The 143,339-nt window shown below is 45.5% G+C and overlaps 9 protein-coding genes, 1 long non-coding RNA gene and 2 other non-coding genes across 12 annotated transcripts in view; 6 read left to right on the top strand and 6 right to left on the bottom strand.

The window, feature by feature from the left end:
* The first annotated feature begins 2,217 nt into the window (after positions 1–2,217).
* On the top strand, positions 2,218–7,217 carry LOC109760123 (probable isoprenylcysteine alpha-carbonyl methylesterase ICME). Its single transcript, XM_040396584.1, has 11 exons — positions 2,218–2,423; positions 2,925–3,001; positions 3,193–3,262; positions 3,345–3,425; positions 3,495–3,569; positions 3,675–3,776; positions 4,325–4,462; positions 5,410–5,475; positions 5,577–5,717; positions 6,057–6,147; positions 6,499–7,217. The coding sequence occupies exons 1-11, from the start codon at positions 2,218–2,220 to the stop codon at positions 6,661–6,663; spliced, it is 1,212 nt and encodes a 403-aa protein (XP_040252518.1). The 3' UTR covers positions 6,664–7,217.
* Positions 7,218–53,984: 46,767 nt separating this feature from the next.
* Positions 53,985–55,835, top strand: LOC109760119 (protein MIZU-KUSSEI 1). The gene has a single exon (XM_020318958.4). The coding sequence runs from the start codon at positions 54,616–54,618 to the stop codon at positions 55,519–55,521; it is 906 nt and encodes a 301-aa protein (XP_020174547.1). The 5' UTR covers positions 53,985–54,615; the 3' UTR covers positions 55,522–55,835.
* A 17,361-nt stretch (positions 55,836–73,196) lies between these two features.
* On the top strand, positions 73,197–73,317 carry LOC120972920 (U5 spliceosomal RNA). Its single transcript, XR_005767056.1, has one exon. It is a non-coding gene; the product is annotated as a U5 spliceosomal RNA (small nuclear RNA).
* A 2,695-nt stretch (positions 73,318–76,012) lies between these two features.
* Positions 76,013–76,083, top strand: TRNAG-GCC (transfer RNA glycine (anticodon GCC)). The gene has a single exon. It is a non-coding gene; the product is annotated as a tRNA-Gly (tRNA).
* A 3,483-nt stretch (positions 76,084–79,566) lies between these two features.
* LOC141039187 (uncharacterized) lies at positions 79,567–81,786 on the bottom strand. Its single transcript, XM_073506505.1, has one exon. It carries the CDS (start codon positions 81,784–81,786, stop codon positions 79,567–79,569), a length of 2,220 nt encoding a protein of 739 aa, XP_073362606.1.
* Positions 81,787–82,697: 911 nt separating this feature from the next.
* On the bottom strand, positions 82,698–84,642 carry LOC109760113 (uncharacterized). The gene is made up of 4 exons (XM_020318951.1): positions 84,471–84,642; positions 84,164–84,256; positions 83,170–83,997; positions 82,698–83,083 (listed from the first exon to the last, which is right to left on the bottom strand). The coding sequence occupies exons 1-4, from the start codon at positions 84,640–84,642 to the stop codon at positions 82,698–82,700; spliced, it is 1,479 nt and encodes a 492-aa protein (XP_020174540.1).
* Positions 84,643–95,386: 10,744 nt separating this feature from the next.
* On the bottom strand, positions 95,387–96,090 carry LOC141039186 (flavin-containing monooxygenase FMO GS-OX-like 5). Its single transcript, XM_073506504.1, has 3 exons — positions 96,073–96,090; positions 95,630–95,803; positions 95,387–95,557 (listed from the first exon to the last, which is right to left on the bottom strand). Exons 1-3 carry the CDS (start codon positions 96,088–96,090, stop codon positions 95,387–95,389), a joined length of 363 nt encoding a protein of 120 aa, XP_073362605.1.
* A 2,036-nt stretch (positions 96,091–98,126) lies between these two features.
* On the top strand, positions 98,127–100,871 carry LOC109760124 (galactoside 2-alpha-L-fucosyltransferase). The gene is made up of 3 exons (XM_020318963.4): positions 98,127–98,159; positions 98,208–98,551; positions 99,208–100,871. The coding sequence occupies exons 2-3, from the start codon at positions 98,350–98,352 to the stop codon at positions 100,689–100,691; spliced, it is 1,686 nt and encodes a 561-aa protein (XP_020174552.1). The 5' UTR covers positions 98,127–98,159; positions 98,208–98,349; the 3' UTR covers positions 100,692–100,871.
* LOC109760114 (uncharacterized) lies at positions 100,764–102,611 on the bottom strand. Its single transcript, XM_020318952.1, has 2 exons — positions 101,743–102,611; positions 100,764–100,818 (listed from the first exon to the last, which is right to left on the bottom strand). The coding sequence occupies exons 1-2, from the start codon at positions 102,609–102,611 to the stop codon at positions 100,764–100,766; spliced, it is 924 nt and encodes a 307-aa protein (XP_020174541.1).
* A 2,114-nt stretch (positions 102,612–104,725) lies between these two features.
* On the bottom strand, positions 104,726–105,943 carry LOC109760116 (DEAD-box ATP-dependent RNA helicase 21-like). The gene has a single exon (XM_073506503.1). It carries the CDS (start codon positions 105,941–105,943, stop codon positions 104,726–104,728), a length of 1,218 nt encoding a protein of 405 aa, XP_073362604.1.
* Positions 105,944–106,477: 534 nt separating this feature from the next.
* LOC120969392 (uncharacterized) lies at positions 106,478–107,423 on the bottom strand. The gene is made up of 3 exons (XR_005763552.3): positions 107,230–107,423; positions 106,846–106,967; positions 106,478–106,711 (listed from the first exon to the last, which is right to left on the bottom strand). It is a non-coding gene; the product is annotated as an uncharacterized lncRNA (long non-coding RNA).
* A 33,283-nt stretch (positions 107,424–140,706) lies between these two features.
* The window catches only part of LOC109760122 (probable auxin efflux carrier component 3b), a 4,758-nt gene continuing 2,125 nt past the window's right edge, over positions 140,707–143,339 (top strand). Inside the window, exon 1 of the mRNA XM_020318961.4 lies at positions 140,707–143,339. This exon is cut by the window's right edge and continues 315 nt beyond it. Coding sequence (XP_020174550.1) covers positions 142,520–143,339 — 820 coding nt within the window. The 5' untranslated portion in view covers positions 140,707–142,519.

Below are 143,339 nucleotides of genomic sequence, written 5' to 3'. Positions count from 1 at the left end.
GGAGCAGAGCTAGTTCATACGCAACATCTAAATCCTTGGGTTTCTGCAGTGCCACCGCCATCCTTACTCCAGGTTTCAGCCCATCCAAAAACCTGGTGGTGTAATGCAGGGAGTTGGGTGTATCTTCATACGCTGTCAACTGATCATACAGCTCTGCAAAGCGTTCAACATAGTCTTCTACAATAGTTGTCTGAGCAATTCGGAACAGCTTCCTGAGCAGAGTTTGGTGTTGGTTTCGCCCAAAACGACCCTATAACGCAGCACAGAACTCTGACCAGTTGGTATTTGGCATGCGCCTGTGCATAGATTCAAGCCACCGAGCAGCAGCACCTTCGAATTGAGTTGTAGCCAGAGATAACCATCTGTGAGGAGGCGTGCTCCACAACTTGAACTGGTCTTCGCATCTGTTCTGCCACAATCTCGGATTTGACCCATCAAACTTGGGAATCTCCAGATGCATGGAAAACGAGGAATACTCAGCAGTATCTATCGGATGTGGATTACGGGAGAAAAATTTCTGGGAGAAAAACCAGAATCACGCGCACCTCTGACCGGAGGAGGGACATAGATGTTATGTGCCTTCCCCCAATTTTCGTTGTCGAAGCCAAGGGCGCTGGTCGCGACCGCGCTACGACCTGGCCCAGCGTTGCGCGAAGAGGTTCCGTCGACCTTGGGATCCGGCTCCGGCGGCTCCATCTTGTAGAATTCCGTCCTGATCTGCTCGAGGTCGAGGGCGATTTCGTCTCGGATCCCATCCGCCCGCGCCGACACTAGGCTGTCGAGGGTCGCGTTGTTGGCTTCGATCGTCTTGCTCATCGACTTGAGAAGCGACTCACCGTGAGTCCGGAGCTTGTTGTCCATGTCGCTGGTGAACTCATGGCGAAGTAGTTCGTAGACGGTGCGGTTGTCGGTGTTGAGCTCTTCCATGGCTTGGATCCGTCGCTGCTCGCCGAATCGCGTCACGTAGTGGTGGGGCGGCAACTCCAGGGCGACGAGGCTCTGATTACCAGATGTGAGGATCTCTCTTGTGGTCAGTGGATCGAAGGAATTTTCATGGGATTCGAGCTAAGAATTTGAATACGGATGAGGATTCCTCCCAACCACCCACACCTCTATCCGTTACAACCGAGCCACGGCCGTAGCCGTCCAAATCCTAGCCAAAGTGAGACGATGGACTACTGTAGCTATTTAACGGTACACCCGCTCAGCGGGCCCAGTTTGGGCTAGCAAGCCACTGGGGAAGCCTTTTGGGCCGGTTGGACTTGGGCCTTGGACCCAATGGAACTGACGCTTCGCTCTTGTCGGCACGCTCCTGGTCAGCTACAGGCCTTCTGTCCTCATCTTCAGGTTCAGGTGTTGCATCTTCAGAGATAACAGGAACAGGGCTGCTGACAGACAATGAGTCCTTTGTATAGTTCAACATACCAATCAAAGTCAACCGGTGTGAACTTTACTTGCCACGCTGACAGTGGGCCCATTCGTCAGATTTAGTGTTAAATCGCATTCAACCTAGCATTTAGCATTTTCAAAAAAAATGCCTTGATATTCTTTCTTGAAGTCTCTTCTTTAATCTTAGATTGAAAAAAAAATGCACCAGGGACCTTTCTTTGGATTTTTTTCGACAACGACCTTTCTTTGGATTTTGGGAAAGGGGTGTAGCGCAGCTTGGTAGCGTGTTTGATTTGGGTATAAAATGTCACAGGTTCAAATCCTATCATCCCTGCTTGTTATTTCTATCTTCTTTATAGGCACTAGGGCCGACATCAATTACAGTAATGTGGTATAACTTGAATTTACGGAGAAATTAAATTACTCAACACATGTGGTTTGCAAATTGTTAACGATTACGTGGTTTCTTGAGAATTCGACAGTAAGTGTGTTTGCTACATGCGATTTCAGTCTTTTTTACGTAGTGCGCGTGAGAATCTCATTCCCTTGGATCACTGACGTAGCAGCTTCGGGTGAGAATCTCAACCAACGAGAATATTTAGCAGAACCACTGTGAAAAGAAAAGGAAAATCCAGCTCGCCGGCCACGCGTCGCCCCGCCCGCCGTCGCACGCACGCATGCTCGCGAGGCGCGCTCGTCCACCTCCTAATTTTGGCGCCCTCTCCCTCTCTCCAACCACCGACGCGACGCGCCCGCAGCGCAGACCCACCTCCCCGCCACGCCACCGGAAGCTCTCGCTCCTGGCCTCCACGGATCGCACGCGCAGCAATGCATCAGCCCGACTCCCCGGCCTCGCGCAGCGGCACCCCGCGCCTGCGCAAGCGCGACTCGTCGGCGCCCAACACCCCGCGCGCGCCCCCCTGCGGCCTCGGCGGCGTCGGGAGGCGGACCACGTTCCGGGAGGACGTCGGCCACGCAGCCGCCGAGACCTACCTCGTCACGCGCCTCACCTTCATCCTCCTCCGCTCCCTCGGGTACGTAACGTAATGCGGCCGCCGGAGGGTTAGGCTTCAATGTCAGTACCACACGATCGCATTGATCTGATCCACATTTGGCGACGAACAGGAGAATGATTGGCATCACACCACACACAAATTTGTCCAACCGATCCAAACATTTTCATTCCGTAATGTCCATATATATAGGAGATCTCTGATGTGCGGCCAAGTGCTAGAGACCCCTGTGAATGATTCGTAATTGATTTAACCTTCTATACAATATCTACTCTCCCAGTACGTAGACCTTATGATAATCTTAGTTACTCAGCGCAAGCTCATTGCAGTGGAGTAGTTTTCAGTGAATTTAAATCTTCAGTGATTTTTCTGTTATGTACCCAAGCTACATATTTCCCAATATACAATGACTGCCTATATATATTCACCAAAACATCCAAGCGCATATATGGTATTTTTTCCCAGAAGAAGTCCACATGATTGAGGTTGACCATTTTTTTACACTTCCTTTATTTTTTTCAGGGTAGGCTCTCGGTGGATATGTCAACTTCTTGCGCTCCTAATATATGCAGTTTTACTTATGCCCGGTTTCATAAGAGGTGTGTGAAAATCGAGTTTATCTTTCGTCTCATCATGTTAGTTATCATCATGATGGTCACATTTTCTTGGCTCTTGCCAATAAGTGACTTTTAGCTTGTTAAATTAAACTGCCCTCTGCACAATTGGTAGATGTTGTTGAAGCTTTCTCATCATTTCTAACATATGCATTTCGTTCTTTTGGGTTGCCCAGTTGGGTACTATTATTTTTTCTCAAGTCAGGTTCTTAGAAGCATAGTGTATGGAGACCAACCAAGAAATAGGTAAGCAGAGTTACATACCGCAGAAACAAAGAACATCTGAATTTTTAGCCGTGTTAGCGTTACTGAAAATCATAATATACAGGTTGGATATGTACATACCCACTGATCGTAGCAAACCCAATCCAGTTGTGGTATTTGTAACTGGTGGAGCTTGGATCATTGGGTGAGTGAAATTTTTCTCAAGACGTCTTTCTCGGTGACTTCCATTGTTGATGGTCATGATTCTGTTTAGATACAAGGCGTGGGGTGCCCTTCTTGGAAGACGGTTAGCAGAGCATGGAATTATAGTCGCTTGCGTTGATTATAGGTGCTTACCCTTTGATGGCATTTCTATCTAATTTCATGACTTCTAGGCGAGTGAGTATCGATTTACATAAGCCTGGTTGATGAAATATGTAAATATATCTTGCAGAAATTTCCCCCAAGGAACAATAAGTGACATGGTCACTGATGCTTCTGAGGCAATTTCATTTATTTGTGATACTGTTGCTAGCTATGGAGGAGATCCTAATCAGTAAGTGATCCTCTGTTATATATTTATATCACAGTACACTACTATGGACGGGCTATTTGAAACATCAGATAGACAGCTGTTCTTTTTATCATGAAGGAACTATGCACCGCACTTGAATATCTGATCCTTTTGGGCGGTGATTCTATCCAAAGTCATTGTTGTGTTGATCTATAGCACTAGTGTCGGAATGACTTAGATGATTGAAATGTATTCTGCATATATTAAGGATAAGCGCATTGAATTTCATTTCTGGATGGACCAGTGTTGTATACATCGAGCTGCAGGGCTGTAGAAACACACCTGCCTGCCTGGCCTAATGCAAAAATCAAGATGCACAATTTAGATTATTGTATTTGAAAATAAATCAAGCACAAAATAACTTTGCAGCTTTATTTCCTTGTACTTTTACTAATGAGTTTTGTCAAGACATGAAACTTATTTATCATCAACCTATAGGATTTACTCTTTGAGCTCTGCAACCGTTCTGCCTTAGATCTCGTCTATTAAGATTTTCAGCTTCGACTACATTAATAAACTTATTTCTACAGGATTTACTTGATGGGTCAATCAGCAGGAGCACATATCGCCGCATGTGCTCTCTTGGAGCAAGCAGTTAAAGAATCTCAAGGAGAAGAAATTTATTGGAGTGTTACTCAAATAAAATCATATTTTGGTTTATCTGGAGGGTGAGCACTTAAATGAATTGCCATCTGTTTTCATTATATACATGCATGATAATTGTTCTCAATCAACTTATCCTTAACCGCAACTTAAGACCATTGTCATACATGTACGCACTGTCTGATATATGTACGCACCTTCTGATAGATACACCAAAACTTCTATTATAAAATCACAAGCACTTTCCTCTTCTTAATGTAAAGGCAGACCAGTTCAGCCAAAAAAATCACAACCATTTAGAGCATCTCCCCCCCCCCCCCCCCCCCCCCTCCCCCCCCAATGCCGATAATCTTAGCGGGGCGAATAGCCTTTTTCGTCAAGTGCTTATTGGGGCTCTGCCAATAAACTTATTCGGCTTCACAGGTGTGCTGCTGTAGCAGATCCCCTCTCGGTGGATTGGATTGTATGGGAAGATTGGGTGTTTTTTTGTGATCACCGAATTTTTTGGGAAAAGGGAATCTAGTGGAGCACGTTTTTTGTGCCAACTTCCCCCATACCAGCAATTTTTTGGGGAAAGGGAAGCTGCTGCAGATGCTCTTAGGATTTCTTTCATGTCTACCTTTAAGGAGAGGCCCAATCACCTATATGAATGTACTGAAGAGTCTGTTGTCGATAATTGTTAGCATACATGATGCTTGATTTATAAATCCTGGCGTATGAGACTGCAATTAGCACCTGTTGTCTTTTTTTGTTTGTTTTGGAAAGATACTTATCACATTTCTCTTGAAAAAAATAAGAGATTTATCTCATAAATTGTTTTTTCCCGGTAATTAAACATATGATAACCTTAGTAATTTCTAATCAAACTGCTGTCAACTGAAATTTTGGATTGGGATGTATATACAACATGTACAGCAAGGTATAGAATGATAGAGCAACAATCTGTTTCAGCTGGTCTCAGATACATATCTAGTGATACGACCATCCATGACATATACTCATTTATTTGCAGATACAACATGCAAAATTTGGTTGATCATTTCCATAAACGTGGTCTTTATCGTTCAATTTTTCTCAGGTAATATCATGATTGAAATTCGATTTATAAGTGTTGTTCCAACTTTTCTTTAGTAACACTCAAGTAAAAGTACTCCAGAAATTATGAACTGTTTATTTCAGCATAATGGAGGGAAGGAGATCGTTGCCACAGTTCTCTCCGGAAATTATCGCTAAAAAATTAACTCATGGAGCCATAGCTCTACTTCCTGAGATTGTACTTTTTCATGGAACAGGAGATTACTCGATACCATCGTCTGCTAGGTTGGACACTTAACACTCGGCAGATGCTTAATTTGAATGCAATGTTTTATACATTAAGTGGCTATGCCTTTTCTGTTCCATCATTTGGCTCTTTCCAAAGATATGAGCATCAAACTGAAATTTGAATATGCGAAGTCAAAGGTAGTCATTCCAAATTATTTTTGGATTAAAACATTTCTGCACATTAAAAAACTTAAATCGGCAGTATAATCCAAAATGTATGGTTTCGCTGCTCTTCAATGTGTAGTTAGCACAATTTTAACCACTATATTTCTGCTTACCGTATTCTTATGTTCTTGTTCCATCTTCAACCTTCCAACCATTCTGTTTTATGTGTAGTAAAATTTTTGCGGATGTCCTCAAAAAAGCTGGTGCAAAAGCTAAAGTACAATTGTACAGAGGAAAAACCCATACTGATGTATTTGTACAGGTCAGTTATCTTGAATATCAGCTAGACTTTTGATGACCTGCCACTTCATTAATTTTGTGATCTTTGCTAACTGTGATTGGGGAAACCCTTTTGACATTGCATCAGCAACGATCGATGAGCAGACTTTGATGTTCTTTGTGTTTTTTTTATCGGAGTTCGATAGGATGCGGATAATTAGCACACTGGACACTACTTTGTTTTCTGGAGTTGGAAAGGAACTCTGCATCGATATCTTTTTATTTTTTTGCTCGGATAAAGCTGGTCGTCTGAAAATAATATTTTTCTGAGGTCCTGATTTCATTTTTTCAATCCAGAATTGATTGTTTGAAGTTACTTTGTTTTTCATTGTAGGATCCACTTAGGGGTGGCAAAGACCCACTGGTTGAGGATGTGGTTTCTATAATCCACGCCGCTGATGCAGATGCACGCCGGAAGTATGATGATTCGGCACCTAGCCCCGAGCGCCTGGTTTCCGAGTGGCGGATAATGTTGGCCCGGCAAATTAGCCCATTTTGAACAGGTTTTGATCCTCTTTACATGCCAGCCTTTTTGCGCTCTCAAAATGATCTTTCCGCCCAGTGTTGGTGTTTGACTTTGATTTTTTCAGTAATGATGTACTAATGAATTTGTTTGTATGCATGCAGGTAGATTATTTCATCAGCCATTAATTTGCTTGTTTATTATACTGTTCAACACGAATGCACTAGAATGCAAGAATCTGGGCACGTGTGTTCTAAGATGATGAATTGCATGAGGTCCAGGAGAATTGTCTTTTTGAATTGAAATTGTCATAGTTTTGATAATACCAAGCAATTGAGCTTCAAGCTCACCTCTCGCAGCATGTTCGCACTGAATAAATATAGGTTGTAGGTAATAGCAAAAATTCTGTGAACATAGATCCGAGTTTGTATAGTTGGTACAATTACAAATATCAAGCAATTCACTGAAATTAAGATATATTGCTTTCGTACACAAGAGACTTATTCCTGCAATGTGCATAATCAAATACTATATCAAATCCGCACTATGTTTCACAGCTTGAGTCATAAAATTGAATGATACTTGATGGAAGTGAGCCACATTTATATTCTCCCTAAATACCATATTTATCCTCGCTTCGCCCCGCGCGAGCGACTCGAGGGCACAAGCCCTTGCGCCACCATGCTCCGTCCTCCACCCGATCCCTCGCCGCCGCCTGAGGCTGGCGCCAGCCATATCTGAACCACATACAAGGAAGGTGGCGGCGGGGTTGTGCTGCTCTGTCCCGATGGAAGGGGTGGAGGGCCCTGGATCTGAAGCGGTGGCTCTATCTGGTCCTATGCTGCTCCCTCATGGCAGAGGGCCTTGGATCCAGGGTGGCCCCCTGGTGTGGCCTCCCCTATTCGGTGGCGCGGCGGGGCTGGGCTGGGGTGGCTGGCGATCCACCAACGGGTTGATGCCGTGGCTAGCTGACACGGTGGCCAATGGCACCGATCTGTCCTCTACCTCCATTCCCTGCTAGGTGTGCTACGTCTCACCGGACATGTCCATGTTGGATGCTAGTCGGTCACCTGGGTGGGGCGGAGCGGGTGGAGAGGATCCAGATTGGGATAACTCCCTGGACGGCTCCGGTTGGCCGCAACGGTGATGACGCCTGAGGGCACCGGTCTTCTTCCTGGAGACTCGTTCGGTGTTTGCCCTACCTCTTCCCACCCTACTGCTTCTCGGGTGAAAACCCTAACTGCGGTGGGCGGCGTGGCGCGGTGGAGACTCGGCGTTGGACGTAGGTTGATGGACCCGCGTAGGCTGGTGGTGTTTTTTGGCGTCGTGGTTATGTCGACGGTGGTTGGGCCTAGCAAGGTCAATGTGATGATCCCTCCTGAAGATGGGACGATGGAAAATGGCGACGGCGGATCCTAGAGCGTGTGCATGCGTGCGCGTTGTGGGTCGCCTAGACCGGTTGGTGCTCTCGGCTTGCCAAGGGGCGGCTTCCTGAGGCCACTTAATTAGATGATGCACATTGGTGCGGTCATGACACATCATCGTACTTGTAGGTGTAGCGACTTTGTTTGTCTGGAAGGTGGCTTGGGTTAATCTTTGTATTTATTTTGTCAGAATCTGTTGAATAACATAATAAAGATGGATGCGTGCATCGCTTGATGCAGAGGTCGGCGTTTATCCCGCTTTTCAAAAAAAAAAACAGCATATCTATCCTGTTGTGGCGTACATTATTGATTTTGTCAGATATATGTCATCCGTTTGCCTTTAGGTACATTTATTATAGGTATACGCGTGTGATTGATATTGTGAAACAGGTGGTAAACTTATGATTTGCGATTAGTTTGGAAGTTTTTCTGACCGGAACAACTCTGCATTATTTTGAGGGAATGTCATCATGGCTCACTTTATTGATTTGACAAAATAGTTACATCATTAACCAGAGCATTAATCAGGAACCCTTGGGGTTCATCGACCCACGTACAAGCCTCATTTCTATCATAAGCAAACTTAGCTAGGGTGTGCGCTACCTCATTCGCTTCCCGGTTACAATGCAAAAATTGAACTGAACCTATCATACCCGCCATGAAACATCCTGCATAAACTGCCGAGGCTCCACTCCAAATTCTGTCTTGTCCTGAACAAGCATTAATCACCTCAATCGAATCCGATTCTAATTGGATGGAATGAAAGCCCAGCTCATGAGCTAACATAAGCCCATGCTTCACTCCTATTTAGCGTTGTACGCGCCAGCGAATGACGGAGACCTCCTATTTTTTTTAATTTGATGAACAAAATTTCAAGAAAATTACAAATATTATAAACAAATTTTGAATTTGATGAACATTTTTTTGAAAAAATGATGAACAAATTTTTAATTCAGTGAAATTTTTTGAATGTGATGATTTTTTTTAAAACAATGAACAAAAAAAGAATCCGGAAACTTTTTTTAGTTCGATGAACAAATTTTGATTTTTTATGAACATTTTTGAAATCTGATGAACAGAAAATTGAATTCGATGAACATTTTTTACATGGTTGAACATTTTTTGAATTCGACAAACAAAAAAGGTTTTAACGAATTGGAATATAAAAAATGCCAAAAAATAGAAAAATAAAAAGTGAAGAAGAAGAATATATAATAGAAAAATAAAAATAAAAATGGAAAAAGGAAAAAGAAACAAGAAATAAAAAACGATAGAAAAAATAGAAAAGAAAGGAAAAAATTGAAAAGAAGAGAAAAACGAAAAACCAGTATAGAAAACATAAGAAAAAACCGGGGCAAAATAAACAGCAAAACGGGCCGCCCATACGCTGAACGGGGGGAGCTGGGGGTGCGCACTACTATGTCGCGCGATTTCCTGGAAAACCCTATTTGCAGCTCTCTACGGCAAACTATCGAGCGATTTGGGCCAGCCCATCTGTAGTACCTAGAAGGTTTCGGTTTAAGGAATCTTCTAGAGGTTTCCCAGCGGTTTTTTGGGATTTGGGAACCTTCTAGAAGATTCCTGGACCGGTCAATCTATTTTCCCTTTTTTTTTCTTTTTCTCGCTGTTTCTTTTTTTCTTTTTCTGTTCCTGTTTCCTTTTCTTTTTCGTTTCTCTTTTTGTTTTATTTATGCTTTTTTCCTATTTCTTTTGTTAGACATTTTCAAATATTTGTTCCAAATTTCAAAAAAATTCACGTGTTCAAAATTTTATTCACAATTTTCAAAAAATGTCCAGGAATTTCAAAAAATGTTCTTGATTTCTCAATTTGTTCACAAATTCAGTAATTGTTCATGTTACAAAATTTGTTCTTGTTTTCCAAATTTTGTTCATGATTTCAAAATATGTTCGTGTTTGAATTTTTTTTCAGGGATTTCAACAAAGGTACTTGATTTCCAAATTTTCCTTTTCTTTTATCCTCTTTTTTTCAAAATATTCAAATTTTGTTTGTGCTTCCATAAAATGTTCTCAAAATTCAAAAATTGTTGTCGTTACACAAAAAAGTTCAAAACTTACGAAATTCATATAATATACCAGATTTTTAATTTTTTGTTCACATTTTCAAAAAATGTTCGCGCTTCCAAATCTGTTCGGGATTTTTCAAATTTGTTTGCCATTCCAAAATTTATTCTCAATATTCAAAAAATGTTCGTGCTTTAAGAAATAGTTCGCGCTTCCAAATTTGTTCTCAAGATTCAGAAAAATGTTTATGCTTTAAAAAATTGTCCACACTTCCAAATTTGTTCTCCGTTTCAAAATTTGTTCTCAAGATTCAAAAAATGTTCGTGCTTTAGAAAATGTTCATATTCAAAGTTTGTCTCAATTTCAAATTTTTGTTCTCTAAATTCAAAAAAATGATCGGGATTTTAAAAGTGTTCATTTTATCAAAACTTTGTTCATATATTCAAAAAAAGTTCAAGCTTTTAAGTTTCCTTCTAAAGTTCTATAAGTGTTCGCTTTTTAAGAAACACTTTTTGAAAATAATGTTCGCTTTCGGAATTTGACAAAATGTTCGGATCTACATTACTTTTTAGCTTTGCGCGCCTTAGTAAACCAAGAAAGCTTATCTATCGCGTTGGCTAGGCTCATGCCTACATAGAAGGAGGTCCCTGGTTCGATCCCTCCCTCAATCTGTGTTTTTTGTGATTTTTTCACTGTGTTGCGCTAATGGGCCGGCCCATCTGGAGACGCGCATGTGCGTCCGCTCGACAATTCGCCGCAATTCATCTAAAAAAAAAGACAATACGCCACAACGAGCGGCGCATTGGAGCTCTCCGATTTCCTATTTGCCGCACGTTGCGGCAAATTATCGACTAATCCTACAGGGAAGTGCGACTCGCGAGCTATTTGGGCCGGCCCATGTTTAGCTTACTTACAGGTTACGGTTTTGGATCCTTCTAAAGCGTTCCCAGCCGGTTCTTACTTGTTTTGGGAACCATCTAGATGGTTCCTGAACCGGTTTTGTATTTTTCCTTTTCTTTCTCTTTTTTACTCCTTCTGTTTTTTTTCTTCCTTTTTCTTGTTCTTTTTGTTACTTTTTTGTTTTATTTCAGTTTTCCTTCTCAAGTTAATTTCTCTTTTCAACAAATTTTCTTTCTTTGATTTTTTATTTCTTTTTTTATTTTGTTCTTCAAGTTTTGTTCATGTTTATAAAAAATGTTCTCCAAATTTTAAAATTGTTCTCATTACACAAAAAGCTCAAAATTTTCGAAATTCAGAGAATGTATAGCATTTCAATTTTTGTTCAGGTATTCAAAAATATCACGCTTCAAATTTGTTAGGGATTTTTCAAAATTTGTTCTCAAGATTCAAAAAATTACCTTGCTTGAAAATTTTGTTCACGCGTTGAAATTTGTTCTCGGTTTTGAAATTTGTTCTCAAGATTCAAAAAAGTTTGTGCATTAACAAATTGTTCGCAAATTCCAAAACGTTCATGTTTTCAAAAAAAATCAGTTTTCAAAGAAAGTTTGTCAAAATTCTAAAATTGTTCTCATTACACAAAATAGTTTAAACTTTCAAAATTCAGAAAATGTACCGGATTTCAATTTTTTGTTCACGTATTCAAAAAAATTACACTTCCAAATTTGTTCGGGATTTTTAAAATTTGTTCTCCGTTTCGAAATTTGTTCTTAAAATCCAAAAAATGTTTGTCCTTCAAGAAGTTGCTCGAACTCCGAAATTTGTTCTCAAGATTCAAAAAATATTCGTGCTTCAAAACATTGCTCACAAATTCCGAAACCTTCATGTTTCAAAAATGTTTGGGAAATTCAAAATTTGTTTGCGTGCAAAAGTTGTTCGTATTTCCAAATTTTGTTTTGGAATTTGAGAATTGTTCCTATTTTTAAAAATTGTTCCTGTTCAATTTTTTCGGTAGTTTAAAAATTGTTCCCTTTGTAAAAATTGTTCGCTTCTCCAAAATTCATTTGCGTGTTTAATTATGTTTAAGTTTTCAAAAAAATTGAAAAATGTTCCCGTATGGTAAAACATTCATGTTTTCTTTCTGAAAAAAAGTTTTTGCGTTAGAATTTTTGAAAAACTTCGGATCGGTGTTTGAGTTTCTTAAGGTGTTACACTGTACTGTAATCATTAAAGGTCACTAGGTCAACTGGCTAGAGTCATATGCTGTCATGCAGCAAGTCTTGGGTCCGAACCACGGCAACGCAACCTTTTTTATTCCAGCGGGATCGGCCCACTAAGCCCGCGAACGAGCTGCTCTTCGACGCAGAATGCGGCGCATAGGACCTCTCCTATGTCGCTAGCGGGAATTCCCTAGCTGACGCTCACTGGGTCGAACTGTCGGGGTTCCTGATTTCAGAAAATATGTTCATGAATTTAAAAATTGTTCCAGCGATCGATCGGCTTGGGCCGGCCCATTAGAATAGTTCCACCGATCCCTGTTTGTTTATTCTTTTCTCTCTTATTTCGGGTTCTTTTTCCTTTTTTGTGTTTTTGGAAAAATGTCCATAAATTTCAAAAAATGTTTTTGATTTATCATAAAAATGTTCTGTTTTCTTTATTTTTTTCTTTCTGTTCTCTTTTTTGTTTCTTTTCCAAACAATTATAAATTAAAAAAAATCATTTTTTCTAAAAATGTTCATGTTTTCGGAATTTTGTTCGGAATTTCAAAAACTGTTCGCGATTGCAAACTTTGTTCCTATATTCAATAAAATGTTCGGAATTACAAATTTCTTATCAAATTTCGAAAAATGTTCATGTTTCCAAAATTTTCTCATATTTTTCAAAAAAGTCCAGAAACTTGGAAATTTGTTCACTTATTTAGAAAATCTTCTAGATTTCAAAAATTGTTCATATTTTCAATTTTTGTTCTTTTACGAAATTTACTCTCTTTTTTCATAAAAATGATTGTTTTTGCAAAATTTGTTCTTCTTTTCCCAAAAAAATGTTTGCAATTTTCAAAAAATATTGCATTTTTTAAAATGTGCAGAATTCAAAAAACTGTTCATTTTCTTTATGCTTTCCGAAAAATGTTTTGAAATTAAAAAAGTTCACATTTTTTTAAAATATTTTTGTGAATATGTTCGCTACAGTGTCAGTTCACAACTGTCCAAGCTGGGTGGCTACGGTACAGATCTCTGCAGGCCGGTCCACTTCAGTGCCAGCCTTTTCTTTTAGAGAAGGCCGGTTGTTATAGTGTGGTCCGCTACAGTGTCAATCGCTACAGGCGCGTGCTCGCACTTCACTCGCTGCGTCACAAATGGGCCGGCCCAGTCGCGGCGCACCCTGTGCGAAGGCGCGACCGTTTGACGCAGCGAGCGTCGTATAGGTGCTGCTACGCGCTGTATAGCAGAATGCTTAGCTTTTTTTTAACATTCCAGAATGCTTATCTGGGCCGTTTATTTCCTATCTGACTAAGGGAAACGGGCCAACCCCAGAGTTGGCCCAGATAGGGTTATCGGAGCAGCACCCCAACTACGTAGGCCCAATAAGCTCTCGCGTATAGCAGCTGTCTGACTGACTGGTCTAAGTTGCTCAATAAAAAAGGCTGCCTGATCTAAAGATTCTAAAAAAAAACGACTGACTGATCTGAAGTCTAAACTGTTACTATATTTTTTATCGGATGGATGAGAATATCGAAATGCTGAGCAGGCTCGTAGGTCACCTAGTCTGACCGTTTCTTAATTAATTAGACCATCAAGGCGTGTTGCCATGCCCGTTCATTTTAAGTAAACAGATACTTTTTTTAAACATGAACAAAATAAGCATCTTGTAATTGTAGAAATGTTGAATTACAATGTGTTGATACAGGTGGTTGGAGGTATTTGAGTCAGAGCTGATGCACTCACGTAAATGCTTTCATTTCCCCCATCAAATTCATGATAACAAGATTAAAAATTGGTGGAGCGAAAAAAAGAAACATATATCATCTTAGAGGCTAGCATTTGGCACATAATTTAATCGTAATAAGAATGTTATGTGTTCACGAGGAATTCAACTCTTCGCATCAGGAAAGAGGAATTAATGTCACATATAGCCCACCTCAACGACCTTCATAAGCAAAATAAAACATTTTTTTCAGCCAACGCACAAGAGATCTCTCGAAGCACGAACATGAAAGATGAGGTGGGAGATAAATATCTTGATGCCATCGTCATGCGTAAGTTCCATGCTAGTGCAGTACTTCATCTTGGCGAGGCGCACCTCTGGATAGCCAGAACAAGAATAAAACCAACACATGAACTAATCGCCAAAATCGACTTCTTGTACAGACTGGACTACATCTCGAAGAAACCAACATTGCTCTTCCCGGCCCGTTGTGCACCTATTAGTTGTGGAACCTGTCACTGAGTGATTCGATCAAACACCCAAGTGACTGCAAGAGTGTAGGACGGTGGCACATATGTACTGCCATGGAAGGGGTGTAGAGGGAGAGAAAATCACATAAAAACCAAGTTTCTGTGGAAACCGATGTAAACCACGTGGAAACGATATTTTGAATAGTGCCAAACAGTAAACGCCATTATTCATTATTGATTTGTTCTTTTCATAGATCATACATGATAATATTTTTGAACTTCAAATTTCGCAATGCCAATAGAAGATCACCCATTTAACTTGCTGCGTTTTTCTGATTATTTTGAACCTTTCAAAGGTGGTTTTCACAATGTTTTCTATGAAACTTAGTTTTCATGTGATATTCTCTCAGAGAGAGGAGCCACGACAACTTGGCATTGTCCCTTACCTCCGCTAGTGCAAGATCGCAATTAGGGTTCACGTTGCTCGCTAGGGAAGAGAAAAAGGGAAGTGGCCGAATGGGACGGTGTCATGAGTGACAGCCCGGGTAAAAGCATTCCTCGTTATTCCACCGTCGTTCACCTCCAAATGTGACATTTCGCATCGAAGAGAGAAGTTGCACGCGTGCAAGGCCCGTTACTCTTGCAAACTCATGCAACAAAGAAGGCCCAAGTTTTTTTTAGGAGTTTGTGTTTGCAGTTTAGATGATATTTTATGAGGGGAACCATATTCCGCATGTAGAATACTACGAAGCGACCTAGCACCTACCCCCCCACCACCCTCGTGCGCGTGGTCCTCTTCTGGGCAGGCCCATTCCAGGTTCTTCCCCATACCGGTTTGAACCTTCCCTTAACGGGTTTTTTTTCTTTTCAAATTTTTTCTTCTGGTTTCCTATTTCTTATTCTTTTTTAGTTTTCTAATTTTACTTTCTTTTCTGCTTTTTTATTTTTCGTGTTGCAAACATCTTTTAAAATATGTGAACACTTTTTGAAATCATGAACATTTTTTAAATTCATGAACATATTTTTTGAAATCAGGAACATTTTTCAATTCATGAACATTTTCTGACTTTACGAACATTGTTTTATGGAAACATGAACATTTTTCAAAATTGACGAACAATTTCAAATCCAAAAAAGCTATATTTTTTGGAACAATTTTTGTTCAATTGTCAACATTTTATTAGATCAATGAACTTTCTTTTAGAATTGTCGGTTTTTTTAAACTTTGAACATTTTCTTGAAATTTGAGCATTTTTTGAACCGGTGAACATTTTTTGAATCAGTGAACCTTTTCTTAGTCGGCAAGCAATTTTTGAATCAATGGGCTTTTTTTTAATCGACGAACTTGTTTTGAATCTGTGAATATTTTCTGAATTTGATGAACATTTTTTGAATCGATGAACATTTTTTTCAATTGGCAAACTTTGTTTAGTCGATGCAGAGTTTTTTACATCCGCGGAATTCTTTTGAGTCAGTGATTTTTTTTAATTGACAAACATTATTGAATTTGGTGAACATTTTGTAAATTCATGAACATTGTTTTACATATGTGAATATTTTTCAAAATCATTGACAGTTTTTTGAGTCCACAAACATTTTATGAATTCAGGAACATTTTTCCGATATATATATAGGGATTGACTATTCGTCACCCTGGGTGAGGGATAGTTATTGTTCACCCCCTCTATTTTAACATCTATGCACCGTAATTTTATGTTTCATAAGTTTTTGTCTTATTTCATACATAATAAGAGAGTGTAAGAAAATATGTAATCACTGTAAAAAAATATTTTATGTTACGTAAAATTATAGACGTAAAAATATAGTGTAAAATATACATAAAATGCAATTTTTCTGGTCTTATAATCTATATTTTTGTTTTTATGCCAAATTTTATGTAGTGAATCGACATGAATGTAACTATTTGTATTTCATATGTAATTTATTTATAAAACGATCGTAAGATTACCTGGGTGAAGAATAACTTATTCTGCACCCTGGTTGACGAATAGTAACACTATATATATTGAAATTTGGAAGTTATTTGAAACCTGAATTATTTTAAAGAAGAAAAGCAAAAACAGATAAAAAATAACAAGGAAAATGAAATTAAATTGCAGGCTATAATCCCGGCCGCTGGCCTAGTAGGGCGCACGAGAGGGGAGGACTTGCGCGCTGGCTCGTTTGCCAGCGCGTCATGCGCGGTATAGGAGATCCCATTTAATTAAGAAGTTTCTCGTCCCAATTAATGACAGGTCGTCCTGATCAGTCCAAAGAGCAGCGGCCCAGAGATGTTGAGGCCTGTGTGACGGAACATAGTAATTTCAAAAAAAATCCTACGCACACGCAAAATCATGGTGATGCATAGCAACGAGAGGGGAGTGTGTGTCCACGTACCCTTGTAGACCGAAAGCGGAAGCGTTAGCACAACATGGTTGATGTAGTCGTACGTCTTCACGATCCGACCGATCCAAGTACCGAACGTACGGCACCTCCGAGTTCAGCACACGTTCAGCTCGATGACGTCCCGCGAACTCTGATCCAGCAGAGCTTCACGGGAGAGTTCCGTTAGCACGACGGCGTGATGACGGTGATGATGTTGCTACCGACGCAGGGCTTCGACTAAGCACCGCTACGATATGACCAAGGTGGAATATGGTGGAGGGGGGCACCGCACATGGCTGGAATAGATCAATAGATCAACTTGTGTGTTCTTGGGTGCCCCCTTGCCCCGGTATATCAAGGAGCAAGGGGGGAGGCCGGCCGGCCCCTGTAGGGCGCACCAGGAGGAGGAGTCCTCCTCCTAGTAGGAGTAGGACTCCCCTTTCCTACTCCTACTAGGAGGAGGAAAGGAAGGAGGAGAGGGAGAAGGAAGGAGAGGGAGGAAAGGGAGGAAAGGGGGGCCGGCCCCCTAGTCCAATTCGGTTTGGGCTAGGGGGGGGGGTGCGCATGAGGCCCATTACTTCTTCCTCGTATTCCCGTAACTCCCCGGTACCCCGAAAAATACCCGAATCACTCGGAACCTTTCCGATGTCCGAATATAGTCGTCCAATATATCGATCTTTACGTCTCGACCATTTCGAGACTCCTCGTCATGTCCGTGATCATATCCGGGACTCCGAACTACCTTCGGTACATCAAAACACAAAAACTCGTAATATCGATCGTCACCAAACTTTAAGCGTGCGGACCCTACGGGTTCGAGAACTATGTAGACATGACCGAGACATGTCTCCGGTCAATAACCAATAGCGGAACCTGGATGCTCATATTGGCTCCTACATATTCTACGAAGATCTTTATCGGTCAAACCGCATAACAACATACGTTGTTCCCTTTGTCATCGGTATGTTACTTGCCCGAGATTCGATCGTCGGTATCTCAATACCTAGTTCAATCTCGTTACTGGCAAGTCTCTTTACTCGTTCCGTAATACATCATCCCGCAACAAACTCATTAGTTGCAATGCTTGCAAGGCTTAAGTGATGTGCATTACCGAGAGGGCCCAGAGATACCTCTCCGACAATCGGAGTGACAAATCCTAATCTCGAAATACGCCAACCCAACAAGTACCTTCGGAGAAACCTGTAGAGCACCTTTATACTCACCCAGTTACGTTGTGACGTTTGGTAGCACACAAAGTGTTCCTCCGATAAACGGGAGTTGCATAATCTCATAGTTATAGGAACATGTATAAGTCATGAAGAAAGCAATAGCAACAAACTAAACGATCGAGTGCTAAGCTAACGGAATGGGTCAAGTCAATCACATCATTCTCCTAATGATGTGATCCCGTTAATCAAATGACAACTCATGTCTATGGCTAGGAAACATAACCATCTTTGATCAACGAGCTAGTCAAGTGGAGGCATAGTAGTGACACTATGTTTGTCTACGTATTCACACATGTATTATGTTTTCGGTTAATACAATTCTAGCATGAATAATAAACATTTATCATGATATAAAGAAATAAATAATAACTTTATTATTGCCTCTAGGGCATATTTCCTTCAGTCTCCCACTTGCACTAGAGTCAATAATCTAGATTACACAGTAATGATTCTAACACCCATGGAGCCTTGGTGCTGATCATGTTTTGCTCGTGGAAGAGGCTTAGTCAACGGGTCTGCAACATTCAGATCCGTATGTATCTTGCAAATTTCTATGTCTCCCACCTGAACTAAATCCCGGATGGAATTGAAGCGTCTCTTGATGTGCTTGGTTCTCTTGTGAAATCTGGATTCCTTCGCCAAGGCAATTGCACCAGTATTGTCACAAAAGATTTTCATTGGACCCGATACACTAGGTATGACACCTAGATCAGATATGAACTCCTTCATCCAGACTCCTTCATTTGCTGCTTCCGAAGCAGCTATGTATTCTGCTTCACACGTAGATCCCGCCACGACGCTTTGTTTAGAACTGCACCAACTGACAGCTCCACCGTTCATTGTAAACACGTATCCGGTTTGCGATTTAGAATCGTCCGGATCAGTGTCAAATCTTGTATCAACGTAACCATTTACGATGAGCTCTTTGTCACCTCCATAAACGAGAAACATATCCTTAGTCCTTTTCAGGTATTTCAGGATGTTCTTGACCGCTGTCCAGTGATCCACTCCTGGATTACTTTGGTACCTCCCTGCTAGACTTATAGCAAGGCACACATCAGGTCTGGTACACAGCATTGCATACATGATAGAGCCTATGGCTGAAGCATAGGGAACATCTTTCATCTTCTCTCTGTCTTCTGAAGTGGTCGGGCATTGAGTCTTACTCAACTTCACACCTTGTAACACATGCAAGAACCCTTTCTTTGCTTGATCCATTTTGAACTTCTTCAAAACTTTATCAAGGTATGTGCTTTGTGAAAGTCCAATTAAGTGTCTTGATCTATCTCTATAGATCTTGATGCCCAATATATACGCAGCTTCACCGAGGTCTTTCATTGAAAAACTCTTATTCAAGTATCCCTTTATGCTATCCAGAAATTCTATATCATTTCCAATCAGCAATATGTCATCCACATATAATATCAGAAATGCTACAGAGCTCCCACCCACTTTCTTGTAAATACATGCTTCTCCAAAAGTCTGTACAAAACCAAATGCTTTGATCACACTATCAAAGCATTTATTCCAACTCCGAGAGGCTTGCACCAGTCCATAAATGGATCGCTGGAGCTTGCACACTTTGTTAGCTCCCTTTGGATCGACAAAACCTTCCGGTTGCATCATATACAACTCTTCTTCCAGAAATCCATTCAAGAATGTAGTTTTGACATCCATTTGCTAAATTTCATAATCATAAAATGCGGCAATTGCTAACATGATTCGGACAGACTTAAGCATCGCTACGGGTGAGAAGGTCTCATCGTAGTCAATCCCTTGAACTTGTCGAAAACCTTTTGCAACAAGTCGAGCTTTATAGACAGTAACATTACTGTCAGCGTTAGTCATCTTCTTGAAGATCCATTTATTCTCAATTGCTTGCCGATCATCGGGCAAGTCAACCAAAGTCCACACTTTGTTCTCATACATGGATCCCATCTCAGATTTCATGGCTTCAAGCCATTTTGCGGAATCTGGGCTCACCATCGCTTCTTCATAGTTCGTAGGTTCGTCATGGTCTAGTAACATAACCTCCAGAACAGGATTACCATACCACTCTGGTGCGGATCTTACTCTGGTTGACCTACGAGGTTCAGTAATAACTTGATCTGAAGTTCCATGATCATCATCATTAACTTCCTCACTAATTGGTATAGGCGTCGCAGAAACTGGTTTCTGCGATGAACTACTTTCCAATAAGGGAGCAGGTACAATTACCTCATCAAGTTCTACTTTCCTCCCACTCACTTCTTTCGAGAGAAACTCCTTCTCCAAAAAATTCCAAATTTAGCAACAAAAGTCTTGCCTTAGGATTCGTGATAGAAGGTGTACCCAACAGTCTCCTTTGGGTATCCTATGAAGACACATTTCTCCGATTTGGGTTCGAGCTTATCAGGTTGAAGCTTTTTCACATAAGCATCGCAGCCCCAAACTTTAAGAAACGACAACTTTGGTTTCTTGCCAAACCACAGTTCATAAGGCATCGTCTCAACGGATTTTGATGGTGCCCTATTTAACGTGAATGCGGCCGTCTCTAAAGCATAACCCCAAAACGATAGCGGTAAATCAGTAAGAGACATCATAGATCACACCATATCTAGTAAAGTACGATTACGACGTTCGGACACACCATTACGCTGTGGTGTTCCGGGTGGCGTGAGTTGCGAAACTATTCCGCATTGTTTCAAATGAAGACAAAACTCATAACTCAAATATTCTCCTCCATGATCAGATCGTAGAAACTTTATTTTCTTGTTACGATGATTTTCAACTTCACTCTGAAATTCTTTGAACTTTTCAAATGTTTCAGACTTATGTTTCATTAAGTAGATATACCCATACCTGCTTAAATCATCTGTGAAGGTGAGAAAATAACGATATCCGCCACGAGCCTCAACATTCATCGGACCACATACATCTGTATGTATGATTTCCAACAAATCTGTTGCTCTCTCCATAGTTCCGGAGAACGCCGTTTTAGTCATCTTGCCCATGAGGCACGGTTCGCAAGTACCAAGTGATTCATAATCAAGTGGTTCCAAAAGTCCATCAGTATGGAGTTTCTTCATGCGCTTTACACCGATATGACCTAAATGGCAGTGCCACAAATAAGTTGCACTATCATTATCAACTCTGCATCTTTTGGCTTCAATACTATGAATATGTGTATCACCACTATCGAGATTCAACAAAAATAGACCACTCTTCAAGGGTGCATGACCATAAAGGATATTACTCGTATAAATAGAACAACCATTATTCTCTGATTTAAATGAATAACCGTCTCGCATCAAACAAGATCCAGATATAATGTTCAGGCTTAACGCTGGCACCAAATAACAATTATTTAGGTCAAAAACTAATCCCGAAGGTAGATGTAGAGGTAGCGTGCCCACCGCGATCACATCGAATTTGGAACCATTTCCCACGCGCATCGTCACCTCGTCCTTAGCCAATCTTCGCTTAATCCGTAGCCCCTGCTTCGAGTTGCAAATATTAGCAACAGAACCAGTATCAAATACCCAGGTGCTACTGCGAGCATTAGTAAGGTACACATCAATAACATGTATATCACATATACCTTTGTTCACTTTGCCATCCTTCTTATCCGCCAAATACTTGGGGCAGTTCCGCTTCCAGTGACCAGTCTGCTTGCAGTAGAAGCACTCAGTCTCAGGCTTAGGTCCAGACTTGGGTTTCTTCTCCCGAACAGCAACTTGCTTGCTGTTCTTCTTGAAGTTCCCCTTCTTCTTCCCTTTGCCCTTTTTCTTGAAACTGGTGGTCTTATTGACCACCAACACTTGATGCTCCTTTTTTATTTCTACCTCCGCAGCCTTTAGCATTGCGAAGAGCTCGGGAATCGTCTTATCCATCCCTTGCATGTTATAGTTCATCATGAAGCTCTTGTAGCTTGGTGGCAGTGATTGAAGAATTCTGTGAATGACGCTATCATCCGGAAGATTAACTCCCAGTTGAATCAAGTGATTGTTATACCCAGACATTTTGAGTATATGCTCACTGACATAACTATTCTCTTCCATCTTGCAGCTGTAGAACTTATTGGAGACTTCATATCTCTCAATCCGGGCATTTGCTTGAAATATTAACTTCAACTCCTGGAACATCTCATATGCTCCATGACGTTCAAAACGTCGTTGAAGACCCGATTCTAAGCCGTAAAGCATGGCACACTGAACTATCGAGTAGTCATCAGCTTTGCTCTACCAGACGTTCATAACATCTGGTGTTGCTCCTGCAGCAGGTCTGGCACCCAGCGGTGCTTCCAGGACGTAATTCTTCTGTGCAGCAATGAGGATAATCCTCAAGTTACGGACCCAGTCCGTGTAATTGCTACCATCATCTTTCAACTTTGCTTTCTCAAGGAACGCATTAAAATTCAACGGAACAACAGCACGGGCCATCTATCTACAATCAACATAGACAAGCAAGATACTATCAGGTACTAAGTTCATGATAAATTTAAGTTCAATTAATCATATTACTTAAGAACTCCCACTTAGATAGACATCCCTCTAATCCTCTAAGTGATCACGTGATCCATATCAACTAAACCATGTCCGATCATCACGTGAGATGGAGTAGTTTCAACGGTGAACATCACTATGTTGATCATATCCACTATATGATTCACGCTCGACCTTTCGGTCTCCGTGTTCGGAGGCCATATCTGTTATATGCTAGGCTCGTCAAGCTTAACCTGAGTATTCCGCGTGTGCAACTGTTTTGCACCCGTTGTATTGGAACGTAGAGCCTATCACACCCGATCATCACGTGGTGTCTCAGCACGAAGAACTTTTGCAACGGTGCATACTCAGGGAGAACACTTATACTTTGATAATTTAGTGAGGGATCATCTTATAATGCTACCGTCAATCAAAGCAAGATAAGATGCATAAAAGATAAACATCACATGCAATCAATATAAGTGATATGATATGGCCATCATCATCTTGTGCTTGTGATCTCCATCTCCGAAGCACCGTCATGATCACCATCGTCATCGGCGCGACACCTTGATCTTCATCGTAGCATCGTTGTCGTCTCGCCAATCTTATGCTTCTACGACTATCGCTACCGGTTAGTGATAAAGTAAAGCATTACAGAGCGATTGCATTGCATACAATAAAGCGACAACCATATGGCTCCTGCCGGTTGCCGATAACTCGGTTACAAAAACATGATCATCTCATACAATAAAATTTAGCATCATGTCTTGACCATATCACATCACAACATGCCCTGCAAAAACAAGTTAGACGTCCTCTACTTTGTTGTTGCAAATTTTACGTGGCTACTACGGGCTTAGCAAGAACCGTTCTTACCTACGCATCAAAACCACAATGATAGTTTGTCAAGTTGGTGCTGTTTTAACCTTCGCAAGGACCGGGCGTAGCCACACTCGGTTCAACTAAAGTTGGAGAAACTGACACCCGCCAGCCACCTCTGTGCAAAGCACGTCGGAAGAACCAGTCTCGCGTAAGCGTACACGTAATGTCGGTCCGGGCCGCTTCATCCAACAATACCGCCGAACCAAAGTATGACATGCTGGTAAGCAGTATGACTTATATCGCCCACAACTCACTTGTGGTCTACTCGTGCATATAACATCAACGCATAAAACCTGGCTCGGATGCCACTGTTGGGGAACGTAGTAATTTCAAAAAAATTCCTACGCACACGCAAGATCATGGTGATGCATAGCAACGAGAGGGGAGAGTGTTGCCCACGTACCCTCGTAGACCGAAAGCGGAAGCGTTAGCACAACGCGGTTGATGTAGTCGTACGTCTTCACGATCTGACCGATCAAGTACCGAACGCACGGCACCTCCGAGTTCAGCACACATTCAGCCCGATGACGTCCCTCGAACTCCGATCCAGCCGAGTGTTGAGGGAGAGTTTCGTCAGCACGACGGCGTGGTGACGATGATGATGTTCTACCGACGCAGGGCTTCGCCTAAGCACCGCTACAGTATTATCGAGGTGGACTATGGTGGAGGGGGGCACAGCACACGGCTAAAAGATCAAACGATCAATTGTTGTGTCTATGGGGTGCCCCCTGCCCCCGTATATAAAGGAGCAAGGGGAGGAGGCGGCCGGCCAGGGAGAGGCGCGCCAAGGGGGAGTCCTACTCCCAGTGGGAGTAGGACTCCTCCTATTCCTAGTAGGACTAGGAGAGGGGGAAGGAAAGGGAGAGGAGGAGAAGGAAAGAGGGGGCCGGCCCCCCTTGCCCTAAACCAATTCGGTTTGGGCCTTGGGGGGGCGCGCCCCACACTCCCCTTGCTGCCCTCTATTTCCAGTAAGGCTCATGTAGGCCCATTAAGCCCCCCGGGGGGGTTCTCGTAACCCCCGGTACTCCGGTAAAATCCCGATTTCACCCGGAACACTTCCGATATCCAAATATAGGCTTCCAATATATCAATCTTTATGTCTCGACCATTTCAAGACTCCTCGTCATGTCCGTGATCACATCCGGGACTCCAAACAACCTTCGGTACATCAAAACATATAAACTCATAATATAACTGTCATCGAACCGTTAAGCGTGCGGACCCTACGGGTTCGAGAATTATGTAGACATGACCGAGACACGTCTCCGGTCAATAACCAATAGCGGAACCTGGATGCTCATATTGGCTCCCACATATTCTACGAAGATCTTTATCGGTCAGACCGCATAACAACATACGTTGTTCCCTTTGTCATCGGTATGTTACTTGCCCGAGATTCGATCGTCGGTATCTCAATACCTAGTTCAATCTCGTTACCGGCAAGTCTCTTTACTCGTTCCGTAATACATCATCCCGCAACAAACTCATTAGTTGCAATGCTCGCAAGGCTTAAGTGATGTGCATTACCGAGAGGGCCCAGAGATACCTCTCCGACAATCGGAGTGACAAATCCTAATAACGAAATACGCCAACCCAACAAGTACCTTCGGAGACACCTGTAGAGCACCTTTATAATCACCCAATTAAGTTGTGACGTTTGGTAGCACACAAAGTGTTCCTCCGGTAAACGGGAGTTGCATAATCTCATAGTCATAGGAACATGTATAAGTCATGAAGAAAGCAATAGCAACATACTAAACGATCGAGTGCTAAGCTAACGGAATGGGTCAAGTCAATCACATCATTCTCCTAATGATGTGATCCCGTTAATCAAATGACAACTCATGTCTATGGCTAGGAAACATAACCATCTTTGATCAACGAGCTAGTCAAGTAGAGGCATACTAGTGACACAATGTTTGTCTATGTATTCACACATGTATTATGTTTCCGGTTAATACAATTCTAGCATGAATAATAAACATTTATCATGATATAAGGAAATAAATAATAACTTTATTATTGCCTCTAGGGCATATTTCCCTCACAAAACCCATCTCTCCGACAAGCGCCAGAGGACGAGAAGGAAAAGGCGGAACAAGAGCAAGAGTAGCCGTCGTCGGATGAGGAGCAGGAGGCGCCAACGCCAGAGCGGGACGGACTGGACATGGAGGATGAGCTTGCGGAGTTCGAGCTCGTCCAAGACGAGAAGGTGGCGAAGCAACTGGCCATCCTCGAGTACATCCAGTCTGAGGCAGAGGTAACGGTGAACCGCCACTTCATCCACGAGGCAGACGTGAAGCGCGAGCAACTCTTCACGGATGAGGAGGACGAGGAGGAGGCACCTGAGTTTCACCCAGCCGCAAATGATCATGAGGCCGGTGGCTCCGGCAAGGAGGTCATCGACATATCTGATGACGAATAGCTACTTTACTAGATTTTAGCTATGTATGACGATGAAATGGTATGTTGCATTTAGTATTATGAAAATGAGGATTAGGGAATGAAGCCTATGGTTGGAAGGGCTAAGATATGATGGGTGGCCGGACGCTATCCGCCGACACACCCGGACGTATAGGGTCCCAGATCTCTGAACCCTGGGTGTAGATGATCTTATACTAGTTTTATTTATAGTTAACCAATGTAAAATAAGTAAACCATACTCAATCTACATAAGTTTCAATTCTAGATACCCGTGCACTAGAGGGAAGATAGGACTCTAGGGCAAACTAGTAGTTGACACTTCATAGAAAACTAGAATTATTTTTTCACAAAAAAAACTAAAAATCTATTTGCTTTCACCTAAGCTCGATAGACTTTTACTCTAGAGATCCTGTCTCTACCAAATTGTGTACCTATTTAAGTATAAATAGTGAACATACGTATAAACATCTCAAAATAAATAAATTATATTTTGTTTCAAAATACAGTTTTAGTTCACCACAAACAAATGATTGTAATGATGAGTATTAAACCATCATTGAAAATAGGTACCAATCTTAATATACATGAATGCCTTTAATTATATTGTTAATTCTTCTACTTATACGCTGAGTATAGTTTACAAGACAATCTACTAAATAGTTTATGTAAATAAAAACAACCTACCTTTAACAACAAGATGACGTATGATGAAGTGAAAAGTCTAGTATAAATAAACGAGAGCATTTAAATTTTTGGCATAGTCTCATAAAAGAACTAGTTTGTTTTTAACAAAAAATTCTTGATATTCAATCATATGTAACTGTCAGAATGATCAGCATGTCAGTGACCCTACGTGTCAGAAAGATCTTTAAATAAGTGCAACAGAAGTGAAGAAGGAGAACGAGGGAAGCCCGAAAGAACTAAGACGGAGGTTTGCATCGATCCATCAAAATATCCAACTCGCACATCATCCATATTCATCAAACATGTCGTTGATTCCTATGCCATGAAATTCACCACCAAGTACAATTGGTTACGCTCCATAGGCTTATTTTTACCCATGGATGCAATACAATTTCTCAATGGATATTATCAAATCACTATTAATTTTATTAGCGACAATTTTCTTGAAGATCCAAAGGGCCAAAATATTATATTCCTTTTATTTTGGCTAACATACTTTGATGTATAGAATTTACATGATCTCGAACATGGCCGAAATATACTTATCACCCTAAGTGTTGGGGATATTACCACTGGGCGTAAACCGGCCAGGAGAGGCCGGGTTAACCCCATAAGTAGTTCATCTGTATCTGAAGCCTATGAAGACAGACGGTGACGCTTCATGAAGGCCCAGGGCCCAAAGCCGGTTTAAGGCCCGTAGACACAAACCGGCATTGATATGTAAACTTGTGTTGTAAGATAGAGGTAGCAGAGACCGAGCCGGACACGATTATGAGCCGGCCTCGGAGTCTGTAAACCGACGGGCGTCAACCCATGTATATAAGGGGACGACCCGGCGGCGGTTCAGGGACAACAAACAACACCTCGAGAATCAGGCAAAGCGTATTCGCTCCCTGGTCATCGAAACCCCATCAATTCCATCACAACTAGACGTAGGCTTTTACCTTCATCGTAAGGGGCCGAACTAGTATAAAACTCTCTTGCGTCCCTTGTCCGCTTTAACCCCTTTAAGCTAACCCGTAGCGATGGCTCCACGACTAAGTCCTTTCTCTAGGACATCTGCCGTGACAAAACCATGACAGTTGGCGCCCACCGTGGGGCTATCGCATGATGGTTTCAAGTTCTTGGAGGGTAACTTCGAAGGACTCAAGGGTTACGTTGTGGGCCGGATGACCAAAAGTCGTCGCGGCAAGCTCTACATCTACGATGCAGGCTGGGGCCCCGAGGCCGGCTCAATCGAGTACGGGTACCGGGTCCCCTTTGGTGGCATACACGTCTTCATTGGCAAGATCGGCGAAACGGGCCCTGAGCCGGACATCTGCACCGACCTCGTCGAGACGGCTCAGCGTGCGAGATCTACCCGGGTCAAGCCTGTCATGAAGCGTGCCTTCGTGGGAGTCATCCATGGAAGGGAATCTGAGGATAGATCGGAATCTGGTGGTGAGATCGTCGTTTATTCCGGCGATGAGTCATCGACCGGAGAGACCGAGTCGTTATATTAGTTACAAGATGGCCGGATTGGGGGCTGTTCCGATGGCGACAGTATTCCGGACCCCTTTGATCTGCCAAACTGGGTTGCGATCTTCATGGCCGGTACGCAACCGGCGCTCCACTCTTCGACCGCAGCGGCGATGATTTCCGGATCAGCGGCGGCGGCAGCGGCCGGGGCAGGAGGCCCTGTGCGACCACCAGCTCAGGTTCTATCTGATTTGTTTGACGCGTTGGCAACGCTGATGGCGGAGGTTAACCCGGCGGATCAGGATGCACACAATGCGGAAATCGTGAAAGTGAAAGATCAGATCACCCAGGCCAAAGCCGACTTAGCAGCTGAGGATACCAGGATAGCCGCGGAGCGGGCCGCTTTGGATGCACAAGCTTACTGGATTATGTTGGATCAGAGTGCGTCGAACGAAGTCCTGAAGAGGAGGCACCGATCTCGCCTGCCGCCGGTTTATGACGCTAGAAATCTCTTTAATACCCCAGGAGCAGGGACTAGTAATCCGCCGGTGGTCAACCGGACGGGGGCACCGGGGGCAGGAGCGCCGGTTCAGCCACGTTTGGTGGATCCGCCTCGTCAGGACAATATTGTGGCACCGCATGCCCCCACACCACTGGGTCATTATTCTAACCCGATGGACAACATTGTCGCTGCCGCTTCACGGCTGGCGGCCATCCCGATCGAAGGCGATTCTCCAGCGGTAGTCGAGACGCGTCGGGTTAAGGAGCTTCTTCAGACAGCCTTGATTCAACGGGAGGCTTATTCGTATAGTCGCAATTGGATTCATTCCACTCCCCGTCCAAGCAGGAGTCACAGCAGGCGTATGGATGAACCTGTAGTGTCAAGCAATGCGCGGAACCGTGATCAGCCCCGTGGCAATAACCCGACGGATGGTGCTGGTGATGCTCAGGAGGTGGTGAACCGGGCTCGGGCACGCAGAGAGGCCGAGTTAGCGGCGCAACATGAAGCCCGTCAGCTTACTCCGGTTCGTCCAACCACATCAGTGGAACCAGGAGTTACCTCTAGTTCCTTAGGAGTGCCATGTCTTGTCCCAGCGTTGTGCAATGTGCGCCTGCCCAAGGATTTCAAGGGCCCGCGCAAGGTGTTGAATTACACCGCCAATTTATCCCTAGAAACATGGGTCGAAAGCTATGAGATGGCCATGGAGATGCTAGATGTGGATGATGCGACTTGTGCGAAATACTTCACCATGATGCTAGAAGGGACAGCCCGCACTTGGTTAAAGAGCTTACCGACTAATTCTATCAGGTCATGGGCCGAATTGAGAGCCCGGTTTATTCAGAATTTCAAGGATACATGCAAGCAGCCCATGTCAATTGTGGACTTAGCTGCCTGTGTCCAGGAGGAAGGAGAATCAACAACCCATTGGGTGCGCCGGGTTTCGGAGATTTTGCATTCATCGGACCGCATCAACGCTGACACCGCAGTTTTAACCTTGGAAGGCAATTGCCGGTTTGAACCCCTGAAGTTGAAGTTGGGACGGCTCAAACATCATTGTAATGACATGGGAACCCTCATGGCTGCACTGGTGAAGTATGCCGATTCTGATAGTACCAAGGATCCCGAGTCTGACGATGATAAAACAGGGAAGGGAAAGAAGAGCGGCAACGCCAAGGGACAGCACCACAACCCGGCGGGTCATGGAAACGGCGGCAAGCGTAAAGCGGACCACGGTTTAGACTTTGTGGCTAACACTAATACACATGACAAGGGCCAGCGGCGTAAGGGTAAGCCGCCCCAGCGCGATGGAAGGCCAGATCCTAATCCGGACCGCTTGTCTTATCTGTTGAACCAACCCTGTCCAAAGCATGGGACGAAGGAGAACCCGTCCACGCACCTCTGGAAAGATTGTTACATCATGCAAGAGTTCAAAAATTCTGATTCTTTCCGGTATGATCATGGACCAGCAGGCAGTTCGGGCCCCGGATCTCATGGGCCGGGTTATGTTGGAGGAAATTCCGGTTCAGGCTTCCATGATAATCAGGGTGGACATAACAATCAAAGTAATCAGGGCAATCAAGGTGACTATAATCATCAGGGCAATCAGCAGCAGCAGCAGTCGGGTTACCAGAGCAACCCGAAGCAGTTGAATAGCGGACAGTATCATGTCTTCACCACTAGCTTGGACAAGCGCGATCAAAAGCTTCATAAGAGGGCAGTGAATGTCGTTGAACCGGCGGTGCCCCGTTATTTACGCTGGTCCGAGCAGCCGATTGTGTGGAGTAGAGAAGATCATCCACCCCGGGTTGACAATCCGGGTCATCTAGCTCTGGTGGTGGCACCTTAGGTGGGAGGTTATAAGTTCACTAAGGTACTCATGGATGGAGGGAGTAGTATCAATATCCTTTATTATGAAACTTTCCGTCGCATGGGGCTAACAGATAAAAATCTTAAACCGTCCAATACGGTGTTCCATGGTGTGGTGCCTGGTAAGTCGGCATATCCTGTTGGTAAAATAGCTCTGGAGGTGGCTTTTGGAGATGAGCATGACTCGAGATCAGAAACCTTGACCTTTGAAGTGGTGAAAATCAGCAGCCCGTATCATGCCCTATTTGGACGGCCAGCTTATGCTAAATTTATGGCACGACCTTGTTATGTTTATCTACAGCTCAAGATGCCGGGTCACAAGGGCACTATAACTGTGCATGGAAGCCGCAAGATTGCTCTGGAGTGTGAAGAAGGTGATGCGGCTTATGCTGAGTCGGTTTGTGCAACAGAAGAGTTGAAGTATTACAAGGACAATGTTGATCCGGCAGATATGACTTCATTGAAGAAACCAATTACAGAGCATGATCCGGCCCTGAAGTTTAAATTGGCTGATGAGACTACATCAAGTTTAGCATCAGCGCTAACTTGGATCCGAAATAGGAAAGCGCGCTCATCGAGTTCATCCGTGAGAATCGGGACATCTTTGCGTGGAAGCCTTCTGACATGCCAGGTGTACCGAGAGAACTCGCTGAGCACACTCTCAATGTTGATCCCAAGTATAAACCGGTGAAGCAGTTTCTTCGCCGGTTCAATGAAGAAAGACGCAAAGCTATTGGAGAAGAAATAGCCAGGCTCTTGGCGGCTGGATTTATCGTTGAAGTATTCCATCCTGAGTGGTTGGCTAATCCGGTGCTGGTTCTCAAGAAGAATGGCACTTGGCGTATGTGTGTGGACTACACAGATCTCAACAAAGCTTGTCTAGCAGATCCTTTTGCCCTTCCCCGTACTGATCAAATTATTGATGCTACGGCGGGTTGTGAGCGTTTAAGTTTTTTGGATGCATATTCTGGTTATCATCATATAAAAATGGCAGTTAAGGACCAGGAGAAGACAGCTTTCATAACTCCCTTTGGAGCCTTCTGCTATGTATCTATGCCCTTTGGGCTCAAGAGTGCCCAGGCGACTTATCAAAGGTGTGTGCAGAATTGTCTGCACGAACAGATCGGCCTCAATGTTCACGCCTATGTGGATGATATTGTGGTAAAATCAAGGAAAAAGAGGACATTGATTGATGACTTGAAGGAAACCTTTGATAACCTGCGGGTTTATAAAATGATGCTTAATCCGGCCAAGTGCGTCTTTGGTGTACCTGCAGGCAAGCTCTTGGGTTTTTTGGTGTCTAACAGGGGCATTGAAGCTAATCCGGAAAAAATCAAAGCCAACACCTCCTTGGCTAAACCGAAGTGTATCAATGGTGTTCAACGCCTGGCAGGCCGGATTGCCGCATTGAGCCGGTTTTCCAGTCGCCTTGGCGAGAAGGCCATCCCTTTATATCAGATGCTGAAGAAAACGGATAACTTCGTCTGGAGTGACGCTGCTAATGAAGCATTTGAGGACTTAAAGCGGCAGCTGGCTGATCCGCCGATTCTCGCTGCTCCAGTGGACAAAGAACCATTGTTGCTATATGTGGCAGCTAATGCTCGGGCTGTTAGTGTGGCTATTGTGGTGGAGCGCAAGGAGGCAGGAAAGGAATATCCGGTTCAGCGGCCGGTTTACTATATCAGTGAGGTACTTATTGAGTCCAAGCAGAGGTACCCGCATTGGCAAAAATTGGTGTATGGGGTTTTCATGGCAAGCCGGAAGCTTAAGCAGTATTTCCAAGGTCATCCCATCACGGTGGTCAGCTCTGCTCCTTTGGGGGATATCATCCAGAACAGGGAAGCAACTGGTCGAATTGCTAAGTGGGCTATCGAGCTCGGGCCTCACGGGTTGAAATACATACCCCGAACGGCGATCAAATCTCAGGCACTTGTGGATTTCATTAATGATTGGACAGAATTACAAGCGCCAGAGGAGAAGCCGGATCACACTTATTGGACTATTCATTTTGATGGGTCCACGCAATTGGAGGGCTCGGGGGCTGGAGTCGTATTAACTTCCCCACGAGGTGATAAGCTTTGTTATGTTCTTCGTTTAATGTTCCCTTGCACTAACAATGCAGCTGAATATGAGGCTTTACTCCATGGTCTTCGGATGGCTAAGGAGATGAACCTAAGCCGAGTTAAGTGCTTTGGTGACTCGGATCTGGTGGCTCAACAAGTGTCCGGCACTTGGGATTCCAAGGACCCACTAATGGCAGCATATCGTCGTGAGGTGGATATTGTTGCAGGTCACTTTAAGGGTTATCAGGTGGATCATGTGGACCGGCGGAAGAATGAAGCGGCGGACGCTTTAAGCCGCCTGGGTTCCCAACGTAAACCGGTTCCACCTAATGTCTTCCAGAATGTTTTGCATAATCCGTCCGTCAAGCTCCCTGGTGAAGAGGATTTGGTTGTTCCTGATCCGGAGGCCCAGTTGGTGGCGGCTCTTCATGTTATCCCGGACTGGACGGTTCCATATCTGGCATATATAAACCGGGGCGAGTTAAGAGGATGAAACTTTGGCCAGGCAGATAACCCGGCGGTCCAAGTCCATGACTATTATCAATGGAGAGTTACATCATTGCAGTGTGACAGGGGCGTTTCAACGCTGTGTGTCTCCTGAGGAAGGCCGTGAAATTTTGCGTGAGATCCACGAGGGAGATTGTGGTCACCACGCCGGTTCAAAATCTTTGGTGGCCAAAGTGTTTCGTCACGGTTTCTATTGGTTGACAGCTCATGCTGATGCCGAGGACTTGGTCAAAAGATGTGATGGTTGTCAAAAATTCTCAAGGCGCGCTCATGTACCAGCTCAAGAATTGAGGATGATTCCAATCACCTGGCCGTTTGCAACTTGGGGGCTGGATATGGTTGGGCCTTTCAAGAGGTCCAAGGACAAGAAGACCCACCTTTTGGTGGCGGTTGATAAGTTCACGAAGTGGGTGGAGGCAGAGCCAGTTAGTAAGTGTGATGCAGCCACAGCGGTTCAATTCATCAAAAAGGTGATCTTCCGGTTTGGCTTTCCACACAGCATTATAACAAACAATGGTACCAATCTGTCTAAGGGTGCCATGAAGGAGTTTTGTCAACATGAGCACATCCGGCTTGACGTGTCATCAGTGGCTCATCCTCAGTCCAATGGTCAAGCGGAAAGGGCCAATCAAGAGGTATTGAGAGGCATCAAACCCCGGCTTATGGTTCCTTTGCAACGGACGCCGGGTTGTTGGGTTGAGGAGCTACCTTCGGTGTTATGGAGCATCAATACCACACCCAACAGATCGACAGGATATACACCGTTCTTCATGGTTTATGGAGCGGAAGCGGTTCTTCCTAGTGACATCCGTCATGACTCACCTCGTGTAGCGCATACGTTGAAGCTGACAACGAGAAGGCACGACTGGAAGCTCTTGACCTGTTAGATGAGGAGCATGACATGGCGGCAGCCCGTTCGGCGATTTATCAGCAAGATCTGCGTCGTTATCATAGCCGCCGGGTTAGAACCAGAACCTTTCAAGAAGGTGATTTGGTGCTTCGGCTCATCCAGGATCAGACGGATATGCACAAGCTATCCCCCCCTTGGGAAGGACCCTTTGTGGTCAGGAAGAATCTACACAACGGGTCGTATTACCTAATTGATGTTCAAGAGCGCAAAGACTCACGTAAATCGGAGGAGGAGACCAACCGGCCGTGGAATATTGCTCATCTTCGGCCCTACTATACTTGAGCTACAGGCTCTGCTTATGTACATATTATGACATTGTATATATTATGATCAATATAATAAACCGGAACCTCAGCTAAAGCGGGGTATCTGTTGTTTTCTTATATCATGTGTGGTTACATGGAGCTTACAAAGCGGCGTCCGGTTCACCCCTTGATTTAGCTTCTCAAAGCTTAATATTAGGTCACTTGGGGGCTTGGTCGTATCCAAACCATAGCTACACCTCTTCTCGGCGTAATGCCAAAGCATCACTTGGGGGCTTGGTCGTATCCGAACCATAGCTACACCTCTTGATCGGCGTAATGCCACAGCATCACTTGGGGGCTTGGTCGAACCCGAACCATAGCTACACCTCTTGATCGGCGTAATGCCACAGCATCACTTGGGGGCTTGGTCGAACCCGAACCATTGCTACACCTCTTGATCGGCGTAATGCCACCGCATCACTTGGGGGCTTGGTCGAACACGAACCATAGCTACACCTCTTGATCAAATTTGGGGCCTGGCAGCCCGTGAAAAGCCTCGACTACAACGGTTTTTATTTGCCTTTTGCTGAGTTTTCTTCGTTTTCATAACATTTGTGACGTTTTCAAACCGGCTTTTATCAACCCGGTTACGCTGTCAACTACAAGTTGTCAGTACATTATCAAGTTATAATCCGGAGACTATCAGCCCGGTCTGGTTTTGGCTCATAGTTACTAGTATGGAATAAACTGGTGTTTATCACAACCCGAACGGTTTTATTGTAAACCGGCATCATATAACAGGAGTTACTTTTACTCCGGATTAGAGTTATTACCCTCATTACAAGGTTGGTTAGCCAACACTATGTCTACAGGTCACAGGTATCATATATTCCCATATTTGATTATCTTTTACAACCTTGGTTATAAACCTTGGTCATATATGTATTTGGGTATCGTGACCCACCCAGTGGTAAACCGCCAGGGCGCTTTAAGCTTCTTATTTGCTGGAACAGCTTGAATAAATAGCTATGGATTATGAACATCATATCTTAAGCATGGCGGATTAACACGCATCAGTTGCAGATAAATATGCACGAAGGCATAACAGACAAAGTGTTTTAACTAGCCTATTACAAGGCGTTTCAGTGCCCAAAAGAATAATTGTTTCTCAGTAAGCATTGCAGCAAGTGAAAGACTAAACCGGCCCCCGGATTACGATTGCTTGTCAGCTTGACCTGACGGCCGCTGATCATCTTGCACCGGTTCATCTTCTTCGTCTCTACCCAGCGGCTGGAAGTCAACAGTTGTCCAGTCGATCCCAGTTAAAGCTTGCAACACAGCTTCCTCGCTTATAAGGGTTGACGGTTCAATATCAGGGGCATAAGTGTGCTTACGGATTGGAGGGATCAGATTTTGTGCTTCTGGAATTGGCGCCGCAACCCGTCTGTTCTTTTCATCATAGCTTGCCTGATAGTGGGAGAGATCAACTTCTTCAGCCAATTGACAAGCCAGTGGACGTACTTCCGGGTTTATGGCGCGGAGATCCTCCTGGCCAAATTCTGATCCATCTTCTTTTAAGCTTGGGAAGCCTTTAGCCACGTCCACCGGATCAAGATCGGGCACCCACGCCTTTGCCCGGGTTAGAGCGGTCAGAGCGCCAGCCCTTGCAGCAGACCTCTTTAGCTCTTCTACCCGGGCAGGCAGCATAGATAGCCTGTCTAAGGTATCCTTGATTGAAGTCGGGGTGGCTTATTGTGAGAAGCGGTGCAGATAATTCGTTGAGCACCGGTATACAGTTGTTCTATCAGCGTGTAGGCAGCCTTCAGCTTCTTCTGAACATCAGAGCCCAGATGAATAATGCGAGTTCCTGCATCATTGCAAACATCAGTAAACCGGCAACGCATGGGAAGATATGTTGAAAGTATTAAGGAAAAGATACTTACCAAACACAGCAGCGGTCGTCGCATGTACTTGCCGCTTTACACCAGTCAGCTCATCTACCACCGGTTTGAGAGCTGCTTCTGCGTCCTCAGCTCTTTTCCGCAAAGCGGATTTCTCTGTGTTCCAATCCGCCCGCTCCTTGGCAAAGCTCTCCTTTAGCTTTTCCATAGCGGCTAAGGCGCTCGTCAGTTTATTTTTTGTTTTGGAAGTTTCGGCCTGTTGGGACTTGATGGTCTCTTGCAGATCAGCGGTTTGGCTTTCCTTCTTGCTCAGCTCGGCCTATAAAGAGACAGATACATAATGAGTTGACAGTACATATTTGAAGTACCAAGCACATAACAAGTTATCCCCTCGATACTTGGGGGCTAATGCATATTTGCTCCTTATCAGACATTTCTACAAGTCCCAAGCACAATACAAGTATTAATCTTGGCACTTGGGGGCTAATGTGTGTTTCCTCAAAAACTGTTGGTATGGGAATTCTTCTACAGTCCCGGTCCATCTTTATAAAGTTAAACCGGCCCTTGGGGGCTATACCAGTGAAAGAGCAGTATGGCAAATTTTAAGGAACCGGTTCATCTTAAAAAGGTAATCCGGTCCCTGGAGGCTAAACATGCAAAGTTAAGTTATGACAAAAGTCCCGGTTTAGATTGGTATCATAAACCGTCACTTGGGGGCTACTAGGAGTTGATAAACTGCAATTGGACAAAAGAGAAAAATAGTAGTTACCTCATATCGCTCCTTCATCAAGTTTACCAAACTACCTTCATAATCACGGCTGGTATACAGACGGTTCAAGAAGCCAGAGTGAATGTCTTGAGCATTGAGATTGGCGTAGCTTGATAAATCGGCATTCCACTTGCCTTTGCCGATAGCAGAAAGCTCGTCCTTGGCAGTATGCTTTGACAAAGCGACAGGGTTGCCAGGAGTGGTGTGGCCAGTGCCAGTAATCATAACGTCATCATCTTGGTCATCAGCAGCCTTTGATGGAGTTGGCGGTTTATCAGTACCTTTAACCGGGCTGGCCGGTTTGTCATCAGTTCGGACAGGGCTGGTTGGCCGGTCTGCATGGCTGGTAGTGTCAACTTGCACTTGTTCGGCAAGGAAGTCATGATCTTGAGGCGGCGGATCATTAAGCAGGTCATCAGCTTCGGTTTCTTCCGGGTCTGGAGTTGCTTCCGGTTCAGCAGCTACATTATCATCAGCCGGTTTGTTTAACCGAGCCTTCTTGCTGGGTCTTGGCTTGGCGCAGAGAAAAGATAGACATAAGGATCAGTACAGTATGTAAAGATAATACATCAAGAATAAAGACATGTGCATAGCTCACCCAGGAACTGTTTTGAGGGGTGGAAGCTGTGTGGCCGATGATTCGCCAGAGGATGAGTGAGAAGTACCCTCATAATTTGAATCAGACGGGTTAAGAGGATGGCAAAAACAACCTGCTTTTGGGCATGAAGTATCAATGGGATAAGAGACCTCTGATCGGTGTTTCCGAACCGGACTGTTCGGTAAACCGGCGGAGGTAACTACCTGGCCGCTGTGCCGGGTTGTACGGCGAGCCTCGTGCTGCTGCGTCTTCAAAAGAAAGTTTGGGTCCAAATAAGCAAGAGGGTGAGAAAATTTTACTTTCCGATTTGCTTGACGGATTTTTGATGTTGGCAGAGGATCTGAATCGGAGGAAAGAATGGTTACCTCTACGTCCTCAGCATGACTGCCTTCAGCGTCATCCTGATAACAATCATTGTCAATGAGATGTACGAAAAATGAACCAAGAGAGTCAAGTTCTACCTCTGGTTCCGGATTACCCACATCATCATCAGCTGGGGGGTCGGAGGATGCAGTAGTCCTTCTCTTGGCAGGTTTTTTAATAACCTTGGTCTTTGGACGAACTGGCTTGACCGGTTGTCTTGCGGCTTCGCCGATTTGTCTTGTGACGGTTTCTTGTTCCAGAACGGATCGTCACCCTGTCAGAAAATAATCACACTTTCAGAGAATATTTGGACAGAAGCAACGTCAGATAAAAAGATTATATGATTCTTACAGCTGGCGGTTTGTTGAAGGTCCAGAAAGGGAGTAGTCCGGTTTGGGCACAGACAGCCTCCGGTTCGTTCAGTATCTTTTTTACAGCTTTAGTGACTTCTGCATCTGTGAGCTGAATGTCAATATGCCGCTGAGCATCCTTCAAACTCCCCGTGTACTCACACATCAAACCGGGGCGCCGGCTTAAGGGCATAATACTCCAGCTTATCCAGCAACGAGCAAGATCCACTCCTGTCAAACCGTTCGCCATGAAGGCTCTGAGCTTTGATAATTGGGGAGCATAGTTGGCCCTTTCTCTTGCTGTCAACCTTTGAGAAAAAGGATGTGTGTTGCTAAGGCGTTCAGGACGGTAACCCGGTAGGGGGTTCTCATCAGATGGAGATGTATCCATGTAGTAAAACCAAGTCTGGTTCCACTCTTTGGGGTGACTGTGGAGTTTGGGATGAGGGAAGGTGACTTCCTTCCTTTTTTGAACCGCCATTCCGCCCAATTCCGTATTGGGTCCATCTGAGAATTCTGTGCGACGGTTTAAGTGAAAGAAATCCCTAAACAGTTCGACTGAAGGTTCCTCTTGCAGATAAACCTCACAAAAGACTTGGAAGTGGCAAATGTTGGTCACAGAATTGGGACCGATGTCTTGAGGGCGCAGCTGAAAATTGGCCAGTACATCCCGGAAATTTTTTGAACCGGGAGGGCTAAAACCTCGTCCGAGATGATCAGCGAATACGACTACCTCTCCATCCTTGGGTGTAGGAGGATTTTCCGGGCCAGGGACCCTCCAGTGGATGACATCTTTCTTAGCTAAAGCGCCCGTTTTTACAAGGTTGCTTAATTGCTCCTCGGTTACTCGAGAGGGTGCCCAATTGCATTCATAGACTTGCTTGGCCATGACAAGGGAAATCTGGAACATGATTATTGCCGGTTTAAGAATTACAGTGGACAACTATACAGCGGTATGAGGATACAAGCATATTGACAAACCGGATTTGTTTATTCGTAAACCGGAGTCTGACAATGGAAACAGTGTAATGCATTGGCGGTTCAACAGGGGACTAATGGTATCTACTGGGTCATCATTTGGTATATAAAGTTAAACCGCCCAATCTGGTGTTAAGGATGTATAAGTGAAGAGAAAAACAGGTTTCACAAGTTGGTGTTGTAATTTTGGATCTACCGCATGTCAGAAAATGAAAATATATTCAGACCTAAATATTGGTACCAAAGCAGTTGATGAAGATTTGGATGGGATTTTCTACTTAAACGAGATGAGTTGGATATCAAACAGGTGCTAAAACTACCACCGCGCGAGATCTATGTGGTTCTTGGATCTAATCCATGGATATAAGTAAGGATAAAGAAGGTTCGGGCGAAGAACACTGATGAACGACAGAAACCCTAAGTGCAGATCTATGGTAAGAGAAGGGGAGACTTACGGAGGCTGTCGAGCAGCGACGGCGCGCGGAGGAGCTCTGGTACGTTCGGGTCGATGCAGCGGCCAAGGTTGGTGCAGTAGTCGAAGGTCGACGGCGGCGGCTGAGGTCAAAGGCTCGGGCGTCGCGAGGATAACGATGATGCGAAGAGGTACGAGGGGGAAAATGGAAAGACCCCCAGGCCCTATTTATAAGGGAGATAAACGACAGGCGCGAAAATCGAAGAGCCGAATTTTTTTAGGTGGAACTGTCGCCTCGATTGTCGGAGGCTCATTAATGAAGGTGGATTATACAGAGTTTTAAATAGCAGGTGACGTCACGGCGGTTTACCATGATCCTAGAAGATGACATCACGACGGTTTACAAGATTATATGAAGATGTTGAAGAAGCAAATTTCTTAAGTATTGAGGATTGACATGAACCAGTTCAAATCAATCTGGGGCCTAATGTTGGGGATATTACCACTGGGCGTAAACCGGCCAGGAGAGGCCGGGTTAACCCCATAAGTAGTTCATCTGTATCTGAAGCCTATGAAAACAGACGGTGACGCTTCATGAAGGCCTAGGGCCCAAAGCCGGTTTAAGGCCCGTAGACACAAACCAGCATTGATATGTAAACTTGTGTTGTAAGATAGAGGTAGCAGAGACCGAGACGGACACGATTATGAGCCGGCCTCGGAGTCTGTAAACCGACGGGCGTCAACCCATGTATATAAGGGGACGACCCGGCGGCGGTTCAGGGACAACAAACAACACCTCGAGACTCAGGCAAAGCGTATTCGCTCCCTGGTCATCGAAACCCCATCAATTCCATCACAACTAGATGTAGGCTTTTACCTTCATCGTAAGGGGCCGAACTAGTATAAAACTCTCTTGCGTCCCTTGTCCGCTTTAACCCCTTTAAGCTAACCCGTAGCGATGGCTCCACGACTAAGTCGTTTCTCTAGGACATCTGTCGTGACAAAACCACGACACTAAGCATGAAGATGGCTGATATAGACTAACTGCCCAAAATATATATAACATGACCGATAAGGTGTTGACATCATCCTTGAAAAAAATATTGTGTACAAGTTATTTTTTTTGGTGGGCTAGCTTTGCGAAAAAACAGGGGGGCATTGTGTTGACACCAGTTTTTGGCTTGCATGATGACATTCTCAAAAACAACCTCTAACTAAAAGTGTTCTGACATGAAAATTCTTCATCTCATCTAGGCGAATGATTTTGCCTTCTAAATCATCTTAATCTGAGGTCGTATGCAGAAGTTGCAGTCAAAATGGTGCCTACATTGCTGGAAAGCCTAGAATTAATCTGGGAATATGCGAAACATTGCACGCGGTGCGTCCAGAAAACTAAAGTTGTGGTATTTTTACCATTTTGTGGGCAGAAATTCATCCTCAAGATGATCTCAGATGGAAAAGTGTTGAACATGAAAGTTATTCATCTTGACATGAAGAACAAATTTGCTTTTGGAATCATCGCAATCTGGGATCGTATGCGACCTACACGATCAGCACAAAAGGCTATTTTATACATATTGAGCCTGGAAGTTTCAGGCTAGATCGGAAGTTTCGGCCCTACCTGTCTGAGTTCGGTTAGATTTTGATGTTTTGGACGGGATTTGAGTCATTTTCTTGTATAGGAAGGCCAGCCACCTCATATATAGATGAGAGGTGACAACCGATTGAACGACACATAATCCATCAATCTATCTATCATTTTTATGTTTACCTTTTCCTTCTCCCTTTTTCTTCTTCCTCCTTGTTATTTGTTGTTTTTTTGTTCGACGACAATGATCCAGGGGCCATAGGAGCGATCAAGTCGACCTAGGGCAGCCTATAGCCGCCGCACTCCCTGATGGGTCCCTCCCGGGCATGTGAGGTTTCTGGTCTCCAAAAGACCTCGCGAGTGTGTTTTGTGTATCACGCTCCCTACGAGGCTCCTCCGGTGACGTGTCATGTGTAATGTGCTTGATGCAGAACGTGCTCGTGTGCAAACAAGGAAAAATCTCATGCAGCGGTTAACACAATCAAAAACGACATGACAATGGTCTTCAGCTTGGAAACCAGGTCGGCAGCATGCCGTGGCTGGATTTGGGTTTTTTTTGGGGGGGGGGGGGGGGGTGTTAAAAGGAGATCGTTTGGATTTCCGATAGAGTTTTGGGGGTAAATGAACTTCTACTGTAAGCATTCTATTTGCTTTGTAATTTTCTTGAATACCCATCTCTAAAATACTGACCTGGCATCAACATTGTGTTGGTGCTTCTTTTTCTTTGTTTGTAAAGTAGGGTCTTTAAGTCGGACGCGGATTTGATGAACATAGGTGCGCACGCACGCTTTATGAATAGTAAATTCGAAAAAATGCTAGAAAAATCAAAAAAATCTGAATTTATTTTTGTAATATACATAATCAACCGGTATACTCGCATATGAAGTTTCACGAAGAAATCACATACGTGGTAATCTGGGCAAAAATGACAAAATCGAAGCTATATCAAAAAACACTGTTTAATGAATAGTATGGTCGCATTTGTATTTTCTTCACTAAGAATACTATGGGTATCAATACATCATGAAACTTCACACGTGAGTAGAATGATCTAATAAGTTTCATACCGTGAAATTTCAGAATTTTTTTTTCTCTAGTATTTTTTATGAATTTACTATTCATGTGGGTGAACGCGCACTCATGTTCACCTTGTATTTTCTCTTTGGAAACCTCAAGCGCATGTTTGGAATATGGGACAGGAAAGGCACATGAAAAAAGTGTAGGAATTGGATGACATGTTTTGTGGAACCCTTTAGGAATATTAAACATAACTATTATACAACATAGTCGTTTGGATAGAGTCCACATGAATTTTGCCGAAAATCATCAATTGAAAAGAGAAAAGAGTAGAGATTAAGACATGTTGCATTGAACTTCTCAAGGGGTGTAAAAACATGAGATTTGAGATAACGTTCATAATTTTCCAAAAAATAGATGGAAGAATAGATTTCTATAGGAATTCTCTATGCCATTCCTACGATCGGAATGACACCATAGGAAATGTTTTTCTACAAAGCTCTATTCCTATGAAAATCTTTTGTCTGAAGGACACTAATAGATAGCTCATGTTTCCCTGGGAGGGTAACCCGAGTGAATAAGTTTGCTCTGGGTGGCTCTCGCGAGGGAACATATTCGTTCCTCAGAAAACCGCTCCCAGCGAACGCCGCCATCAACCCCTCTCCATGCTATCAGATAGAAATTTCCATGCTATGGCAATGTTATGAGCGGGAAAATTGCCATGTTGTGATGAGTGTAAGGATTGCAATGCTGCAGCCCAGAAGAAATTTCGTGCTACCTATCAGTAATTGGCATGCTATCAGAAAAAAGATTGTCATGGTACAGTGAAAATAGGGAATTGCCATGCTACAAGATAGAGATTTGTCATGCTACAATATAAAGAATTGCCATGCTACGAGATAAAATTTGCCATGCTACAAGATAGAGATTTGTCATGCTACAATATAAAGAATTGCCATGCTACGAGATAAAATTTGCCATGCTACAGTATAGAGAATTGGCATGCTACAAGATAGAGATTTGTCATGTTGCAGCTAGAGAATTGCCATGGTGTAGTGTGAAAGGTTGTCATGTCATGTTTTCGAAAGAAAATAAAGTTGCCATGGTATAACACATATAGTTGCCATGTGTGAAAAGTCTAAATACACAAGAGTTGCCATGCTATAGCTATTGGCAATGCGTAAAACTTAAAAACGCATAATTTGCCATGCTATACTTGACATGGTTGCCATCTGCAAAAAGACTAAAAAACAGAATTTGCAATGCTGCAGATAGCCACTTGTGGAATATTAGAAAAGTGAAAAAAGACACACAGAAAAATCACGCCGTTCGCTGGGTGGGGGGGGGAGGGGAGTGCGGAGTAGTGAACCGTTCATTCGTTCTCAATTGTTCCCTAGGGAGGGTGCTGGGAGCAATCGCTTTGAGATTTCCGCGTAGGATCCGATGTACCCGAGGGTGTTCATGCCGAAACGACTTAGAACTGACATCTTCTATAGCATTTAGGTTGTTTCAAACATGCCCTAGGGAAGGGTTTATAGTACAAGCTGATAATGGTAGCAGGAGAAGATATACATGGACTGCACTTCTGAAAGTGTCCTTCTGCTCCGGGGTGCAAATGCACCCTGGATGAACAGTAAACTAAATAGTGTTTAAAAAGTTTAAAAAATTATGATTTTTTGTGATAAACAATATTGAATGTTTCACCTTCGGGTGAAGTTTCATGATGAAGTGGCATTCACGAAAGTTGGGCAGAAAATACAAATTCAGATGTCAAAAAATAGCATTCTCAGAGTTTTTTTTTTTTGGAATAGATCACTAGGAGAATAAATCAGTTCTCCAAAATGCTTAGGAAAATAGCATTTTCAGAGTATTGTTTTTTTTCGGCGCAGATCACTAGAAAAAACAAAATCAGTTGTCCAAAATGCTAACAAAATCAGCTGTCCATGGTACTTTGCATGCAGTTGAAACATTTAACAATTTGTGCCACATTTTATTTTTCGGAATTTATGATTTTACTTTCCATGGTAGTACATTCTACTGTTCATCCGGGTGCCTAGCGGAAACACCACGTCCCCTGCACTCCAGCACTTGTACATCGTAAACAGCAAGGGGCACCAGCCAATTTGTAATAAGCGTGAGCTGCTCTGTTATCAGTGGATTCTAAACCCTGACCGCCTTGTGTGATCCCTCCTTCGTTTTGCTACGCACAGTGCAGCAACTGTGGTGCACCGTATCGTGTCTTCTCTCCCCGGCCAGCAGCTAACAGCCGGTGATAGCTCGAGATCAACATCAGCGTGTAGTAGGAACCATCCATGGGATTTAGGAGTAAAATCGATCACCTCTTCATGTAACTGAAGCCCGATAAATGGAATGCAGCCACGAGACAGAATTCAGATTGGCAGGGGAGGGAGGGTGGTCGGCAGAGGTAGCTGCGTCCTGTGTCTCTCCCCATGCTGGCAACCGTAGCGCCACTGCACCCCAGAGCGTAGCTAGGTACTCAGCTACGACGAGCGGGAGGCGAGGCTGCTGTAGTGCTGTGCACGGCGGTGTCGCGTCGTCACCCGGACCCGGCCTGCCTGCTAAATTGCCAATGCCGGTCGTCCCCTCCCTGGTCAAAGCTGCTGGAGCTCTCGCTGGCTTTGTGTCCGTGTCTGGACCCTCATGGGCGCCGATCCCGAGGCACGGCAAGGAAACAACGGCCTCCCCTCGGCCCGTCCGTCCCCACGCTCTGCCCTGATCGACTGACCATCTGCTCGTTTTCTTCTTCGGCTGCCTCCTTCCCTTCGTCTTTCTTTCTCTGCCCCATCTGCTTCTCCTGCCGCCTTGCCTTCGCCTTTAATTTCGTCTGGATCTTGGCCTCTTTCGCCTTCACCCGTTCAAAATCAAAAGCGCACACTGCATGCCCCAACGGAACCGGTGTGAATGAAATGAAGGCAGCAACCACAACAACAACGATGACAATAACGACAATGATCACATAGAGTGACGGAGCTTCATGGGGCCAAAGGGGCTTGAATATTAAAGATTTCTCAGAGTCCTTGCATAACTTATCTTCCTCGCCCCTCAACACTCAATTCCCCTCATTAATCTTCATCAAGTTCCACCACTGATCACATTCCCCTCATTAATCTTCATCAAGTTCCACCACTGATCACATTCCCCTATCACTTTTCACTTCAAACTATTCTCAACCCATTCGACCATCCATGCTACCGGAACTCCGGGGAGAATGTATTCAATGATTCAGGTGTAGGCAGCGCCGGAATCGTCGATTGATATTTCCAACGCGAGGTGGCATGTGGTAGTGTTGAGGAAGCAGAGACGGCCGTGTGCTCTCGGGGGGCATCTCGTTGGTTCGTGGGTTGATCTATATGCTGACCATCATGGATCCATGCACACGATAGTTCTCTGTTTCCATTTTCATTTAACAAAACATGCATAATAGCATCAAAGTTGTAAATTTAGTTCTGTCTATGGGTTGTGCTTCAAACTACAATTGTTCACTTCTATTTGTTAACCACGCTGATTATACGGTGCCGTACCCTCGTTAGAATCACACTGATTCGGTGTAGGTATCCCTATTTGAGGTATCTTTCCCTCCAAATATTGTTGTGTGCCTCACTCTGGTCTATGCTTACTGATCAACGTACCAAAGTTTGAGATTTTAAAAGCTGTCATTTCGAGCCAAAGCAATGAAGCCCACGAAGAGTCAATCAAGGATGCGCCTCGCTGCGGCGCACATACACAAATTACTCTTTATATAATATCAAACCATATAATGTGGACAACTTTGTCTACGGATCAACATCAATAAGATTTTTCCAGTGAAAGGCTAGTCTATTTAGAGCTTACTTTTTTCCTTAGAAAACCAGCAATAAAACGTTTCAGCTCATGGCATCCCCATTTCTCATATCGAATAGTGATAAATGAAATCTTCAACATATGGTACGCTTTCCCTTTTCTTCACCGTCATTGTCCATAAAAATTCCGCATATTAGAAACACGACCGTTTTAACCCCGGCAAGGGCCACAAGGCATCAATTCCTATATGACATAATTTTTTATAGGCTCTCAGAATGGTCCCAGTAAACATGATGTTCTCGACGTGAATAGATTCCAAGTTGTGGAGACGAGAGATCACTTCAAGTCTCCCGATGAGGTTTTAGTGCCCCAAATATAAATGGTAATCCAAACTTCCGAGCTAGGCTGGCAATGCACCATAGACCTGATTGGAATGTAAGTTGAGAAGCATGAGGGTGCTTGTGTTCAAAATTTCCCCTGGGAAACCACCGGTGAATGAGGTGTCCCCAACACACAAGTGTTTGATGAGTTGTAGCCAAATATGGCAGGTTTCGAATGAACTCATAAGTTAAGGAGTTGAAAGCATTTGAACAAGAACCAAGTTCATGAGATGTATAAACCTGCTAAACGACATGATGCGGGCGCTGCCTGAGTGTTGCCTCCATTAGTGTGTGTTGGGGTGTGGCACTCAATCTAGGCACTCTACACAATGGGCATCTCCAACAATCAACCATTACTATGAGTGTCCACATCAGCAAAAGAAAATGGCATGGACGAGAAAATAGTGAGAGAGAAGGTGGAACCTTTTCCGTGGAAAGATATGATTGTCTCTCGAATACCAAGATAGAAGAGTTGGCTCAAATTGATGTTGAAGGCTTAACTAGATGATCCTTGCACGTTGTTGCAGAATGTTTTGCAACACATTTGAATGTGAATTGATTGTATGGAACATGAACACTTGAAGTGAAAATATGAGAAGTAAAACTGAAAATACATATGGTTTATTTGTGTTTGTTTATTGTATATCTCTAAAATATGTATCATGGTAGAATGTAATTTTTACTTCATGTTTGCATGTTGAAGTGGTTTTTTTTCCAATGCATGGTTGCATGTATTGGTGGGTCTTTTTCTTATGCATGTTTGTGGAACCAATGTGATTGAAACCCCATTTAGAATGCACTAATGCATGTTGCATGGTAGATGATTCACATGTTTACATCAGACGTATGCTAGTGGATCAAGCTAATAAATCTAACAGCTACAACAATTTTGATGTCGAAGCATGCATGTTAGGATAATTACAAGTAGTGGGGATCACTCCCTTAGGTATATTGGATACTAGTGGGACCCATTGAGTTGATGACTCGTTCTTGACATCCCATAGTTAAATAATGGGAACCCTTAAATAATCATGTGTGCTATAATAATGGGATAAAGAAATTACTATTGAATAGCATGTTAATTTGTGTAAAATTGTCTCCTCTCTATCCTCTTTGTACAACCATAGTAACACCTTGTTGGAGATGAAGGTTGATTAGATACCCTACATGCGTCGGCTGCTACCATGCGGAAAAAATGATGGTCGGATGCCTAGATTGGTTCAGCCTACCTGTGCCAGAAATAGAGCAGAGCCAGCCATGGGAGCATGAGCTCGCTCGTGTGGGTGGTTGGGCTAGCTGCAAATAGGTGCAGCTAGCGAATGGCCGTGGTGAGGAGCAGCGCAGCCGGCGGCGAACAGGCATGAGCACCAATGCGTACACTGCTGTACGGGGACGAGCGACGGCAGGGGCGAGCAATTGTCGATGGTTGGGATGAGGGATTGAGAAGCAGCCAAGCGGTGTGATGATGCGGTGAGTGAATGATCGACAAGACTGTTGACGTGCGTGACGACCGCGGGCGGGAAGACGTTGTGACCAGTTCGATCGCTTGAAATGAAAAAGGAAATTCTAACTAAATGAGATTGACTAAAATGCCCTTTACATCAACCATTGGATTGGATTAATACTACGCACCACGCAGTAGGATGATCTACCGTAAAATTTATCTATTTATATTGATCATTTTTACTTCGTGAAAACTTAGTTTGTTGTTATTGTGTGTTGTTTTTGTTGATACATCCTTCGTATAATATATTTAACTAGTATTTTTAGTTATGGCTAGCAACGTTAAAAATCTAAGTACTATTTTATATATTATGGTACAAAATTGTCATATTGTTCTAATATTTGTCATTCCGAATACAATGTCCTAAGCTGGTTTGCAGTTTTATTTTTTCAAAACTTTTTTTGCTTGGGATGCTTGTGAAAATCATATGGATTTGGCCATGAACCCAAGCAAACAAATTTGTCATGTTACTCCAAAAAATAGTTTGAACTTTCCATGCATTGTGTGTTGATATATGATATTATTCCATAATATCCTCTATTTTCTATGGAACTTGATGGGGTGTTTTAGAGTGTGAGAATCTGGCAAATAACTTGTCAGATGCTTTTTAGTAAAATACTATCAAGTTCAAATGTAACTAATTTATATTTTCAGATGCTAGTATGTTCTCGAGTCCCTTCTTCCGGTCTCATTTGTTGGTGATGCTCATTTCTTGTTATGGGGTGGATACATAGTTAGGTATAGGTGCACACGCGCTACTTACATTGTATCAAAATTATATGGTTTGTGCATGCATGAGTATTTACAATACATAGTTCCATAATTTATAATGTTATGTTGTTATTGTTGAGTCAACAATAGATTAAGGGGTGCCATGGTGAGTAGTTGCAACACAATATTAGGCCTCCTTTGGTTCATCGGATAGGTATATCATAGGAATAGAAAAGCTATAGTATGTGAGATGTCATGTATCCCAAAACTTATGAATAAGTAGAGCATAGGAATAGGAAAAGAGATGTCATTGGGTATGAGTTCATATTTCTTTTCCTTTGAAATATGAATGATAGGAACCAAACCCCTGAAGGAAATTTCCCTACAAAAGTCTTGTCCAATAGGATTCCAATAAAATTTATGTAAATTAAAGGAGGCCTTAGTGAGGTTGTGTACCATGGCTTTATAGAGTAAGTCGTCTGCCACCTCTTCATCAAGCTCCATGGATCTCTGACCACCGCCTCCACCACCTCAGCCATGCATTGGATGGCATCATCAATTTACATGCTGGACGGAATTACCGACATGGAAGTAGAAGCGACGACGCGGCACGGGAGTAGGGAAGACAAACAGTGATGGGTTACAATTTTTTAGATGGACCGAACGGAAAATAGCGGTAAATTTGGTCGGTTAACCATGTAATTAGCTTTTGGCACCATTCTTTCGAGGGAATCTGAAAGGAAATTTTGCGTGCTTTTTTTTCTTCGCATGAATAGGTTGACCAGAACTTAAATGTGCATACTCCGCCACACAAACATGTATGTATCTTTTCTTGTCTTGTTTGTTGGAATGTTACGTCGGTTTTGTCCTCCGTAAACCTGCAAGAGGTTTCAAATGCTCCGGTACAATAATTTCAAGGTTTAGGAGAGCTCGTATTAGTTTTAAATGAGCATTAAGCTGATAAATATAGACAAAAAACATGAAATTTTGTTATAACTTTTTCATCATGGTTGTGTCTCGAACTAAGACATGTTTGGTGGCCACACATTGTCAAACTCTCGTAAGTGTGGCAGCTGCTTGTGGTGTTTCACTGCCATAGTTGTGACACAAAACACACTTTCTTAGCAGCATGTCCCATTTAGCATATGCATATATTTATTGTTAAATCTTGCCACACTTGTGACGACCAATTAATTGACCACATATTTTTGGCATGCCACAACTTATTACAGTCAAGTTGAGTATGGACTGTTGCACTCGGCTCTTGACTAAGAGCATCTCCAACAGCCGCATAATAATTTCGCATCCAATAAAAGTTATAGCGTGCCACTGTAGCACTTTTAATGCGCCGGGACCAACGTTGCTTTAGCAGACGCCTAAAAACGCGCGTCCAAAAAAGCACACGGTATAATTGTGAAGCGCGCGCAATCCGGAGCCCAAAATATGCTGCGTGTGCCGATGATTTTATAGCGCGCGCAATTACAGCATCTGTTGGAGCTGTTCGGCACCCAAAAAACGAATTTGTGCGCCTGCTGAAGATGCTCTAAACCCATGGCCAAAAGCCAACGCAGCGAAATATGATAAACGAGTTTCATGGACCGGGCTCTTGAGCCATCCGCCGCCACCACCGCACTCTGTTTCGTGACCTTTAAACTCTTGCTGAGTTGCGAGCATAGCTTACTGCGAAATGAGCTTCGTTACGAAAGATCCTTCAATCAGGCCGGTACAGTTAGGTAAAGCAGCTGCTTGTCCATGTGCGTACGTATTTTAAGGAAGATATGCTTTATCGCTGGTTCTGGTTGAATCATTTCACTAGCACTGAGAAAGATGCTTAGGTTCTAAAGTAGTTTTCGGCCATATGTCCATTCACCGTGAGAACAGAGTACTGCTGACTCAATTCGATCCAACAAAAGAGAAAGTGCACTCACGACTAAAGCCACGACGATGGAGCCCTCGCCAGAAAGAAAATTTGTCATGATGGAGTACGTTCTTTATTTCGTTGGGGCATGTCTACATTTATTGCGGTTGGAGCAGGTGGCTAAAAAGGTTTTTAATTTTCAACATGGGTGGCAGCATAACCTCCGGATCGATCCACCAGCATCATCAACATAGGCATAGTATCGGTGTATAGGACTCTATTGTTGTCAATATGTCGGTTTTTATTTCATGGTTTTTGTCAGACTTTTGGATTTGGCTGTATGCATCTTAGTTATGCAGAGGCCAGGTGTTACTCATTATGTTTTGTATTCGCTTGATGCTACATTCTGACATAATAAAAACACCCTTTATCAAGGAAAAAATGTCTACATTTATCAGGTTGCTTATGCAATTATTGATAAACTTTTGTTGTTTTCTCATCAACATGTACCTTTTGCCAATGAAAGAGAAACCCCCAGCCGGCGTCCAAATAAATTCCCCCTCCTCTTCGTCTCCACAATTGCTTCGGCACCGCGCAATGGATGAGAGGGGATTCCCGTCTCTCAACCATATGTACTAAGTTTTGGTTAGCTTTTCGTCTCACGGTGCTATCGTTCTAGAATGATAGTGGTGTTGTCTCAAATTAAAGTGGACCCAATCTAGTTTTAGTAGCACTTTTGTCTGTATTTCTATGGGGCTTGGAATTTTCACAACCCTACTGTTTTTTCTAGACTACGGGTTGGTTGTTATCTCGGGGTGGCTACGTAGATCCGTTGGTGGCAAACACTATATTATTCATATTCCCTTGTTCTAACTCCCCCATGCCCGCGTCGCTCCTGGCGGCGGCTCGGGCGGAACCCTAGCCGCAGCCGCCGCCGCCCCCCTCCCCTGCTTCCTCCTCCCTCGCCATCGCCGGAGGATGCCGGCGGGCTAAGCCCGGGCGGCAAACGGCAGCGGCGGGGCGTTTCCTCGCCCTGTGGTGCGCTCTCGTGGTAGGTGAGGCTCGGTCCTTCCACGGCTTCTGCGCAGCGTGGTGTCGCCGGCGCCGACGAGTCTCCTTCGCGTCGCTTGGTGGCTCTCCACCGGCAGGTTTTGGCGGGGTGGCAGCCCCCTTTTCCTCCTGTGCAAGCTTTTGCGGGTGCTCGTCGTCTGATGTGGCGACTTGCCAGATCTAGCCAACTCCGGCCGGTTCTGGCCCTGTCGGGAGACTGCCCTAGCTGGGGGCCGTGGTCTTCCGCGTGGATGTCGCGTGGCGGGGCGACTTGCGCGGATTCGGCCCGGGCGCTCGTTCTGGCGGGTCATGGATGAAGTGCCAGCGCTTCGGCTCGGCTTGGTGATGTGCGTCGGCCGCGCGATGGAGGTATGCGGTTGCCGGGGCGGCGGCCTCAGATTTTGTGGTGGCGGCTTTGGGCATGGGGCGGTGAGTGCCTGGACGTGGAGGGTCGTGGGATCCTGTGACCAGATCGGAGTCAGACAGTGGGCGCGCCCAGGTTCTGGCAGCACTCGGGCTGCTGGCCTGTGGTCACGTAGGACGGCCTCAACGGGGGCGGGCACTGGAGGGAGGTGCTCCCCTTGGTGCTCTGCAAGGTTTGGTGGGCGGCGGTTGGTGGTTGGCTGGTTCGGGCAGTTGGTGGTCGAGCTTCATCGGGAGAAATCCTATCTCCAGCCTTTGCTGGATACAGTGTCGGGATGCCCGCGGGCGTCGCGCTCTTTCTTGGAAGCATCGCTGTTGTGTGTTGCCCCTCCCTCCTCCTCGTGACCTTGGCTTCGGAGGGAAACCTCAAGTCTGTGAGATTGGGCGATGAAGGCGTCTTCGCATCTCCTTCCTCCTTGGGGGGCATCGTCTCGGAGCCGGCTACAACTGGAGACCGATGGATGGCGGCATCTTTGCCGCAGTGGATGGCGGCATATTCGCCGCATTGTTTGTTGAGGCGGCCGTTTCGGGGCGCTGATTTCTATTTAGCAACGATGATGGCGTCGAGAAGACCTTGGGTCGTGGCTTGGGCTTTGGTAGTTGGATCTTCCCGGCGTGTCCGAGGTGCTCTTTTGTGAGTTGCCAGGTTGCTTTGAAGTCGGAGCTGTGATGGAGCGAGTCCAGGTGGTGACGATGGCAGGCGCTCAGTGGTCGTTTACGGTGGGCACGGTCGGCACAAGTCCTGCATTTTTCCCTGGTGATGCTCGTCGTCAAAGTCGAAGCTGTCAGTTGTTCGTGCGTGTGGCCAACTGTTGACATGTGTCGTCGTGGCTTGTTTTCATCAGGGGCGGAGCCAGGATTTAGACATAGAGGGGGCCAAACGACGATGGTGAAGCAAAAAAAAATTGCATCACAAAACTACCCAATAGTTTTGTATACAAATATCATTCATATTTCACTTTCCCTAGACACACAGTTTGTATATGCCGGAGGCAATGTCTAGCTATAGCTAAATAGGTCAATAATGAGGTTGATAGTCAAACTACTCCGAAATCTGACTTGAAATACCGGGCTATAAAAAATGTCATAAGGAAATTTAAAATGTACAAACAAGAACTGTCATTGTATAACAAAACGATTGGCTTTTAGCTTGCTTTTATATAGGTTTGAATTAAAAATCATCATTGGTTGTATTGTGAAATTTTGTTTGTGTGTTAGGGAAAATACCTAGAGAATAAAATCCAGCCCTTCGTTCCCTCTGCTGTTAGGTCAAATACTCGAAGTTGAGATCGGCTGGTCGTCGTTGGCATGCACATGATTTCTAACGATTGTGATGCAACAAAATATGATGTATAACGTTGGAAGATGAGAATTGGGAGAGATTAGCAGATGGTGTGATGTATTAACCTTGGCTAGTTCGTTGGCTGAACATGAAGAATTAGCCAGTGAATCAGCCGCATGCGTCGCCATGTGAATCAGATCGATAGGGATTAGGGAGAGCAGAGGCGAGCAGGCGGCAAGGGCACGGGAGTACAGGACGGCGGCGGCGTAGCGCTAACCCGCACGCGCACGCTAATCTAGCTTTCCCAAGGACATTAAAACGACTCACTAATGGGCTTTTACATGGGCCTGTTTCCTTTTTTCAGAATTCACGTCAAGATAGGGGGGCCGAGTACTTGTTTACGTGAATCATATTGCCAATCAACACGCCGTACTTAGTGTATGGTCGATCTGGTTTTCATGTCGGTGGCCAGGTTGTATCGGTTTAGTTGGTTTTTTATTAATTAACCGGGCAATTCTCACTCCCTCTTAATCAATAAAAATGACTAAGTCTTTTGCCTCGTTTAAAAATATATATTCCCTTGTTCTGAAACTCCGTGAGCAAGGTCGACACCCTAAGTCGAAAGATACAGACATGAATGTGTGTCTATATCGAGGCATCGACCACGCTGGTATGCTCGTTGCGATCGCTAATCTCCATTGTACGCAACAATATGTCATCATGTTGGTTCAATAAGGATTGCTCCTCCACTGGCTTTTCTAGATGCCACAGTGGTTGAAATTTCTCGATATTGTCCATCTCCGACTTGAGCTACAGTAGCACAAGGACTATCGATATTGCTCATTCCATTTTGTTTAGGCCTGATGCGTGAACACATTGCTTTGGGAAAAATATGCTTGAATAAAAGAATTTGACGACAGGTATCATGTGACGTAGATGATTGAAAAAACAGTAACTTCTATCATAAAGAAAAAGTCCTCCACCATACTTAAACAATCTTAAGTAAGTAAACTTTTTCTCACCTGTCTGCTCTTAATCAATCTTAAGCAGTAAACTTTTTCTCACCTGTTTGCTCTAACCTTTCACGAAAGAGCAGACAACTTGTAATCTTCAAACTAAAATGACAATACTAGCTTGAAGCTTACACTACATTTGAGCCTCATCAGCCACTAAAATTAACCCCACATACCAAACCAAGCACCCACTCCGAGGCCAACAAACCTCTCCTGCAATGTCACTCTCACTGCTCTCCGCTCTGCTTTTTTTCTTAACGGCAGCCACTCTCTTCATCTCTTCTCAGCCGTCCATTATCTCACCTGCCGTCGATTTCTCCCGCCTGCCACGGCCTGCGTCCCTGTCCACCATTTCCTCGCAAGAAAACAAGCCCGGGATCAGAGCTCCAGTCCATTCCAAGAACAAGAAGCTCTCTCTCCTTCCTCCCCCCTCTCTCTCTTCTGCTTTTGGTGGGGGCTCTGCTCCGCTCACTGCTCACCACCCCGCCCAGTACAAAACCACCAGCGCTAGCTACCTTCACAGACAAAGCAATAGACCACTACTGACTGGATACAACACTCTCTGCCTGCCGCCGTAGCGAGTGAAGCAGAGCGAAGCCATTGCCTTGCTTGCTCTGAGCTCGAGGTCGCCATGAGAGCCATCGCGGCGGCGAAGGGCCCGCACGGGCACGACCCGATGTCGTCCTCGAGGAGGCACTTCAGGTGGCCAGTCCTCGGCAAGAGCGGCAGCCGTGGCGCCGGCGCGGCCAGCGGGGACGAGGGGTATGTGAAAGGCTCGGAGGCCGAGGAGGAGGAGGAGGAGGACGAGCGCGCCATGGCCTTCTCGTCCGCCTGCCCCTCCTTCCACTCCGAGGACTTCGTGTCCCCTCCCAAGAAGCCGGCGCCGCAGGAGGAGAAGCAGCCGAAGCAGCAGTCGCAGCAGAGGAGGAAGGTGCGGACGGCGGTGGCGCGGCTGCGGTCGGCGCTGTCGGCGGCCGTGTCGGGGCGGCGGCGGCAGGTGGGGCTCGGCGCGCGGCTCACCGGCACGCTCTACGGCCACCGGCGCGGCCACGTGCACCTGGCGTTCCAGACGGACCCGCGCGCGTGCCCGGCGCTGCTGCTGGAGCTGGCCGCGCCCACGGGGGCCCTGGTGCGCGAGATGGCGTCCGGCCTGGTGCGCATCGCCCTCGAGTGCGAGCGCGCCAAGGCCGCCGCCACCGGAGGCGGCGACGGGGGCGGGAGGAAGCTGGTGGAGGAGACGGTGTGGCGCGCGTACGTGAACGGGAAGAGCTGCGGGTACGCGGTGCGGCGCGAGTGCGGCGGCGCGGACTGGCGCGTGCTCCGCGCGCTGGAGCCGGTGTCGATGGGCGCCGGGGTGATCCCCGCGGCCAGCTGCGGCGGCGGCGAGGGCGACGTGATGTACATGCGCGCCCGGTTCGAGCGGGTGGTGGGGTCCCGCGACTCGGAGGCCTTCTACATGATGAACCCCGACAGCAGCAGCTCCGGCTCCGGCATCAATGGCGGGCCCGAGCTCAGCGTCTACCTCCTCAGAGTCTGATCGGCCGGCGGCCCGGCACGGTGGATGGTCGTTGGTCAACTAGCGTTTCTTTCGGTTTTGTGCATTCGGTTGGTGGAAACGGGTTAGCCTTCAGGGGGCGTTTACGCTCGTTGGAAGCGTAAAGTGGTTGTGAACCAAATACTACGTTTTGTTGCTTAGCCATTTGCTAGTGTTGGATGTAATGATTCTGTAGATTGAGATGAATAGTTTGGATGGACTCCGGACAATGAACTGGAGTGGTAGTAGCTCTACCAGTAGTATCATGCATGTTGTCATTGTATCGTCAATAAAATAGTATTATCATTCGGGCTTCATGTAGTTTTGGCCTTCATTTTGTTATATGATACAGTAATATCTTAGGGCCTCTTTGATTCAAATATCTTGTTAGGAACTTCGACGGACTTGAATCCTTTGGTAACTCTTATATGTTTCATAAAATTTATTTGGTTTTTCTTAATGCAATCAAGAAAACCAAAATCTTATAAGATTCAAGTGGACATGACATTCAGACCCTGAAATCGACTCAAGGGTTCAATAGTGCCGACTGCATTTTTAGGATGCTGGTCCTTAGGGACACGTGCATGAACACTTTCCGACTGGTTCATTGACAAGGTCAAGCCAACTTGGGTAAAGGTGTGGCGCATCGACGATTCATCCGCGGCGGTAATAGTCATTCGATGGTCCATGGTCTTCATGTAAAAAAAATTATCATGTATTGGGGTCTCTTGTATTTATGGTGAATCTTTTGAATAGATTTGGATCCTTTTCGAAAAAAGTGAACCAGTACGTTTCATGCTTGTCTTTTTTATATTTTGAGTTTTTAGAATCATGTGAACCAATGAGGCATTAATTCAAATTTGCATATTATAACTGTAGAAGTCCTTATCCATTGGTCGGCAGTCAGAAGTGCAGAATGTGAAAACACGTCACGTTTGTGGACGTACTCCCTCTGTAAACTAATATAAAAACATTTAGATCACTAAAATAATGATCTAAACACTCTTATATTAGTTTACGGAGGGAGTACTACGTCTATGCAAAAAAAAGCCAGGTACGTACGTAGCAACAAGTTTTCTCCACCCTTCTCAAAAGACTCAAATTTTACCACTTTGCGGTGGGCCGCCCTCGCTCTAGCATTCAGCCTTTTCCTTTACTCTCTTTTGCCGTCCCGTTTGTTTACTGTGCGTCCTGTCCATTCGATTACCAATCACCTGCTCATGCATTCGCTCAAAAAAAAACCCTGCTCATGCATGCTCAAAATCATTTCGAAAAAAAACAAGGTTAAAAACTCAAAGACACAAAGACTCGGTCTCGTCGCTTGCGGTGATCGAGCATCCTTGTATGCAAATGTGCTCTTTTAGATTTAGGTATGACGGCAACTCCCCTCTTTCTTCAATGTTGCCTCAGCGACTGCAGAAGACGATGGTGGATGGAGTTTTGGCGTGGCACAAAATTCTGCTGGGGTGAAATTCTGGCTTTACTTCTTGTGGAGTCTTTGCTGCAATATTGCAAGACATCTACGACGTCTCATGTGGTGACATTATGTATGCTCCATGTGGTCACATTGTGTGTACTCTTTGTAATCCGTTTTCGAATGAAATATATGTGGTTACATTTAAAAAAAGAGAGAATAACGGGACACACGACCAAAGCTTAGGCACCAATGCTTGAGAAACCATGGATCAACAAACAAAGGCAAACCATGTACATCGGTCCTTGGATGGCATGTGGAGTGGTCGAAGCTGGTGGTCGCTTGTGACACAAAGACGACACGGGCCGTGGTCCCTGCGGCGAGGGGCACTCGACATGGATGCATGCCTAGCCTCTATACCTACGTGCTAGTGCCTATCGCTACTGCCTAGTCGCATTTTGTTTGCCATCCCGAGGCAGCACAGCACTGCGCTAGCTGCATGGCAGAAGCCGCCCATCACTCGCCCGGTACCGTCGCACATCACTCGCACAGTGCATGGCTGCACCTGCAGAATTCCGGGATCCCTATGCGCCAGCCGGCGACAGTGCCAACGGATCCACGCAGCCCAGCAGCAGCAGCAGAAGATAGAAAACGATACTCCTAGATAGGGAGAGAAAAAGCAATCAACGGAGGCTCACTCATACTACCATCTGGTTGCTTTGCACGCAGGGACCCCAACAGGATCGATCGATCCATCCATCCATCTCAAGTTTTTATGCCGCCGGCCGGTGTGTGTCGCTCGCCGTCACCGGTCACTGGATCGTGTGATCTGGGACGGTGGAATCCCATCATTACGGCCATCATCACAGTCTGACTCACAACGCTCACCGGTAGAAAAAAGCCCTTTAGTCCCGGTTCGCAACGGCCTTTAGTCCCGGCTGTGCAACCGGGACTAAATATGCGCGACTAAAGACCCCCCTTTAGTCGCGCCTCTTACGGACCGCGACTAAAGGCTTTAGTCCCGGTTCTTGTGGCTGACCGGGACTAAAGGCCCGTCCACGTGGACGCCAGTGGTCCGTCGGGGCGGAGGACCTTTAGTCCCGGTTCTCGTGGCCAACCGGGACTAAAGGCCTCCTCCGCAGGTTTAGGGTTTTAGCCCCCCTAAACCTGGTTTCTTTTTAGTTTGGAGTGTTTTATTTCTTTTATATTTTATTTTGTGTTTTATTTTAATTTTGATAAAGTTTCAGTACACATATTCTACGCTACTATATACATGCATATGAAATTTCAAACAAGAAGAATTCAAGAGGAATATATAATATATATTCAATCTCGGGTGACCATATACAACTTCGAACAAGTTTCCATACACAATTAGGATGGATGACCATATACAACTTCGAACAAGTTTCAATCTCGGGTATGCATATAAATTTCTTCGTCCTCGGTATAGTGTTCTCCTTTAGGATTGATGACTTCCCTCATGAAAAATCCTGCTAATTCTTCTTGAATTGGTCGGAAGCGAGCTTCTGGACTAAGCCTCCTCCGCAAGTTATCCGTCGCGTTCCGCACGCTATCCGATGCCTTCCGCTCAGAGGTGTGTCTCCGGATGTTCTCACAAACATAGTATCCACATAGATTGGTCCCCGGTGGCTGCTTATCCACATTAACTAACCTTCTGAAATCTAGCTCATGTTTGAATTCACCGACAATTTCTTCTGAGAACCGTCTCCAAACCCTACAGGACAAAGAAAATTAAATGAACAAGGGAGTTATTAGTTACTTGATATTAGGAAATGAACGAAAAAGACCGATCGATATAGAGCTCAAATGATTGAAAATAATTACTTTTGCAGCATTTTTCTCATGTCGGCCCAACGCTTTGGATCCGAATCCATAGAGTCCATGATTAGAACTCTGGAGGTGTGAAGTTCAATATTTAGCAGAATCCAGTGGAACCTGCGGACACGTTACATGCACAGTCATGCATAACTCATCGATTAGACATACCATGCATGGAGTAAACAAAAGAGAATGGGCACAAGAGAGAAACACTCACCCAAAATGGTAAGGAAATAGAATATGACTTTTGAGTTGATGCTTTCTAAGAAACTTGTACAAGTCTTTCTCCACGTCTTCGGGGTGATGTTGTAACACATGTCCATTAACGATATGTGGGTCAATGAACCCAACATCATGGATGTTTCTTATTTTGCATTCCCAAATCTTCAATCTGCATAATAGCGTACGCAACAATATAGTTAGGACAATATATATATATATAGTGCAGGCAATGAAGAACGAGATGAGGTAGAAATAAATCACTTACAGAACGTAGCAACTCAGCATAGATTTGTCGAGGTCGCGCAGATTGAACAGCTGGAACAATTCACTCATATGAACTTGTACAGAGTACCGTTTGGTGTGATGCTCATCTGTAACATCCGCATAAACATATTCTTTGTCGGCCCATGTTATGAATTGCTTGTACCAACGTAGCAGATTTCGCATTTGTGGTGGTAGACTCTTTTCCCGCGCAGGCTCGACGAGAGGCCCATTCCGCACATATTGTAATGCTATCTCACATGCTGGCGCATCCTCAAGGCCTAAGAAGGCACGAAGAGTCAAACCCATCTCGGACGCTTGTTTCATGGCACTCGCTACAGTCAATCCAAGTGCTGCCGCAGCTGCTATGATCTCGGGGTCCTCTTTCGGACCGGCTTTCACTATGAGCGGGGGGATCGATTGTTTCTTCTGCATCCCGAGCTGGTCAACTTGTTTCCCGCTTTTTTTTACTTTCTTCTTTCTCCTCCTTCAATATTTTTGCTTGCCTACGAAGTTCATGTCCATAGTCGTCAGGCATATTCAGCTCGGCTTGGGACGGTGTCGTCAAAAAATCCTTAGCCCACTTCTTTTGCTTCTCAGTGAATACTTGCTTGGGCTCAGGCTCTTTTATCGCCTTCATATCCGCCTTCCATTTCTCATAATCAGCAGACGCGGCCAATTTGGTTTCAGCTTCACTAAGTTCCCAAGGCCTTGGGAGGAGAGGCTTCAGTGATGGCTCCGGTACCCTTGTGGTCTTAGGTACATAAGGGTCCGGGTTAATAGTCCAGGAGCGGGTTTCCTTGCTGTCCGCCTGCTTCTGCTTCTTCGCCGGAGGTGGATTGGGGGGCGTCGTACCCGCCGGAGGAGGATTGGGGGGCGTCGTACCCGCCGGAGGAGGATTGGGGGGCGTCGTACCCGCCGGAGGTTGTGGATCGCGGGACGGCGTCGAATGGCGTGAAGGAGGTGTAGGTGAACCACCACGACCACCACCGCCGCCACCACCGCCACCACCACCACCATCGGAGGGGGGTGGACTTGCTAGCCTTGGCGCCTCGCCTGGAAACAGTATGTACTTCTTTTTCCATAGAATGAACTGGCGCTTGACATCTCCAAGTCTTCTCTCCCCTTCGGGTGTAGGTTTGTCAATCTCCAGGTCCTCAAACCCTCGGACTATGTCTTCCACCGTGACACGAGCATAGCCATATGCAATGGGGTTGTTGTGGTGGAGTGCTCTAGGTGTACAGGGTAAAGCACTGCCGCTAGCTACCTTCGTGGAAACGTTCCCCACGGGATAATGCAGATCACATTCTTTCATCTCCTTTACATCATCCACGGGGTAGTGAGGCTCCGGTGCACGAATCTCGATCATCGGTGCACTAGCACCAGGCGGGGCATCCGTGGAAGCCACGCTGCTTCTCCGCTGCTGGCTTCCGCGATCCTCTTCATGATCTTCATGCGGCCCTGCAGCCGATTTTTCTTTTACTAGTTCATGCACGGTCTGCTTCAACTCATGGAGTTCCGATGCAAACTTCGTCATAAGATCTGCATCCCGGTCCGTCTTTCTCTTACGGCTTCTGTAACAGTACGGGTCATTGTCCTGGGAAAACCCTACTTTCCACGGAACTTTGCCTTTGCCTCGTACACGTCCTCCGTGTTCATCATTCCCGAGGGCTGTTGTCAGTGCGTCTTTCTCTCTGTTGAACTTGATCAAGCCCTCTTGAGCTTGGGTCATTGCGTCAATAAGGGCTTGGGTGGGAGCAAACTGTCTCTGCCGGTGAACACACACCCCTGTCTCCGGGTCTAGCGATCCCCCATGCCCGTACCACCAGCTTTTGGCCCTTGGGTCCCATCCCTCTGTACCTAGAGGGATTCCTCGCACCCTCAGGTCCTCCTCCATCTTCTGCCACCTAGGCTCCGAAAGGCGGTATCCTCCTGGCCCCATAATATGATGGAACTTTTTCTTACTCGCATTATCCTTATTTTTTTCGATATTTCCTTGAAATGCTCCGATTGCTTTTGCCTCACAAATTCTGGCCAATCATCTTTCAGTTTCTCATGTTGTCCATTGAAATCCGGAGTCTTGCCCTTGTTGACATAGTCACGGGTTAAATTTTTCTTAAAGTTCCGGAATGCTTCGCCCATCTTCTGAAGAGCGAACTCTTTAACTAGCCTCCTCCTCTGACGTCCACCCGGAACCTCGTTACCGAATTCATCGACTTTGTTGTATTCCGGAGGTAGAATGAAATGTTCCACAAGCTTTCTCCAGCAATCCTTTTTCGTTCTCTTGTCGACAAAACTGAAACCAAGACGTGCCTTCTTTGGCTCCTTCCATTCCTGGACGGTGATCGGGACGTTGTCTCTAACAACGACTCCGCATTGGTTGATAAACTTTGAGGTGTGCTGTAGGGGCTTGCCGGTTTCACTGACAAACTCAATGGCATATGTTTCTCCTGTTTTCATCGCCTTGGATTTGCCATGCTTTGTCGTACTCGATCCGGAGGGCTAAAAAAAGAAAGAGAGTCGCGCGCGTTAATACATATGTATTCACATTTCAGTAAGTTTGTATCACGAGAGGCTCAATGTATATATATACCTCGCCGGAGGTGGTTGCTACTTGCAATTCGAGATCGTCGTTTGTTGACGGTTGACCTCCGTCGACAATGTCCGTTCCTTCACCTTCTTGATCATCGACAATCTCTGTTCCACCGTCAAGGTTCGGAAAAGAAGAGACTACATCCTCTTGTTGCTCATATTCTGAGCCCGGCACATAAGGAATCTCGTTGTTGATGATGCCCATTAAATAACGTTCAGCCTCCGGATCCCTAAGCGGCTCGGCTCTATCGTCCGCCATATGTCACTCCTGCATGTAGTAAAAATTCTTTAAGTATAAAGGAATTAAAAAATAAGATTAAGGGGACATAGAGGAGGAGGAATTAAAAAATAAGATTATTGAGCACTGCCAAGTATTTTGTTTTGTTTTCTTTGTTTTTCTTTTTGGTTTTCATTTGGTTTCTTTCTTCTTCCTTTTTTCTTCTTTTTTTCTTCTTCTTCCTTTCTTCTTCCTCTTTCTTCTTTCTTTCTTCTTCTTCCTTTTTCTTTCTTCTTTCTTTCTTCTTCTTCCTTTCTTCTTCCTTTCTTCTTCTTTTTTTCTTCTTCCTTTTTATTTCTTCTTTCTTTTGGTTTTCATTTGGTTTTCATTTTTTTCTTCTTCCTTTTTCTTTCTTCTTTTTTTCTTCTTCCTTTTTCTTTCTTCTTTTTTTCTTCTTCCTTTTTCTTTCTTCTTTCTTTCTTCTTTCTTTTTTTCTTCTTCCTTTTTCTTCTTTCTTTCTTTTTTTTTTCTTCTTCCTTTTTTTTTCTTCTTTCTTTTGGTTTTCATTTGGTTTTCTTTCTTCTTTCTTTTTGGTTTTCATTTGGTTTCTTTTGTTTTGTTTTCTTTTTTTTCTTCTTCCTTTTTCTTTCTTCTTCCTTTTTTCTTCTTCCTTTTTCTTTCTTCTTTCTTTCTTCTTTCTTTTCTTCTTTTTTCATTTGGTTTCTTTCTTCTTTCTTTCTTCTTCTTCCTTTTTCTTTCTTCTTTCTTTCTTCTTCTTCCTTTCTTCTTCCTTTCTTCTTCTTTTTTCTTCTTCCTTTTTCTTTCTTCTTTCTTTTGGTTTTCATTTTTTTCTTCTTCCTTTTTCTTTCTTCTTTTTTTCTTCTTCCTTTTTCTTCTGTTTTCTTTTGTTTTTCTTCTGTTTTTTCTTCCTTTTTTCCTTTTTCCTTTTTTCTTCTGTTTTTTTCTTCTGTTTGTTTTTCTTGTGTTTTCTTTTGTTTTCTTTTTTCTTTCTTCTTCCTTTTTCTTTTGTTTTCTTTTGTTTTCTTCCTTTTTCCTTTTTTCTTCCTTTTTCTTGTTTTTCTTTTGTTTTCTTCTTCTTCCTTTTTCTTTCTTCTTCTTCCTTTTTCTTTCTTCTAGCTTCTTCCTTTTCCGGCGGCGGGAGGCGCGCGGAGGACGGCAGGCAGGGGCAGCGGGCGGCGGGCGGCAGGGCGTCGGGCGGCGGGCGGCGGGCAAGGGCAGGGCACGGGCGGCGGCGGCGCTCACTGGGGACGGGGGCGGCGGCGCGCAGGGCTTCGGCGTCGGCGTCGGGGCAGGGCTTCGGCGTGGCGTCGGCGTCGGGGCAGGGCTTCGGCGTCGATCGGCGTCGGGGCAGGGCTTCGGCGTCGAGAGAGGAGAATGGGAAGTGGCGGAAACTGCTAAGTGCAGTATATATAGACGTACCTTTAGTCCCGGTTGGGGAGGCGGACCGCGACTAAAGGTACCCTTTAGTCGCGGTTGGCCACACCAACCGCGACTAAAGGGTACCTTTAGTCGCGGTCCGCCTCCCCAACCGGGACTAAAGGGTTTTGGCGCCGCTTTCGTTCCCGCGCAGAAAGACCCTTTAGTCGCGGTTGGGGACAACAACCGCGACTAAAGGGTACCCTTTAGTCGCGGTCCGCCTCCCCAACCGGGACTAAAGGCATTGTGCTGCTACCACTGCCGCTCCCCTCGCTAGTTTAGTCCCACCTCGCTAGTTGAGAGGGGCGCGCAGTGGTTTATAAGTCCCACTGCCGCTCCCCTCTTGAGCTCCTCTCCATTGCAGGCTTACGGGCCTAATTGTCACTGCTATGCCTGATGGGCCTACTGGGCCTTCTGCGGGCCTGAATCCTGGCCCATCGATGGGTTTCTAGTCGTATTCAGGCCGTGGTGGCCCAGTAGGTGGCATATTTTTTATTTTTTGCCTGTTTTTTGTTTTCTTTTTTGCTTTATTTATTTTGTTTTGTTTCTACTTACAACAAAAAACTTATTTATTTTATTTTATTTTGTTTCTAATTACTTATTTATTTTACTTTATGATAATTATTTTTGCTATTAAAGTTTCTAACAAAAAAAGTTCTTTATGAAAATTCTTTTAGCTTTCAATGATTTTGAACAGAAAATACTTCGATAATTTTAGTTGAATCAATTTTATTTATGTTATTAAAATTTATTTTATTTTGTTTGTACTTATATATTTTATTAAAGTTTATATTATTTTGTTTCTAATTCATTTTAAAATCTTAAAAATACAATTATATATCAAAAAAATCAGAAAATAAAACTAATTCATTTTAAATTCTTAAAAATACAAATAATATATCAAAAAAATCAGAAAAATAAAACTAATTCATTTTAAAATCTTAAAAATACAATTATATATCAAAAAATCAGAAAAATAAAACTAATTCATTTTAAAATCCCTTGAAGGTTTGACAAAAGGTTTGATACATCATTCAGTTCATCGACCAAATACAAAGTTTGGTACAATAAATTATTACACATCAATTCTTCCCTTGTGTCCCTGCTTGCTTACGATTGTGCCGTATCCATGGAGCATCCTCATCATTTAACTTAATGCTTGGGTGAGTGTTCACTTTGAAGGGCGGAATTTCACCAAACATATTATAATCTTCTGACATGTCTGTCTTGTCCTCCACTCCCACGATGTTTCTTTTCCCTGAAAGAACAATGTGGCGCTTTGGATCATCGCATGATGTACTGATCGTTTTCTTATCTTTCCGTTTCCTCGGTTTGCTACTCATGTCCTTCAAATAAAAAACCTGAGCGACATCTTTGGCAAGGACGAATGGTTCGTCAAGGTAACCAAGATTGTTGAAATCCACCATTGTCATTCCGTATTGCTCGTCCACCTTTACCCCACCTCCTGTTAGCTTGAACCATTTGCACCGGAACAAAGGGACCTTAAAGGAGGGTCCATAGTCAAGTTCCCATATCTCCTCTATGTAACCATAATATGTGACCTTTCGCCCATTCTCGGTTGCTGCATCAAAGCGGACACCACTGTTTTGGTTGGTGCTCTTTTTATCTTGGGCGATGGTGTAAAATGTATTCCCATTTATCTCGTACCCTTGGAAAATCGTTATAGTCGAAGATGGTTTCTTGGCCAACATGTACAGCTGATCTCCAACATCATTGTCATTCATTAAATGTTTTCGCAACCAACTGCCGAAAGTCTCCATGTGGGCCTTTCTAATCCAGGATTCAGGCTTCCCCGGGTTGTCTGAGCGTAAAATATTCTTGTGTTGCTCGAAGTACGGAGCCACAAAGCTGGAATTTTGCAGAACTGTGTGGTGTGCTTCAGTCATAGAATGACCGTCCATACATATCGTGGATTTCCTTCCGATCTTGCCTTTTCCACTTAGTCTCCCCTCGTGCCGCGATTGAGGAATACCAATCGGCTTAAGGTCAGGAACATAGTCAATACAGAACTCAATTACCTCCTCATTTCCATAGCCCTTGACGATGCTTCCTTCTGGCCTAGCACGGTTACGAACATATTTCTTTAATACTCCCATGAACCTCTCAAAGGGGAACATATTGTGTATAAATACAGGATCGAGAATGGAAATCTCTTCGACTAGGTGGAGCAGGAGGTGCGTCATAATATCGAAGAAGGATGGTGGGAACACCAACTCGAAACTGACAAGGCATTGGACCACATCGTTCTGTAACCGTGGTAGATCTTCTGGATTGATTACCTTCTGAGAGATTGCATTGAGGAATGCACATAGCTTCACAATGGCTACTCGAACATTTTCCGGTAGGAGCCCCCTCAAAGCAATTGGAAGCAATTGCGTCATAATCACGTGGCAGTCGTGAGACTTCAGGTTTTGGAACTTTTTCTCCGCCATGTTTATTATTCCCTTTATATTCGACGAGAAGCCAGACGGGACCTTCATACTGCTCAGGCATTCAAAAAAAATGACCTTCTCTTCTTTGGTAAGAGCGTAGCTGGCACGACCTTGAAACCATTTCGGATGCCGGTCATCTGGGTCTTTCAAAAGTTGCTGGTCCTGCCGTGCTTCCTTTGTATCATTTGTCTTCCCATACACGCCCAAGAAGCTTAGCAGGTTCACGCAAATATTCTTCGTAACATGCATCACGTCGATTGCAGAGCGGACATCTAGGACTTTCCAATATTCTAGCTCCCAAAATATAGATTTCTTCTTCCACATGGGTGCGTGCCCGTCAACTCCCCGCGGAACTGATTGTCCGCCAGGACCCTTTCCAAAGATGACTTTCAAATCCTTGACCATATCAAATATCTCAGCACCAGTACGTTCCGCAGGCTTCGGCCGGTGATCTGCCTTGCCGTTGAAATGCTTGCCTTTCTTTCTTACGTTATGATTTCGGGGAAGAAATCGACGATGACCCAGGTATACGTTCTTCTTACAATTAACCAAACGTACACTTTCAGTCTCATGTAAGCAGTGCGTGCATGCATTGTATCCCTTATTTGTCTGTCCCGAAAGGTTACTGAGAGCAGGCCAATCGTTGATGGTTACAAAAAGCAACGCTCGTAGGTCAAATTCCTCTCCTTTGTGCTCATCCCAGACACGTACACCAGGTCTGGCCCACAACTGTAAAAGTTCATCAACTAATGGCCTTAGGTACACATCGATGTCGTTCCCGGGTTGCTTTGGACCTTGGATGAGCACTGGCATCATAATGAACTTCCGCTTCATGCACAACCAAGGAGGAAGGTTGTAGATGCATAGAGTCACGGGCCAGGTGCTATGGCTGGAGCTCTGCTCGCCAAAAGGATTCATGCCATCAGTACTTAGACCAAATCTTATGTTCCTTGCGTCAGCTGCAAAATCTTTGAACACTCTGTCGATCTTTCTCCATTGCGTTCCATCAGCGGGGTGTCTCAACTCCCCGTTGGACTTACGGTCCTCTTTGTGCCATCGCAACGACTTGGCATGCTTTTTGTTCATGAACAGACGTTTCAACCGTGGTATTATAGGAGCATACCACATCACCTTGGCGGGAACCCTCTTCCTGGGTTTCTCGCCCTCAACATCGTCACCAGGGTCATCGCCTCTGATCTTATAACGCAATGCAGTGCATACAGGGCATTCATTCAAATTCTCGTATTCACCGCGGTAGAGGATGCAGTCGTTAATGCATGCATGTATCTTCAGAACCTCTAAACCTAGAGGGCAGACAACTTTCTTTGCTTCGTACGTACTGGCGGGCAACTCGTTATTCTTCGGAAACATATTCTTCAACATTTTCAGCAAATTTTCAAATGATGAGTCACCTACACCTTCCTGTGCCTTCCATTTTAGCAAATCCAGTGTGCAGCCCAGCTTTTTCAGACTATTATCGCATCCTGGATACAACGACTTTTTGTGATCCTCTAACATGCGATCCAAATTCTCCCTATCCTTGTCAGTTTCGCAGCGTCTCCGTGCATCAGCAATGGTCCGACCAAGATCATCAGCGGGCTCATCATGTGCCTCTTCTTCACCTTCACCTAACCCTTCCCCACCTTCAGCATCATCCTCCATGAAAGTATCACCGAAATGATCATGATAGTTGTCATCGATATCATCCCCTTCTTCATCTTCTTCCATTCTAACCCCTCTTTCTCCATGCTTGGTCCAACAATTATAGCTTGGCATGAAACCGTGCCGAAGCAGGTGCATGTGAACGTCTCTTGAGGAGGAGTAACCCTTCTGATTCTTACAGACAGCACATGGACAGATAATAAAACCTTGCTGCTTGTTCGCATTTGCCACTACGAGGAAATCTTTCAAACCCGTAGTGAACTCGCCGGAGAGTCGGGGACCGTACATCCATTGTCGATTCATCTGCATTATTATTATATAAAGTATATAATTAACCATCATGCATTTGTTAAACTAACTAGCTAGAAATAATACAAATTAAACAATGAACTACACACATGCGTATTTTATCAATGACACATGAAAGGTTCAAGTTGCTAACCGCGATCGCGGAGGAAAAATAAATGAGAAAGCTCAAGTGTGGCTCGAACACTTCATATCATGTTTGTTTCAGGCTCTCGGGCATTTCATCGAACACCTTGTGTGCATAGGAGGAATCAAAAGCAAACCCACCACCCCCTTCTGAAAATTGTGAAGTGAGCTGAGTGAAGTGAAGTGAGCTGAGTCCTATATATAGGGATGGGCCTTTAGTCGCGGTTGGCCTGGCCAACCGGGACTAAAGCCCCTCCCGTCCGCCAGCTGTCGACCGAGCGCGCTGGGCCCAGATAGTTGGTCGCGGGTCTCCTCCCGAACCGCGACTAAAGGCCTCTTTTGTCGCAGTTCGATTGTTTTGGGGACTAATGGGGGCGTATGGAAGCCTCTTTTTCTACTAGTGGCTGTTGCGCTTTGCGAGATTGGGAGTATGATGATGGTGACGATGATCGATGAGGAGGGTAGATTGGACGGTTCCCTCGAAAAATCACAGTGAGATGAGTTGCAGCAATGGCACAGCGGGCATCTGCATCTACTGATGTACACAGTACACCACGCTGGTCGTGAGGTACTAGTCTCTGTACGTCTCTCTACCAGTCTATTTCTACCGCTGCATGCAACAGGAGGTGATGTGACATGCCGGCCCCTGTGTCGCCCCGATCAGCCTGCACAGCGTCAAAGCGTACAAATAATGCCAGATACAACCGAGCAAAATATCCAAAAAAAAATGTCAGTATAAAAATGGGGCCCGGTGTCATCCCATCACCCCCCAAAAAAAATCATCGAATAAAGTAGTAAGATTTTTTAGAAAAATAAAATAAGATAAATTAGCGCATCGTAAAACAGAGAAAAAAATTAGGCTCAATCCAGATCTGGCCTTTCAGAGATCCGCTTGACCGGTATGGGTCATGGGCCGCCTTCTTGTATGTAGCCCCTGTTCGTTTTTGTCTACGATTTATCCTTCTTCAACCAAAAAAGAAAACCTACAAGGTCTTCTTTTGCGGGGAAAAAATCCTACAAGGTCTAATCTGGCGCATAGAAGATTTTTTTTTGACGAAACACTGTCGGAGCAGCTTTTCTTTTTCATTTATAAGAGGAAAGGTGTTACAGGTATTTGATCGGAGCAGGCCGCTATACATCAACTATGCCGACAGCAGGCAACCCGGCAACATACATCAGCACATAGTTCAGTCCGGCTCTCGAGGTCTGTCCAAAAACAGCTGAATCCTATGACGCCCAGCCTGGTTCCATATCATAAATTCATCAATCATCGAGTTGAAGACCGCGCTGACGGTGGACGCCTTGCTTTGAAAAATCCGGGCATTCCTCTCGCACCACGTGAACCACCAGATTGCCACTGCCAGACCGCCCCAGCCCTTTGAGTTGGTCAGGTTAGCGTTCACCACGTTGGACTCCCACCAGTCAGCAAGGCTGGTTGTCGCCGCCGTCGGCGCAAGAGTGGTGGGGAGGTTGCAGCGGTTGAGCATCAGACTCCATAGAGCTTGGGTGTAGGAGCAGCTTGCTAGGAGGTGATCAACACACTCGTCTGCCGCCCGGCAGAGAGAACAAATTGGGTCGTGCGCCATCCTCTTTTCTGCAGGTTATCCGTTGTAAGACATTTTCCTAGGATCGCAAGCCAAGCAAAAATTCGGCATTTTAGCGGAGCATCAGCCGCCCATATGTGCCGCTGACCGGCGAGGCGAGTACACCCCTCGAACTGCACGGCATATGCAGTGGCCGAAGAGTAGGCGCCGTTTTGGCGTCCATCTCCAGATCACTGAGTCCGGAGTTCCCAGCAGCAGGTGCACATCAGCAACCGCCTCCCAGAGCTTTGTGAATTGGATAATAGCTGCTGGCGTAAGAGGGCGACGCAGGTGTCTGATCCAACGGCCATCTTGTAGGGCTTGGGACACCGCGAGGTTTTTGCGAGTGCAGCAAGCAAATAGGTGTGGCGCTGCACAACTCAAGGTGGTGAGTGATTTTTCCCTGCTCTAGTATTCCAGTGGTTTTTTTGGTTTTCAATATGTTTTTCAAAAAATTAAACAGAAACATATATTTTTTAATTAACCCTCTTTAAAAAACATATGCATTTTCTAAAATTTATGATCTTTTTATGTATTGAAAACATTGTGAACCTTATTTGAAAAGAAAAAGGAAAAGAAAATAAATAAATAAATAAATGGAGGGTACAGAAAACCATGAAGGTCTCGCTAAATTTGACACAACGAACGTCAAACAGGATTTGCTAGGAGATGCGTCCTCACTAAAATCTGGAAATGCGACCGTTGCCCGTATATCAGATAATTCTCGTTTGGTGAGTGAACTATTTTTTTTTTTTTTTTTTTTTGCATTTCCAGATTTTAGTGAGGCTTGCATCTTGAGCACTATGCTTTGCACAAGAAATATGTGATTTGTAGTGGTGGAATCCCGTCATCATGGACACGGAGTAGCTCTTTTGCCAAGTTGCGAGCCATGAGGTATTGAGAAAAAAGCAATCAACGGAGGCTCCCTCATACTACCATCTGGTTGCTTTGCACGCAGGGACCCCTACAGGATCGATCCATCCATCCATCCATCTCAAGTTTTTATGCCGCCGCTGTTTGTCACTGGATTGTGCGTTTCGGGACGGTGGAATCCCATCATTACGGCCATCATCACGGCCATTTGGGGCGCTGTTGCGCTTTGCGAGATTGGGAGTGAGGTGGCACCAAAGTATGATGATGCCGACGATGGTGAGAAGAAGGGTCGATTGGACGATTGCCTCCACCGTTCTTCGCTGTCCACGATAAATTACAGTGAGATGAGATGCAGCAATGCATCTGCATGTACTGATGTACACAGTACTCACTTCACTCGTCCTGAGGTACTAACTAGGTCTCTGCGGAAAGTTTCAGGTGCTACCAGACTTCATATACTACCATGATACTCCCTCCGTCTGAAAATACTTGTCGGAGGAATGGATGTATCTAGACGTATTTTAGTTCTAGATACATCCATTTTTATGCATTTTTCCGACAAGTATTTCCGGACGAAGGGAGTACATGATTTTGGATCGTTGGAGAAGCTATTTTACCTGCGCGTAATTTTGAGACTCTTGAATGACTTTCTTGCAAAATGTTCAACAGCTCCCAGATCCTGTTCGATCTGAGATCCAACGGCTCCCAAAAGTTCGTATCATGGTATCATCTAAACCTTGGTAGCACCAGATACTATACTAGGTCTCTGTACGTCTCTCTACCAGTCTATTTCTACCGCTGCATGAAACACGAGGTGATGTGACATGCCGACCCCTCTCTCGCCCCGATCAGCGTCAAAGTGTACAAATAATGCCAGCATACAACCAAATAAAATATCAAAAACAAATATCAGTATAAAAATGGGGCTTGGTGTCACCCCACTGATTCAATCATCAAATAAAGTTAGATTTTTTTCTCAATAAATAAAATAAATAAGATAAATTAGCACATCGTAAAACAGAAAAAAAAACTTTAGGCCCAATCCAGCTCCGGCCCTTGAGAGATCCCGACGTCGCTTGACTGTTATGTGTCATGGGCCGCCTTCCTGCATGCAGCCCCTCTTCGTTTCGGTTTCCGATTTCTGGTTCTTCAAAGAAAAGAAAACCCTTACAAGGTAGGAGACGATGGTGAGTGATTTTTTCCTGCTCTATTTTTCCAGTGGTCCCTGCTCTAGTATTCCAGTGGTTTTTTTCGTTCGCAAGGTTTTTCAGAAGAAAAAAATCGTGCACACATTTATTATAAAAAGTGCACAAATTCTGAATCTTGAATATTTTTTAAAAACGTATGTGAATACTTTTTGAAACAACTGTGAAAATCCTGAAAATTCGTGTAATTTTTTTTAATTTTTGCATTTTCTAAAACATATAGACATTTTCCATATTTTGAGTTTTTTTTAAGTTCATGAGTTTTTTAAATAATGTGACTATTATTTGAAAATAAAAAAGGAAATAAAAAAAAATATAAATACCTGGCGAAAACTGGTACAAAAAACAACAGAAAAATGAAAATTGAAAAAACCAAACTTAGAAGTTCCCTCGCTAACACTACTAAATTGGGCAGGCCCTGTCGTTGCTAGCTCGCTCACCCGTTCTGCAATTGACCGTTAATTTGATGCAACAGACGTCAAATACGATTTTCCACACACAAAAAAAAAAACATCAAATAGGATTTGCTAGGAGATGGGGCGGGCCTCTACTGAAATCTGGACACATAATTGTCCAATGAGATGGTTCTCTTTCAATAGGAATGAGATGTCCAATGGATGTTATACCGCGGGGATCTGCAGGAAGAACAAACTGCAGAAACTGAATTTTCATGCTATGCCGCCGGTATGGAATCAGTACACGCTGGAGGAGAGTAGATTTTGTGATTTGGGGTGGTGGAATTCCCATCATCATGGGCACAGAGTACTAGCTCTTTTGCCAAGTTGCGAGGCATGAGGTGGCGAGGGGGTGCGAGCATGATGATGAGAACGGGGATTGGATGGTCTATCTAGTGTTCTTCATGGCCCTCGACGAGTCAGGACTCAAGAGGTGGCATCGGTGTGCATGTGCATGTACTCCTAGTACTAGTACACTGCATACATACATACATATACATGCACTGTGTGAGCGACGTGACCGTGAGGACGTAGGTCTCTGTGCGTCTCTCCACAGGTCCATTTCTGCCACCACATGTGACACGATGTGATGTGAGAGTGAGATGCCTCCCTCTCTCCCGCCTTGACCAGCAAAGTGTACAAAGATTTTTTATTATTTTTACAAAATACCGAGATATGAATAACAGCAGGCAATTGGTCTCCATGGGCAGGGCATGCGTAGTAATCCACGTGTGTGCGCCACGTGAACATACTCCCATCGGTGACCACCAACGTGCTGGCCGGGAGAAGCAAGGAAAAACAAAGAAATCTCGAGTCCCTTGGAGCAAGAAATCGCGAGTCTCTGTTGTTGAATCAGGCCCAGGCCCAGGCCCATTCAGTATTGAGCCTGGCAATTGCTGAGGCAACGACTCCAGCTGCCTGCCAGGGGGAGGGGAGAGCGCTCTTTTTAGTCCCACATCGCTAGTCGTACGAGAATGGGTGGCCAGCGAGACTATAAGAGAGCAGCGAGGGCAGACTGTGAAAGGCACGCAGCTGCGTGGTGCGCACAAAGAGAACTATTCTTTCGCCTTTTACTAAAGAATACCGTGTGCACGCCACAATAAGCAGCATACCCTAATTTTTAAAGGGCCATTCCTCTCTTGATGAGGGTCCCACAAATCAAAACCAGAAAATTTTGAGTTTCATTGGAATGATTTGTCTGTATGAATTGTTCTTCGAAGTTTGTCACACGTAATCTACTCTTCATTTTGCTTATTTCTCTCAGTTTACTTGCAATAATGTGGACTCTTGATAATTAACATGTAATTTAGTATTTTGTATCTAATGCTGCTTCTATCCTATTTTGTTTTTGTTGGTTAGTAATACGTACTCCCTCCGTCCCTAATATAAGACGTTTTTTTACACTACACTAGTGTCAGAAAACGTCTTACATTACGGAACGGAGGGAGTATTATGGAACGACGACAGCGGGTTTATTTCTTTCTTACGTTTGCTGTGCTTTCACATAATTTCCTTTTCTTTCGATTTAGCTCTTTTTAGAGGATTCTTTTGATTTGGCTGAGATACTGGTTGGTGTCTCCTTGGCTAACAAACAAACGTTCTCGATGGTGTCCTCAACAATTTAGGTAAGCACATGGAGCAATGAAGTTCTGTATGATGCGGGCAATTCAAGAAAAATGATTTTGCTCTGCTCATTCTTCTCTTATTTTCCCTTCTGTTCTAGTATGGATTTTGTGTTTCCCCCCGGTTTACTCTCTTTATTTTGTGTTTTCCCACGGTTTGGGGCCCATTTCCAGCTTAACTATTATGTTTTTCGGCATGTCAATTCATAATCCTTGATGATCTGGTTCCTGTGCCTAGATACTATGTAATTCCCCTGCACATATATAGAAGAACACATGTGTCAACATCTGCTTCTGTCTGTCAAAGGAACACAATCTTCATTCCATCATATGCTGTTACACAGTAGTACTAGAGATGTTTCAGCCTATACATTAGCGTCTCCCAAGATGCCCTCAAAGCTAATCTTCTACGCAAAGTAACATTCCCCATACGTACTGCTGCAGTTGGTCTTGCTGATCATCCTGCCAGTTGCCCGCCTAATGCACCCTCAACAGCAGCCCAATCTTCCTTTCTCTGAATCCAACCAACAACACCCAGAAAAGGAAAGCACGCCAATCGATTGACTTGGCTGCTCCATTATACTCGTACTTCTGTATGTGTTGGAAATCAAAGACTAAGAACAAAATTGAACCGAGGTGGTGGAAGACAGAGGTTTTGGCCTGCTCAAACTCTCGCAGTTTTTTTTTTTCTCACTGAATTTATTCAGAACGAACGGGGCTCATGGGTCATGGCCTCCTTACTTTGCGCCACTACGATCCACAATGCTCGTGCCATCCCACGAACGAATCAGTAGGGCGCTCGACTCGGTCTAAACCGTTAAACACTCGAGCTAATCTCGCTAACCTGCTAACTGTCGAAACTGACAGAGAAGACAGAGCGCTACTGAAAATTGCTGCCATGGCGGCAAGACTAACCGAACTAATTGAAACTTCTGAAACTACTAAACTTGCAAGGTTTATTCTAACAGTATGAACTGCAAAGAGTCTTATATTTTGGTACGGATGTGGTAGTTTTTAGTTAAGACTTAAGACCACAGAGAACTTGCTTGATCTGAAACGCAACTAGATAGTAAATCACGGAATTTGTAATGGCGTTAGCTGGATTCGGATATCTGAAAGTCCAAGCTTAATTCTGCTGATGGGGACTAACCCGAAACCGTCAAGGGCTTCAAGTTGCCAACTTGTCATGAGATCTCACTTGTCATCACCCATTTGTATTTGAGTCGCCTAACTATGCTGCATATGTCAGTTTTCACCCAATTCTTGTAATAGATCAGTAAATGTCAAAGCATGGACTTCACTCTACAACGTGGTTTTTGCTGATCAGTAAATGTCAAAGCATGGACTTCAATCTACAACATGGTTTTTGCAGATCAGTTTCCACGAGTATAGTCATATTTAGTCATTCGAATAACATGTGACACTAGGAAAGTAGGCAAAATGTGTTCGTACAGAAATCTCACAGATGCAAAATGAGTTCTGACAGAAATCAAGCTTCAGACAGGAGCACATTGTGCCAAGAAGTTACTCCCTCCATCAGTTAATTGGGCAAAATAAATTGGAGGGAGTACAAAATAAATAGTGTGCCCGCATAATAGACAAATCTCCCTATATTGGTTAATTGGGCAAAGGCTGTCTATGTCAGCGGCAATATAAAGATTGCCTGCAACAGCTCAGTTAATTGGCAGGCAAATAATGATAATATCATATATAGAACTAATTGTCTAATGCGCCCCTGTAACAGAGATGTCTACAAAGCCAGAGAGCCCACAACTTACATTACATAGTTGTTCAGAAGTACATATTTATTCAGAAGTGCAGACAAGACACACTTCAAGTAAAGTAACATTATGGAGTACAGATTCAGGGTACACATATTTTATAAGGTCACTCAGATTTGCCTCCTTTTCTGGAGGTTCTTTGATAATTTTAGCATCCTTCAAAAGAAATGAAAACCAGTCGAGACTTGAAATCTTGGACAAGGATGCTAGATTCAGTCAGGGATGGTTGAATTAAGATAGCAGACGAGCCACGAGCGCATGGACAGACAGGCCGGAGTTCGGCCCCCATTTCTAGCTAGGAGTTGCAATTCCATAACTCTTCATTGCATCATATATTCTTACATGGTCTACCTGTATATACTGATAAAATAATTACATCACATAACCACCAGTGGTCTAGGGCCGAAAATGTTATACCTTATCCAAAGAAATTGCATATCGCAGCACCAGTGGTCTAGTGGTAGAATAGTACCCTGCCACGGTACAGACCCGGGTTCGATTCCCGGCTGGTGCATTGTTTTTTCTTTTTCTTAATTAATGTCCTCTTTCTGTATGTCACACTGGTAATTCCTCCTTCATAACGATGGGATGATTCTTTTAGAGAAAAAAATCACAATCATATGTGTATGTCACACGTCAAAAGCAGTTAACTGGATGAGTTTCTACAAACCTGTTAGAAGAAATTAAATAAAAAATTGGATAGACTCCTCACTTCATAATTAGCAGGCCAGACCATGCATGTTCTTATTATGCGAATGGGTCATTCACAGATAAATTTTACATTGGTTATTTTCCGTTTAGTGAATGTCGGTACTAATACTAATACTAGTAGAATGCCCGTGCGTTGCCACGGGCTCTTGAAATAGTTTACAAGAGTTACATGTTAATTTCCACACATACAAACAATATATAACAAACACAATTATTTAATAACTGAAGTCCATTTTTGCAATGTAAATTGATAACATAAAGAAAATTAACGACATGTCCATGTAACAAACTGAGCGATGTTCCAACTAAATATCTATTACAAAACTATTAACATCTAGATGATGCACTTAAGAAATTCTTTCACAATATCAGGAAATTTTCCTTTAGGTTCATTCCCACGATGTTTTAGCAAGTATAGTAAAAACTGCTTCCTCAATTCATACCCATCCTGCACAAACAATACATGTAGTTAGTATGAAAATTTCACGCCGAAGGGCTTAAAACATGTAACGGACAATACTCACCGCGCAAATCGGCTTGACCAATTCGTTACCGTTTCACCAGAGCATAAAATGAAAAACAAAATAGCCAGACACATTCCTGCAAAACTTTAAATTAATAATATAAAGAATATAGTGATAACAAAAGTAAATGTTTTTGTTATGAATTCATTACCCGTCTATACTCGTTGGAACACCGAACGGAAATAAACGTTGCCATTTAGATATATCATAATTCCAACCAGGCAACTTTATTTCGAGTGCTTCTTTGAAATCCCTTGCAAAACTTTTTAATTTCAGTGCATGCCTCAATTTTTTTTCCTCTAACGATTGTGATGTTTGAATAGGATCCATAATATATAGATGATGTGCCTCTTTGTCGACGACATACAAGATGTATCGGCCGATGGATGCATAGGGAAGATAAATCTAAAAGTGAAGCTATTAGAAACAACAATAAACCATGATAACAATGGACAAAATACTTTACTTACCTTGTTGCACGATGAGATGTGGCTGTCCATCCCAGGCCAGCTATCAAATAATGTTGCCAACGTCTGGATAGTTTCCTTCTCGCAAAACTTCTGACCTCGTGTTGACTCTAGCATCATGGACTAAGCAAAAAAAGAAATATTGTTTCAACATGTTGATACTAATGACACATAGAATGAAGAGTTACGATAACTTACACAAAATCGTAGATCCATGTAGTGTACAGGAGGGTCTGTGAACAATACTCCCTCATCACATGCCAGCATACGCACGGCGGTGTTGAAGCAATCATTGTCCATGGGCTGCTCCATGTTAAATATGCACTGAAGTTTCTTAAGACTTAAGCCCATTGGATCGGGTGTCGAGCTCCGAACCCATACCTCCCTATAAATTGGATGGTAAGAAGAACAATAATATACATCCGCACATTAAATATTGATACATGATACTTACTCCAAACACCCGTCATCATTGATCGACATGATGTAGTTGCAAAGGCCGGCAAGTAATTCACGTTGGTCCGTGGGTATGATAGTGATTGGGGCAAGACGTTTGTCTTTGAGTACGTCAGATGGATTCTCCAGGATCTCGAGATCAGAATCAGCTAAAGTTTCTTCATCGTCAGGTTGATGGTATATGGGACCTCCTTTTAGCTTATTCAGCTCTGAATCGAGCAAAATGACAGCTAATTTTTGTCGAAAATGTTTTGTATCCTCCTACAAAATGGAAACAATGGTCTCAGAAAATGGCAGAAAATGCACCATCTCGCCACTGACAGCCTCCTGACGCTGCTTTCCTTCTAAGTCGAATCCTTGTTGTCCCGCTACGGCACCACAACACAGTATGCTCGATATCAGCCGTAAACAAGTTCTCATGGACCAGAAATCCATGAAAGGATGCTTGCTCGCTGAACCCATCCTCGCCAGCTCCTAGATTAATGCAGCCTTGTACAAATTTTTAGGTCTGAGCTCTCTCAGATCCGTAGAAAATTCGTGAAGGTAAATGAACAAATGCAAGAAAAATATATGTAACTTGCTCTGAACTGTTAAATAATTAGTTTAGATGCGTGAAAGTACAAGTAGTCTAACTTTTTTCCAAAAATTGCACACTTCAGTGATCAGACATGTGCATTGTCACATTCTCCAGAGTCGCACGGGCATTTAAACTTATTCGCAAGTACGCAGGCTAGCATTTTACTATTTATTAGGAGTACATATGCAAAATATGTCTTGAAAAGCTACACAACCGTCGACATTCAGAAAGCATTTCACAAGGAGAATTAGGGCAACTAAAAGACTACCAGTTTGTTTTGTTCATATATTCATAGATGGCACTATGCCGGCTGTTAGTTAAAGCAAAGTTAGTAACCTATGAATTGAATTACCGGAATTAGAAGGTGGAAAAACTGAGTCCTAAACTATACTACGGGCGGGTTTCCTATCAACCATCAGTTAGAATGCCTTTGCCCCGCCGACCTGCTAACACGCCCCAGCATCCGTGCATCACACAACATCACCATTTGCATAGAATACATGGAGAATGTTGAATGTCTGAAATTATATGACCTGCCCGTAGCCTGGTCTTGCTGGTAAAGCCTAAGGTGCTCAGGCAGGGCATCACCTGCATAACAAACCACCATGAATCTGAAAGTACTTGAAGATAGCTACGAAAGTCTGTATTTGTATCTTCCAGTTGTATGCATGATCATGTGTGGGCACCAGATGATATTTAGTTGGCAGCGAGATTATTTGACGCACGGGCACTCACATGTACTATGGAGCACTATAGTAGCTTAATAATCATAGCTCCCCTTCTGCGTGTGTTGGTCTTATAATTCAGACCAATAATAATCTGATAGTTCTGACCTATCAGAATAATACAGGGATAATAAGGATGCCAATAATTTTACATTCAAGCATACTATCAAAATACCAAAATAATAACAACGGATATGATCACTTGCCGTAATACAAGAGTTTCATTGCATGTTCCAGATATTTATCAGGCCAATCATTATATCTGAATCACATATTACACATGAAATACTACGCTGTGTGACATGTACATTGCCAAAAACATTGCGATAGTAGAAAACCTATAACAGCGATGATGGTGCCAATGTGACGGCTGATTATTGAAATGCAGTTAGTAGCTCAACTAAATGGAGTATACCTCCAACTATCAAAATACCAAATAAAAAGATATATTAAGAAAACGAATTACAGCAAATCTTGACCATCGCAAGAGTAAATGCTCTGTCATTACAAAACTTGCCGGTCTATTAAGACCGGAATTCAGCCTGTAAGGACTTCCTTGTAGACGATGTTCTTCATCGACGTCAGTAAGGACACAGTCGGTCTTTTTCGCTTCTTTGGATTGTCCTTTTGCTTGTTGGCCTTCTCTTTCGGCTTCTTAGGTTTACCGCTTTGCTTCTTGGCATTCTCCTTCTCCTTCTCCTTCTCAATGAGGATCTTTATGTTTCTCTTTGCGGTGGCTCGAGACAGTGCGACATAGAGTTGACCATGAGAGAACACAGGATTAGGTAGGTACACGCCAACAATCGGAATCGTCTGGCCTTGAGCCTTGTTAATCGTCATAGCAAAGCTAAGCCTTACAGGAAATTGCTTCCTCTTGAACTTGAATGGAAACATGTCGTTGTCAGACGGGCATAGGGGTATTCGAGGAAGGAATACCCTCCTACCTGTGTGTTGTCCGATCACGATTTCTGCGTCGATGGCGTTCCTCTCGAAACCTCGCACCACAAGCCTCGTCCCGTTACACAGACCATTAGCCGGATCAATGTTCCTCAGAAGTATGACGGGGCAGTTGAGCTTCAGTTTGAGTGCATGCGGAGGCAGACCGTTGGGAGTCAATCCATTTAGGAACTCGGGAGCGTAGTAGCCATACGGGTCGTCTTCTACACTGTCAAAGCTATGGTAGATTACTTCTTCTCCCCGAAAATGCTCTACCATGCGTATGTTTATCTTGTCGACGTTGTCGTTCGTGGTGGAGAGGATTGCGCGTGAAGTCATGTAATTCGGATCGGACATGTTGTCATCTAGTCTCGGAAACACATGGTCAATCAGCTTCTCCAGGTCATCACCCTCGCCTGTAGACGGCACACAAATATCTTCAGGGAGTCGTATGTTTCCTTGATCGTCAACTTCCTCGGTGCCATTGCCTACCCTTAGCAAGTAATCCGCAAACCAGGTGTCATTATGAGCCCTCATGTTGGTGACGAGCCTTAGCTGACGCATACCCTTCCAGAGGTGTGAACTTCGAAGGGTTGCATCGATTATCTGACCCCGGGACCCCCTCCTGACGACCGGAAGCACCTGCCTGAAGTCCCCGCCAAACACAACAGTTTTTCCTCCAAAGGGTCGGTCCCGTCTTCCCATGATGTCGCGCATGCTGTTGTCCAGTGCCTCGACCGCTTGTCGCTTAGTCATGGTGGCCTCGTCCCATAGTATCAATGAGGCCATCCTCAGTAGCTTGGCGGTACCACTCTGTTTTGTGAAGGTGCATGAGGCGCCATCGTCGCAGCTCAATGGGATCTTGAACCTCGAGTGGGCAGTCCTGCCTCCAGGCATGATAGAAGCGGCGACGCCTGACGTCGCGGTAGCGATAGCGATGTTTCCCTCGCTTCGAACCTTGGCAAGCAGCGCCCTGTACAGGAAGGTCTTCCCTGTACCTCCCGGTCCATCAACAGAGAACACACCCCCATCACCGCGTTCAACAGAAGCTAGTATCTCGTCGTATGCAGCCCTCTGCTCCAAGTTTAGCGACGAAGCCAATTTAGTGTCGTTGATGTCAAAATCGACGTTGGATTCCTCGATCACTTCTCTGGCCTCTCCCTCGGTTGGGTCGAATGCATCGTCAATGCATGGAAGAGCGAAATCAGCTATGTCTTTGCCCATGGACTGCAACATACCCCTAATGTCAAGCAACACCATCTGTTCCACCTCAATCGGGCACGTGTGTGATCGCCGATAGTCATCAGACATAGGCTCGAAGTGCCTATCCCATAAACCACGCACGTCGCCTGGCTCACAGTGCACCAAAATTGTTGCAAAGAGCCTCCTGAGAGAGCATGGCATCGCCCACTGCTCTGCCTCGGTAAGACAGTCGTCGAGCGTGTTATCTGCCTCGATGAGTCCCAACCTTTCGGCAGCCTCTCTAAAGCTCCCGCATAGCCTACCGTCCACGGTGAGCAGGTCCTCATAGGATGTCTTGCCAGCAACATGGTTTAGCAGCACACGCAGATAGTATCGCTCCCCCTCGGCAGGATTGGCAGACACAATTCGACCTATCTGATAACGCTCCACCCGCTCTTTCCAATACTTCTTACCCTTCTGCCATGTGAACCTTCCAGGAAAATCCTTGTACAATATATTCCTAGCCCACGGGTGGTTTTGGTTAGCTTTGAAATACTCTGTCAACATGGATTTGGAAGCTTTCTCAGAGGCGACTACGTCGGTCAAGTGAGCTTGCTCATTGAATGCCACCCTGTGCATATTCGGGAGATGAAGAGGCGGTTTTGGTTAGCTTTGAAATACTCTGTCAACATGGATTTGGAAGCTTTCTCAGAGGCGACTACGTCGGTCAAGTGAGCTTGCTCATTGAATGCCACCCTGTGCATATTCGGGAGATGAAGAGGCAACTGTAGGACAGGCGGGTCATTGGCACACAAGGGGAAGCCAAATATCCTCCACATCGCCTCTGGAGGAGTCACCCACCTCGCGTCTACGTATCTTTTGATCTCATCAATGTTACCATTAGCGTTGGGCTGGTCGATGTTGAAAGAAGCCCTATCATGGCCCTTGTATATGTACTTGTAAAGGTATTTGACGGCCTTTATGCTGGAGCAAACCTCAACGTTGATGTGGCAATTGAACATCCGCAGAAGGTAAGGGTTATACGGCACAACCCATCTGTTGTCCAACATTTTACCCCGGACCTTAGCCTGCCGACCATTATCTCGACGACGATAAACAGGGTATGAGTCCTTGCCCTGTGCCGTCTTTTCATTGAACGACCGCGGGTATCTGCACTTGCACTCGTTCTGTTGCATGCAAACATTTTTGGGGTTGAGAGCACCGCATGGTCCATGCATCATATGTTTCACCACCAAGGCATGGAGTTCAGGATACTTTTGCTTGTCTGGGAGCTCGGCAGAAATGAGTCGGTCGTACTGCTCCGGAACGACAAGCTTATAGGAAGAATCCATGATCAACAAAAAGTGTGCGTGGGGGAGGCCCCTCTTTTGGAACTCGACTACGTATACATGTGCAACAACAACACCCAGGATATTCTTCTTGAACAACATCTCTTTCATAGCCTCTAGCTTGCCATGGAACACACGAGCCACAAGATCAGGTCGGTCTTGCGCTGTCTGACCAGGAAACAACTCATTCGTTATCTCTTCCTAGTTAGGGTTGCAGGTCATGGTCAAGAAGATGTCAGGCTTCCCGTAGGTATGGACAATTGCCATGGCATCCATATGCCTCCGCTTCATGTCGCGGTCGCCACCTAGGTACGTTCCAGGTAGCACTATCCTTACTCCAACAGCGCTTGCCCGGGTCTCCCCGGATGTAATTGCATCAACAACTCCTTTATACAGGTCGGCACGGATCTTTGTCTGGTTCTTCCTGTACCATTTCAACCTACAACTCTCAATCTTGATGTACATGTCCACCCCCCATTGCTGGAGCAATCGTGCTCCACAGAGTATGGGATTGAATATCCCAGGTCGTGTCTGGAGCATGTAACAGTAGTAGTCTCTCACCGAGACGCATAACCTGCTATTCCCCTCTGCACATGGATGAGTAACGCAGACATTAGGATTCATATGAGAAGTATACAATTCATCTAAACGACAGAATATGCATAAGGCTTACCTGCATCCTCATCATCATCATCATCATCACCTCTACCTCTTGGTTGTTGCACAACCGGCCAAGGGACATCACGTTTAGGAAGTTTCGGGTGCCAACTGAGCTCCCCCCTTGGGTAGAAGAGTGGGTAAGAGAGAGGGTCATATGAGCCAGCCGTCACATGTATACTGTGCCTCTGGTTGTCATTCCCGCAAAGTGTAATCCTACGATCGAACCTCTTTGCTAGGTCAGTGCCCTCCACCCAAATTGCAGCGACCTCAGATGACAGAGGTCTATTATACTTCCGTTGGTCTAGTCTCTGGTCAGTGTTGAGGTCTATCCTGTAATCGTCGAGGTTGTCCCTGTGCGCACCCAAACTCCTAAACTGCTGGGAGTACGGGTTTTCCCTGAGTATGTCCACTAACTTTCTGACGACATCTTGGTCTAATTGCTCGGTGGCAGCCTTGCGATGGGTTAGGCCTGGGTCGTCGTCGTAGAAGTACAACTGTAGATGATCTGGACGTGATGTTGGCCCGAAGGAATGAACGTTGTGGTAGATGGTGCCGTGCGCCCGGAACGTGTACACCCCAGACTTCATGTTTGTGTAGCTTTCATCAAGGCTGACGCCGAGGGTTGTGAAGGAGAAGTGGCCGTTGAAGAACCGTATGTTCTCCCGAAAATGCCTTGAGTCCGCATCCATGCTAGACCAAAGCCTCATTAGCTCCGGGACGGGCTCCGGTTGCTTCAGCTGGATCTGCCCACTGCGACAGCAGAATCTCGGGGCCTCAGACACAAACTTCTTGGCCTTGCAGTGATCGCAATTTGCGGCGTGCTTCAGGATGTGTGTGTGGTCTGGGAGGTTTGAGTAGACATAGTCCAATGGATCATGTCGACATAGGTATTGTGACTTGAGTCTTCCAATTCATCGTGCTCCATGTCATCAGGATCTGAGCCTGCAATGTTTATAATTAGTGTGATATTTCAAACGGGTGGATGTTGCTCAAGTGGGTGTACATACCTTCACCAGCAAACAGGTAATACTCATCGTCAAAGAGGCTATCAGGGTTAACATTATCATTCATGAGACGACTAAGGTAAGTGTCCATGTCGTCTGCTCAGGTGCGAAACCAATAAATGAGGGTTCAGTCTCAAGGGACGCAAGGAGAGTAAGGATGGGAGTGTTACCTTCACTTCTGATCGTGTACTCCGGCGTGCTAGATGAGGTCGAGGCACCGTGTGCTTCCACTACGGTAGGTTGTCCAGTTGAGCTCATTTTTGGTATGGAGTTGGACCCGACGGTTGGGGTCATCACCCTACCTGCAAACCTTTCATTACGCCGATCGCGTAGAACATTCCTCTCACCATGCGGTACCTGCGTACATTTTTTTTGCTTGCCAATTTTCTGTTGATGCTTCTTTGCCACCATACCACCCTTGCAAGCTCGCTCTCTCCTCCCAGGCGCTGCTCTGGACTCATGACTCTGCTCGTCCACTCCATTATCCGCTATTGTTACCGGATCACTGGTTTGCTGGTCGGCACTTTGTAGGTGCACATTGATTTCGATGAGGTCGCCATCAACAGCACCATCACCGAAGATTCTGCTTAGGTATGCACCTACAACACTATACATCATTATTTACATCTCATGAATGATTACATGATGAAAGATGATGGTTGATAGGATAAGTACCATCGGTTTCGGTGTTGCGAATGTATGTGGGGGCCGCATTGACCGCAGGAGCATGATCTATTTGTTCACTGTCGAATTGTTGCGTGAGGGCTGAAAGTGTGAGAGTTGGACAATGTGTGTGAGGGTTGGACAATGTGCTAGTTAGATCTAGACGTGGCATTGCGATCGATTCAACACATGGCGTGTTTTTCTTTCTCTTTGCACTTGACTCCCCCCTTTCATCCTCAGTCATGGTTTTAGGGTGTTGCACGCGCCATTCTTGCAACTTCTAATTTTTTTCTTGAAGATCGATCGTTCCGTCACCCACTTTTTTCCGATAACTTGCTCGCCTCCGCACGTTTCTCTGCTCAATTTGCTCGTCTGTTAAGTCACCCTTGTGTTCTTTATCAGGCTGTTTTTCATCTAGTTGCTTGCTGGCTGCCTCCTCTTTTTTTTTGATAAGCAGCTATCCTCCGAGCCTTTATTTGCTCTTTTTTCTCGTCAAGGTCCACCGAGAATGGTTGACACCCATTAGTGATATCACCGAGAGGTAGCAGGGGAACATTTTGCATATCTGCACGGAGGGTTTAGGGTCTGCATTGTTCAAGAAGATTTCATGTACTACACAAACGCTTACTTTATATATCTGCACGGTCAGGTTAAACAATGATGTATAGCTGGATGTAGTTGGGTTGGTATCATCGAGAGGTAACAGGGGAACATTTTGCATATCTGCCCGGAGGGTTTAGGGTCTTCATTGTTCACCGAGAGGTAACAGGGCTGGTTGAAGCTACTTCTTTATCTAGGGTTTATTTTTTATAGAATCCCTCCGTGTCCATACATAAAGTCTGTATGTACTCAAAAGTCGTATGTCTGCCATATATCGAATTGAACCTAAATGATCAGGAATTGTATGTTAACACAGTGGTCAACTATTGGTCAATTATTTTTATTCTCTATTCTTGGTCAATTATTCGTGGGGTTGGGGTGAGGAAACATATGTCGCCTACATTATTCACTAAGAAAGTATACATACGGTCATCATATTGCTGAAACATAAACATCCTTACCTGATATCGTAAAGGCAGTCAGATTTTCATCTTTTTGCTTGCTGGCTGCCTCCTCTTTTTTCTTTCGATAAGCAGTTCTTCTCCGAGACTTTAGTTGCTCTTTTTTATCGTCAAGGTCCACCGTGGTTGGTTGACACACATTAGTGATATCACGGAGAGGTAACCCACCCACATTCAGCATATCTGCATGTGAAATGATATTAACAGTATATTGTGGAATGGAGGGAGTATATATAATATCATCGCAGTGCCTTCCCATAAAGCACTCTTACCTGATATCGTAAGGGCAGACAGATTTTCCTCTTGTTGCTTGACGGTAGCCTCCTCTTTTTTCTTTCTATAAGCAGCTCGCCTCCGAGCTTTTATCAACTCTCTTTTTTCGTCAAGGTCCACAGAGGATGGTTGATCTGCATTAGTGATATCACTGTGAGGATGGCGTGGAACATTATGCGGCCTCTCTTGCCAACTGTCACGTTGCATGCTAGCTAGTTATTTTGTCAGATAACTGAGAGCTGGCAACGAATCTACATTATATAGGAATGAGATTGGAGGGTTGTCTGCATCATGTTAACATAACAATATATTGGACCGAAACAAGGCAAAGTTGTAGGCACATGGTCTTAACCTTTCGGCAACATAATACTTACCCGAAATCAGATGGGAAGGTTGATGAACATATGTCCTTTCACAATCGGCCCGTTCAAGTATCGTCCTGTCCGAGTGAGTAATATGGACTCCTACAAGTCACACGCTTGATCTTTTAGAATCGGTTCTGCCCAAGTATGTTAGGTATGATTTATCACATAAAAAGCATAAAAGCAATCTCAGTATATATGCACAGCCTTAGTACCTGGACTACTTGGGTAATCTTGTGAACATCGTCGGCTCCAGGTATAACCCCTTCATTAGAGTCGTCACCATTTGGCCCCTCCATCGGGCCTGCAACATCTCCTGTGATGGTGTTTGACATGTATAACAAAATATGTAGTTGAACATATACAAGGAGGTAGATATATACCTGGAGTATCATATGTGCTATCACCATCGGTCTCAAGTATCATCCGTTCGGAGGGAGTAATATGGACTCCTAGAAGTAAAGATGTTGATACATTAGAATCGGGTGTGCCCAAGTCTGTTAGGTATGATTTTTCAACTAAAAAGGATCAAAATAAACCTTATACCTGGACTACGTGGGTAAATTTTGTCAACATCATCGGCTACGGGTATAATCCCTTCGTTAGAGTCGTCAACACTTGCCCCTCCATCGGGCCTGCAACACATATATAGTTGAACATATATATCTTTGACTTGTGTAGCACAATTTATAGGTGAACATATACCTGGAGGTACATGTGATGAAGTCGTCTGTTCCGCTGGCTTGCTGTGTGGAGTCCCCATATGTAACTACTAAAAAAAGACATGTCCAACAAACTCAGGTATCACGCAAAAACTTGTAAACTGACTCTGCAAGCAGATCACGTGAAATACCAACATTACTAAAGGCCCGTTCCCATTGTACATAAATTCAGTCCATAAGGGCAGGTTGTTACAGATTTATGAGTCTTGCTATATATATGAAAATAGAAAGACATGTCGAACAGACTTTGCTACTTTGCATTTTTTTGTGAACTGACTCTGCTGGATACATGTTAAGAATTCAAGATGCTAAGATGTCCTGTTCATCTGACTGCAGGCAGATGAAGGCCGTCGAAGATCACAAGCGCAGCTTGCTATTGTACAGGTTTACAATTTAGAAAGGTGACCTATTTTCATGTGAACTTACCTATTCTTTGCTATTCAGAATAATTCTTTATCTTCCCATTGCTGTGTTAATTGATTCATATGCGGTTGTGCTATTCTGACAAGGATGTCCGTCAAGGTTGTTTGGAGGGCATGTATTAATCCCAAATTCCAAATCACTTTGGAATCCAGTCAAAATCCAGTGAAAATCACTCTGGAATCCTTCTCCGTAATTGATTCGCAAACTACTCTCAAGGACTGCTCTGAACCTCAAATATCGTGGGCACATGAAGTTGTGGTGTAATTTTTACAGAAACAAGTGATTCAGGCAGCAAGGTATTGATTGATGCAACTATGTTGTACTGTTTCAGTGACTGTTAATATTTTCTTTAGGAAGGATAACCAATTCAGTACTAAAAGTATTTTTCATGTTATCTAAATTGAGGGCTATCCTTTGTACACTAATATGAGGCGTTTTAGGTCACGGAAGTATTGACCTAAAAGGTATTGTATTAGTTACAGAGGGGTTTGAGCGCGGGCAGCGGCCGGCGGCGGAGGTGGAAAATGAAGTCTGGCATGGCTTGATTTAGTTTGAACACGAGTCCATCAGGATCGCCCTGATCTGTACACGTAGACATAACAAAGAAAGAAAACCTGTGTGTTCATACCTGGGGTTGAAACCGTACAGCGTCGCCGATCGCACGTTCCGCGGCGGCGCGTGATCCAGAAACTGCCAGCGATCCAGAAACGTGGCGGCGGCCCTGTCGAGTCGTTCCGCGGCAGCGGCGCTGTGGAGTGCGCAGATCGCACGACGGCTGCGCAGATCTGATCGGCAGCGAGGTATGGGGATCTTGCCACCGGGGAGCGGCGAATCCAGCCGGATGGGTGAACGCAGCGGCGCGAGGCGAGCACAGAAGGAGTGTGATGCGCGCCGCAGGAATCGACCGGCCGAGATCTAGATGGCGGCGGCGGAGAGAGAGTTGGGTGAGTGGGTGCGGGTGCGTGGAGAGGGCGGCGGTGGTTGGGTGGCGCCCGCGGAGGAGTGGAGTGGAGTGGAGGCCGGCCGGGGTTGGGGAGGGGATGGAGGTGTGCGGCGGCGGCGTGAGGAACCGTAGCGCGCGCCGCGACTCGTGCGAGGAGAGAGAGGGAGCGGCTCGCTGGTCACAGCGTTTTTCTTTTGGACGGGAGATCGGGAGGGGTGTTTCGTGATGGAAAAAACCGGACGAAAAAAAACCAGTCGAAAAAAACCAGACGAAAGTGGGGGGACTATTCAACCAACTCGTCCATTAGGAGTAGAGATAGTTGTAGAAAGAGTACCTCTTTTTACCTACACCTCAAGCAGTTTAGCTTTAACAGTGTTAATGACCAGAAACTTGGCCATTTTTGTACATTCAGTGACCTCTACGCATTCTGGAATACATAAAGTAGACGTTAGGAACAGAAAAAGTTTTTTTTTTTTGAAGAAATGAAAGCGCTCTCAGTTCAGTTAGGTAGAACACGTGTCGCGAAAACCCAATATCATGGGTGTAACTGTATGAACTTGTACCAACCACTTGCAAGAATGGATAAACTTCTCCGTGGAGAACTTATGGGCATAAGCTATATAGTATGTGTATAGTAAAAAAATGGAATCAAATATTCCACAATTAATGTCTCTATTTTATAATGCAAACTTCACATGACTTGTGATACCATTAAGCATTGTACAAATGGACATGGTAGAGACACAAACTTTGAAGAAAGGTACAAAAATGGAAAATAGGAACATACTAAATGAGCCCAAAACAGTAAACTTTATCAGCAGTACAATTGATTAAAGGCCATACACTGTCGCAAGGATAATCCTAATATGATTGTTCATGGTTCTTACATGCTGAACCACAAATTTACCGAAAAACAAACAGAGAAAAAGGCATCCAATAATATCTGGTTTATAAGAACAAGCTCATGTCATACATGCATGACAATAACGCTAGATTCATAAATCAACATCAATCTTAGCACGTAGAACAATGTCAATTATAACCGTGCAGGTCCAAGGAACAATTCACCAATCTATACTGATCACAATTGGTTTAATTTTACACATAGAAGCATTTGAATGTTTGTGTCTGCAAAACATTGATGCTGCCAGAGACAGGGTTCATGCATATATAATCTACATTAAATCTAGAACCATTAGCTTGAGTGGTCCTGTAGTAATAAAGGAAAGAGTACAACACTGTTTGTGTCTGCAGGTCATTGATAGTGCCAGACACTGAGCAATAGAGATTGAACCACCAACAATCTCGATCTCCCATGGAGATAGTCTAATTCGGTATTACAGTCTCATAATTTTAGTTCACAGATGATCACTGAACCAGCCTGCTATATATTCATGCTGAATAAAAAGGCACAACCCTTAATCCATCTTAATTAGAACATAACTTCTCATTGCTAGTTCATTTTCTAAAAAACTAGTAAATTTGCACGTGCAACGCACGTCTCATCTACCATCATATAGTTCTAAAAATAACAGTATATGTTTACATGCTTTCCCACCAACAATAGTGTTCAGTTGAGAGAAAACTAATCACATGGATGCAAAAGAGCAGGATATACAGATGAATCCAATGGGCATGTTGTTATACAAGTTACATATTTTTAGAAATCTGCCACCACTGATTGCTCTATTCTGAATTTCTAATTGTTGTCGAGCCTAGGGACGCCATTGATGCTTACTAAGACACAGACGCTGATTTCAAGAGAAGACTTGCCATGCCATCGAGCTATCTTCAGTAATCTCAACAATATTAGTAAAAATTTCTCTTGTACCCCAGTGGGATCAAATGTCTGGCTGCTGTCACTTGCTCCCCTACTCCACTTTTTAAATGGATATGTGATAGTGATAAAAATATTCTACAACACCATGGATGCTAAAACTACTGTCATAGGTAGAATATATTTTGTAAACATAAATCTCAGAGCAAATTAACACATGCCTGCGTTCCAGGACATAGAGCAGAGAGGCTAATCAATAAAGGTATTCACTATTGCTTGACGTCACAAGTTGGGGAAGAAAAATGGAAAATATGGCACCACAATATGTTCTCTTGCAAGGGAAACATTGAATTTGTGATATGCAACCTTTCCCAATGTTCACCACGTTATTAGTAAAGAAGATGCAGCAGAAAAATCAGAGCAAATTACTTGCATGAATGAATGAGTCAGGGAGAAACCAAATGAGATTCATCCCACAATGGAAGGGGCCAATCTCCCAGCCCCACATTGTGTGGGCTATCTACTTACACATGCTGGAGAAATACATCTACAACATGCATTATATGTGAATGTGAACATAAGCTAAGACACTATATTGTAGATCCGACACCCTATGAAATGCACAATAACTAAAATCAAGCCGATAAATTTGTTATCGTTCTTATCAAGCTGTAAGTGTAGATAAACAGTAGCTATACAATATGGAAACCAGGAACAGATCAAGAATTAAAAATAGAAAAAGTAGTACTGTCAACACCATGTTTTTTCTTTAATACACCTCATCTGCATTATATGGTTATGTCAATCTACAATTCACACATATAAGAGCAAACATAATGGTTTGGTGACATATATGTTGTTAAAAAAAACATCCCATGACTTGCAACAAATGTGTGGAGATGGTGCGTCAGTGCTCTGAGTTGATTAGTTAGGAGGAGAATAGTGACTTGTACATTTGAGGTGCTATTAAGGAGATCAGTTGCAGTTAAAGTCAGCACATGAAGCCAAGAACAGTATATAGCTGAGTTTGAGTGTAGAGAGCCAGCTTGCACTGCTAAGATCAAATGTTTGAGAGTGATACAATTGATGGTACTGCATTTTGCTCATTATATATCTGAATAGCATCCTGCCCAAGCGAATACAATTGTCTTTGACCACATATATGATTTTTGGGCTAATCAGTGACAATGATAAATGTAAATAGTAATCTAAAGGAATAGAAACGAAACCAACATCAAATCATGTAGTGCATACCTAGTAGATCTGTACTGTTTGGCAAAAACAGTCTGTAGATTTTTTTAAAATAACAATCTGTAAAACTGTGTTATTTTCTATTTTCAGCCTTAGCAAATCTCTAGGTTAACAGGAAAAATATCATTTGAAAATTGCATGATCTAATTGAACTACAAGAATGACCGTAGTGGGACTTTTGTGAGAATGACACATCAGAGCCATCATCTCATCTCATGGAACCTCGTAACTTTTAAAATTTATATATGACCATAACAAATATCATTAGAAAATTGTATTATTTGATTGAACTGCAGAAACCGCGAGTAGTAGGATGCTGTAAAACCGGCACGACACTCCTACCCAATTATGATGATCCGTTGGCATAAAAATCTTTTACTTTTGTTCCATCTTTTATATCCCTCGCATGCATGATGAACCTGCATATATTGCCTTTAAGAGTGATGCTTGGAAAAGAAGGAAACAGGAAACCTTGAATATTGTTTCCTACACCAAGACTCGTTTGTGAAGATGTGCCATGGTTATTCTATGAATCCATAGTCCACACATTTCCCTACGATCCTAAGTCTGAAACAGACAAAATAAGGAACCCATGGACCACACTTCTACATCAGTTTTTGGACAAGACCAACTGGAGCTTGTGCCTGATTCTATTTGATTGCTAAAGTAACAGAGCAAATAAAATAAATACCCGGCAAGAAAATAAAATATATACCCAAGCTTGCACTTGTTTACCGTACATTGAGGTGCTAGAGATTACACTAAAATCTGTCCAACAAAATACCATACAAAGGTTGCTCAAAATAAATACTCCCTCCGTCCCAAAATATAAGAACGTCTTTGACACTAACATAGTGTAAAAAACGTTCTTATATTTTGAGACGGAGAGAGTAGTATGACAAAAAAGAGCACTCCGTCGCCAGCCGACTCATCCCAGCATTGCTAGTCGGTAATGGATGTACCCAACGGTGACCGCATTACAGTATTGCCTAATGTATTCAGATATTGCGAGCCCCATCCCATAGAAATTGTGCCTATATTATATGTATCTGTATTTTCCCTGCATCCTGCTGCGCTGCCCTACTTATCTCTCAGAGTGAGCCTACATCATGGTACCTACAAAAATTACTCCTCTGTTTGGTATATCCTCTTCTATTGCCTAAATTACATCCACTGCTTTTTGCCTGAAAAAAAGAGATGCACATGTACAATATTGATAGACCCCCCTGAAAATCTTATTTGGTATGGGTGGATTGACAAGTCCCATATAAAATGGACTATTCAAGTTTTTCAGGAACTTCCCATATGGAACAATGAATTCCAATAATTAAGATTCGAATACTGTATGCAATGTTGCCAACTAAAAAAGAATAGCATTTTATGTGCATACTTTTTTACTGACCTTTACATATTAAAATTCCTATCCTTGATGAAGAACATGTCTTATTTTTGTGCGCAGTTTAAAAACCTACAAAATAACCTCCTTGGCAGCATAATTTTCTTTACCTCTGAAAAAGATTAGGTGGAAATAATGTTTACCAGCAACAAAATAATACTGCAGTATACATCAAAATATAGCGTTGCATACTCCTGATCAAGCAGTACAACAGCATTGATCTCACCTCTTAAAATGACGGAACCTCCACTTCGCTGCATGCAAATCCTTGGCAACAAACTCATGGGAAGGCTTGATCTGCTGGTAGTCATAAGAATCCTCTCAGCAGTAGTGTTCCTCTCCGCACACACACACACAAAAAATCCGAGAGAGATGAAATTTTGTTCGCATCCAGAGAGAACAGGGCTATCAGTAGTTGCCAGGAACCTGGGTCGACCGGGTCGAGGAACGGGGTCGAGGGTCGCCACCCCTCCAGAACGTGGTGCAACCAGCAATATACTTCTTCGGCCGGAATGTTAATTGAGGACGTGGATCATGATCCAAATTTTTTTGGGTCGATGGCCCCGGAACGATGGATCGGGTCGTGGTACGCCGTGGGTTAGATCTTCATTTTGCCCAGTTACAAATTTTCTGCTAAGACTTTTTTCCATGGAAGAAAAAGAAAGATCTTTACTATCTGTATTGATATTCTGCCAATATTACAGGGAGGGAAAAATCCCGCCTGAAATTTGCATAATACTAATACAACATTAGGGCTGTAAATCATGGGGGCCATTATTTCTTTGACACGAAGGGTTGGTTGCACAACAAGCTCATCGATTCAGAATTTTCTTTCCCCAAATCATGTTCATCCTTTTGGTCAGTTCATCTTCAGAGCTCCAGTCCGGCATGGATCTAGCTCCAACCCTCCGTCCTACCGTCAGCCTCCACACTGTCCTGTTTGCCCTTCCCGCCCATCACATCGCCGTTTAGGAAGACCTGCACCATCCTGTTTGCCCTTCCCGCGCACACGCACTTCCCTAGTTGGCGTCGGAAAATCGGAATCTCAGGCGGATAGCTCGACGCCAGCCGAGTGGAGGATTGCGGAAGGGCTCGACGCCAGCCTCGATTCCTCGTGAACTCACGTAGATGTTTTCAGTTTTTGGCTTCTTGCATCTCAATCTGGGTCAGCATCGATCGATCGGGGCGCGATCCGGCAAGCGACCCAGCTCGACCCGCGCTCGTTCCCAAACCTCGATTTGGGTCGATCGATCCCGGGACGGGGATCACACCTTCGACCCGCGAACCAGCCAACTATATTCTGCCAAAGCTCTCTCCATTCCGCATCGCCGGAGATCTCCCTGTCTCCGCATCGTGCGTTCGCCAGCAGAGCATCGGTGCTCTCCGTTCCCCGCAGCCGGAGTTCCCAGTTCCTCGCCGGTGCTCTCCGTTCCTCGCTGCCGTAGTTCCCCAGTTCCTCGCCGGTCCACTGTCACGGACTCACGGTGACCCCGCTGGGGGAGAGAGAGGGAGGGGGGCAGGGAGAGAGGGAGGGATGAATGAAGGGAGGAGATGTACCTCGACAGCACCAGTGCCCTTACTCAGCCGCCGCCACCCCGATCCAAATCGCCGCCGCCGGTGGCTCTAAAGTCTGAACAAGGAGTTCTCAGCCTCGACCCTCGAGCATCATCACCCATCGGCGGTGCACCGAGAGCACCGCTGAGTCCCGCACGAGCAGCGCCGCCAGGCGTCCGTTGCTCCGCGGCCAGTTTCTCCTCCGCCGCAGGTCGTAGTCGCGGTTGCCGTCCTTCTCGTCGCTCTCCAATCTGTTCGGGGAAAGGCCCTATAATTTGGCAGGTCGCAGTTGAGGAGCAGATCGACGGGCATGGGCCGCCCCCGCCGCGGCCATCAGCACGCTCCAGGCCGCCGGACGCGGCTCTCTTCCTCGTCCCCCACGGCGCCGCCGCCGCCATCTGCCGCTCCGCCTAGCGCCCTGCTTGTTGTATCCGTGAGAGACGGGGTGATTGGATGAGACGCGAGACAAAATAGAAAATTCCCTGCGGGGTGGAGTATGGTCAGCCAAGGCAAATCACTAAGCGCACACAGAAAACGAATTAAGTTAAATCTAGTCGTTAGATTAAGTTCAGCGGGTCTAATCATACAGTGGTAATCTGTTCGTGTACGTTTTGTGGGGTGTGCTTAAAGAAGTTTTTATTTGATTGTTTAATAGTAGTATAGATATAGAAGTATAGATGAATTCTGCTTTCTTTTGCACTTCAATCACACATCAACGTGCGCTATGTATGCAGAAACGAAGCGCAAGTGATATAGAAGCACCTTCCATCAATGGAGTCAACAGGGGATGATGAATACATATCAGAGGTACTTGGCGAGATCACGGTGCGCTTGGTCCGGCAGCTGGTCGTCGTCCCGGTAGCTCTCCGGCCGGTGCCACACCCTGCCTCTCGCCGCGACGTGGATTACCTTCCTCCACTCCTCGATCCTCTCCCGCCAGCACCGCTCCGCCAGCCAGTCTTCGTACTCGAACTGCAATGCAACCAGGTCAGCACGCATGGACAACATCAGCCGGCGGTTAAGTAGTGTACTACTACTACGTACTGTGCACGCTCCCAGGTCGTGGGTGAATCTCTTGGGGCGCCCGTGGGCCTCCATGTCCGAGTAGAACGCCGCCACGTCCAACATCATCTCCTCCGGTGAAGGCAGCTCGATCCGCCCCGACAGGGCTCCCGCCACCCACCTGCTCTGGAGCTGGAACACCGGGAAAGGGATTGCCTGGACACAAGAACAATTCGAGATCCTCGTGTATAAGCATCCGTCAAAGATCAAACACCGGTAATATGTACTCCATTATTAAATATAAGTTCTTTTAAAGATTTTAATTTGAACTACATACGGATGTATATAGACGGATTTTTTCCACGATATAGATGGATTTTAGAATGTAGATTCACTCATGTTGCTCCGTATGTAGTCCATAATAATTTTTTTAAAAAGACTTATATTTAGGAATGGAGGGAGTATATAAATACTTTTTTTCTTACCATGAGAGGCACGACCATGCCTGCTGGAAAGAAAAAAACACGTTTTTTTTCTTCCTTCTGCCAGATGCACGAAATTACTTCTCGTGAAGGCATGGATTTGCTTACGCAAGAGGCAGGCCGTGCCTCTCGCAAAAAGGAAAAACGCGTTTTCTATCTGTCAATTAACTGCACGACTTAATCCTTTCCTAGTAACTCTTGCTGGAATCTTGCGTGTTGCTCCGTCTGCCGTGAGTAAATCTTGCCTCCCCGACCCACCTAGCCCACCCCGCCTCCCAACGCACGGGTGAGCCCATCCCTGAGCTTGCCGAGCTCGTGCACCACGGCGGCTACGTCCAACACCACCTTGCTCGGCACCATCAACTCGGCCACGGTTACAACTGCTCTGGCGTCGCTGCCGCGTCTTGCCCCTGTCTACTGCACCAAGCATTACTCTTATCACCGGACTGGTAACCCCCATCGCCGCCTTGGTCAGCCACCAGACCCTACCCATCACCCCCCTCCTGCGCTGGCACACCGTTTTGAGACGGCAAAGAAGTTGCACACGGATCACTGGCGTCACCCCCTGGTTTGTACTCACCCGAACTAGGGTTCATCTCTTCTTTGATTCATTTTTAATCAATTGTTTTGTTTTGTTTTGCTTTACTTTTAGATGTAATGTTTGCTTTGATGAATTTTGTTGAGTGTATATATCTGTGTTATATCTGATGTGTAATGGAGCGTTGTGTCATCTACAATTTTTGGTTAATTTTTGTGCATATCACAATAATCTGATGGGATTCAAAATTCCCAATATTGGCGGTAATACGAGTGTTCGACTTGATTTCAAAATATGGTTGCTTCCATCTAGGTTTAGATCCATTTCCACGATAGCACATTAGTGTTTCTTGGTTTTGTAGCATCTATAATGCTATAAAGATGCTTCTGGACCGTAATTTTGTTTTTGCTTCCAAGTGCCAAAAAAAGTACATATCTAAATGTTGGTGAGTCAAAACATCCATCCATTGCTGGTTAGCAATTTTTTGTTGTAGCATGTAAACCAACATATCTAATCAATTCTATGAAATTGGTTTGTAGATCACAATATGATGCACCTGCATGTTTGTGGCAAGCATTGCTAATTTATGGTTGTTTTCACTAGGTATGGCTTATATTGAGATAGCAAAAACAAAATATGCTTCAACACCAAAATCCTATGCAGACCCCCCCCCCCCCCTTCCCCAGCTCCTCCTGCATCGCCCCCGCATGGCGACCAGGGGGAAAACCTAATCCGCCACCGCCAGCTCCCCCAGACCTTCTCCCCTCCCCCCTCGCTGCCGCCACGGGGCCTAGGAAGCCCTCCCCAGCCAGTTTGGCCCTCCGCAACCAGTTTTAGTAGCACTTGGCCTCCCTAATGCATATTTGATGGCTCCACCACTACAAGTCGACACGGCCCAACAAACTTCCCCATATGCTTGCAAGCCAAAACTGACCCGTTAATAAGGTATACAACTACTACTTGTAGCTGTTACCTGATTTCCTTTTCTCTTGGCTAGGAATTGGGCGGCTGAGGCCGGCGTTGTAATTGGATAGATAGTTGTGTGGTTGGTTGGGAGGAACTCATCTCCGAATTCGAATCGTAACTAATTTCCAGGAAACCTTAGTTCATGTGAGCCACGACTAGAGAGTGGCTCACACCGGCCCCGGCGTACCTTATAAAATACTCCATCCGTCCAAAAATAAGTGTCTTGAGCTTAGTACAAATTTATACTAGAGCTAGTACAAAGTTGAGACACTTATTTTAAGACGGAGAGAATATACTATGGTGATCACCTTGTAATAATCTCTCGAGCTCTTTTTTTGACATCTTTTTTTCTCAAAAAAATGTCAGGGAAAGAGCTTCCCTGCAAAAAAATAAAAATAAGTAAGAAAAAGGGAGCTCGGGAGACGTGTGGATGACAACACGGATGGGATGGAATAGGATAAGGCAGGCGAAGTCGTCCATGCATGCCCTCGAAGGGACGTATCGCACATGCCTGGTTGTCCATGATCTCATGGTCGCGATCGGCTGCCCGATTGGAATCATTGACCTACCTCGTCCAAAACCGTAGGTCTTCTCCCCTAAAAAAAAGAAAAAAGAAAACAAAACCCAATACTAGGTCTTGTGATTGACTGGTCAGCTGCACCTCGTCCCACAAATATGCACACAGCCGCGGTGGAGCTCAGCTCCCGCACATTTGTTTCCCTCCCTTCATTATTCATCCACGCAAGTCCGCAAAGCGGCCGAGGCCGGAAGCGAGTATGGACGTCGAGAGAAGCAGCAGCGACGCCGCAAGGGACACGCCGTCGTCGTCCTCATCGCAGGCCGGCCTGGAGACCGTGGAGAGGCGGCGGCGCCTTCCAGGCCGCCCCAAGAGCTTCGTGCCAGCGGTCTGCATCCTGGCCGCGACCGTGCTCGCAGCTGTCGTCTTCTCCGCCGACTCGCCCTGGTCCTTCGTCCAAGGTACTCCCTTCGATTCCTAAGTCTTTTCACAGATTTCTTCAGATGTATATAGAAGTATTTTAGAGTGCAGATTCATTTATTTTATTTTGTATGTAGTTCATATTAAATTTCTAAAATGACATATATTTAGAAATGGCGGGAGTACTACGTAAAATATGAGTGCTATGATTGGAGATCCATCGAGTTGTTGAATTTCTTCTTCTCCTCTTCCTTTCGTCTAGTGCCTATACCATTCCATTATAGTGACAGTAGTGGACGCACATCAAAGTCACAATTTACCATGTGCCACTGGACAATGGAGACTCGGTAGCTAATTAATTAAGCATGTACTCCTGCGTCACCATATTCTCTTTCACCCAAACTAGAAAACAGGCTGGACTAGGAATTCCTTTCATGGGATACAGTCTAATTTCTCCTATCAGGGCAATTATCAAAATCATACTTTCTCTGTCCGAAAATATTTGTCCAAGAAATAAAAGTATCTAGAAGTATTTTAATTCAAGATACATTTATTTTATTCATTTTTTCGACAAATATTTCTGATCGGAGGGAGTAAAGCAAAAGCTGATGTAGAGCAATACCTATGCCATGTGGTGGTAATAAAATGTTGAAATTTCGACCACGGGTTTGCTAATAAAATGTCTCTTTATCTCTAGATGCACCTCCATCCGACCTCACCGCCGACCAGCTCCTCGACGGCCTGCTCACCGCAGAATTCAGCAAGCGGTCGTGCCGGAGCCGGTACGAGTTCGCCAGCTACCACGAGAAGAAGAAGAACACATCGCATAAACCATCCCCCTACTTACTTGGCAAGCTCCGGAGGCACGAAGCCCTACAGAAGCGGTGCGGCCCTGGCACAGCCCCGTATAGGGCGGCGGTCTGGCAGCTCAAGTCCGGTAAGGGCGCTGCCGCCACGGACTGCCGCTACCTCGTTTCCATCAGCTACCGCGGCCTCGGCAACCGAATGCTCGCCACCGCTTCGGCCTTCCTCTACGCCGTGCTCACGGACCGTGTCCTCCTCGTCCACCAGTACAAGCATGATGTCAGCGCCCTCTTCTGCGAGCCCTTCCCTGGGACGACGTGGCTGCTACCCTCTGGCTGGAGTTTCCCTTTGGGGCACCTCAGGGACTACGGCATCGGCTCCAAAGAGAGCCTCGGCAACATGCTAAAAGCCAACGTCATCTCCGTGGGTGGCGACGGGAACGCGTCGTGGTCGGACGGCGGTGATCACCGGCCACCGTTCGTCTACCTGCACCTCGAGGGCGGCTACGACTTCCACGACAAGCTCTTCTACTGCGACGAGCATCAGCGGCTCCTCCACGGCGCGCCGTGGTTGCTGATGAAGACGGATAGCTACCTCGTCCCGGGGCTCTTCCTCGTCCCGTCATTCCAGGACGAGTTGGGCAAGATGTTCCCGGAGAAGGACATGGCGTTCTACCACCTCGGACGGTACTTGTTCCACCCGGTTAACGACGTCTGGCGCGCAGTCACCAGTTACTACCGCACCAACCTCGCGGGCGTTGGCCAGCGTGTCGGCATACAGATCCGGGTGTTCCAGAAGAAGCCGACGCCGCTACAATACATACTGGACCAGGTCCTCTCATGCGTCCGCAGGGAGAAGCTTCTCCCGGAGATCACATCGTCGTCCATGATCAACGCATCCGACCAGGTTATCCTGGTCACTTCTCTGAGCGCGTGGTACTATGAGAGGATCAGGGAAGAGTACGGCGGAGGCAGGATCACCGGCGGCGTGCACCAGCCGAGTCACGAGGGGCGGCAGAAGTGGGGGGACACGTCCCACGACAGGAGGGCGCTGAGCGAGATGTACCTGCTCAGCACCTGCGACATGCTCGTCACCACCGGCTTCTCGACGTTCGGGTACGTCGCGCAGGGACTTGGCGGGATACGACCGTGGATCATGCCCAGCACACCCATCTGGTCCGAGTCCGACATGGCCGAGACAAAGGAGGTGCCGGAACCACCGTGTGTGCGAGCGATGTCCGTCGAGCCGTGCTTCCACTCACCGTCCTACTACGACTGCACGGCGAGGAGGGACGTGGATGTGGGGAAGGTGGTTCCGTACGTGCGGCACTGTGAGGACGTGAGCTGGGGGATCAAGATTGCCAACCAAAGCAGCTAGCCAGTGGTAACTTGTAGGGAATATATATATTGTCTCATATTAGGCATCACAGGTTCTAGCTAGGTGGTTAATCTAGCTAGTGTAGATGAAACAAATAGAATTGTTCCCCAGCGCGAACACCCTCCACCTGTACGACAAGACACTCACAATCTCAAAACATGCCCCAATTGGGCTGAAAAACACCATGCATTTATATCCAATCTACTAAAAACACCATGACACACAACGAGCATGTGCTTGCACTGGAGCACATACCAAGAACGACATCTTCAGTTGCTCCAGGCTTTCGGACAAAGTATGAAATACATCGGGCCCAAACCCAAACAGTTAATTCTTTCAGGTCGCAAGTGTTGCATCGTTCGTTATTATCACAAACAAAAATATGCATCTCGATTGGCAAACACGGACCAATTCTAGCTCATAACGAAGTTGCCAAGATACAATTAATTGTGTGCAAAGCTGAACAACGCATGCACTTCACATGGTTTATCTCTCGGAGAACCCTGTTTTCTACTATTTCACTATGGAACTGTGTGAGCTCGCCAAGAGCCCAAGTGACCAGCTGCTTGAAGAGCTATGCGAGGTCAAGTAGTCCGATAACCAAATAAAAGCATTACAAGGTACTATACATAAACAAAGAAAGGGACAACTAATCATATCATAAATGCTCAAGTTTTAATATTTCGCATGCAATCCCAATGCCTTGTCATAGAGGCAAAAGAGCACGACTACAAAAGTCATAGGGAGTGAAGAAACTGCAGAGATGGGCCATATCAAGGCGAAGGGGCAAATTATCCGAGGTCACTCACTGTGATCAACCTCGTCATTCAAAGTGGGAAAGGTGGGAGGCCAGATAGTCATAAGGGGAAAGATAGTTGTACAATATATACCCCGCACTTTGATCTCATATACCGTCTCCTTCATGCTCCTCAGGTCAAAAGAAATGATAGCTCTACTTGTCCACAAACATAAGAACACAAATCCACCATCTTCCGAGATTTCACACACCCGAAATCTCTCATGGCGGTCCTGTGCTGCACGCACAACAAACCTGTCAACCAGCTCCCACCTTTCTTCGCCGTTGTCGTCCATCTTGTGGTTCCAGACACTGAGATGGAACTCGTCTTTGTGGATGAGAAAAAGCCCATAATCATCTCCATGTGAGAGCTTGAAGTCCGCACCGACTTTGTCCGGGACTTTGACGACAAAGAGTTCTGGATCTGGAGCAACAAAATCCAACTGACAAATGTAGCAATTGTCGAGCACAATGTAGAGCTTGTCATTGACAATCATCATTGAGTGAGCAAAATTTAATGGCACAGGGAGCTCTCCTTCAGCCAAAATGGCTTCACCCCAGGCATCAGATTGCCCGACATACACTCGGGCCGATAACTTTCGTCCGCTGAGACGCACAGACACTAAGACTAAGTCGTTGTCGTTGTCCCTAAATAACAAGTAGAGACATTGACTACTGTAGTCCAGCGGACCTAACCTGCCAATGTGTAATAGCTCCGGCGGTAGTCGGATAGGGAGCAACCCCCGTGCCGGGCACAGCGGGCTGAACATGGTGTATCCGCCGCACCCGAATGACCGGGGCATGAGTAGGAGGCGGCCGTTCCGGCTGTCGGTGATTCTTACAGATTGATTGCAGTGGTTGAAGCCGGCGCGATTCACGGCATAGCGGAGCTCCCGGGCTTCCGAGACGCTCACAAACACCGCGCGCAAGGTGGAGCAGTCGTTGACGTAGAAGCCGAGGACGCGGGGAGGGTGACGGTCGCGGAATCGTCGGAGGAAGACGCGGTCGGCGGCGATGCGGAGCCATCGCTTGGAGACGAGGGCGGCGTGAACGAGGAAAGCCGGGAAGCCGAGGCGGAGCAGGATCTCCCGGAGCAGGTCATTGTCGCCGATCACCACCGCCATCGCGTTCTCGCCGCCTCTCCTTCCACGAAGGTGGAGCAGCTCGTCGGGTAGGTCCATACCGCGGCGGACGATTTGGGCGCTGAGTCTGGCGGCGGAGTAGGCACTCGTGATCTTCTACTTGAAGCCGGAGGCGCCGGGGAAAATAAATTTATTTTGGGCTCATTCTGTTCCGTTGCATGTACTCGTAAATAAAGCCCAAAAGCCCACCGACATGGCGCGGGCGAGAAGATTTCCTTCCTTTCATGACCACCCGGCCATCCGTGGAGATCATGAAAAAAACCCTCAAAAAAAGAAGAAAAAGAAGAAGAAAAAACATCTATGCAACAGAGGCGTCAGAGATGCAGAACTGTTAACTGAAAGGCAACTTATGCATACATCCACGTGAATCATGACTACGATCCCTCCTCCTTTCGACCTGTATGGAGAACATGAGAGTACCTGATGGCATTATTGTGTCCATTGGTGCACACGCTTCTCATTTCAGTCGGCAGGGCACACAAAGTTCAAGATTCACACATATACTCCCTCCGTCCCGAAATAAGTGTCTCACAACTAATACAAAGTTGAGACACTTATTTCAAAACGGAGGGAGTACTTAGCAGTCAAGAGGTTGTCGTGATTGTCCAAAAATTCAGAGTAGAGGAGGATGCGGTCGAAAGACAGCACCATTACTATCTCTGCTGAAATTAGTAAATCAACGGCAGTAGTATGTACTCCCACAAACTGAGCGCAACAAAAAAAATTTGGATCGAATTTTGTGGAGGGGTACTCCTCACCCGAGTTTTGCGTATATCTGGCGGCGGCCATGGGCGTCGCCTCCTCCTCCGCGAATTGTCCCGTGTGAGTAGTAGATTATAGTATTAGTACGATGATTAAGATAAAGTTAAAACATTTGAGATATTTTTGTCTTAATAATTGTGATGTTTTTTGGACATTGATAACGCCCACACGTGTGGTGGGAGCGACATCCGCCCACACGCCCTATAACACACAGACTGCGTCACGTCGCCGCATGCATGCATGTGGGAATCTTTTTTGATTTCCAGTTTTTAAAATGTTTTATCTCTTAAATGAAAAATCCGATTGAAGATCCATTTTCACCATTAAATCCATCGCGACGAGATCTTCGAAACTAGATCTCATATCAGTATGTTTCGACGACATTTTTGGGGGGTTAAAAGTTTCCATGTCTATTGCACATGAATTGCCATGGTGTTTACACTGAAGTTGCCATGATATGTTTCAGCTATTTTCTTCTACATTTAAAAGTAAATTTTGACATATTATAAAACAGAGAATTAAGAAACTAGACTTACCATGAACCATAAACTAAAATTGCCATGATACATGCACTTAAAATTGCCATGGCTCATACAAAAAATAATTTTCACGGTCAAAGTACTGGAATTGTCATGGTCAAAATACTAAGATTGCCATGCTCTATAAACTAAAATTGCCACATGGCAACTTTAGTGTAAACACTATGGCAACTACGGTGTAAACATCATGGCAATTTTTGTGTAAAAAAAAATCGTCGAAACACATCAACATGGGATCTAGTTTTGAAGATCTCGTCGAGGCGGACTTAATGGCGAAAACGGATTTTTAATTGGAGTTTTTTAATTAGGAGATAAAAATATTTTTAAGCCGAAACCAAAAAGATTCCCGCTGATGTCATCTGTTTTGACGTGGCAAAATGAATGGTAATGGAGCCGTTTGGGCCATGTTGCTTCGTGCCACACGTGTAGGCGTTAACATTTGCGTATTTTTTTGGATCCCTTTCTTTGGACGAAATCTTAGAATGCGAAAAGCTGCAAAATAGAATACTTAAGTGCATACAAAAAACTATTAAGAAAGTTTTGTCACCTCATAGGACTACAATATAATGTTGACTGAAATGAAGATCATATACATCAGATGAACCCTGCATAAATCAACACTGAAATACATTGAAGTTGCGTCAAACCAAATGTTCGTTTTACAACAGAAAAAATAACAATAAAATGGTTCTAATGGTTAGTGTAATGTTTGCACCTCATCTTACCCCTCACATTCTAGCAGAAGTTCAATCTCATTACGGCGAAGCACCTTCGGTTCCTTTCGCGCGGGTAATCTCATCCGTCAGCATGGACGGTGCTGTTTCTTCTCGGAGGTCTACCAGGAACAGACCCCGGCTTGAACTTGGACGCCTCATGCCTGGCAAGCTCCGGCGGCACGGGACTATTGCTCTGCACAAGCATCTGCTTAAGATCGAAGAAAATGTCAGTGTCCACCAGTGTCAAAAACGATGTCGAGAGCCCCTTCTTCCCCGCGCGGCCCGTCCTCCCGATACGATGCGTGTACAGATCGATCGAGCTAGGCATCTCGTAGTTGATCACGTGAGCGACCTCCGGGACGTCGATGCCGCGGGCGGCGAGGTCGGTGGCCACGAGGACGTTGAACCCGCCGTTCCTGAACCCGTCGAGGTTGGCCGTCCTCTCGTCCTGTGACTTCCCTCCGTGCTGCTCGAGCGGGGTTATGGTGGGTTCAACGTCCTCGTGGCCACCGACCTCGCCGCCCGCAGCATCGACGTCCCGGAGGTCGCTCACCCGGGTTATGCCGGGCCATCTGGATCTGCACCCGGCCCTGTCGACGTTGCGGAGCAGCTCGGCGCCGAGCCCGCTCTCCGCCCAGCTCCGCATGGGCCGGGGCACGCGGGAGCCCCTGTAGGAGATGCCGAAGTCCTCGCGCAGGATCCGCCAGTCGCGCTCCGTCATCTCCTCGGCGCGCTTGGCCGTCCAGTGCGTGTCCACGCGCATGTCCAGGGCGTCGTACGTCGCCGCGGCGCCGGACTCCTTGTGCAACGTGGCCGCCGCGGCCTTCTTCTGCTCGCGCCGGTCGATGCCTGCGAGGAAGCCGCGACCGTAGAGCAGCAGGGGCCCGTGCGCCGGCTGGTAGGGCGCGTCGGCTGTGTCGACAAGGCTGGTGTCGTCCGTGCTCGCCCAGTCGAAGCGGAACCTGTCCCGCGGCTTGGCGACCGTCTTGGGCTTCTTGTCCTTGGATCCCCCGAGGTACTGATCCCTGATCGCCTCCAGCTCCTTCTCCCGCGCCTTCTCCGCCCGATCTTTCTCCTTGCCGTTCCTGTCCTGAACTCTGTCGCGGCGGTCACGGTGCCGGTCCTGGTAGTGTCGGCACGATGAGGAGGAATCGTGAGGGGGAGGCGGCGGAGTGGGGAGCTCGGAGCGACGCTGGTCGGCGACGGCGGCCTGGCGGCGCTCGAGGGCGAGGCGCTGGCGTTTTTCCCGGGAGAGGAACACCGGGCTCGGCTCCGCGGCGTCCAACGTTCGCTTCATGGCGGGGCTGCTGGCAGGAGAGGACGCGCGGCGGTGTTCGGCTTGCACGGGACGGGAGGGAGGATTCGATGCTGCTTCTTCTTCTGTACATAAAGGCTGGCGGATCAGCCGCCGACGCCGACTCGGAGAGAAGTTCGTATCCGGCACGGTCAACGGCTGAAAATGGCGGCAGATTACCGCGGACCATAATCATCCCGCGAGGAATCCATGATACCTACTACTCCCTCTGTTCTGAAATAGTTGTCTGTTGGAGGATTTTTCAGACCAGGTGAAAACGAGCAAATGTATAAAAATATCCCTGATTTGAAAACGAGTCATCGTCTTCCTCCGCTAGGCTCCTCCTCGTAGTCTTCCTCCGCCAGGCCACCTGCGCCCTCCACCTCCTCCAGCTGCTAGTCCGGCCACCTCCTCCTCCGCCCTCCACCACCTCCTCCTCCTCCTCCTCCTCCTCCGCCCTCCACCACCTCCTCCTCCTCCTCCTCCGCCCTCCTCCTCCTCCTCCTCCGCCCAGTCTGGTGGCCACCGCTCCCAATTTGATCGCCGCTGCCCCAGCCTAGCCGCCCCACCGCTCCTCCCAATCTAGTCCTCGCTGCACTAACCTGGTCCTCTCAACCGCACTGACCAGCCTGATCCTTGCTGCTCCCCCGCCCGGTCCTCGCTGCTCCCCTGCCTGGTCCTCGCCAGGTACTCCTCGCTGCTCCCAATTCTTATCAGTTTTCGCCACATACAGAATTGGGAGAATTTGTCGATGCTTTTAGGTACAATAGTCTGTAAAATTGATCAGGAGACATTCAATCAGGAAAAATTTGTTAAGATCAATAACTATGGCAATCAGACAAGATCATCACCCTCACAATTGGCATCAGAAGAAATTACTGGAGTGTAATGATCAATTGGGAAACCTGTAATGCATGAGAAAATGATGTTGTTGCTGTCCTCCTGCTGATGTTGTCCAATTGTCAAATTTAGAGATGATGATCATTGTTATACACCATTTGTCCAATTGCAAACATGCCTACAGTTTCTATGAGTCAATGAAAACAAATTCAATAGACCATTTGAGATCAATACTTGGATATTTAAAGAACTTTCTATAAAACGGTGTATCCTGATGAATGATGCCAACATTAAGAAAAGCCAACAGTCCTGACAGTAAATAAGAATGAAAATTGTGAAAAGTGTGAATGACAGATGTGAAAAACTAAAGTGTCAACAATGTCCACATGCTTCTAATAATGAGGAAAAAAAGAGGTATCTCAATCCAATGGGAATATGGGATCACTTACTCTGTTGACATAGTGTGTGATCCTTGTAAAACATGGTGTGTGTGTTGATGGTCTCACTCACAGGATGGATTATTGCTTCTTTTTCCTGACACAAGCAAACCAAATGAAATGAGATCTTATTTATTTACAATCAAATCAAAACAAGGAAACAAGGAAAGGTGAAAATGGACTGCACTTTAGTTTACTTCATTTCATTTCAGACAAGCAAACCAAAAGAGAGCCTTAAGTGAACATTCTTGCCATTTGTTGACAGATTACAAATATTGACAGTAAATAAGAGTGAAAATTGTGAAATAAAAATTTGTTGAAATAAAATAACTGTGGGAGTACTTGTTCTTCTTCCTCTTCTTCTACTACTCCTACTGCTACTGCTCCTGCTGCTGCTACTATTACTACTACTTGTTCTTCTTCTTCTTCTTTTTCTTCTTCTTCTTCTTCTTCTTCTTCTTCTTCTTCTTCTTCTTCTTCCTGTTCTTCTTCTTCTACTTGTTCTTCTTGTTCTTCTACTTCTACTTCTACTTCTACTTATTTCATCTTGCGTATTCATATCTTCAGGACAAAATGGATCTCCCAGACCTCAACTTCACTCCACCACCAGAAGATGTGGACGAAATGGATGAAGATGTAGAAAATGAAATGGAAGGAGATGCAAAAGATGGAATGGAAGGAGATGAAATTGTTCAAAATGCAGGTACAGTTATAGTTGATCATTTCATCTCTTCATCATTTGATCATTTCATCACTTGATCATTTAATGATTTCTTTGTTGTATGTCTTGGTGCAGATGTTGGGCAAGTTGGTAGAAAAAATAAAACCCTCAATGACCAGCAAAAATTTGCTGCTTATGTAGCATTGCATACACTGTGTATGAGTAGAGGAGGCACTTTTAAGAAAACTGATACGCAAGACATTGCAAAATTTTTTGGAGTGGGTGTTTGGAATATACAAAGAATTTGGAGAAAAGCAATGTTGCAAATTCAACAAGGTTAAGAGGTAGATGTTGCCGATCAGAGAAAAGGAAATTCTGGAAGAAAGCCTAAGGACATTAACCTAGAAAAAATCCTAACAATCCCATTAAACAGGAGGTCTACTATTAGATCACTAGCCTGGCAACTGAGATGTAGCCCTACCACACTTCATAGAAAGTTCATGTTGAATTTGATTAGGAGGCATACAAACTGTGTGAAGCCGGCTTTAAAGGAAAAGAATAAGATGGATAGGATGAATTTTTGTTTGTCGATGCTTGATGAGGCAACAACAGCAACTGCGAGGCCTAAGTTCAAGACTATGCATAACATTGTCCATATTGATGAGAAGTGGTTTAACATGACAAAGAAGAATAGAACATATTATCTGCTGGATGGGGAGGAAGAGCCTATGAGGCCTATACACGGCAACTGTATTGGCAAGGTTTACACGAATGCCCTATACAACTTAGAGGTAATGGGGAGGGTTCAGTGATGAGGCTTGTGCTGCTTGAGATGAGGCTTGTTCAGATGCTTGACATGAGGCTTGTTTAGATTCTTGACATGAGGCTTGTTCAGATGCTTGACACGAGGCTTGTTCAGATGTGAAGTATGTGTAGTTCCTTGAGATGAGTCTTGTGCGGAGTGCATCCCATGTGAAATTACTCCATATGTGTAATACTCCATTTTGTGATCATTTTTACTCCATGTATTTTTTCTCCATTTTGTGAGACTTGCATGTGTAATCCTTTAGTTTTCAGTTTAATTAATTAAAGGAAAGGTTTCAGATTAATTAATTAAAGGAAAGGTTTTTGTTTAATTAATTAATTAAAGGAAAGGTTTCATTTTAATTAATTAAAGGACATGTTTCGTTTAATTCTAGAGTAAAAGGACATGTTGTTGTTGCTGCTGCTTTTAAGTTTCAGAAGACAAGATAAGAGAAGAGAGCAAGAAGAGAAGAGAAATCATTTTTGTTTCAAAAGTTTCATTTGCTTGTGTGGAGTACTCCATTTAAACGAGGCAGGCGCAGGTGCAGCTCCAGGCAGATTACCTAGCTCCTATCAAATTCAGTTTAAACTAAATAAAATTCAGTAAGAAAAACACTTTTGAGAATTGCTAACAGCTGTTGGGGATCGTTGCAGAATTTTAAAATTTTCTATGCATCACCAAGATCCATCTATGGAGTTTACTAGCAACGAGAGGGAAGGAGTGCATCTACATACCCTTGTAGATCACGAGCGGAAGCGTTCAAGTGAACGGGGTTGATGGAGTCGTACTCGTCGTGATCCAAATCACCGATGACCGAGCGCCGAACGGACGGCACATCCGCGTTCAACACACGTACGGAGCAGCGACGTCTCCTCCTTCTTGATCCAGCAAGGGGGGAAGGAAAGGTTGATGGAGATCCAGCAGCACGACGGCGTGGTGGTGGAAGTAGCGGGGATCCCGGCAGGGCTTCGCCAAGCGCAAGCGGGAGGGAGAGGTGTCACGGGAGGGAGAGGGAGGCGCCAGGGGCTAGGGTACTGCTGCCCACCCTCCCCCCACTATATATAGGGGTCCTGGGGGGGGGGGCGCCGGCCCCCTGGAGATCCCATATGAGGGGGGGGGAGGCCCAAGGTGGGCGCCCCAGCCCACTAGGGGCTGGTTCCCCTCCCACTTCAGCCCATGGGGCCCTCCGGGACAGGTGGCCCCACCCGGTGGACCCCCGGGACCCTTCCGGTGGTCCCGGTACAATACCGATAACCCCCGAAACTTTCCCGGTGGCCGAAACTGGACTTCCTATATATAATTCTTTACCTCCGGACCATTCCGGAACTCCTCGTGACGTCCGGGATCTCATCCGGGACTCCGAACAACTTTCGGGTTTCCGCATACTAATATCTCTACAACCCTAGCGTCACCGAACCTTAAGTGTGTAGACCCTACGGGTTCGGGAGACATGCAGACATGACCGAGACGCCTCTCCGGTCAATAACCAACAGCGGGATCTGGATACCCATGTTGGCTCCTACATGTTCCACGATGATCTCATCGGATGAACCACGATGTCGAGTATTCAATCAATCCCGTATACAATTCCCTTTGTCCATCGGCACGTTACTTGCCCGAGATTCGATCGTCGGTATCCCAATACCTTGTTCAATCTCGTTACCGGCAAGTCACTTTACTCGTACCGTAATGCATGATCCCGTGGCTAACTCCTTAGTCACATTGAGCTCATCATGATGATGCATTACCGAGTGGGCCCAGAGATACCTCTCTGTCATACGGAGTGACAAATCCCAGTCTCGATCCGTGCCAACCCAACAGACACTTTCGGAGATACCCGTAGTGCACCTTTATAGTCACCCAGTTACGTTGTGACGTTTGGTACACCCAAAGCACTCCTACGGTATCCGGGAGTTGCACGATCTCATGGTCTAAGGAAATGATACTTGACATTGGAAAAGCTCTAGCAAACGAACTACACGATCTTTTGTGCTATGCTTAGGATTGGGTCTTGTCCATCACATCATTCTCCTAATGATGTGATCCCGTTATCAATGACATCCAATGTCCATAGTCAGGAAACCATGACTATCTGTTGATCAACGAGCTAGTCAACTAGAGGCTCACTAGGGACATGTTGTGGTCTATGTGTTCACACATGTATTACGATTTCCGAATAACACAATTATAGCATGAACAATAGACAATTATCATGAACAAGGAAATATAATAATAATCATTTTATTATTGCCTCTAGGGCATATTTCCAACAACAGTCAGTCAAATACTGAATGCAGAAAACAATTCCTGAGCCGTCCCTACATTTTAATCCTTGAGATTTTCCTTATAGTCAGTCAAAGATTTTCCTTGGTTTGTTATACGAATATGCAAAATATTGAAGCTGTACATGCAAATATCCAAATTACTCATAGCACCAAAAAGTCCTACTCCAAGAGCTTCATGTGCTATAATTTTAATTATAATTACTGCAAGCACAAGCAACAGAAAACATAAGGACCAGCAAGTTGCTGCAAGTGGGTATAATTATAAACTCACTCACAGTAACAAGTTATTCCATGACATCAAGTCCTACAGTACTGCTGCTACACTTGCTACTCCTGCTTGGAAGAAAACAACAACAAGTCCTACACTACTTGTTGAGGATATAGACCTTAGAGTCACCCGCCAGGAGGGGCCGGGTTACTCGTATGGTCATTGCCAGAAGCCCGGAGCCAAGCTTGAAGACGATGGGCCAGAGATGGGCTAAGACCCGGATATGGCTTAAGGCCCGTAGTTACAATCATTATTATGGTAGAACTTGTAGTGTAAGGCAAGTATAGTTGAGAGTCCGAGCCGGACACTCTTATGAGCCGGCCGAGACTCTAAGGGTTGCTGGGCGTCAGCCTCCCTATATAAAGGGACGACCCGGCAGCGATTTAGGGACAAGAACAATCTCATCGAGAGCCGGGCATAGCAGTTTAGCTCCCCGGTGATCGTAACCTTAATCAATACCACCTCAAACTGGACGTAGGCTTTTACCTTCACCGTAAGGGGCCGAACCAGTATAAACCCTCGTGTTCCTTGTCCCGCATTAACCCCTTCAAGCTTCCTAGCTGCGATGGCTCCACGACTAAGTCCCAGCTCGAGGACATCTGCCGTGACAATTCCACGACAATTGGCGCCCACCGTGGGGCCAGCGCACGGTGGATTTGAGTTCTTGAAGGGCAGCTTCGAAGGGCTCAAGGGATACGCTGTGGGCCGGATGACCAAGAGTCGTCGCGGCAAGCTCTACATCGACGATGCAAACTGGGGCCCCGACGCCGGCTCAATTGAGTACGGGTACCGGGTCCCCTTGGCGGAATTCACGTTTTCATTGGCAAGATTGGTGAGCCGAGCCCTGAGCCAGGTCTCTACGCTGATCTCATCGAGACGGCTTAGCTTGCGCGACCCGCCCGGGCCCGGCCTTCCTTAAGGCATGCTTTTGTGGGGTGTATCCATGGAGGACTCTCCGATCGATCTAGATCTGGTGATGAGACGGCCGCCGGCTCTGACGGCGAGTCGGCCACCGATGAGTCAAACTCGTTGTACCAACTTCAAGATGGCAGGCTCATGGGTTGTTCCGATGGTGACAGTATTCCGGACCTTTTTGAGCCGCCAAGTCAGGTTGGAGTTTTTATGGCTGGTGCGCAGCCTGTTCAGAACCCCGCTGCTGGAGCGGGAAACCCGGTGCCTTCTCCGGCTCAGGTGCTAATGGATCTCACGGACAAGATGACGGCCCTGTTAACCGCCACGGTTGACCCGGCGGATCAAGCTCAGCATGATGCGGAGGTGGCGCAGTTAAAATTGGATCTAGTGAAGGCTAAGGAGGATCTTGCAGCGGAAGGGATCAGGCTGGCTGCGGAGAGGGCGGCTCTCGATGCCCAAACTCAGCTGATCCAGGCGCAGTCCTTCCAACTCACGATGGATCAGAACGCGGCCAATGAGGTCATGAGAAGGAGGCATCAAAAGTCCCAATCTAGACTCCCTCCGGTTTACGATCCACGCAACCTTTTCAACACGCCAGGTGCAGGGTCTAGTAACCCGCCAGGGGTCATAATGCCAGGGACCCCTATTCAGCCACAAGTGATGGGGCCTCCCCAGGTGCCCCTTGCCCCGCCTCAGTACGTGCCAATACCCCCGGGTCATTATAATAACCCGCTGGAGAACATGGTCGCTGCGGCAGCACGGCTGGCGGCTCTCCCAGTTGACGGCGACTCTCCGACGGCTATTGAAACCCGCCGGGTCAGGGAACTCCTTCAGACGGCACTGGCACAGCAGGAGGCGTACTCCTACAGCCGGGATAGGATCCACTCGACCCCTCGTCCGGGTCAGAGCCCGAGTTACAGCAGGCACATGGTCTCAGCGACCGGCTCAAGTAACGTCCGACGCCACGACCCGCCCCCTGGCCACGGCCCGGCTTATAACGGAGCCTTTCACGTAGCAGACCAGGACAAAGCACGGCAAGAGGCGGAGCAAGTGCCTCAATTGACGGCTTATCAGACCCCCCCGGCTTATCCGACGACCTCCGTCGACGTGGGTATCCCTACCAGGACCGGGGGCGTCCCTTGTTTAGTGCCAGCTATCCGTAATGAACGTCTACCCAAGGACTTCAAAGGCCCTAGAAAGGTGCCTAATTACACAGCTGACTTACAACCCGCAGCCTGGATCGAGAGCTATGAGATGGCTATGGAGCTGCTGGAGGTCAGTGAGGCGGCCATGGCCAAGTATTTCACCATGATGTTAGATGGAACTGCCCGCACTTGGTTGAAAGGGCTACCACCGAATTCCATTGGGTCTTGGGCTGAGCTGAAAGCCCGGTTCATCCAAAACTTCAAAGATACCTGTAGGCAGTCTATGTCAATTGTGGATTTGACTAACTGTAAGCAGCAGGAGGGTGAATCCACGACCCATTGGGTTCGCCGGGTTAAGGAGATCATACATTCATCAGATAAGATGGATGCCGGCTCTGCAGTCCTAATGTTGGAACAGAATTGTCGCTTCGTGCCCCTGAAGATGAAACTCGGGCGGCTTAAGCGCGACTGCAGTGATATGGGTACACTAATGGCGGCTCTTGTCAAGTACGCCGATTCCGATGGTACCAAGGATCCCCCTTCAGATGATGAAAGGACGGGGAAGGGAAAGAAGAACGGCAATGGCAAGGGTCCTCAGTTTAACCCGGGGAATCAAGGAGGAGGCAAGCGCAAGGCCGATGGCAGCCTAGAGTTTGTAGCCAACACCAACTCCCAAGGTAATAACCAGCGACGCAAGGGGAGGCCCCCTCCCCGAGGTGGCGGGTCAGGTCCGACGCTGGAGCAGCTGTTGAATGAACCTTGTCCAAGGCATGGCTCTAGAGAGAAGCCGGCGACTCATCTGTGGAAGGATTGCGCAATCATGAAGGCCTTTAAGAATTACAATGGCCCGGGCGGCGGCTCAGGCGCTGGCGGCTTTCATGGCCCAGGCGGCGGCTCAAATTCCGGTCCTCAGAACGGTCAAGGGGGCCTTAATCAACAGTCTGGCCAGGGTCATCAACAGCAGCAGGGGGGTTATCAGACCAATCCAAAGCAGCTTAGCGGTGGACAGTATCATGTGTTTACCACTAGTTTGTGCAAGCGAGATCAGAAGCTTCATAAGAGGGCTGTGAATGCTGTTGAGCCGGCGGTCCCACGCTACTTGCGGTGGTCTGAGCAGCCTATAGTGTGGAGTAGGGAGGATCACCCTCCCCGGGTGGATAACCCGGGCCACTTGGCCCTAGTGGTGGCTCCTCAAGTGGGAGGATATAAGTTCACAAAGGTGCTCATGGATGGAGGCAGCAGCATCAACATCCTCTATTATAAGACTTTTTGCCGTATGGGGTTGGTTGATAAGAACCTCAGCCAGTCAAACACTATCTTCCATGGCGTGGTACCTGGTAAGTCGGCTTATCCAGTCGGCAAGATCGAATTGGAAGTGGCTTTTGGTGATGAGAACAACTACAGGGTGGAGAAATTGACCTTTGAGGTGGTCAAGATAAGAAGTCCATACCATGCTATATTTGGACGGCCGGCTTACGCCAAGTTCATGGCACGGCCGTGTTATGTGTACTTACAGCTCAAGATGCCGGGTCACAATGGGGCCATTACGGTTCATGGCAGCCGGAAAGTGGCTCTGGAGTGTGAGGAAGGTGATGCGGCTTATGCATAATCTGTTTGTGCTACAGAGGAGTTGAAGTTTTACAAGGACAATGTTGACCCAATAGATATGACCTCACTGAAAAAGCCGACTACGGAGAATGAACCGGCGATGAAATTTAAGTCGGCTGATGAAACTAAGCTTGTTGATTTTGTTCCAGGAGATTCATCTCAGCAGTTTAGCATCAGTGCCAATCTGGATCCAAAATAGGAAAGCGCGCTCATCGAGTTCATCCGTGAGAATAGGGACATCTTCGTATGGAAACCCTCTGACATGCCAGGTGTACCTAGAGAACTCGCTGAGCATACTCTCAATGTTGATCCGAAATTTAAGCCGGTCAGACAGTTCCTTCGGCGGTTTAATGAAGAGAGGCGGAAAGCTATTGGTGAAGAAGTGGCCCGGCTCTTGGCGGCCGGGTTTATCGTGGAAGTCTTTCACCCAGAGTGGTTGGCTAACCCGGTGCTCGTACTCAAGAAGAACGGCACCTGGCGAATGTGTGTGGACTACACGGACTTGAACAAGGCGTGTCCGGCTGATCCTTTTGCCCTCCCCCGTATTGATCAAATCATTGATGCTACGGCAGGTTGTGCACGTTTAAGTTTCTTGGATGCTTATTCCGGTTATCATCATATTAAGATGGCAGTTAAGGACCAGGAGAAGACGTCGTTCATCACTCCCTTTGGAGCCTTCTGCTATGTGTCTATGCCCTTTGGACTCAAGTGTGCACAGGCGACTTACCAGCGTTGTGTACAGAACTGTCTTCATAAGCAGATCGGGCGCAATGTTCACGCTTACGTGGACGATATTGTGGTTAAATCCATCAAAGAGGAAACCCTGATAGATGATTTAAGGGAAACCTTTGATAATCTCCGGGTCTATAAGATGATGCTTAACCCGGCCAAGTGTGTCTTTGGTGTTCCTGCAGGCAAGCTCTTGGGCTTCTTGGTTTCTGACAGAGGCATTGAGGCTAACCCGGAGAAGATCAAGGCCATCACCTCCCTGGCTAAGCCGGCGTGTATAAATGACGTTCAGCGCTTGGCGGGTCGCATCGCTGCTTTAAGCCATTTTATAAGCCGTTTGGGTGAGAAGGCCATGCCCTTATATCAGTTGATGAAGAAAACTGATAACTTTGTCTGGAATGATGCAGCTAATACCGCCTTTGAGGATTTGAAGAAGCAGCTGGCAGAGCCCCCAGTCCTTGCTGCTCCGGTTGATAAGGAGCCCTTATTGCTGTATGTGGCGGCAAACGCACGAGCCGTCAGTGTGGCTATTGTGGTGGAGCGCAAGGAGGAGGGTAAGGAGCATCCGGTTCAGCGGCCGGTTTATTATGTCAGCGAAGTGCTCATTGAGTCCAAGCAGCGGTACCCACATTGGCAGAAGTTGGTATATGGTGTGTTCATGGCAAGCCGGAAACTTAAGCATTATTTTCAGGGTCATCCCATCACTGTGGTCAGTTCTGCCCCCCTTGGTGATATCATTCAAAACAGAGAGGCCACAGGGAGAATTGCTAAGTGGGCTATAGAACTTGGACCTCATGGTCTCAAATATGTGCCACGCACTGCTGTTAAATCTCAGGCCTTGGTGGATTTCATCAATGATTGGACAGAGTCACAAGTGCCTGAGCAAAAACCGGATAACACATATTGGACTATTCACTTCGATGGGTCCAGGCAGTTGGAGGGCTCGGGGGCTGGCGTTGTATTGGCTTCCCCTAAAGGTGACAAGTTCCATTATGTGCTACAGTTGATGTTTCCTTGCACTAACAATGCGGCTGAATACGAGGCCTTGCTCCACGGTCTTCGGATGGCTAAAGAGATGAGCTTGAGCCAGGTAAGGTGCTTCGGTGACTCAGACTTGGTGGCTCAACAAGTATCAGGCAAGTGGGACTCTAAGGATCCTCTCATGGCGGCTTATCGCCGTGAGGTTGATGCCATTGCTGGGCACTTTCAGGGCTACCAAGTAGAGCACATTGATCGCAGGAAGAACGAGGCGACTGATGCTCTAAGCCGGCTAGGCTCTCAGCGAAAGCCGGTGCCGCCTAACACTTTCCTGGACGTCCTGTATAACCCTTCGGTCAAGTTGCCTATAGAGGAAGACTTGGCTGTCCCTGACCCGGAGGCACGACTGGTGGCGGCTCTTCATGTCATACCAGACTGGACAATGCCATATCTGGCTTATATGACCCGGGGCGAGTTGCCTGAGGATGAAACTTTGGCCAGGCAAATAACCCGGCGGGCTAAGTCAATGATCGTTATCGATGGCGAGTTGCATTATCGCAGTGTTACAGGGGCATTTCAGCGTTGTGTCTCCCCTGCGGAAGGTCAAGAGATCTTGCGTGAGATCCATGAAGGGGATTGTGGCCATCATGCCGGCTCAAAGTCCCTTGTGGCCAAGGCTTTCCGTCATGGTTTTTATTGGTTGACGGCTCATGCTGATGCAGAGGACCTGGTCAGTAAATGTGATGGTTACCAGAGGTTTTCACGACGGGCTCACGTGCCGGCTCAGGAGTTGAGGATGATCCCAATCACTTGGCCCTTTGCGGTCTGGGGGCTTGATATGGTTGGACCTTTTAAAAGGTCCAAAGATAAGAAGACCCACCTCTTGGTGGCAGTTGACAAATTCACAAAGTGGGTGGAAGCTGAGCCAGTTAGCAAGTGTGATGCAGCCACGGCGGTTCAATTTATGAAAAAGGTGATCTTTCGCTTTGGTTTTCCACACAGCATTATAACTGACAATGGCACCAATCTCTCCAAAGGCGCCATGGAGGAGTTTTGTCAACGCGAGCATATCCGACTTGATGTTTCCTCAATGGCTCATCCTCAATCCAATGGTCAAGCTGAGAGAGCTAATCAGGAGATTCTGAAGGGTATCAAACCCCGGCTTTTCGTCCCTCTGCAACGGACGCTGGGTTGTTGGGTAGAGGAGTTGCCCTCCGTCTTATGAAGCATCAACACTACTCCTAACAGATCTACAGGTTTCACGCCTTTCTTCATGGTTTATGGAGCAGAAGCAGTCCTCCCCAGTGACATCCGTCACGACTCACCTCGCGTGGCGGCTTATGTTGAGACGGACAATGAACAGGCGCGCCAAGATGCTCTTGACTTGTTGGACGAACAGCGTGATGTGGTCGCAGCCCGTTCAGCGATTTACCAACAAGACCTGCGCCATTATCATAGCCGCCGGGTCAAATCCCGGGTCTTCCAGGAAGGCGACCTTGTGCTCCGGCTCATCCAGGATCAAACAGACGCACACATGTTATCCCCACCTTGGGAAGGGCCCTTTGTGGTCAGCAAGAACTTGCGCAACGGGTCATATTACCTCATTGACATTCGGGAGCACAAAGATTCACGTAAGTCGAAGGAAGAGACCCGTCGGCCGTGGAACATAGCTCAGCTTCGGCCTTACTACACTTGAGCCACCGGCTCTCGTGGTGTATATATTTCTCTCAGTCATGTATATATTATGATAAGCAATAAAGCAGGACCTCTGTCCTTTTTTCTCCTCCAAATATGCACGTGTTGTTTTTATTACAAGATTACATGATGACTTAAAGGAGGATCCGGCTTATGATCGTATTCGAATCTAGCCGTAAGCAGTAAAGTCACTTGGGGGCTTCCTGTTCAAACATGGGTCGTATTCGAACCAAAGAGAACATAGCTGTCGATACCCATTTGATTGGCAAAGTGCCGAGCTCATTGGGAGGTTACCTTTGGTCATATTTGAATCATAGTTTAACCCCTCTGAGAACCGACGTGGATCGTATTCGAATCAGCGTCGTTAAACAATTCTAAAAATCACTTGGGGGCTTCCTGTTCAAACATGGGTCGTATTCGAACCAAAGAGAACATAGCTGTCGGTACCCTCTTGATTGGCATCGCCACACCCACTGGGGGCTATATGATCGTATCCGAATCTTGGCTTAACCCCTTTGGGCCGGGTCTCTGGTCGTATTCGAACCGGAAGCCCCTAAGTTCTTCTGCTTTATCACAAGTTTACTCTGATTATGTCAAGGTGTGCACTGCCGGGTCTCACTTTGCCGGCTTAACTTTGGTTTACAGTGTTAGTTGAAACATCATGGGTGTCATCAAGGCAAGTAAATCGGAGTGAAGGCACCAACCTTGTTACCCGGGTTATCTAAACCAGAAGTATGCTTACAGGCCGATAAGTGTGTTATTACGGCTGTATTCAGGATACTATTGAAGACAAGTCCTTTTTGATTCATATTCCGGGTTATCTAAAATTTATGATTCTCAGGACGGTAAGACGCCCCGAGACTTATGATTTGCCTTTCTATATTTGAAGTTAAGAAAAACAAAGGATTGATTATGACCCGGAGAAGTATCGAAGAGACAACTTCAAAAGACTTTCGCATTCAATACGTGCACGATGGCACGGCAGAGATGAACTGTTGCACCTACTCTATTACAAAATCCATCAAGTCTAAAAAGGGTGGAACATTGTTTGCTAAACCGCCAGCCGAGTTATGATGCCCGCTGAGTTGAAGTCTCCAGCTCATTCCTATCCTCTCCTCCGGCTGATCCCAAGACCTGGAAGGTTGATGACTTCCAGTCGATGCCGCTAAGAGCTTCGAATTGGGCTTCCTCGTCAATTAACCCGGCCGGGTCAATCTCCGGGGCGAAGGTGTGCTGACGAGCCGGCGGGATCAAGTTGAGAGCTTCATAGCGAGGGGTTGGAATCCTCTGATTCTCCGCATCATAACCCGGCTGGTACTTGGTCAGATCGGTGTCGTTCCCGATAAGGGTGGCCACCGGGCGTACGGCCTTCACGCAAGCTGCGAAGTCCTTCTAATCGAAAGCTGAGCCGTCTTCCTTCAGGCTTGGATATCCAAGGGCGATGTCCGCCGGGTCTAACTCCGGCAGGAATGCCTTGGCCCGGCTCAGCGCAGCGATCGCTCCGGCTCTCGCAGAGGCCCGCCGCAGCTCTTGGATCCGCTGAGGTAGAACGGCGAGCCGGCGCAGGACTTCGGCCAGGTGAGTCGGCACCTCGTTGGATAGGGCCACCACAGCTAAGGCACGCTGCGACCCGGTGTAGAGCTGCTCCACCAGGGTATACACGGCCTTTAGCTTGGTGACCACGCTCTGGTTGAGGTTGGCATTTCTGGGACCTGTTTAACAGCATCAGATAAGCCGGCGGCAAAGGATGAGTCATGAGGTATAAACATTCTAAGCTTGATGAAAGCCAGTGAGGCGACTTACCGAAGATGGCGGCCACCATTTGGGAAACCTGGCGCTTTAGGCCGGAGAGCTCGGTGGTCTTCTCAGAGAGAGCCTTCTCCGCCTGTTCCGCCCGGGTCACCAGTGCGGCCTTCTCTTCGGCCCAGGCTTTTCGCTCAGCATCAAACTCGGTCTTCAACTTTTCTTGAGTGGCAATGCTGGATACAAACTTGGCGTTTGCCTTCCGGGTCTCCATCTCCTGCATCTTCAGCCGGGTCTTGAGATCCGCAAGGTCCGCCTCTAGCTTCTTGCCAACAGCCTGCATATATTTCCGGGTTATTAACAGTTATTATATAAGTCCCAAGCGTTTTCCAAGCAAAGACACTTGGCACTTGGGGGCTAATGCATATTGAACGTATCTATCTACATACTGCCGGCTCAATTGAGTAAGCCGGAATTTAAGTCTACAACATACTCAGTCATAAGTCGTCGACTTGGGGGCTAGCATGGTACAGGTAACTTAGCAGTAAATAAGAGGACAAAAGGATGTTACCTCAGACTTCTGCTGGATCTGGGTCACCATGGCAACCTCGGCGTCTCGACTCTTGTGCACTTGGCTGATGTAGCCAGAGACGAGCTCTCCAATGCTCAGGTTGGTGTAGTTGGAGAGATCCAGGTTCACCCGGTGGGGCTGCAGCAACTCCCCCTTCGCGGAGCACTTGGCCAGCACGGTAGGTCTCCCCGGCTCAACGAACTCCGTCCGGGTGATTACCATGTCCGGGTCGTCTGCTGGTGGAGCCGAGCTGGAGGCCTCCGGGTTAACAGAAGCTTCAGTTGTTGCCTTGGTAGTCCGGGCAGTGGCCTCAGGTGCCGTGTCCATTGGAGTGGTGGCTTCGGGGGCGGAGGCAGCTGGCGGCTCTTGGACTGTCACCGCCGGCTCAGGCAGATCCGGCACTCCGGCTGACTTGGTTTTCTTCACCCTCTTGGTCAGCTTTGCTTGGGCACTGAAAGAACAACAAAGGTTAGTACAAAAAATATGAGTAAAGATCAGAGCAACATGAGGTGATTATCGTTACCCGGGCGCGGTCTTGAAAGCCGGCAAGTTCGACTGCATGGAGTCGCCCGAAGAGGGGGAGGTCTCCTGATAATTGGAGTCAGAAGAGTTGAGTGGCCGACGGATAACACCCGCCAACGGGTGAAAAGGGTACAAGTGAGAAAAAACCTCAGTTCGACGCTTCCTTGTTGCGTCGGGTAACCCGGCGGAGAGATCGGTGTCCTTGTTGGTCCGGGTGTGACGCCGGCTTTCATGAACCTGTCGCTTCAAAATAAATTGAGGGTCTTGGTAAGCTAAAGGATGTGAAAAGCTTACTTTCCGGGTTACCCTTCGGACTTTCAGCTGTGGCAAGGGCTCCGAGTCGGAGGAAAGTGACATTACCTCTTCAACCACCGGGTTACTGGCGCCGGTGTCATCCTGTCAATGAGCAAGTGTTGATAAGGCGGACAGCAACAAACAACAAATACAGCAAGAAATTAAAGGCTTGAGGGTTACCTCTAACTCGGAGCTGTCGCTTAATTGCATCAGCTCCGAAGCAGTAGGTCTGCTTCCTTTTTTGCGAGGGGCGGCTTTCTTGGTGGCTTTCTTCGCCTTCCTGGCCTTCTTGGCCGCCTCATGGTCATATTTGACCCGCCAGAACTTATCATCAGCCTGAAAAATACAATGATGAATTCTCAAAACGGTTCAGATGCAGGTTATATGCAGAAGAAGATAAAAAAATAAAATCAGCGGCTTGCCGCTGGGGCTGGGTTGGTCTTGCAGAAGGGGGCTAACCCGGTCCTTCCGCAGTCTGCCAGGCTCTCGTTTAAAAGATCCTTGGTCATCTCCTCTGCAACGTCTTCTGGAAGATCATTGCGGCTGTGTCTCTGAGGGTCATCCTTTCGTCCGGTGTACTCACACATTAAGCCGGGGCGGCGGCTCAATGGGATCACCCGCCATGAGATCCAGACCCGGACCAGGTCGATTCCGTTCAGACCATTGCCTAGGAGAGCCTTGATCGTGTTGATAGTTGGGAGCAGAGGCTGGTGCTCCGCTTGAGTCAGCTTGTCCGACAGTGGGTGAGTCGGCTCCAGACGTGTTGGGCGAAAGCCGGGCAGCGGGCTTTCATCAGCCGGGGATGTATCTTGGCAGTAGAACCAAGTCATGTTCCAGTCCTTGGGGTGGCTCGGCGGCTCTGCGTAAGGGAAAAGACAGTCCCTACGTCGCTGGATGGAGATACCACCTAACTCCAGACTTGGCCCATTGGCACACTCATTCTGACGGTTTAAGTAAAACAGCTCTCTAAAGAGCAGCAGGCTAGGCTCTTCTCCAAGGTAAGCCTCGCAGAAGACTTGGAAATTGCAGATATTGGACACTGAATTGGGTCCTATATCTTGAGGCCGCAAGTCGAAGAAGTTGAGCACGTCCCTAAAAAACTTTGAGCCGGGCGGTGCGAAGCCCTGGCTCATGTGATCCGCAAAAATCACTACCTCCCCATCCTTTGGTTGTGGCCTTTCTTCTGACGGGTCAGGGGCACGGTAGGACATGATGTCTTTCTTGGGCAGATATCCTGACTTAACAAAATCAGCTAGGGTCTCGTTGGTCACGTTGGACCTCATCCAGTTGCAGGTAATGGGAGCCTTGGGAGGCATGGTGAAAGTCGGCAGTCTATGACAGAAAGGAAAAATGTCCGGGTTAATTATAAGCCGGAGATCTACAGTTCAAAACTAAGGTGGCGGCTTATGAAGGGGACTAATGGTATATACTCAAGTACAGTGGGTTATTTAAGCCGCAGGGACATTCAGAATAAATTGATTATCTACGGCCTTATCACAGTTAAGCCGGAGGATTCTACGAAGCATGGTTTCCTTTAAGCCGGAAGATTCTATGTCACATGATTCCTTTAAACCGGAATTGTAAGCCGCCAAGATTCAATGGTTGCAGTTTTTACTAAGTGTGGTAAAACAGGTTTCACATATTGCAGTAACTTTTTTGGATCAAAATGGTCGGGTGAAATGAAAATTTTCTAGACCTAGAAACAGACGAGCGGATGTTCTTGAGCTTGAACGAAGCCTTTATGCAGTAGAAAGAGATCTACGGGCATTTGAAATGAGTCCTAAACAGCCGCCGCACTAGTTCTATACAGGGCTAAAGATCAAACAAGGGCAATAACTATGAGAACTACCGAAGCTTGCGGACAATGGCGAAGAACACGGACGAACTATTCGAACCCTACCGCAGATCTGTTCTAGCAGGGCAGAAGAGACTCACCGGAGCTGGAGAAGAGCGGAGGTTGCCGCCGTTTGTCTGGTCCGAGTCAGGGTGATGCAGCGGCCAAGTTGACGAAGACCAGGGGCGCGACGGCGGCGGCAGTAGCAGAGCTCGGGCAGAGGAGCGATGGCACGAGGAAGAAGGTGGAGAGGAAGTGGCTGAGAGCCCGTCGGGCCGGCCTATTTATAAGGCAAGTTCATAAGTGGGCGCGAGATTCAAGGAAACCACGGCGTGGTTATCTCCCCCCACGACGCCTCGATTTTCGGAATGACAGTAAAAGCAAAGATCCGTTGCGGATCTGGTGGAGTAAAAAACGGGCTTAATGGAAGATGACGTCACGGCGGATTATCCGGAGTCCAGAGGATGACATCACGCCGGGTTATGGCCTTCAAATAGAAACTTTGCGTTTGTGGATGGAATCCCCCAAGAAGAGTTAGAATGGCAGTTCCCGCTCCTTGAGCCCCTTGCAGTAGGATACCATCTGCTTTGGGTTCTTTATTATCTCCTTCGAGGGATTTTTAGGCGCTGCAGCGCTTGGTACTCGGACCTCGGCTCGAGGAAAACCCTCGAATCTAGAGCTGTTTGGCGTTCCAATCCAGTTCCAACAATGCATTTCTCGGACCGCCGGAGATTTTTTCTGTCGGCAGAGTTGAAGATTGACATGAGCCGGCTCAAATCAATCTGGGGCCTAATGTTGAGGATATAGACCTTAGAGTCACCCGCCAGGAGGGGCCGGGTTACTCGTATGGTCATTGCCAGAAGCCCGGAGCCAAGCTTGAAGACGATGGGCCAGAGATGGGCTAAGACCCGGATATGGCTTAAGGCCCGTAGTTACAATCATTATTATGGTAGAACTTGTAGTGTAAGGCAAGTATAGTTGAGAGTCCGAGCCGGACACTCTTATGAGCCGGCCGGGACTCTAAGGGCTGCTGGGCGTCAGCCTCCCTATTTTAAGGGACGACCCGGCAGCGATTTAGGGAAAAGAACAATCTCATCGAGAGCCAGGCATAGCAGTTTAGCTCCCCGGTGATCGTAACCTTAATCAATACCACCTCAAACTGGACGTAGGCTTTTACCTTCACCGTAAGGGGCCGAACCAGTATAAACCCTCGTGTTCCTTGTCCCGCATTAACCCCTTCAAGCTTCCTAGCTGCGATGGCTCCACGACTAAGTCCCAGCTCGAGGACATCTACGGTGACAATTCCACGACACTACTCCATTTTAAGCACTCCTGAACATTTTGAAACAGATTACTCCTGTTGCATTAACATTTTACTCCATTTTAAGCACTCCTACTTGGAACAAAACAGCAGCAAGTCCTCCAAACTGAAACACTAAATCACTGAATATACTCCCACAATATGAGTGCTACAGAAATACTGAAATGGAAATGGAAATTAAGCACATGCTAACTGAAGCAAATGTTCCAAGAAAAAATTATGAAGCAGATGATGATACGAGGGGGCTAATTTCATTACTACTTGAGCAAAGATGACTGAAAGAGTACTTAAGCAAGTGAACTGAATTTCACTACAGAGCAGGATGACTGGTACTTGACCTGTAGGATGAAGCATAGATGCTCCGCTCGGTCTAGGATGAAGAAGAGACCAAGGTGAAGAGGACCAGCTCGTCGGGGATCTGCTCTGCTCTGACCTGCTCTGCTAGATCGAGTGGACCAACTTGTTTTGGTGGCGCCGACCTCCACGCCCTCACCAGCCCCTGCACGTCGCAAGGGGTTGGCATCTTCTTCCGTCGGGCGCTGGTGTCCAGCAGCAGCGATGTTGGCATCAGGACGCAGCTCGGGACGGCGACACCGAGTACATCGAGTCCATCGACTTTCACGATGGGCGCCGATGCCGCCCCGCTCGCCGCCTTCTTGGGGCTCTTCTCAGCGCGTAGGTCGACCTGGCAGCCTGCCGATGCCGGCGAGGCCTGGAGGTGCTGCGGTAGGGGTAGGAGGGGCGGCTTCGGATCCACCCGCCGGAAATTAAAAATGAGATCTTGGAAGGGGCGACAGCGACGGGGCAAACGGAGAGGCGGCGACGACGCGAGAGGGAGAGGCGGAGGCGAAGCGGGTGAGAGACGCCGGCGACGCCGGCGAGGGAGAGGTGCCGGCGACGCCTGCGAGTGAGAGGCGGCGGTGGCGGCGGCGGCGAGCTAGGGATTCCGTGAGCAAGCGAGAGAGTGGGGGAGTGAGCGAGAGAGTGGGCGAGCGAGCGAGAGGTGGAAGGGCAGTTTAGGAAACAACCAAATAATTTGTACGTGACGAATTTTGCACTAGCAACGTAGAACGACAACTATTTCGGAACAAAGGGAGTACTATTTATATTGGGACCGCGTTACCGCGCCTCCTGTCCCCTCCGGTGGCCGTCCCTATCGTCAATCCCCATCCTTGCCGGTCTTCCTCGTCGCCCGCCGGACCCCGCCCTTGCCGGTCGTTCTCGTCATCGGTCCTCATCCTCCCGGCCTCGTTGTCGCCCCGACCCATGCAACAGCTCCACCTGCAGTTGCAGCTCTTGACGACGATGGTTGTAGCTCCACCGCCGCCCCTCATCATTGATACTCGCTGCACGGAATTACATCGACGACGGCCGCCAGTCAATCAACGCCATTTGAATGGATGTAGCAAAAAACTTCACCGGTAGTAGCAAAATCAAACAACGGGTGCAGCAAAACGCCGTCGCCGCCTTCGCGAGGTCACAGCTCCGCCTTACATGGATGTAGCAAAAAGCTCCAACGGTAGTAGCAAAATCCTACTACGGTTGCAGCAAAAAGATAGCCATCCCCGCCGTCGACCAACACTGCCGTTGGTGGATGTAGCAAAAATTGTGTGCGGTTCCAGCAAAATCAAAACATGGATGTAGCAAAAAATGTATCCGGTTCCAGCAAAATCAAACATGGTTGTAGCAAAAAACTCGACCGAAAAAAACATCACTTTTGCACATCCGAGCTAAGAAAAAGGGATGTAGCAATTGACAACACCGATAATAGCAAAATTCAGAACGGTTGTAGCAAAAAAATGGGTACAAAATTTGGGGCTGCTTCCAGCAAAAAAAGACCCTCGCCGGATCTCTAGCACTTGTCGCAGTGGCTCCAAATGTGCCTGAATGCCAGTCGCCGCCGTCTCTAGCACCGGCGGGTTGCTGGTTGCAGCACTTGTCGCCATCGCCTCCAAATCTCAACCCAGGGGTTGCAGCTCCCCGTCCCCACGATTGGAGCTTGACCAACCCAGGTCCGCAGATCCCGCCGCCGTCGATTGCATCTGCAACCATCCTCACACAAAGAAGTGATGCTGCTCTGCTTGGGTGTTGGTGGTCGCCGGAAGACGGGAGAGAAAGAGATAAGAATGAGATGCGTCGCGAGCAGGGCCGGCCCACAGATATACGGGGCCCAGGGGCAAGACAAGAACACGGGGCCCTTCTTGACACACAAAAGCTCAATTTTGTATATATTTCAAAAGCAATGTAACTATCCAGTACATTGTATAGATTGATGTAACAGCTCCAGAACAGATTGATTTCCTAATTGTTACAATGGACACATCATTTATTTTTTGCAAAATAAATAACCTTGTCTGAACTGGTTGCTACGATAAAAAATTGTGTTACCATGCGATATAAAGCTAATGCATGAACTTACATTGTTCCTGGAACGGAATGCGGAGCCCTTGTCAACTAAAATATCCCTAGCCTTATCATCCAGCAGACTGTCCCAGTTTCTTGTATAAAAATTATCAACAGTAAATGATTGTTGTTCATTGCACAAGAATCATCCAGCAGTCTGCTTATCAACAGTATGGAATATACATTGATGGTAATTACCATCCAGTAAATGACTGTTTATCAACAGTATAAAAATTACCAACAGTAAATGATTCTTCTAAGGATCAATTGTAGAAGAATTACTAGTTTTGAAAAACTTAGCAATTGATCCTTCTGGGATTCTACCAATTCCTCTATTCTTTTTTCTCTCTTCCTTTTATCACTACCAGACAAATACTTTCCTGGGACATGTCACTGAACAAGCTGCATAAACATTATTAATAGAGGGAACTAGAGCACCTGGAAACAGATTGACGTGGATGTAAATGGCTTGATCCAGAGGCCGCAGCAACCAGAGTCAGCACGAACAAGAAGATGAGGCCATGGAGTGAATAAAATTTCCCCTTTCTCCTAATCTCCTGCCTGAGTGCTCTCTCACATATGGATTCAATGAAGAGCAGATGAAGACCTATGCAGATGTGATCGATGTGCGATGTGGAATCGTGAGTGCCGGAGATCAGGGCAATTTACCAGTTAATCTTTGAATTGAGTAACGAGATTACGAGAAAGAAGAACACGTACCATCTCGGTCTCTCCAACTCTAGTTCATGGGGAGTGACCAGATCGTTGAGAAAGTAAGTAGAGACCATTGGGGAGTGAACTCGCGCCCTAGATTTCACGGCCGTGACCTTGGATCGGAGAGGCATGGGAGGCGCGGCGCTGTTCTAGGAGTAGCGGAGGAAGAGACGAGAACGATGGTCCAGTGCGAACAGGCTGACTAGCGTTTTCGTGAGGTTTGGGGCTTGAGAGGTCCTATCTGCTGCTCTTTGCGGCAGAATGTCGACCGGACGCACAGGCGGGTCTCCCGACTGGGCCGGCCCATATCGCTAGCGACCAGTACGGAACGAAAAAAATGCAGCGATCGAGAAGAAAAATGCTCTAAGCAGGGTTCTCTTTGCGGCAGAATGTCGACCGGACGCACAGGCAGGTCTCCCGACTGGGCCGGCCAATATCGCTAGCGACCAGTACGGAACGAAAAAAATGCAGCAATCGAGAAGAAAAATGCTCTAAGCAGGGTTCAAACCTGAGACCTGACGCTTCAAAGAAGTACAGCCAGCCAGTTCACCTAGAGAGCTTCTTGGTTTGTAACGCAGCACAACATATTAAGAATAAAACCGAGCGCACATCCAAACGTCTTTAAAAGTTCGTACGCAAAACGTTATTTTTTAGAAAAAAACGTGAAAGTTGTATGAAACAGCGAACAATTTTAGAAATTGTGAATAAAATTTGAAAAAATCAACAATTCCAAAAACGCAAACATTTTTTCAAAATGGGAACATTTTTGTAAAATCTCCCAAAAATAGAAAACGTGAAAGTTTTCTTTGAAAACCGGAACATTTTTCAAATTTGAAAATAATTTTTGGATACTCGAACATTTTTGAACTGGGAATATTTTTTGAAACTCCCAAGCAAAACATGAACACATCAATAGTTTTTAAAACTTGCGTACATTTTTTGAAACTTCCGAAAAAAAATTGAAACATGAACATTTTTTGGAATTTGCGAACAATTCTTTAAATGGAAACATTTATGGAAACTCGCAACAAAATTTGAAAATATGAACATTTTTTTGAAATTGGTAAACAAATTTTGAAATTAGAATATTGTTTGAAACTCCCAAACATAATTTGAAAACATGAACATTTTTTGAACTTACAGGAATTTTTTGAAAAGCAAACATTTAATATAATATGGGAACATTTTTTAGAAAGTGAAGAACATTTTTTGAATTTGTAAACAAAAATTAATAGCAAAGAACATTTTTTTGAACTTTGGAACATTTTTAGAATTTTGGAAAATAATTTGAAATTCTTGAGAACAAAAAGAAATAAATAGAGAAGAAAAAGGAATTGAAAAATGAAATAAAGAAACAGAAAAACAAAGAAAGTAAAAGAACAAAAGAAACAGAAACAGAAAAAAACAAACGGAAAAAACCGGTGAAAACCCGGTTCAAGAACCTTCTAGAAGGTTCCCAAAACCGTTAGGGAACCCTCCAGAAGGTTCCCAAAACCGGACGCTGTACCGCGTGCACTATCTCGTAACTGGGCCGGCCCATCTTGATCGCTAGTTCGCTCGCCTCTGTGCGAAGCCTCGACAATCTGACGCGACGAGTGTCCGTTAGGAAATTCCTTGGGGCTTTCCCTAGCACGGTTCCTCGGGCCCTTTTTTCCATTGCATATTCCTTGGGCCAGCCTACTTACCTCGGCCGGGGCCCCAGCCACCTGGGGTCCCAGGGCGGGCGCCCCGTTTGCCCGGCCTATGGGCCGGGCCTGGTCGCGAGCAGGGAGAAAGGGAATAAGTGGATGATAAAAATCTTCTGCGAAGAGATAAGGTAGGCGTGGCGAAGCGATGGGTGGGCCAGTGCTACGTGGAGCAGGCGGGGGGCGATGGATTCGGTCTCATCCAACGATGCGTGCGCGACCGGCCCAAGCTTCGGCCGGTCCACCGCTCACAAACATTTCCCTGTTATATTTGGCTGTCACGTATGAAGAATTCGGCATCATCTTTTTTTCCCTTTGAACATATATATAGTACAGATGCAGACACACGGAGAACTATAAGAGAGAAATTCTGTAACCACCATGTAACTATCTTTTTCGTGAGAACCAGCTTGTAACTTTTTTAAAAAAAAAGTTTCAATTTATTCATCTTCAATCATAATCATGGCAGCACAACGAACATCAGAAATAATAAAAGTTACATCTAGATCGGTAGGCCACTAGCGACGACTACAAGCAACGAAGTGAGATGAAGGCGCACCGCTATCATTGCCCCTCCCTCGCCGAACCGGGCAAAAGCAGTAGACAGTCGGCAAGTAGAAGCCGCCGTTGATGAAGAGTAGCGTAGACCGAAAACATGGCTAGCATGTAACTTCATAGTTTAATTTTGCATGGCCAGCCTTTGAAAGCCATGTACCACAATTCAAGATGGCAATGGGCCCCGAAACCAGCGTCCCCGTGGGTTTTTCCTCTATTAGAGGACGTGGATTGGTGTCTTTTCATTCCCGCGGGGCTGTTGCTGCACACATTATAGAACCGGCATTTTTGGTGGGTTTACACCCGTTTCAGTTGTCCCGGAACTCGAAATCCAAAAATACCGGCAAGATAAGCTTTTTTCTTGTGTAAACCATGAATTCTATTTCAGAACTTGTGTAATTGGACATCTTATTAAGCCATGTATGGCTGAAATATGCTCATGTTTGTTGCTGAAATGGGGTATTGTATTGGGCTGAAAAGTGTTCCTTGTAGCTGCTGTTATTGATCTTTTTGCTCAAGTTATGCTGCTGAAATATGCTCCTTGCAGCTGCTGAACCATGTGTTATTTGTATTGTGTTGAAATTTACTCAAGTTATGCTGCTGAAATATGCTCTTTTTATAGCTGAAACGCTATTCTTTGTTGCTACTATGTTTGCTTAAATATGCCAATTTCCCTTGGGTTTAGAAGACCTGGCGGGTTTAGTGGATGGGCAAAAAGTAGCCCAGTGCACCGTGACGAGGATGGGGACGGGTTTACGATTTTCTCGTGGAGATAGGTTAGGGCAGGTTGACTAATTATTTCAATTCAAATATCGATGTTTCACTCAATTCAAAAATTGATCAGTTTGGACATTTTCCAAAAATCAATATTTCTCAATTCAAAAAATTATTTCACTTGTTTCAAAAAAAATATTTCACTCATTCTCGAAAACATATTTCACTTGACTAAAAGAACTAATTTCACTCGTTGCAAAAAAAATTGTTGAAATGTATCCAAGAGCTTGTTTTAAAGGTCTTGCTGCCAAGAATTCAAATATATAAAGGATGATTATGTTTTAAGAGATATGAATCATGTAAATTGTCTCAAGAAAATAAAAATTGTGCATTCAAAGAGAGGGAGAGAGAGAGAGAGAGAGTTTATGCTTGAGTCTCAAAAGAAAGAGAGTGTATTATCAGAAGAAAATAGAGTTCAAATATTCAAAAAAATGAAAAAATGATTCTATTCAAATATATAAATGTTTGGATAGTAAGAAAATGTTTATATCATTAAATAAATGCACAACGTATATTTTGAAAATGTTACCGCGTAATTTTTTAAAGATGTACATCATGTATTTGGAAAATATTCAACGAGTATTAGAAAAATGTTTCACCTGTGCTCTAAAACATACGTTGTATATCGAGAAAAAACTAGACTTCAAAAAAAGATAACCGATAAAAAAACCAAGAAACAAACAGAAAAGCAAAAAAAAACCAAAGGAAACCAAGAAAGAAGCAAAAAAACAAGTATAACGAAGTAAGAAAGAAAAAAGAAAGAAAAATTAATGAGGAAAACAAAGAAAACCAAAGTAAACTGAAGGAATACCCCGAAGAAACCGTGAAAAAATAAAAAAATCAACGAAAAAACAAAACAAAACGAATAACAAAAAACGGAGAATAGCGGACTGAGCGAAGCTACAGCGACCCCTACGAGCGGCAGCGACTACCGCGCTAAATGGGCCAGCCTGTAGTGGTCGCTCGTATGCGATTCCTATTAGGAATAGGTACGGGCGACACATAGCTGCCGCGTGTTATATCAGCCGCAACGGAAACCCCACCTCAAAAAATGTAATAAAATTTACCCCCACCCTCTCTAAAAAGAAAACAATGCATAGACACATTACATCAACATTTCTCAGGCCCATCAAACTCATTTTTCTTTTTTTTAGGGTCCAGTAAATTCATTCTTGATTTGCATGTAACGGCTCCAGTCAGTTCACTCTCGGAAAACTCCATGCGGACCAGTTTTTTTTGTGAGATGTAATCATAGTTAGCATGAATTAACCCGAACATCATCCCTTCAAAAAGAAAAGATGGAAAACAATAAGAAATAAGATTGTCTTGTATTTTGAAAACATGATGTATCCATGCATATTTTAGAAGGTAAATGATTCTATTGGGTGGCTGACCGGCACGCTACGCTGGGCCGCCTCGATGAGCCGCCACGTGCATGTGGACACCATGCCGCTCTTTCTTCACTGTTGTTTATCCGTATCTTTTGTAGCTCATTGCTTTTATCCCCCCCCCCCCCCTCATCCTCTCTCTCTCTCTCTCTCTCTCTCTCTCTCTAAGGTTGCAAGTCGTCACCATGGCAGCTTATCCCCTTCCCTCCACTACTGCTATCCTAGACGAGATCTATGCATCAGCCACCACTGTTTTGTCCATGCTGCGAGGGCCAACTGTCGATGCTACGAGTCCGGTCCTGCTACAGGTGCCCACTCGTGACTGGAAGACCGGCCACCAGTGATCCTGCAACAGATGGCTACTAGTGCTACAACCTGCCAACGCGAGGATGTGGTGCTACCAGAGGCGATGGGCGCTTCTTCGAGCTAGCTAGGGATGCCACAATAGATGCTATGGCCATGAGGACAAGATATTACGAGTGCACCGAGGTGATGTTGTGAGCACCGCCGATCCTGCAAGCATGAGGACATAGTGCTACCAACAAAAACGGGTGTTGCTTTGAGCCTACAGTGAGGAAGGGGGCTGTGTTGATGATGCAAGCAAGAGATGCCGGCGCCGTCCATTTTAAAAAGGAGTTCCGCTTCGGTGCAACCCCCTCACAAAACGTATAAAGAGCAATATGGACATTTGACAATTCGTATGTATGGTAGATCGCCAATCGGGATGTATACCCCGTATATATGTACGGGCAGACACATAGATGACCGAAAAGTGCCAAAAACTACCGAGCTCCATGGCTCTTGGTATTTGAATTTTTTGAAAAAGATACTTCCAGTACTAAAAAAATATTAAAACAAATACGTGAATACATACACATATTTCTAAGGCCCGGTAAAAATCTGGAAAATAAATACTTTGAATTTTGGGAAATACAGAAAAAAGAAAATTCTGACAGAAATGGAACCCTTTTTCTCCTATATACTGTTGGAATTTTGTTTTTTATAGCTCATAACAAAATGATATTTCTACCAAAACTTGCCACGGGTATTTGGAATGTGTATATGTTTCAAAAATACGAATTTCAAAATGTTCAAATATAGAGAGCACTGCAGCTCGGGTGCTGCAAATCCTCTCTCCACAGATGGGCCGCTACTGGGCTGGCCCCTAGCAGGTACCGAAACAGAGCATGACTTTTAAGTCGCAAAAAACAGGGGTGTTGCTGCTGCCAAGACTCGAATTGGCGGTCCTCTAGCCATGAATGAGAGCTGCTAACCACCGAGAAAATATCACACGGAAACCAAGTTTCAGTGGAAACCAATGAAAACTACATGGAAACGATGTTTTAAAGTTTCGAAAAAATCTAAAAAAAAGAGATGCTAAGAGTGTGATGTTCTATTACCATGTGAAATTCCCAAGTTCAAACACATTAGCATTTACGAGGTACAAAAAAACAAAATCAGCATTGAATAGTGCCGAACAATACACATCATTATTCATTGTTGTATTTGTTCTTTTCATGGCAATAGAACATCACCCTCTAAATATCCTGTATTTTTCTCAGGTTTTTCCAAAACTTTTAAATGTGGTTTCCACGAAGTTTTCTTTGAAACTTGGTTTCCATAGGATATTCTCTCACTAACCACCCAAGCAGTTAGCAGCTTGTGTCCTAACCTTAGCCTGCCCTTTCTAACACAATAGTAACACATTTGAAACAACATTTATAAAATTTCAACCATTTCACTAAAATTTGTGAACTTTTAAATACCGAATATTTCTTAGATTTTGCGAATAATTTTTGAAAACCAATTTTTTCGAAATTACAAAATAAATTTCAAAATGCAATCATTTTCTGAAATACACGAATTTTCTTTTTTGCGAACTTTTTTTGAATCTGTGAAAAATATTTTAAAATGAGAAAAAATTCTGAAAACATGAATAATCTTTATAAATTGGACACATTTTGAAATTCCAAACAACTTCTAAAAAATGCGAACAAAATCCAAATTTTCCCTGTTTTTAAAAAGTTGTTCACACAAGCAAACTTGAAACTCTGAACTTTTATGAAAACACTAACAAATTATGAAGTTCCAAACATTTTTTGAAATTGCAAACAGTTTTTGAAAGTGTTAAGAAAATTTTGAAACTCCGAACAATTTTTGGAAAACATGAAAAAATTAAAAAAATGTTGTTTTGTTTTCTAAAATGTGAACAATTCTTCAAAACATCATCGAAATTTAGATATTCTGGTCATTTTTTGAAGAAAAAATGAACAGACTTTTAATATGTTTAACATTTTATGAAATTTATGTTTTTTTCAGAAGAACACAAAATAAAAAAGGAAAAAAATATAAACAAAACCAAAACCGAAAGAACTAGCAAGGTTCCTAAAACCGGCAAGGAACCTTTCAGAAGATTCACAATGCCGGTGGCTCGAACGCTCAGATGGGCCGGCCCATCATATGATCGTGTGTGTGATTACCCAACTATTTGGCGTAAAATGCGGCAAAATAGGAAATTTCGTACGTTCGAGGAGTAGCGTCAAGTAGACAGTGCCACGCACAGGAAACCGCCCGACTTGGCCGGCACATTGTCGTGCCAGAAAACAGGGGAAAATTCACCGAAAAAAGAATGACAGTGCGAGGGTAGGTGAGAAGGGTCCGTCTGAGAGCATGTTATTTTTTGACATCCTCGAAACGAGCCCAATTTTTTCCACGGCCTTGTATGAGCAATTCAAGGCACCATGCCAAGTTGTTTTGGTTTTCGATTTTTTTTGTTTGTATTTATGGAGTTTTCTTAGTCAAAAAAGGCCGATAAATGGCCGAACATGTCGCAACTTGCATATAGTGTTGGAAAATCATTCGAACTTGACATGTATGCCTACCATGGGCATGCCCACCCACTTGCAAAAGTTCGGATCATGTGAAGAATGTTCAATAATGGACCATGTTGAACGGAGGGTGTTCGGGTTGGCCAGAAGGCTTCGTCAGAGAGCACATTGTTATCGACATCCTGGAAATTCCCCAATTTTTTCCATTCTTGTATGACCAATTTAAGTCACCATGTCAAGTTATTTTGTTTTTCGACAAATTTTGCATTTTATAGCATTAGCTAGGTCTAAAAAGAGTGATAAATGGTCAAATGTGTCGCAACGTGCAAACAACGTCGGAATTCATTCAAACCTGGCATGAATGCCTAACAGGGCATTCCCACCTACTTGCAAAAGTTGGGTCAGTCCTGAAATTTCCAAAAAATACCATGTTCAACGGAGAGTATTTGGGTAGGTCAGAAGGGTCCGTTTGGGAGCACCTCGTTTCTCCACATCCCTTGAATGGCCCAATTTTTTCATGGCTTTGTATAACCAATTCAAGACACCATGACAAGTTTTTTGGGTTTTCGATAAGTTTTACATTTTCTGGAGTTTTCTCGGTTAAAAAGGCGATAAATGGTCAGCCGTATCGCAACTTGCATACAGTGTCAAAAGTTGTTCAAATCAGACATGGATGCCTACCATGGGTATGTCCACCTATTTGCAGAAGTTGGGGTCAGTTCAAGGATGTCTTAAAAAAGACCATGTTCAATGGAGTGTCTTCGAATAGGGCCAGAAGGGTTCGTTTGAAAGCACGTTGTTTTTTGACATCCTGCAAATGGACCAAAAAATTCCACTAGCTTCTACGACCAATTCAAGGCCTCATGCCAAAGTTGTTTGCATTTTCGATAAGTTTTGCATTTTCTGGAGTTTTCTCGGTGAAAAAGGGCCGATAAATGGTTGGACGTGTCGCAACATGCAAACGGTGTCGGAAGTCGTTCAACCTGACATGAATGCCTCATATGTCTATGTTAGACTGCTGCAATAAGTTAGGCTCATTTACCCATACTTGATAAAACCCACCAGTTGAGAGGAGTGTGACTAGGCCAAACGGGTGCACCCATGAGCATGTAATTTTTCCTAATTTGAATGCTTCTATTATTTGCAATCTCCATCTCTATCAATCAACATGAAGATTTCTTATGTCCTAACCATTTCTTAAAATTTGTCAACCATTTTGGAATATCAAATTGTCTATGAAAATTTTACAAACTTGAACACTTTTTTCAAAATTGTTTAAAAATCCCAATAATTGATTAAAATTTTGAACATAAAATGAAAACTACGTACTTTTTTCAAAATCTATCAATTTTTCTAAAATTCAAACATTTCATAAATTTGTGAACAAAAAATTCGAAAACATGAATATTTTTGAAAATTCCAGAACATGTTTTAAAATTGTAAAGAATATTTGAAAACAAGAACATTTTTTGGTATTCAAAACAATTTTCAAATTTTTTATATGTTTCAAAAAGAATAATAAGTTCGCAAAGGAGAAAATAATATTGAAAAAAAAGAGAAGAAAAATAAAAAAACACTTAGACCTTGGCCCAACTAAGCGATGTCATCACTCCCATCTCAACCGGGCAATTCGACCCATGGGTATGGCCTCCCATGGGCACCCTACCCCGAATGGGTAGGGTATGATTCGTGCTCTCCGCCCATGGATTATACCCATGGGAAACTTGATTAGTAGTGGGTAGGGTATGAGTATGAGTTTGTGCCCGTGGGTTAACCAGGGGTCGCCCGATTAAATTAATAATTGACGATAATATTATTTTACATGACTTGAATATTTTTGGCGACGAGTTTTCTTAGAAATTATTGCATCTAGTTTGCTTTTTTTTTTGAGCGGTTGCATCTAGTTTGCTGTGCATATTGTGAGAGAGAGATCGGCCATAGTAGCATAATAAATAACAGAGTTACATTGGCCCACTAGCGCAGTAGACAAGCAGACTCAAACTGAGCAGCACGTATCATGCCTTGTATGCACGACACAAATGCTAGACAGCGCAGCTTGCTAGCTTTTTTGTACAACCTCGTCTAGTCGAGCGTGTGTGAGGTGAGCTCTACCTATATATAGCAGTCTAGAGAATGCTCATATCATTGTCCCTTCAGAAATGTCTGGCGCGACTTATTGGGTACGTACAAAGTAACAATAAAACATTAAATAAAATGCCAACCTCATTTTTTGTTCAAATGGTGGCTGAGAATGGACTCTGTTGTGCCGTGTACAGACCCATCGGGTTTGGGTGTGGGTTTGGTAGAGCTCGACCAGGGCGCATGTGATGATGGTAGGTTTGTAATTTTTTTGGCAGAATTTGCAAAAAAAAAACATCTACATATATGTGAGATTTTTAAAAAAAATGTGATTTTTTTGTAAAAAAATCTAACTATTTACAGATTTTTTTTAAAAACGTAGATTTAAAAAATGTTTGAGAAATTTAAAAAGATTCACAAATTAGAGAAAAAGTTTGCGAATTTGATTTTTTACATACATTTGAAAAAATAGAAAAAGAAAAAAGAAAAAGGACAAGGAAAAAAGGAAACAAAAGAAAACCCTGGTTAAAAAAAAACACGACAAAAACTGGCCTGAAAGTTCATGAAGTCATATTTGCCACATAGAAGTGAAAAAAAAAGCAAATGGGCACAACAAGTAACTTGTCCTAATTGGCTAATAGAACTTGAACCAAACCTTGAGGTTTGGGGTTTTACTCTCGGGAAAGTCTTAGGTTCAACCGGCTGAAACCCACGGTTGCGTTGGCCGGTCTAGCTGCCATCTGATCTAACTTGATCGCACGGTGTAGAAGTGCTCTCTAGATTCCTCTACAGCCACCCAGTCCTTATCCTCTCGTTAAGCTTTGCATCCTCAATCTCCATGGCGTGTCCGTGTCGGTAAGTAGCCAACCTCTGTCACTTCACTTTCCTGCAACTTGACCCGTGTTTTAGAAGCGTTTCTGCAACTCAGCCCCTGTTGCAGACCGCATTGTCGCCGAGCTTTCCTGAAGGAGATGCTGGAGGCACCGCCGCTTTCGTGTGCGGGTGTTCGAGGGTGGATCTTCAAAATTTCTGCAACATAGTAGTTGTTTCTGCAACGCAACCGTTGTTTCAGAAATTGTTTCTGCAACGCGGCCGTTGTTTCAGGAATTGCTTCTGCAACGTGGCCGTTGTTTCAGGAATTGTTTCTGCAACGCGATCATTGTTTCAGGATTGTTTCTGCAATGCGGCCGTTGTTTCTGCAACTGGTTTGTTGTTTCAGGAATTAGTGTGTCGGGAAGGCGACGAGCTGCGTGTGAGGAGTTAGATCAGACGGCTCGCGCACGGAGATCCGACGGCTGTCAAAGTGGTGGATGTTTACCGGTAGACGCGTAGTGCTCCCCTTTACTCTCCCGCGGAGCACTTTTTGTTTGAAGATTAAGAAAGAGAGAGAGAAAAAAAGTTGAGGGTGTCTTTGAGTATGCCACGTGTACGAGCAGGACGTACATAGGCCGCGTATCGGCGCACTCGGCTTGGGCAAAGTATTTTTAAATTAAAAAGACCATTCTACTCTTTATTATGAAGGGACGTGGATATATCTCATCCGTTGATATGTTTAAGAGGGTTGTACCGAAGTAAAAGTGTTTAAGAAACGTAGTACACATCAAATAGTCTGCATACTTCTCATATATCAGCATCTGAAAGATAATAATATAATAATAAACACGTAGAAGTAGAAGCATACATGCGTATACATTCCCATTAAACAACACGCAGAGGATATAGCCGCGAAAACGCAAAGGTCAACTAGCGTTTCCTGTAGTTTCTTTTAGGATGTGTTTGGTTGGGGTCATGGACTGAAATGGCATGGGTCCGACCCGTTCCCAAGCCTCGTTCTCGCGTTCAGTTGGACATATGGGACGGCACCAATTCGTTCCTGCGGACCGAATATTCGGCCCAGATGCGGAACGAGGTGAGACCTCGAAGACGGCCGGACCACGCGGAACCGCTCGCCCTCTCGCACTCTCGCAGCCCTATCGCCTCTCACTCCCAGGTGCGCCGCCTCCCCCTCCTCTCTCCCCCTCCATGATCTGAGCCGCGCCGGCCGATTCCTCCCTTCCCCGCCGGCCAATCCATCCCTTCCCCGCCGGCCACCTCCTTCCTTTCCTCTCTGCCCGCTGACTCCTCTCTTTCCTCTCACGATTTGCAGAAGACCAGGGGGGCTCGATCTGGATCTACGGGTTTTGTGGCTTGCAGAGGAATAGCAGCGGGGCGGCGGCTTCCGGCGGGCTGAGAGCGGTACCAGAGGCCCAGCAGAACAACCCAATCTCAAGGTACAAACCTCAATTCCTTCCCCTTGTATATGCTCCTGCTGCTCATGGATATGCCCAGCAGATGGAGAGATTATTGTGATGACTCATGGTTGTTCTTGATTCACTTTTGTTGCTTTATGTTGTTAAAATCAGTGGTCTCTTTTCCTAATCTGTACCAAAATACATGTTGTCCAGTGTATCTTTGCAATATATATGTTGATGTAAGCATCATTGGTAGCCATATTTTTTATTGTATGCATCACTTGTAGATGGTCAAGAAGATGAACAAAAGAAAAAAGATGGTTAAGGGAGCTGTTGTTTTTGTTGCACTAGCTGCAATGGTGGTCATTGTTCGGGCTATAATAAGGAAAAGAAGACCACGGATTACCTATGGGCCGATGCATGAAAGAGATCGAATCACCTACGGGCTTTTGGAGATTTCATATGTGAACTTAACGTGTGTGGCTGAAGTATGTGCACTGGACATGTATGACTCTATTGTACTTTGGTTGCTTTTGGGAATTTCGTATGTGAACTACACATGTATGGCTGTCAACTATGTGCACCTTGTTGAAAACTGTGTTATATGTGCTGTCATTTATATCTTCGGCTTGTCAATATATATTGTTGTGCTGTCTTTCTTGAAAATACAAACGAAATGCTACTAAAATTTTGAATTTTATGTCATTTCATTTTTCATTCCGTGCTTCCAACCAAACACCGGAACGGAACCAACCCATTCCTCCCTTTTACTACTACCAAACACATGAATGGAATGGACCCGTTCCTCTAAAATGAAACCATTCCATTCCATGACAGTTGGTTCCTCAACCAAACGCACCCTTAGCAAAGCGTTTCCTGTTACTCCTTCGACGTAGTACAGCTCGCTGTGACGACGACAGACACTGCATGCGTTATGCTCTAGGCGGCCGTGTACGTACAGTTATGCTCCCCTCTCTCTCGCACATACGTACGTACATGTCATCGGCAGCATCACGCGTGCACGGTGCACCGCCGCACCGATTTTGCACGTGTTTGGTGTGACTTGTGACAAGAAGAAGAAACGAGAGAAAGAAACGCGAGGATGTCGATGGAAACATATCAGCGGCGGCGCCGATCGATCATTCCATCGGCGCGTGGATTCCATCTGATCCGCACTGGCCGTGTGTTACCATTTTCGTTGGTTTGCCAGCATTTCCGGGAGCTGCCAGGCGGTGGTGCCGCTGCACTACAGATATGCATGCATGGCTCACGGCAAAAAAATATGTTAGTATCAAAAGTCCTCGGGGAACACGTACTCATAAAATGGATATACTATTTTTCTTATTACTGCAAATACAAACAGATTCCAAGAAAAAAAATGCATATCGTGCATGTCTTTGTTTTTTAACACAACACAGACACAAGCGCTCATACATACGCGCATACACTCGCCACCATGAACGCACACACGCACACCCTATTTCTATGAGCATTTTTGATAGACTGAGACGGCATATCATCTTGAGATTTACGAAGTCACCGTAGGTGCCTCGTCGTCGACGGGAACGTCTCCTCCCACTGAAAGCGCATCGCCGGAAATTCTGAAATAAATCCAGAAATACGAGCACCACGACTTGAACCCTGGTGGAGTGGGATACCACTGTCCCTCTAACCATCCAATCACGAACCTAAAAAAATGGATGCTCCTATAAAAAAATAGCACTGACTATTTTTGTACATAACTTGGTTTGTCCTTTACAAAAATTAACAAGCATATCAAAACCTAGGATTTAACATTATTTTCGCATTCCTTGGCAAATGAAAAGGTTATGCTTTTCACCTAGGCACACTTACGAATTTGTTCATTACTACAATCTAATATACTTAGTGAAATACCTCACTAGTCTATAAATGTTCGTTCAAGAATCAAGATGTTCAGGTACTATGGATGACTTTTTCCTGTCCTTTGGTAGATTCATCATCTAATCCTAACACAACGGCAGAATTTATAGAAATGACGATACGAAATAGCTGAAAAACACGCCTAATAAATAATAATACATACTCTTCATGTTCCAGAATATAAGGCATATTTTGACTGCCCAGATTCATGTTTTGACTGTAATTTTCTCATGCAATATTTAGTCAATAGTCATTACATCTTACAAAAAAAAATCAACACGGACGAATGATGTCCATTTTTTCTATGATAAACAACACACAAGGATTATTTGTACTGAAAATAGGGTTGCAGATTTCTTAGCCAAACTTTCGAGTAGAGAGCAGCTGACCTACTTGTGGTTATAGGATGCCCCATATGTAATGTTACAGTCTTATTACCTACAGAATTTAGAAGGACCCTGTTAAGTACATGAACACGTGTGACCCTGATAAATTTAGTGACGCGATGATGACAACTTTCTTTTGGGATGGCAACTTTTTTTTTCTTTTCGTATATGGCAACTTTAGTGTAAAAAATGTCAAGGTCAGAATGCTTCGTGCCGCATGTGTGGCACTTATCATTTGAGATTCAGAATCACCAACGTCTATTCTTTGGCTACATTGGTGAGTTCCTTCTTCGGTGGAAGATCTCATGCATCACTAAACGGGTGCGCTTTGCTACACATACAACTTTATGGTGCATTTCGCCTATTTTGTAGACGCATGCATCTAATGCCCTAGATACGTAGAGTATCAACATCTCAGAAATCATATAATGTATATGCAGAACCATTTTTTGACAAATGAAATATATTAATATCGCGAACATACATATACATAGAAACATACATGCATACGTTGACACGTCAATCATCCCACTGCAAAACCCAGAAAATATCTAGCCGCGAAAAGGCAGAGAGCATTTCAGTTACTCGTTGGACAGCTCATTGCGACGAAAATGTAGCAAGAAACACGTTGTAAGTTGAAAGATTTCATCGTGAGATGAAAATAGAAAGAAACACGAGGCAAAAATCCACTGGGGATTTGATGTGAATTACTACTACTTACCGTTCGGAATGCCTCGCGGGCCTCGGTCGAGATCCAGACCCGGCCCACGGTATAAATAGTCCCCACCCGCGCGTGCCGCAAAACCCAGGAGCACGGACACACCGCACTGCCCCGCGATCCACTCGCTCTCCATCGATTTGCATGCAACCGACTCCAGATCGATCCCTCCACTGATCGCCCAGTCAAAGATCGCTCGGCCGGCGGCGCGGTGATCGTCGCTGTCGTCGGAGAAGGAGGTCCTGTACGTGGCCGGCTGGGCGGCGCCATGATCTCGTGGCATGATCTGTACACGGTGCTGACGGCGATGGTGCCGCTGTACGTGGCGATGATCCTGGCGTACGGCTCGGTGCGGTGGTGGGGCGTGATCACGGCGGACCAGTGCGCCGGGATCAACCGCTTCGTCGCCGTCTTCGCCGTCCCGCTGCTCTCCTTCAAGGTCATCTCCGGCAGCAACCTGTACGCCATGGACCTGCGCTTCGCCGCCGCCGACACGCTGCAGAAGCTCCTCGTCCTCGCCTCGCTCGCCGTGTGGTCCCGCCTCCCCGTCCCCTTCGCCGGGCTCGACTGGTCCATCACGGTCTTCTCCTCCGCCACGATGCCCAACACGCTCATCATGGGCATCCCGCTCCTCGTCGCCATGTACGGCCGCCACGCCGGCGACCTCATGGTGCAGATCGTCGTGCTCCAGTGCATCATCTGGTGCACGCTGCTGCTGTTCCTCTTCGAGTTCCGCGCCGCGCGCCTGCTCATCTCGGGGAGGTTCCCGGCCGCCGCCGTCGCCGACGTGCGCGTCGAACCGGACGTCGTGTCGCTCGACGGCAGCCACGCCGAGGCGCAGGCCGAGGTCGCGCCCGACGGGAGCATGCGCGTCGTCGTGCGCCGGTCCGCGGCGTCGGTCTCCCGTCGCTCCCTCCACAACGGCGCCGCGGCGGGGATGTCGCCGCCGCGCGGGTCGAACCTGACCGGCATGGAGATCTACTCGGTGAGCTCGTCGCGGAACCACACACCCAGGGGCTCCTCCAGCTTCACCCACGGCGACTTCTCCGCGACCACGGGAGGCGGCGGCGCCGCCGCGCCTGCTCTGC

The sequence above is a fragment of the Aegilops tauschii genome, chromosome 1 (assembly GCF_002575655.3).
Source record: "Aegilops tauschii subsp. strangulata cultivar AL8/78 chromosome 1, Aet v6.0, whole genome shotgun sequence".
NCBI lineage: Eukaryota > Viridiplantae > Streptophyta > Magnoliopsida > Poales > Poaceae > Aegilops > Aegilops tauschii.
Note: the sequence above shows the minus strand (reverse complement) of the source record. Positions and strands in the feature narration are given on the sequence as shown.

Excerpts from the sequence above, each read along its gene's own strand:
- LOC109760123 (XM_040396584.1), top strand. The coding sequence starts at position 2,218 with ATGCATCAGCCCGACTCCCCGGCCTCGCGCAGCGGCACCCCGCGCCTG. Across the intron at positions 3,426-3,494 it reads GGTGGAGCTTGGATCATTGG|ATACAAGGCGTGGGGTGCCC; the intron begins GTGAGTGAAATT and ends GATTCTGTTTAG. Across the intron at positions 3,777-4,324 it reads TATGGAGGAGATCCTAATCA|GATTTACTTGATGGGTCAAT; the intron begins GTAAGTGATCCT and ends TTATTTCTACAG.
- LOC109760119 (XM_020318958.4), top strand. The coding sequence starts at position 54,616 with ATGAGAGCCATCGCGGCGGCGAAGGGCCCGCACGGGCACGACCCGATG.
- LOC141039187 (XM_073506505.1), bottom strand. The coding sequence starts at position 81,786 with ATGCACAGGGTGGCATTCAATGAGCAAGCTCACTTGACCGACGTAGTC.
- LOC109760113 (XM_020318951.1), bottom strand. The coding sequence starts at position 84,642 with ATGGAGTGGACGAGCAGAGTCATGAGTCCAGAGCAGCGCCTGGGAGGA. Across the intron at positions 83,998-84,163 it reads TTACCTGTTTGCTGGTGAAG|ACCACACACACATCCTGAAG; the intron begins GTATGTACACCC and ends CAAACCTCCCAG. Across the intron at positions 83,084-83,169 it reads TGATGATGATGAGGATGCAG|AGGGGAATAGCAGGTTATGC; the intron begins GTAAGCCTTATG and ends ATCCATGTGCAG.
- LOC141039186 (XM_073506504.1), bottom strand. Across the intron at positions 95,558-95,629 it reads ACGACCTGGGAGCGTGCACA|TTCGAGTACGAAGACTGGCT; the intron begins GTACGTAGTAGT and ends GTTGCATTGCAG.
- LOC109760124 (XM_020318963.4), top strand. The coding sequence starts at position 98,350 with ATGGACGTCGAGAGAAGCAGCAGCGACGCCGCAAGGGACACGCCGTCG. Across the intron at positions 98,552-99,207 it reads GCCCTGGTCCTTCGTCCAAG|ATGCACCTCCATCCGACCTC; the intron begins GTACTCCCTTCG and ends CTTTATCTCTAG.
- LOC109760114 (XM_020318952.1), bottom strand. The coding sequence starts at position 102,611 with ATGGCGGTGGTGATCGGCGACAATGACCTGCTCCGGGAGATCCTGCTC. Across the intron at positions 100,819-101,742 it reads AGGTGGGAGCTGGTTGACAG|GTGGAGGGTGTTCGCGCTGG; the intron begins GTTTGTTGTGCG and ends CTTGTCGTACAG.
- LOC109760116 (XM_073506503.1), bottom strand. The coding sequence starts at position 105,943 with ATGAAGCGAACGTTGGACGCCGCGGAGCCGAGCCCGGTGTTCCTCTCC.